Source organism: Canis aureus, chromosome 1 (genome assembly GCF_053574225.1).
Source record: "Canis aureus isolate CA01 chromosome 1, VMU_Caureus_v.1.0, whole genome shotgun sequence".
NCBI lineage: Eukaryota > Metazoa > Chordata > Mammalia > Carnivora > Canidae > Canis > Canis aureus.
Window position 1 is genome coordinate 69,311,017 of NC_135611.1, and position 144,179 is coordinate 69,455,195.

General features: G+C 47.4%; 1 protein-coding gene and 1 long non-coding RNA gene across 3 annotated transcripts; both read left to right on the forward strand.

Annotated features, from left to right (window-relative positions):
* The first annotated feature begins 662 nt into the window (after positions 1-662).
* On the forward strand, positions 663-59,057 carry TMEM200A (transmembrane protein 200A). Of its 2 annotated transcripts, none has more exons than XM_077902843.1 (2): positions 663-762; positions 55,834-59,057. In XM_077902843.1, exon 2 carries the CDS (start codon positions 55,845-55,847, stop codon positions 57,318-57,320), a length of 1,476 nt encoding a protein of 491 aa, XP_077758969.1. In that variant the 5' UTR covers positions 663-762; positions 55,834-55,844; the 3' UTR covers positions 57,321-59,057. The 2 variants fall into 2 exon arrangements, with proteins under 2 accessions (XP_077758969.1, XP_077758965.1); XM_077902839.1 differs by having other exon boundaries at positions 665-762; positions 55,829-59,057.
* Positions 59,058-73,280: 14,223 nt separating this feature from the next.
* On the forward strand, positions 73,281-74,241 carry LOC144286968 (uncharacterized). The gene is made up of 2 exons (XR_013354927.1): positions 73,281-73,390; positions 73,946-74,241. It is a non-coding gene; the product is annotated as an uncharacterized LOC144286968 (long non-coding RNA).
* Positions 74,242-144,179: the final 69,938 nt, after the last annotated feature.

Sequence of the window (144,179 nt, forward strand, 5' to 3'; positions counted from 1 at the left end):
GGGCGGGGAGGGGGCGGGGAAGGGGCGCCCCGGGGCGGGGGGGGCAGGGGTGCGGCGGCGGGGGCCGCGCGGCGGCGACACCGGCCGGACCCGGGTCCCCAGCGCGCGGTGACGCTCCTGGAAGCCCGCCCCCCGCCCCCCGCCCCCGCCCCCGCCTCGCCGGCGCTCGGGCGGGTGCTTCGCCGGGTCCGGCTGGAGCCGCGCTGAAAACTTTTCCCCGCAGCCCCCGGGGCCCTTTTGTCTTCCTCGCGGGCGGCGACGACCCCGCGGCCGCTGACCTCCAGGGCACAGGCGCCCGCGCTCCCAGCGCTCCGTGGCGCACCCCCACCCCCCCACCCCGCCCAGGTAGGGCGCCCGGGTCACCGCCCCCGGACCCCGAGCCCGGACCCCGGACCCCCGCCGACCCCGGACCCGGACCCCGGATCCGGACCCCCGCCCCCGCCCCGATCCCGGACCCGGGACCCCCTCCCCCTCCGGACCCCGGACCCGGACGCCCTCCCCCCTGGACCCCGCCCCCCGGCCCCCTTCCCCTCCCCCCCCGTCCCCGCCGCCCCCGCCGCCCGCCCCCTCGCCTGACTCATCGGGCCGCGGTGGCCGCGCCGGGGCGGGAGGGAGCCGGCGGCTCCGAGATTCCCGCGGACGCCCCCCCCGCCCCGCCCCGCCCCCGCCCGCCTCCCGAGGCGCCCGACGCCCCGACTGCTCCCGCGCTGACCGTCCCGGGAGGGAGCCCGCCGGAGCCCCGCGGCCGCGCGCCCCGCACAGGTGAGGGCAGGGCAGGGCAGGGCTGGGGGGAGGCGGGCGGGCGGGTAGGGGGGCCGCTCCTTCCCGCGCCCCCGCCGCGGCCGCCGGAGCTGGGGTGAGCGCGGTCGCCCGAAGTTTGGGGCGCAAAGCGGGTCCGCCGCTGGCGTGGGACCCCGGCCCACGGGGGGTGGGGGAGCCCGGAGCCCGCCGCGGCCCCGACTACACCCTCCTTTGTCTCGGCCCCGGGTCGGCGCGCTCCGCGAGGGCGTCCGCGGCCTCGTCCCCGGCGGAGCCCGGCGGCTGCGGGCAGTGCGGTCCCCGGAGCGCGGAGCCCTGAGCGCGGAGCCCGGAGCGCGGTGCCCGGAGCGCGGCCCCCAGAGCGCGGTGCTCGGAGCGCGGTGCCCGGAGCGCGGCCCCCGGAGCGCGGTGCCCGGAGCGCGGTGCCCGGAGCGCGGCCCCCAGAGCGCGGAGCCCGGAGCGCGGTGCCCTGAGCGCGGCCCCCAGAGCGCGGTGCCCTGAGCGCGGCCCCCAGAGCGCGGAGCCCTGAGCGCGGCCCCCAGAACGCGGTGCCCGGAGCGTGGCCCCTGGAGCGCGGCCCCCGGAGCGCGGTGCCCAGAGCGCTGTGCCCGGAGCGCGGCCCCTGGAGCCCGCTGCCCGGAGCCGCGCCGCTGGCACCTACGCGGGCGGGCTCAGCTCTGCGCCCCCCTGTGTCGTCCTACGGCCGGGCCTGGGGACGAGCCGGGTGCGCGCGTGAGATGCGCGTGGTCACGGGCTCCTCGGCCTCGGCCCGGGAGGCGGTGGCGCGTCCCGCCTGCAGTTCGCCCGCCGTGTGCACCCCAGGGCCCCTCGTCGGCCGCTTCAACCCCGTTGCGTTAAAGCGCCCCTTGACCTCGTGGTTTCCTCTGGAGAGGCTCGGGGCTGCTGTGGACGACCGAGGACCTTGCAGGAGTGGAGTGGACAGCTGCCCTTGGCCGTGAGCGCGGCCGCCCTCGAGGCTTTGCGGTCCAGCCAAGTTCCCACGCGCGGCCGGAGGGCTTCGGGCGAGAACACTAGCAGCCCCTGTAACAGCTGTTGGCGTAGCTGGTTGGGCAGGCCTTGCATCGTAGAAACACTTGTTATCAAATGACCTTCCGTTCGTGTTGGGGCTGCTGATGCTAGAACATATTACCATTTGGTGAAAAAAGGGCTGCATTTTGAAACTTTGGTTTTCCCACTGCTGTTCATTGGTACAGAAGCGTATCTGCATGCGGTGTCAGCCTTTCCAAAAGGCCTAGGTGAAGAATAGGAGTCCTGAACAGAGAATAATGTTTTCATTAAGCGGAAACAACGGTTAAATGTTTTAGCGATTTAACTTTGCAGAATTTTTTTTTTTTTTACTCTTAAAAATATATGTGTTAGGACTGATCCTCTCTCACCAAGTCCCACTAGAGAGCTCGTAATTACGGGATGATTTAGCTATAATGTGTAACCCTTGTGACAATTAGCTTTGTATGCTAGGCTGGGAAAGCCTTCAGTGAAAGAGGGAGTTGTCGCGTGGGAAGTCTTTGTGTGTGGCTTCCAGGCCGTCGGTGCGGAGAGGATTTCCCTGTTGCATCTGAGTCGGGTCCAGGTAAGTGCCATGTGGTCTCCCAAAGGCAGCACCCGTAATCGGAAGGGATTCTTCAGGAAGGACCGTTGTGAGGAAGGATGGCTGCACTTATTTTAACTTACAAGAATTTTTCGGGAAGCTTTTGAAAGCTCCAAGAGCTACATTGCTATAGTCGGATGTGTGTGCTTTCAGAATTTTGACAACGGCTCACTCGGCAGAGGAAGATAACTACCGACACGTACGGGGAGCGAATCTGAGCTGATTGTTTAACTGTTCATTCCCCTGAAGATTCTCAGCCTAAAGGCAAAGAAATGCATACTCAGCTCAGGAAAATAGAGGAGGAGGATAAAAGCAGATGTCACCTTTTACATTTCTTAAGCAGAATTAGTAGAGGATGAATTAATAAGTCCTCATAATAATGCACTTATTAAACAGAATATATAGCCTAAAAAGGGAAAGCGGTCTTAAATTTCTTTATTATCTCTCTTCCTTAGTAGGAGACCGCATGGGACCTCTTCCTTAACCAAAGAGCATTTGGAAAAAAACAAACAAAAAACAAAAACAAAAACAAAAAAACAGAACAAAAAAAGAAGCTTGTGTGGAGACCAAGAAAATGAATCTGCAGTGAGATGGACCCTTTGTGTTATGAAGGGATATATGACCTGCAATTTTCCTAAGTACATCCGTTTCAGGGCTTAAGAGGTTTTGTCTGCTGACATAGATGTGCTCTGGCTCTCGGAGAACACAGTGAGCACGTGTGGGGTGCCCTGCTAGCGGGGGGACTGCGAGGTCGCTGCTCCTATAGGAACCTAGAGGCTGGGGGGTGGGGTGCTGGAAAGTGTGCACAGATCCTTCCATACCTGGGATGCTCTTTGAGCATCAGGGGCCTGGTGGGTTGCAAAGGACTCTGGAGGGAGGCTTGGAAAACCCACGTTGTCATCTGACCAAGCCGCTGACTGAGTGGCCTCTGTGCCCCCTCATCCCCTCATGGACAGGTCGAAAGCTTTGGTCCATGGTCTCTCTTTTCAAAGTGCTTCATGATGCGTTCTGGTGGAATCGAGAGGGAGGAGTCAGAACGTGGTTTGGGAATGGTGCGGTTAGTAGAGTTGGGGTCAGGGGAAGACAGGCTGGAGGCCATGCCGGACCTGGGGAAAGGGTAATAGTGGTGCTGACGCGAGGCAAAGGAGGCCTGGCCCATCATTGATTATCTGAGCTCATGAATAAAATACAACTCTTGCTTAGTCTTGAATGGTTTTCGGCGAATTTTAACAAATGACGGCGATTGATTTTTCACAACATCGCTAAGAGTTAATTAGGGCAGAATGGCGATGAAGCTGGCACGCTCGCACCAGGAGCCCATTAAGGCCAAGGAACACTGTTCTGCTCTACGCCCCGTTGCCTTTCTGCAGAATTGTAGAGAATAGGAGAAGCTAGAACGTACTTAGGAAACCCTGTGTTGGGATCTCTGGGTGGCGCAGCGGTTTAGTGCCTGCCTTTGGCCCAGGGCGCGATCCTGGAGACCTGGGATCGAATCCCACGTCGGGCTCCTGGTGCATGGAGCCTGCTTCTCCCTCTGCCTATGTCTCTGCCTCTCTCTCTCTCTCTGTGTGTGTGACTATCATAAATAAATTAAAAAAAAATAAAAAAAGGAAACCCTGTGTTCATGGGTCAGAGAGATAAGGCTGGTGTCCGATTTTGGTGCAGGTTCACATTTCTGCATAAAACATTTAGGTTGTGTTCTGGAAGGTAAGTCTCCAGTGAGGAGATCGAGACCTCCCGGAATGTCGTGATTCGTATCGTTGATGTTTAGTCTGATTATTTCTGTGTGCTCCCTCCCCGCCTCACCCCCTCCCCTTCCCCAGCAGGAATTCTAGAGGTTTGACTATGACAGCGTCATTGCGAGCTTTGACGCTCACAAGGGCTTTGAGTGCAGCTGGGAAAGGAAATTCTCCTATAAAGGTGGGGTTTGGGGGCTATACTACTGCTAATGGGATCTGTTATAGCAGCAAGTTGTGCTGGGGTGAAATTACACAGGAGTTGTGGGAATGTGAGCAAGGTGTGAGGATGAGGATGTCTACATCCCCTCCCGCTCTACCCTCTTCTCTGCCCGAAGCACCAAGGGTGGACGAGTTCCCTCCCGCCCCACCCCACCCCGTGTTCCTGGCCAAGCGAATCGGTCAGGACTCACCTGATTGTCTGTATGAGGAACCTCTACTTAACTATGTTAAGCAAAAAAGGACTTATTGGCTCATGTGACTGGAAGGTCCAACGGTAGACCTCGCTTGAGTCATGGCGAGAACCCAGAGACTCACGCGGCTTTGTCGGGGTTCTTTCTCTCTCTCTCTCCTCGTTTCTAGCTCTTTTCTGTCTGGGTCAGCTTCATCCCATGTGCTGAGAAAGCTGACTTTCAAGCAGTTTGCAGCCTGAATTCTTGGGCTTTTGAGCCATAGAAAAGAGGTCTTGTCTTTTCCATAGAAAAGAGGTCTTGTCTTCTTTCTAGAATTTCTCTTCTAGAAATTTCTTGGAAGGGCTCTGATTGGCCCTGCCTTGGTGGCCGTTGAATCCACCCGCGTCTGTCAGAGAGTATGATGGGGGCCGTCTAGCTGGGGGGCCTCCCGCTGTGTGCATGGTGCTGGTGGTGGGGTGAGGACCTGGAGGCTGGTGAGGACACCACGATGGACGCTCTTTGTCGAGATCACAGAGAGGTGTGGTTCTCTGAAGCTGATGATGCCGATGACCAAAAACGACATGTCTGTTGTGGAGAAGAATTGTCCCTTCCTGTTTCGGGACAGACCCCCCTGAACAGTGATGTGGAGTCTGCACATGAAGGCAGCTCAGGCGCCCGTGACCGTGCAGATTCCAAAAGTGCGACCCTCTTCCCAACCAAGGCAGAGCCCGGTGATGAAGGAACACCCTTCACGCCTAGACTTCACTGAAAGACTCGTGCTTGCGGCCTATCTCCATTTATCTATATCCACACACTTCCACTAAGTATCGCCCTGCTTTATCTGCAGCCTAGTGAGCTCACCCTCAGAAGCCCGGGGCATCTAGGGATTATGAAGCTGGAGACCCCCTACTTCGGGCACTACAGCTGTAGCCAGGGCTTGAGTGGGAGAGAGAAGAGGCGCACACAGCACCGACGGGCGGGCGCTTCCCTGGGTCTGTGGGAGCCAGCCAGGGGAGGCCCACGCGGCGTTATCACCTGGGGCTGACAGGTTATCACGGGCGCCGACCCTCGCCAGGACCTCCCTCGTCCGCTGGTCCTCGTGGAGGCCGTGTGGGGCGAGGACCCTGGGGGTTAGGGGCACGCGGCTCCAGGTCTGTGGGCCGCCACCGGTGGGGGAGGTGTGCAGAGGGGCTGCTTTCTACTCGACACCCAAAGCAACGGGAGCTCCGGGGGGACGGACTGGGGGGCTTGGGTGCTCAGTGGCGGGGCTGGCGGCCGCGGGTCCCTGGGGTGGGGTCTGCGGGGAGCAAGGAAGCTGTCCGAGGGGTGTGGGCAAGGGACCGGGGACAGCTCAGAACAGGGCCCACCGCCTTGCCTCAGCCCCCCTCCCCCCTGGGAGGCCGCTCCTCCGGGGAGACCGGGTCCTGCTGGCTGTCAGGCGTTGTCAGGACACAGCGAAGAGCGGCCGCCCTGCGCCTCGGGGATGAGATCTGCACCAAGTCCTCATTACGGGGAATATTACGGCTTTTCTCCCTGTTTTCAGCCGGGAACTCGAGGCTCAGAAGGGCCAGATGACCCTGGAGCCAGACTGGAGACAAGGCGCCGTCACGGAGCCCCGTTGTGCCTGCGTCCAGACCTGGTTCTGGGCCTTCGGGGAGCTGTCCATGGGGCCAAGGCCGTGGGGAGTCAGCGGGGCGTGTGGCTGTGCAGGGAGCCTGGGAGCTCGCGCGTGTCGCCAGGGTGGGAAGGACTCGTGCAGCATGATGGATCCGGAGCCGGGGATGCAACCACCCAGCGGGGTTTCCCCTCCGTGGGGATCTGTCCCTATGCAGGACACAGACGTCAGCGAGTCAGGTGTTTGGGGGGCTTCATTTTAGGCCCTGATTCCTGTTGCAGAGGAGGGACCTCTGCTGGCTGCCATGGCCTGAGTTTACCTTTGTGCGGACAGACACTCTGCCCTGAAATATGATGAACAGGTATGGAGGGAGGGGTAGGGAGGGAGGGTGGGCGGGCAGGAGGGAGGCACTCGCACAGGCTGAATGGAGGAGGAACGTGGGTCATGCTGTGGCCATAAGGGGCCGGCGCTTGACGATGCTGCTTAATGGATGAACCTGCTGACCCGTGGAATATGAGCCACATCGTGTCGCTCCCAGCCGACGCAATCACAGTCATCTGCTCAGACAAGTGACCATATGTGTCGTCATGTGCATTGGACTGTGTGTGTGTGTGTGTGTACAGTAAGTGGAAAGTGGATGTGAAGGTAGATAAAAGTATATATTTTAGGCCTATTTGTGAGAACTCAGAGCCGTCACCTTGGAGGAGGGGAAATAACCACGCAGGGAACTATTAAAGCAACCCAGTAGAATAATATGTGTTGGGCAGCACGGGTGGCTAAGTGGTTAGTGCCGCCTGCAGCCCAGGGCGTGATCCTGGGGACCCGGGATCAAGTCCCACGTCGGGCTCCCTGCATGGAGCCTGCTTCTCCCTCTGCTTGTGTCTCGGCTTCTCTCTCTCTCGGTCTCTCATGAATAAATGAATAAAATCTTTAGGGGAAAAAAAAAAGTATAATACATGTTTAGGGTTCAAAGGATTTTTCAGAGAGCAGCGCAGATCCCAGCGTCGGTGACTGTCCTGAACTCCACGCTGAACGGTAGCGGTGGAGCGGACGGAGACGAGCAAGAGCAGGCCCGCCCAAAACCTGAGCGGCCAAGCCAGGAAGGCGCTCAGGAGGAAGAGGGTTCTGAAGGCCCTGCACGAGCAGAGAGACGACAGGGGAGCATGTAGGATTACGAACTTCTTGCCTGCCCTGCGGCCAGAGGCCTGGGAAGCACCCGTGGGGAGCAGCGGAGGAGGTTGGCCATCCGGAGTCATGGGGTGTCGCCAAGGGGTGTGAGAAGGCACTTAGCACAGGATCTCGAAGTCGGGGCTCGTGTTCCGCGACTTGGGGGAAGGTCACAGGAGCAGGAGCAATCCCGTGACTTTGTCCTCATCAGCGTGTCTGATGGAGACAAGGCTGCAGCTGGCACAGAAGCACATTTGGGGGAAATCTGCTGTGGGCGGGTGTGACTCCCGAAGCTCTGCTTCTGTCCTGAGCCACCGTGGGCACAGAGTGGCCTCGTGCGGGAGAATGCTGGGGCGGGGGGCGAGCGCCAGGCCAGTTTGGGGTTCGGGTGGCTCCGCTGCTCGCGAGCTGGAGGTTCCATCTGGGGCTCCTCCCGGTTCCGTTGCAGGAGGTGCCCGCTTGTGCATATTGCTCTTGGGTGTCACTGAGGTGTCGCGGCACGAATCTATTTCACAGCATTTGTTAGATGCCACCGTCTGCTAGGCACTGGGCTAAACTCTGCGGATGTTGGGGTGACAGGGACCTCAAGAAGTTCACGATGTGGGGGAGCCAGACATTGGCCGGTGCCCGCAGCCCGCCGCCCCAGCGCTGAGCAGGGGTGCGGGTAAGGTAACGCCCGCCTGGCCCGGACGAGCCATGCTGAGGAGGAGCCACCTTGCAAACGGCGGGCTCGTCCCAGAGGGGCTGACGGGTTGGCCGCTGCTGAGGGGGATTTTCCTTTTTGCGCATTAACATCTTCGGGCCAAAACGCAAGGTGAATCCAAGGAATCTCGGCCTCTGTCTGTGCCGCCATGGGCAGGGCTGAGGCCCGGATCTGCACCCACGCGACTCACCGCTTACCCGATGGGCCCCGCCATCGGCCGCAAGCGTGGACCCGGCGTGCGGTGGCCACCGCCTGCAGAGGACACGTCACCACCTCCAGCCATAAACACGCTACATGCTCCCCGTCAGAACTTTGGAAAACACGTGAAGTATAACAAATCGGGGAGACAATTTGCCTGCAATCCCATGACCCGAAAGCACCCGTCACATTTTGAGATTTTCTTCACTCATTTTTAATGCATTTTTTCCATAGTCAGTAACATGTTACACCCTGCGCTGTCTGTTTAACCTTGTGTCCTAAAGATTTCCCGACTCCCAGGCAAGCTCTGTTAATGTCTGTATGAGAGTTGATGGTGTGGATGCACCATCTTCTGTTAAAATTGGACCTTTAGAAGGTTTCCAAATATCTGGCATTATAAGTGGCGTTTTGATGGAATCTTTGTTCCGATTTCAGATTACTTCTCTAAGCAGGATCCGTGGAAGAGGCTGATTCCTGGGTCGGGGGGTGTGGATGTGTCAAGATACTTCGTGCAAAACTCATTTTCAGGATAGGTGACTGTGTACTGACAGTGCATGGAAATACCCCTCATCATGCCTGCACTAGGGTTTTATGTATTTATTTTTAAATTAAGAAAAGCTACTGTTTCAAAATGAGTAACAGCTTTTAACTTTTTACTTTGTTTCTTTGTTATTAAAAAAAAAAACACCTTTCAGAATGCAGACCATTAAAATGCTCTGATAAACCATTCAAATTTTAAAAATTTATTTGCAGATGTTCCTGATGATGCAGATGGTGACACAAGACAGAGAGCAGGTTAGCTTGTGAGTAATTCTTTAAAATCCATAAGATGCACGTCCCGTGGGAGCGTCTTCATGCTGCGGAGAACCTGTGGGGCCAGAGCCGCACTCTGTAGAGTGAACCTGTCCCGCTGGGCGTCAGTGGCGCGTGGGATGCTGTGACCTTGTGCTCGTGACCCCTCCGCCATGGCGGCCCTGTGCCTGCTTGACGGGCGGCTGCGTCCCCGCCGGGGCTACTGGGCCGCGGTGAGCTGACAGGCAGGCTGTGAGGTCCCAGATAGAATATGAAAATGCTTGAGGTTTTCCCCCTCAAGCACGTTGGCTCTCTTAACTGACCCATTCCCCCCAAATAAGCCAAAGAACCTGAATTTTGAACCTTCAGATTTTGCTCCCCTTTCCAGAAAAAAAGCCAGCCGCATCATAGTCGCTGGCTTTCAGAGTGAGGACCCTTGACTTTCCCTAGGGAGGAGGAACTTGCATCTTAGGTAAACCTCTGTAGGGTTTTTTCTTGTCCGAAAATACCGCTTGAGACTACAAGGAAACGATTAAAGCTACCATAGCAGCCCGTTTGATGTGGGTTTTGCATACCATTTTCCATCTTTTCACAACTGCTATTTTTCTACAAAACTAACATGCAACTCAAATAAACGGTTTTGGTTTTCTTCTAACAGTTGAGGGAGAACATTAGAGCGTTAGGATGCCGTTTTCGTGTATGGATCTCAGTCAACCTTGAACATAATCATTCTCACTCATTTATTTGCCAAATCATGATTTAGGGAGCTTCGCTCAGGAGTCGCCGCAAGGTCGTACTCATGACCTGTTTGGTTGAATGTGAAGCACGTCACGTACGTGATAGTGGTGAAGGCCAAGGACAGTAGTTAGGGTAGTCAGTTCAAGGTCTCTAGGATGTTCATTAGTAAAGAGCTGAGGATAGGGCAGGGTCACAGCCCAGGTTGTGGCGAGGGCGCCTTCCAGATGGGGAGACACCCACCGTGGGTTCACTCACGGAAGGCAAAGGACTCTGCTGCGACAGGTGCCTGGGCTTTTGCAGATCGGAGGGTCAGGGCCAACTCTGTGTGTCTGGCGCGGTTGGGCTCACGCCTGCACCATCATGAGAGCCCAGCCTTGCACACTGCGGGAAGGAAGGTTCTATTCTCAGTGCACGTGGGGGCTACTAGAAGGTTTTTCGTTTGGAGCGTGGTGTGTAAGTAAGGCCATTTATTAAAAACAGGGGATTGGGAGCAAAAGTGCCCCTCACGTTAGAGACTCAAGACGTGCTGAACATCATCACGTGGCTGCAGACATACTATACATAGTATATCCACCTTCAAAGAGTGCTGAATGTAAATACAATAAAATACTTAATATAAATAAAATAAATGACATAAATAAAATATTCAATACTAAGATCAATATAGTTCTCTTGGTAGAATATGAACAGCTCAGTCAGTCCACCTCACTTTTTTGTTGTTGTTGTGTGAAGCTTATTTATTTTAACTGTGGGCCTTGCATGTTGTCTGCATTCAGTCAGTGTTTGCTGAATCGAGTATATTTGATCTTCTGTGATGTCAGGGAGGAGAAAAATCACTGTAAGGTATAGAACACGGAATTTTTAGGAAAACACGGCATCATTTTTTTCTGAAAATATTTAGATAAAGTGTTAATATTATCGTGAATATTAATCATATATTTTAAAGGATTTATTTATTTATTTGGGGAGAGGGAGTGAACCTCAAGCCGACTGGGGGCCCAATCCCACGACCCTGAAATCATGACCTGAGTTGAAATCAAGTGTCGGACGCTTAATTGACTGAGCCACCTAGGTGCCTCTGAAAATTAATAATACTTAAAATAATTAAAAATAAAATCAATAATTATTTAAAAATAATTAAAAATAAAATCAATGATTATTTAAAATTAATTAAAAATAAAATCAATGATTAAAATTAATTAAAAATAAATTAATGATTATTTAAAAATAATTAAGAATAAATTAATGATTATTTAAAAATAATTTAAAATAAAATTAGTGATTATTTAAAAATAATATTTAAAGAATATTTTTAAAATATTAAAATATTTAAAAATTAAAAATATTTTCAAAGTGTTGAAAAATGAAATCTTGAAAACAAAAATGTAATATGCAGATATAATCATCTTCCTTACATACTTCTTCTCCTCCCCAACCCCACTCCCCTGCCCCTGTGCTGTAGAGGTAGAAATTTCTGGAAATGCACACAGTGGTCTTATCACACCTTATGACACATGTGGAAATCCCTTATTTATTCTCTAAGTCTTCCAGTCCTTGCACTGCTCTCTATGCAGGACTAACTCTGTCCAACACCTGCATAGTTGAAGAGAAGACAATAGTAGCACGTAATTAGTGATGTTTGCTTGTGAATGTTTAGCTCGGTGTCTTTGGGGAGATCGCGTTCAATATCTCCGCACCGCGTCTTCGGGTGTTTGTGAAGAGCATGCCGAGAGCCGGCCTCTGTGGTCGGTGCTGGGAGCCCTGCAGCTCCTCCGGAGGGACTTGGAGTCTAGGGGGCAGGAGAGGATTCACAGCCTTGAGAGATGACGCACGGCCTCCCTGAGCCCACGCTTGGGGAAAGGGGTGGTCGTGAGTGAAAATGTGGACTAGCTCACAGAAGCCTTAAATTCAGAATTTGATTAGACGATATATTTTTTAAAGATTTTATTTATTTATTCATGAGACACAGAGAGGGGCAAAGACACAGGCAGAGGGAGAAGCAGGCTCCCTGCAGGGAGGCCAATGCGGGACTTGATCCTGGGACTCCGGGGTCACGCCCTGAGCCGAGGGCCAACGCTCGACCATTGAGCCCCCTGCGTGCCCCTGGTTAAGTGATTTTTAAAAGACAAATTACAAAAGAGGACACAAGTGAATAGGTGGCCGCATCCCCCTCCAGGTCGCAAGGCCGCCGCATCCTAACCCCGTTTCCACCGTTCCTGCCCCGGGGAGTTCGTGTCCTCCGGCCCCGGGGTCAGCAGCTCACCGCTGCTTGGCAGGAGACCCACGGGGTGGCAGGGCCCCGGGCCCCAGCCCCGCCTGCCACCCCGTGAACAGAACCTCTCCCCAGCGGCCTGCGGGTGGCGGTGGGGGCGGCACGAGCTGGAGTGTGCAAATGGGAGGCTGTCTCTTGGCTCCCTTGCCTTGGGGCCCAGCAACCTAGGCTCTGCCTCGACTGCTCGTTGCACCACTGCCCCTGCCTTTCAGAGACACAGCGGCTCGAGGCCCGAGACCCTCAGCGCCGCTGCCGCCTGGCCTCCGGGAGTGTTGCTCGTTGGCTCCTCTGCTCCTACATGCTCACCTGTTTCCCAAGCGCCTGGGTTGCTGCCCTCGCCCGACGACGTCTAGCAGGAGCCTGGAGGCCGACAGTTGTCAGGACAGGACAGGATCCAGGGGACGAGCCAGGGCAATTGCAGGGTGCTCCAGCTCCGGCCACAGGGACCAGTGTGTGGGGGACGCCTGCGGCGGTGAGGAGACGGGCCCCAGTAGCCCCTGCGTTGCCGTGAGCAGGGCCCACGCGCGGAAAGCAGGCTGCCGGAGAGGAGCGTGCTCGGGAAGCCCCCTGAGATCCCAGCGGGGACCTGATGGGAGGCCCGGCCGGCAGCCCAGGAGCTCCTTCCTCCTCCCGCCTGCATGCTCCGTGGGGCGGCCAGTGTCTCCGTCCAGCCGTGGGGCCGTCAGCAGTGTGTCCGGGGAGCAGCGCCGGGCGCGGCGTGCTGTGTCTGCTCACCCATCTTCTCGCTTGTCCTCAACAAAAGAAAAAAATAATTGAAAAAAAATGTGCCTTTCGGGGAACTCCCTCTGAGGCTGGCCCTTGAGGAGAGGAGGTGGGGTGCTGGGGGGTCGGCCTGACCTTGGATCCATGAGGGACCGCGCTCCCTGGCCCGACGCTGGGGCTCCGTGAGCTCCCGGCCGCAGTGGCCCACGGGTGACACCCGGGGGGGGGGGGGACGTCCCCGCTCCCGGGGCGGGGGGGCGCTGGGAGGCAGCTGGTGGAGGGGCTCCGAGCGGCCCCCTGGAGTCCACGTCCAGGGACCAGAGACGTGGATGCGGTTTCGGTTTCTGAGTTTTCTGTAGTTCGTCTGATAGGATTTGGGGAACCGCGGACCCACGGTCAGCAGTGAGAGCTGCCTCGCCGCCGGCCTGCTCCCCGGGGCCGCGGGGCCTGAGCCTGCCCTCCACTCCGGAGGCCAATGCCGGCGCCTGGCCAAGCGGCTCTCCTTCCGACGGGTTTTTAAAATACACGGTCCACTTTTGATTATCGGAGCTCTCTGTGATTTAAGGGACATTGTGTTTAGAAAAAGAGTCCCGTTGCCAGGGGTTATTGGAGAAGCCATGGAGACGTTCACCTCAGCCACCTAAGCACCGTGTGGCCCGGGTCAGGCGACGTCCCCCTGCCCAAGCCCACGCTGCTCAGCTGCGGCCGGGGCAGGACCTCCTTGGAGGGGTCGCCCACCCGCAGAGGTCCTGTAGATAAAGGATCCCATGGATCGTGGGACGCTGGGTGGCCTTGCCCGGTGTGGTTCTTTCCCTCCGGTCGCTCCCACTCAGATGACCTTACTTTGCACACATGCTCTTAGGTCTGCGTGGCCGTGAAGTCCTGGGGGGGGGGGGGGCGAGCCTGTCTGGGGAGAGTCTCGGGCCTCGTGCAGCAGGTTCAGGTGCCCTGCTCGCGCCAGCCGTTGGCGAGGTCCCCCCTCTGCCCACCCGGAGGCCTGGCTGGTAACAACTGGCCGATGGCTGTCAGGACGGGGCACAGGATCCAGGGGATGAGCAAGGGCAGTTGCAGGGCTCGCTCCAGCTCCAGCCACGGGGGCCAGCGTGTGGAGGAGGCTGCAGCGTCCCACCCAAGGCCTCACTCCCCCCCAAGCAGGCCCCCCAGGTAGCACCCCCCCAGGTAGCACCCGCCCCCAGGCAGTGCCTCCCCCCACCACCTCACTGTGCAGCCGGATGACCCCTGGGCAGACCCCTGAGGCACGGGGAGCTTCCCGCTGCGCGGCGGGTGGGTGAGCAGGTGCCACTGCTGTGTTGGCTGGGCCTGGGGACCCCACACAGGCGTGGCCCCCACTTGAGTTGCTGTGGGACCCCGTCAGGGCTGCCTGGTGTCCCCGGGAGCTCAGGGGTCTCCCCGAACTTACGGGGTCCACCTAAGCCCAAGCAGGGCAGTGGTCTGGGGGGTCTGGGGGTCCCAGGGGGCCTGGGGCAGCGGTCCAGGGACAGGCCAGTGGGTCTGGGGGTCCCAGGGGGCTTGAGGGGGGCAGGGGACACCTGGGGGGTGGGGGGGTCCCTGGGGGCTTGGGGCAGCAGACCCGGCTTCTCCTGGCTGTGCCCATTTGGAGGTCTGGAAACATCCACGAGGCCCCCAGTGAAATTGGCAGCGGCAGTGCAGGGCCACCGTGCATGCTCCAGACCCCGGAGGCCTTGGGGTCCCCGTGCCGCCCCCCACGCGGTTGGCACCCAGATAAGGAGGAGGGTCAAGAAGCCGCGAATGCCATCTGTATTATGAGCACAAATGATTATTCTTTCCTTTCTAAACTTTTCTGAGAAATTATGATAAATGTTAAAACTTGCAGGGCCAATGGACCCAAGGTAGTATGTAGGAATAATTTATTCAAATAATCTGAAAAAAAAAAAAACCCCACAGGAATTGCTTAAGTATTTTCTGAACATTATTAGTTGTTTTTGCCAGTGAGCCTTTCAGAACATACTTCTTTTAGTTTATTAGTAATCGTGTTACTGAAGTTTTGGTAAACATATTTTTCTAAAGGCTGCACGATGTTCCGTTACCTATGTTTCATTTATGCATTTATTTTTTCTTAAGGTTTTATTTTTTGAGTCATCTCTATGCCAGGAGATCGAGAGTCGCATGCTCCACTGGGTGAGCCAGCCAAGCGCCCCCGGTACCTACGTTTTTAAATTAGTTTTTAATTAATAAAAAAGGAGACATTGATTCTTGTGAGAGGTGGAGTTTTCCTTTGCCATTTCCTTGATTCAAGAAAGAAAAGCATGAAAAAGAAAGAAAGAAAGAAAGAAAGAAAGAAAGAAAGAAAGAAAGAAAGAAAGAAAGAAAGAAAAGGAAGGGGAGGAAGGGGAGGAAGGGGAGGAAGGAAGGAAGGAAGGAAGGAAGGAAGGAAGGAAGGAAGGAAGGAAGGAAGGAAGGAAGGAAGGAAGGGTTCCCAGACGTATCATTGGATATTATGGCATTTTTCTATCAAGCTTAACAACTTGAAGTGACGACCAAATCACACTGAAGTGAGCTCGTCCCCTTTTCCCTTGAAGTTTCCGATGGAATCTTTTTCTGTTCTTCTTCTTAGAAGCTTTGGAGTGTCAGACACTTTGGGATTATTTTTGCTTTTTCTCTCATATCACAAATGTTTATATTTGGAGTATCTTTACTTACTGTCTTTTTGCAGAAAGATTTCTCTCTATCACAGCATCTCATCCAGGGTTAGAGAGAAACATGAGAAAAACATCATTTTTACTTACTTATTTTTACGATTTTATGTATTTATTCATGAGAGACACACAGAGAGAGGCGGAGACACAGGCAGAGGGAGAAGCAGGCTCCGTGCAGGGATCCCGACGCGGGACTCGATCCCAGGACCCTGGGGTCATGCCCTGAGCTGAAGGCAGACGCTCAACTGCTGAGTCACCCAGAGGTCCCCAAAACCAGTCATTTTTTTAAATAGAATCTTTGGAATAGAAATATAGAAGAAACCAGTAAAAAAAAAGCCGTCTTTATCTAGCAAGGGGATTTGCGTTGTTAACACGGTGCTCCGTGCACGTGCTTTTGGGGCGTTATGCGTCGCAGTGGTCACAGTAATAAAACTGTGATTTTTCGGCTCCTAGAGCCGCCTCAAGGAAGGAGGAAGGGCTGGGCTCCCGCTGGGCCGTGTCCCGGAGGTGAGTGGGAACAGCCTGGCCCGCTCGGCAGCTTTTTATGGCCATCTTTATGATCTATTTGTTCTTCCAGGGATCCAAGAGTCTGTTTACATTCTAAACAGAGTTTATTGTTGGGGATTTGTCAGGCCGTTCCTCCTGTTAACCGTATTACGTAGAGCAGTTGCCTTATTTTGCCAAATCGAAGCTCCTCCAATAAATAATTTTATTTTATTTATTTATTTTTTTTAATTTTTATTTATTTATGATAGTCACAGAGAGAGAAAGAGAGGCAGAGACACAGGCAGAGAGAGAAGCAGGCTCCATGCACCGGGAGCCTGATGTGGGAATCGATCCCGGGTCTCCAGGATCGCGCCCTGGGCCAAAGGCAGGCGCCAAACCGCTGCGCCACCCAGGGATCCCCAATAAATAATTTTAATGCAAAATAAAGGTGGGTTGCTACCCTGGCTGAACACTCACCGTAAAAATAAGTTTGTAGATCCTTTTGTAGAGGAAGTCGTCTCACAGGATTGCTTCCGGTGCCACCGGTTCTTTCATCTCCACCAAAGTCCCCCAAAGAAGATGCCAAGTAGGGGTGGCCCGGGTGGCTCCGCGGTTTAGCATCTGCCTTTGGCCCAGTGCGTGACCCCGGGGTCCTGGGATCGAGTCCCGCATCGGGCTCCCCGCATGGAGCCTGCTTTTCCCTCTGCCTGTGTCTCTGCCTCTCTCTCTCTCTCTCTCTCTCTGTGTCTCTCGTGAATAAATAAAATCTAAAAAAAAAAAGAAAAAGAAAAAAGATGCCAAGTAGAAGCTCATTGTCTGAAAAAAAAAAAAAAGAATTTCTTTGCACTTCTTTAATTTTAAAGTCACATGATGTGCCAGTTGGAGTAAAGGAAGGTTGATGACCTTGCGACCAGTGGTTCTTCACACCATTTTCCCTTTTTTTTTTTTTTTTTCCATTTTTCTTTTTGAAAACACTTTTCTTGGAGTCTGAGCCTCAGCCAACTCCTAGCTACGTGAGCCCCCGTTATTATAAATAAACTATGAGGAGAATGTCCAGGTGAGTTTTTTAGGGGCTACCTTGTGCCCTTTGGCCGTGCCTCGACGGGCAAAATGCACAGTTGAGGAAATCATTCTTCAATCGAGGAAGAAACTCCCCCTTTTTCCCTGAAATCTTATGGATGTTTGGGGGGAAGTTGTGTATAACAAGGGGAGAGCTCCTAGACGTGGACTAGCTAGCATTCCCCGTGTTCTTTGTGTCCCTTCCGTGTCTGCGTCTGGGTTTATGCAACTGACGTGCAGCGGTTGGAAGGAACGGGACATAGTGGAAGAGCTTTCTGGTTCCCATGCTCGTGGCTCATCCCAGCCCCGTCCCTGGCAGGGAAGGGATGTCTGACAACGAGGAGGCTGAGCAGGGCCCAGTCCCTCGAAGCTCGAGGCCGGCCCAGGGAGGGGGGGACAGAGGACACACCTCGTGCGGCAGCCCTGGTGGTTGCATGATCTCTGCGGACAAGAGCCGCAGTGTGCTGGCGACAGGACGACGCTGCTCAGGGTGGCCCTTCTGTGGCTCGGTGGCCCTTCTGCGGCTTCCTCTCAGAGCCAGGAAGGCAGCCGGTCACTGCGGGCCATGAAGCCCGGTGCAGGGGAACTGGGTGGTCTCTCAGACGGTCCCGGGGGTCCCGGGACACGGTTGGGGACCTTTCTGGACCCTCCTTGCCTCGTGTGCCGGCCCCTCTGCCCCCTGCAAACACCAGCCTCCCAGGGCAAAAAGCAAACCTTGGCTTTTGAAAAGCTCCTCTAGGTGATTAGCATTAAAGAGCGACATGAAAGCCCTTTGGGGGACACCCGTCGTCCGTCTGTCCATCCGTAGCGGAACAGATGCTCTTGCTGGGACAGCATCGGAAAGAGCCGGGAAGCTGTATCTTTTCGGTTCGGGCGCAGTCCCCACGGCTCCTCGGGTTCCTTGGCGACGGTTGAGTCGGGGGCCCAGGTCTCCAGAGGGAGTTCTAGAGAAATCACGACGCGGTTTCCTTACCCGTAAGTGTCTTTCCCTGGAACTGCCGTCCACGAGACAGCTGGACTCTATGACCAAACTGCAGAGCAGGTCCCATTTCTGTCTTTGTTTTTTCCCTTTGGGAAGTCCTTTGGCGAAGGTGGGAAGGACAACGAAAATGGGAGGCAATGAGCGTCCCGGGGCGTTGGGGGTTGGCGGTCGGTCTCTGCTGCCTGGGGCACGAGTTTTCGTAATGAACAGTCTGGGAGCGAAAGGGAGAATGAAAGCAGGCGTCGGGGAAGGGGGAAGCCAAGGCCTACGGTGCCGCGACTCCGTTGCGCTGTCCGGCGGAGACCTCCGGAGCTGGGCCCGCCTCAGCCAGCCACCTGTCGGGCGGGAAGGGAGAGGGGTGAAGCTGCAGATGAGCAACGAGGCCTGATTAAGAAGCTGGGAAGCGTGAAAGGATTCTGGAGACGAAAAGGCTTATATTGATGGTTTCCAGAGGGGTGAGAATCACGTATCTTCCTCCTGAGGATGGAAATAGTTTAAAAAGGAAATGTGCTCACGCTGCAGCGCCAGGAGGTGACCTACGTGTAGGTGCTCCCCAGCTGGGTCGGTCAGGCCCGGAATGAAGTGTCAAGAGAGGTGGCATATGTGTCCTGGGAGAAGATGGGACCCGTCCTCCGGGTAGGACAACTGGCTGCGTAGCTGAGTTCTGCTTCTGTGGCTGTGATTGATGTGTGTCCTCTGGCTTAGGGGGTCTTCATCCAGGAACAGTGTCTTAGAATCCAAATTCACGCGTCCTTCTTTCTCCAATTTCTGAGAAGATGATGGATCCTTTTGGTGCCTGTCCTAACTAGGTCATCACGCTTTCCCCATCTTGTCCCCAGAAACGATGACAATTAATTTTTACGTTTGCGAGTAGATAGCTGATTCTTAAAATAATTCTAATACTTAAAAAATACACGCATCACCCCATTACACACACTGAAATTACCGAGACTAAAAAGAGTAAGCATTTGAGTGTCCTTACTAAAAACGCATTTATTGAGGCTTTTTTTTTTTTTTTTTTTACCATATCAACCCCTGCAGGTACGGGTGCTTATAAAACCACTTACCCCATGGCGTTCAGGGTATCACTACGTGGCAATAATTTTGTTTTTAAAGATTTTATTTTAAGTAATCTCCACACCCCACGTGGGGCTCAAACCCAGCTCAAACCCACAGCTCTGAGCTCAAGAGTCGCGTGTTCCACCAGCTGAGCCAGCCAGGTGCCCCTAAATGGCAGTAATTTTTTTTTAATAATAAATTTATTTTTTATTGGTGTTCAATTTGCTAACATATAGAATAACACCCAGTGCTCATCCTGTCAATGCCCACCTCAGTGCCCGTCACCGAGTCACCCCCACCCCCTACCCTCCTCCCCTTCCACCACCCCTAGTTCGTTTCCCAGACTTAGGAGTCTTCATGTTCTGTCTCCCTTTCTGATATTTCCTACCCATTTTTTCTCCCTTCCCTTCTATTCCCTTTCACTATTATTTATATAAATAATAGTAAATGGCAGTCATTCTAATGCTAATCATTATGTTTAAGGAGAAAACAAGCAGACTTTTTTTTGGTAAAATCCATGATTCATCTGATAAAGGTGAATTAATTTAAAACAAAGCATGTTTTCTATAAAAATAATGTAGATATCATATGATATATCAGAGAGGGAGACAGCACATGAGAGACTCCTAACTCTGGGAAACGAACTAGGGGTGGGGGAAGGAGAGGTGGGTGGGGGTAGGGGTGAGTGGGTGACGGGCACGGAGGGGGGCACTTGACAGGATGAGCACTGGGGGTTATTCTATACGTTGGCAAATCGAACACCAATAAAAAATAAACTTATAAAAAAATATAGATATCATATGAAAACAAGACCATCTTCCAGTTAGGTAATTAGGTAAATCAATGACATTTTCATCGCCTCTCAGGAAATTAGGCCTTTAGAATAAATAAATTGTAGGTCGGCATTATAGATTGCTGGACTTGCATAGTCCTCTGATTTTACAGATGAGGAAACAAAGATCGACGGTTGCCCGGCAATCACGCAGCGAGGTTTGGAGAAGCGGGAGCCACACATTGGGGTGGGGGCCCAGGGCACGTTCCGCGGTCGTGCACCGTCCAGAAAGCCAACTGCGGATTTTGAGAAGGGCCCGTGACGGGGATATGGAGAGGAGGACAGACGGCTCAGCGTTGGTACCGTCGGGGTTTAGCGCCTGACCAAAGGTTTTTGACCCCTAGGGGAACGCGATGATGCAGCCCTTTAGAGTTTTAAGAGACCCTTGATTTTAGACACAGAATGTGGCAAGCCAGGTTCTGATACTATCAATTGGTTCTGATGATTCACTGATTTTCAGATTCCCCCCAAATCTGAAAATTTCTGAGTAGAATTTCCAGGTCAGTTGTACTAAGTAAGGGACGAAAGGTCGATACTCCCCGGGGCAGATTTCCTCCCACGGGCTCCTGCCGTTAGGACGGAGCTACGGGGTCTCCCCCAGTCTTCTGTTAATGCCGACTACTTCAGAAGCGTAAAAATCGCCTTATAAAAATGGCTCATCTCGACACGTCAGGGTTACCGATAAACGTTTTTCTGCTGCCGAGTGCATTTTAAGCAGTTGTCGAGAGTGGCCAGAAATAAGCGTTTGGGTTTTGGGGATGTTGTAGTCCACTAAGAGCTGCTCCGAATGCTTTACCAACTTTCCGAAAAGGATAACAAACGAAATGTGCAACAAGCTCCCGGGCGATTTCTGACTATAATCTTTCTTTGATTAAAAAACAAACAAACAAACAAAAAACTCAAAAAAAAAAAAAAAAACCCCTCATGTCCTGATAGACACGATTATAAATCATACTGTTCTATTTATTTTATCTGCGTTGTCTGGTCTGGAGAAATGATATATTATGAAACCTCGCAGGTGTCTAACTTTCCTCGGGAGGCTCGGCAGCCGGAGAGCCAACGTGAAGGTGTCACACTTTGGTGAACTGACTGGCGTAGATTACCCGGGGTGCGGGGTGCCGCCCATGGGGTGCTGTCCCGCAGGGTGCAGGGCAGCACGAGAGAGGCGGCCGAGCAGCCCTGCCACTGCCCCTGTGGGCTGAGGTCTGTCTGGGGTCTCAACAAGTGGCATCCGATGGTAGGGAGCAAGGCCCGTTCAGCTCTGTCGTAGGGTCGACGTGAGGTTTACACAGTGAAGTGTCTGGGGAAGCTGGGCAGGAATTAGTGTCCTCCAGACTCAAGGGATGAACCCCACCTTCCTCATGAGTCTCTCCCCCAGAGAGCTGGAGAGATGCATCGCATACAGTAGGTGCTTACTGGATGCTGGCACATGGATCGGGACTGTGGGGAAACAGTGCCCAGTAAGGAGCACATGTGTGCTCGCACATCTTCGGGGGCAGCTCCAGTGTGGTGGGCTTGCTGCGCTCCCCCGGCAGCCCGGCATTGGGTGCCGTCTGCCCCTGGCTCCCCGCTCCCTGGCCCCACGCTAGTGACCACAGGGCCGGGCGGTTCTTTGCGGCAGGAGAGGAGGCCCGGCCTCTTCCCACCGACGCCGCTAACACCCCTGGCATTTCCGTTGCTGGTGGCCTATAACCCTGAGCCGTGGGCGCGTGGTGGCCCGAGCTCTGGGTGCAGAGCCGCCCGCCGGGCCGGCCGTCTACACGGCGTGCAGCCCTCCACACTTCACCGTGACTGGCTCGTCGGCTAAGCCAGCAGCCCCTCGGGGGGCCCCGGGCCTTCCCTGAGCCTCCGTTGCCGCGGGTGGAGGCGCAACAGCTGGGCGGGGGGGGGAGGGGGGGGGAGGAGGAGCCGCCGGCCAGCAGAAGCCGCTAGGATCCTTGGGTTGGTCTGGGACCTGTAGCGGATTTGGGGGGGCAGGGGCGTGAAAAGGGCAAGGACTCGCCGGCACCTGAGGTCTCCTTTGGTCTAACCGCTGCTGTCCAGTCTCCTTCAGGTCTTCCTCTCCCATGGCCCGACCGAGGACGCCGTCATGCTGGGCATCCACTCAAAGTGCGGGTCATCCCAGGCTGAACCCTGGGGCTTTAGGCTTCAAAGTCGGGACAGAGGTGAAAAGCCTCTCCCTCCTCCCCCCTCTCTCTCCTTCCCCCTCTCCCCCCTCCCCTCTTCCTCCCTCTCCCCCTCCCTCTTCCTCTCTTTCCCCCTCCCCCTCCCCCTCCCTCCCTCCTCCTCCATCTCCCTCTCCCTCTCTCCCTCTCTCCCCCCACCCCCACCCCCACCCCGGAACACCTCCCTGGAACAGCCAGGCTCCAACCACCTATTCCCTGAAGACCCCAAGCGTGTGTCTCCGGCATAGAGCCTCCCTACTAAGTCGGACTCCCGTTTCCTGGCCCCAGGGAGCTCCTCTTGCCATTTCCCGAGCTCGCAAACCGGCAGCCTGGTGTGCAAGGACTGTAGACCTCACCTGGTCCCTTCCGTGCCCCTTCTCAGCTTCCCCGCCACGTGTTAGCCCAGGAACCAGGCCTGGTGCGGGGGTCGGGAGTCGGGATCTTCCTTTGCCACCTGAGGACTCGGTGACCTTCTCCTCTTGTCGCCTCGTTTTCTTCATCTGTCAGATGGATTCCAATCTCCTAGGGCTGCTGTGAAGACAACAGTGGGTAATACATGCAAATCACTTCAATGAAACAGTATGTAAAGCAGCGAGGGGACCCAAAACGCCTGCTCCGCTCAGTAGAGGCCGTGATGGGTGAGGACCACGCTTACGCAGCCTCCTGCCCTCAGGTTCAGGCCTCAGACCTCTGCTGGTCTCCTGGTCCCTGGACACACGGACGGCCTAGCGCCTGCCATCGCCTCCATAACGGAGGCCGACCTCAAGCAGGACGCAGTGGCCCTCGGTGGCCCGACCGCAGCCCGGCTCATGCCTGTGGCCCCTGCACCTCCGCCCTCAGAGCCGGCTCCTCCTCGCCCTGTTTCCCTTCCTCTTTTTCACTGAACTGACATCTCCTCTTTAAGGCAAAGGGCCGTCGTGTCCTCATCCTCGAAGCCACCCCTGGTCACCAGCCCCCGGGACCGCGCGCTCTTGTGAGAGTGCTCTTCACAGGGCATGTGCCCGTGTGGGGACGACAGAGATGAAATAACTTCTCCACGGTGGAGTCGTGTCGTCGCCTGCGGCCCAGAAATGACCGGCTGGCGCCCCGGAGGGAGGCTCCCATCCGGGCGTCCTCAGATCGCCGGCCTCTGCCCGCACACGGTGCCCGCGGTGGTCGTCCTGCACCCGAGCATTCCCAGGCCAGCTCGCTGCTCAGGGCCACGGTCCCGGGAGCCCTTGCCTGCAGCAAGGCTGCCCCACACAGGCAGACGCGCACTGGCCGTCCCAGGCGGTGACCAGAGCAGCGCTGGGTGACGGGCCCTTTGACCCACGCTGTCTCCAAAGGAACCGCACTGTGGGGTGGTGGCAAGGAAGGCGTGGGCTCGCTGCCCACGGGGCTGCCTCTGGAAGCCACAGCTGGGGAGGCCGTAGCTGAGCTTTGCCGCCGACGCCCGCGTCGCCCTGTGCGGAGGGTCCGTCCTCGTCCCCCGACCTTCCTGGTGGAGCAGCGCCCGCCACGCTTCATTAGGGTGACGGCGACTCTCTGGCCCTGGCATTTGTGCGGTGCTGGGCGGGTGCGGGGGCAGCATGATCACAGCCCTGGGGGCCTTCAGGGCTTCAGTGAACCGAGCCCCTCTGGGTGGTTGTCGGGCCATGATGTCAGGGCTGCCCATTTCCCACGGCCTCGTACCAGCCCTGGAGGCCTGGCTCCCGGCTCTCCCGCACCGGGGGAGCCAGCATCCTCCTGCCTAGCAGGGTCCGCAGGATCCGAGACCCCCAACGCCAGCGGGGCCCATCCCCAGAGCTGCAGATCCCCAGCCACCTCACAGCGATCAGGTGGGGAGCACCGACCGTCCCTGCAGAAGGGCACAGCCCCGGCCACAGGCCCTGCCGCAGCGGGACCCCGTCCCTGTAAATACCCAGGGCTGCGGGGGCGGTAGGGCCCTGTGCCCCCCACGCCGCCACCGCTGCCGCTGCTCTGGCAAAGGCCTGGGTGTCGGCAGGGGCGCCCCCCGCCTCTGCACAGTCTGCTCCGGGAGGCGGGGATCCCTCTCACTTCCAATTACCGGCTGCTGTACACGTGGGAGGACATTTCCTGGCACATTATCCTCATTTCTTCGTGTCTGGCTGACAGAGCCCTTGCTAATTTGTTTTTTTGGCGTCTTTTACGCATTTGTTAAGATGTCGCAAGGTCTGCACGAAGTCTGGGCGTGAAGGGGGCCGAATTCACATCCTGGAGCTTCTGGCGGGTCTGCGACGTGGGCAGCGGCCTCCCTGGGAGAGAGGTCGCGGCTCTGGGTAAGCGGAGGACCGCGGCCTGACTCACTCGCCCGCTTGCAAAGGTCGGAGGACCCCTTACTGAACGTCGAGCCGCGAGGTCCTGAACCGGAAGGCAGGCAAGGGTCTGGGACTTAGCGTGAGCTCTTGCCAGCAGAGGAAGTTGCGGCAAGACACCGCTCAGTGATGTGCCCGCGCTCACCCCGCTGGCTCGCGCTGGACCCCGAGCTCGAACTCCGGGCTCCTCGCTTTGTTCTGTGTTATTTTCACTCTCCCGTCGTGTTTCGCAGGTAGTAGGGCCTCAGCGACGTGGGAGACGCATCGGGTCATCTGCCTCCGTGGTTCATCTTGCGTGTAGGACGCAGTGAAGCAAGGGCTCCCCATTTCCCCTCCCGAACAGTGCTGACTGGCTGTGTCGCCGCCCCGGGTGGACTGGCTGTCGTCCTTGCAGCTGGATTGAGTTGCCTGGAAAAGGGGTCACTTTGCTAGCCTTCCCCGCTCCCGAGTGCTTGGAACCTTGGTTGAAACACCAGCCAGCTGGAGCGCATCAATGTCAATCTGTAATTTTGGAGAAATTGGAAAAGCAGTTGCATCGCCAGCCCCAGACGCTCTGTTCCGTTGGGCTCTGTGAAGCGTCCCTAGCGGGTCGGTGAAGGCACACGCGGGAAGAGCGGGGCCGCAAAGCCTCTCTTTGCAGGGAAGGATTATACAAACAACCAATTTGAGTACAAGTAGCTCAGAGAATGTTCCAGGCTCTGCGTGAGAACCTTGAATGCTTCAATTTTAAAAAGCTCTTGTTAAACCTGATAGGATGTGGTGATTTCTTTTTTTTTTTTTTTCTTTTTAAATAAGGGGTCAGTGAAAATGCATTTCTGTTCGCGACAATTGCTTCTGAAATCGCCGCTTGGGTGCAGGCGATTTTGCTGGCGACGATGGTGTCGTGTGGTCAAGAAGGAAACTCACGCCGCGTCCAACTTCGAAGCTAAAGCAAATGCCACACGTGACGGCAGGGAAAACACAGAGGCCGGGATGCCCGAGGGGGTGCAGCGGTTCAACGCCCGCCTTTGGCCTGGGGTGTGACCCCGGGGGTCCCGGGATCGAGTCCTGCGTTGTGCTCCCTGCATAGAGCCTGCTTCTCCCTCTGCCTGCGTCTCTGCCTCTCTCTCAATAAATAAATAAATAAATAAACAAACAAATAAATATATTTTTTTTAAAAGTTGGAAAAAAAGGGAGGAAAGTGCCTGGGGTGCCACTGGCAGCTCCCTCCTACCACATCCCATACTCTGCCCTCGCTCCTTGGAAGTGACTGGTCCCTCGTAAAGCCTCGCGTCCCCGTTCTTGTACTTTTGCTGTTGATGTTTGATTACTGAGACCATTGGATCATGGATCTTAACATTTACACAAGTGTCTTCCTGTCCCACGTGCCCAACCTTATGGAGTAGGAGACCAGAAAGGAAATCATTGGGTCGAAGGGTGCACACATATTTAAAATTACGCAGCTATTACGAGATTGTTACCCTCCCGGGTCTATGCTTACCCCATGCTTCACCGTCACCAGATCTTTCCAGTTGTTTTTAACTGTGTAAATTTAATATGTATAAAAGGATATGTAATTGCTTTACTTGGCATTTCTTCTTAATAAGGTTGGGCATTTTTTTCGTTTATTAATGACCTTTTTCAGTTTTTTTTGTAAATTGCCTGTTTATGTTCTATTTTTCCAATGCAGTGTTGTTTTTTTTAATCATTGATTTCTTCCCCCCCCCTTTTTTTTAAGTAGTCTTCATGCCCAATGAGTTGCTTGAACTCGTGACCCTGAGATTGAGAGTCACGTGCTTTACTGAGCCAGCCAGGAACCCCCTAACCATTGATTTTTTTTTTAGGATTTTATTTATTCATGAGAGACCCAGAGAGGCAGAGACACAGGCAGAGGGAGAGGCAGGCTCCATGCAGGGAGCCCGATGCAGGACTCGATCCCAGGACCCCGGGGTCACGCCCTGAGCCAAAGGGAGACACTCAACCATCAAGTCATCCAGGTTGCTCTAACCATTGATTTCTAAGAACTCTTTATATAGTAGGAACAGGCATATACAATTGCCTGTTGTATATGTTGCAACTTTGCAGTTTTTGTTCTAAAATTGACTGTAGTGGCTTTGCAATATAAGAATTTTAAAGTTTAATTGAACACCAATAAAAAATAAATTTATTATTAAAAAAAAGAATTTTAAAGTTTATATATTCATAGCTCCTCTTTAAAAAAAAAAACAATGACTTTTGGCTTTCTTACACTGACTAAAATACTCTAAAGAAGGAATTGGTGAAGTGCTCTCATCAGAAAAAAATTCTAACTTGTCATGAGTAATTCATATAATGAGCAAATGGAACATTATGTAAAAATAACATTTCCCGGAATAAATAGGGGGAAAACTTACACACTTAAAACAATAAAAATAATAAAACTTTATTTTTTATTTTATTTTTTTAATAACAAAACTTTAAAGTGAAACCCAACAAGCAAATTTTCAAGTAATGGAAATTCAGACACTGTGCCTCCAGCGACGAGACTACGACACTGTTTGTGGAAAATAGGACACGGTTGCATAAAAAAATGGGAAAAAACATGAAGAGACTAAGTAAATCTAAATGAAAGAAATATGAAACCCACAGTCAGTTGTTCTATTCACATAGTACTCGAGATTTATTGTTAATTGGATAAGATCCACAGAGGAACTTTTTATTACACTTAATGAGAGTCGTTCAACTTTGACGGAACTTAACTTTTGGGTTTGCTTTTCAGTCGACGTGTATTGATGACCTGCTGTGTTTCAGAGAATGATTTCTGGGTCATAATTGTGGCTTATTAGATCAATCCCTAGGGAGTCGCCTATGGCTGACCTGTCTTTCCCCTGCGGTACCAGCAGTGGCCTCTGTTCAGCCTGCCGCGGGCTCCCTCGTCCTTCTGTCCCCCTGCCCCGTGTCCGTGCCACCTGTAGCCGCCGTCCACAGCTACATTGTAAAAAACAAAAAACAAAAAACAAAAAAAAAACAAAAAACAAAACAGCTACGTTGTGGGGCTGATGTAGGTGACATTCAGGTGCCTGTCGTCTGGTTCCCCGTCTGCAGGTGTGCCTCGTAGATGCTGCACCTGACGCACAATGTCCTAAATCCCGGACGGAGTAATTTATCTTCCTGGTTGTTATTCCCTGGAAGCGGCTTACTTCGTTTCACGAGGCCGGCCTTGTTGCCGAAGCAAAGCTCTTCCGCCTTCGACAGGAAACCGGGCCGTGTCCTCCACGAGTGTCCACCTCCGCGTCCTTATCTACCTTTCCCCTTTGCTCCCCGCCCCGTCGTTGGCCCTTTCTCCTCGGGTCCCTGCATGACGCTGCTGAGTCTGCATCCACGTGGTCTCCCACGCTGGCCCTCGCCCCTGATCCTACAGGCCGGCCTGCTGCCGTGGGGCCTGTGCATAACTGAGCCCCAGCGTCCGTGGCAGGTGCGACGGCCCGCCTGAGTGCACCCCGAGTGTGGACCCGGGGGAGGTGGGACGTGGCTGAGGGGCTCAGAGACGAGGGGGCAGGTCGGGACCCCATCCCCGGTGCTCGGGCGCTGTTGTGCACGCACTGGGCCAGGGCGGTGTGGACCCCGACTGGCAGCTGTGGCTGGTGGCCTGGATTCCGACCCAGGGGCTCATTGGGGGGTGCCTGACGAGTTACCGCAGGACACGGGGAGCACCTCCTGGGCCTCTGCCCAGCGGGCACTTGCACGGGTTCCTCGCTGCGCCTGGCACCGGAGCAGGGCTGTGACCAAGCTCCCCGGACACGCAGTCAGCTGTCCCCGCTCGACCGCCGGCTGCAGCCCCAGCCTCGGGTCCTGGTCTGCTCTCCACCCTGCCTCTGACTCCGCGTGGCCCAGCGCCCAGAACACTCTGGGAGGTGTGGGGCTCACCCTGCGCTGGGCAACCAGATGCGGAAGGACAGGAAGGACCTGAGAACAGTTGGGGATGCGGCGGCAGCCCGAGGCCTGTGGGGGCCTGAGCATGGTCGGCCGCTTCCGGGGAACAGGTGCGACATGGGGGGGCACAAGGGCAGCATCTGGACGGTGAAGGAACCTGTGTGCTCCGCCGGGGGTGTGGACCCTACCATGTGCCACGTCGCTGGGTCACTTCTCACTGGAGCGAGACATATGCTCCTGGGTCCCCTTGGGGTCACGGCCAAGTGGCCTGCAGGGTCCCACCTGGCCCACCCGCCACAGGCCCTCCACCTGGCCCATCCACCGCAGCCCCCCCACCTGGCCCACCTGCCGCAGTCCCCCACCTGGCCCACCTGCCACAGGTCCTCCCACCTGGCCCACCTGCGGCATCTCCCCCGCCCACAGTACTGCCTGACCACTCTGCCCAACGCCAGGCGCCTCACTGGGTGACCTGGGCCTGGGGTGCCAACCGCACGGACTCGCAGCCGCATGCATCCTCCTGCCCCCTGGCAGGGCGCCCCACCTCACCCGCGCCCGCCCTGCATCACCGGCCCCCAGCACCCTCTTATGGGCTTGATCACGTGGCCACCTGCTTCCCTAGGACGTGACCTGAGGCCCGTCGCTCCAGAGGCCGCGGCAGGTGCCCACGTAGGTCTGGGAGCGGCTGCGCCCAGTCCCTGGCTCGCATGCTTGCTTGTGTGAAGCTAGGTGTGGCCCGAAGCGAGCCGTGACCCCAGCGATGCCCCGCAGACCCTGGCGACCCCAGCACTCTGACCCGCACAAGGTCAGCGGGCGGCCGCCTGCCCGGCCGGCTTCTCCCCAGGGTGTCCCCCCCACCGCCGGCCGCCCCCTGGGCGCGGGTCAGAGACGTCGTGGACATGAATCGCTTCCGTCGGTTGGGCGTCCTTGCCTGGCTCTCCTCTAGAGCGCTTCAAGGGCTCCAGACCAGCAGGCGGCCACGTCAAAGGAGCCGATTCGGCATCTGAACATCCGGTGGCCAGCGTCTGGGGGGACGGGGCTAACGGGGTGAGCTGCCTGATGACCTCTGAGGCAGGTGCCCTCCCTGGAATACTCTGCCTTCTGTGGGGAGGCACCTCCCCGCTCTTTCTTTTTAATAAACTTCCGATGAATCATATTTAGATGAATCATGTCCTTGGAGTAAGCTCTCAGAAAAGTATGGAAGTTAATTTTTAGCGTTTCGGAGGCCTGTCCTGGTTATCGGAGGTCGTGGGGCACGGCCAACAGCAGAATGCTATACTTCGTTTATTTAAGGTAAAGAGCTGTCGATGGACTACATAGTTTTCAAAAAACTACAAGGTTTTTTTTAAACCAAAAGGGAGGTGTTTGAGTTACCTTGTGGAACTGGGCCCTATCTGACCTCCTGGGCCAGCCTTCAGGTGTGGCTGTGATCACACCTGCTTTGCAGGTGCTCTTGAGTGGGAGGCATCCTCTGTGTGGTCCAGGACTTAGGGAGGGGCTGAGGACCAACCGCATGGCCTCGCTGCCCCGCTTTGTTCTCATCCTTCCACGTTAGAATCTCTTCCGTAGGAGGCGGCTAGAAGACAGCCGATAAAACCTCAGATGGATTCAAAATCTGGAGTGATAAGATGTTAAATGCCTTTAACTTTCCCATTAAAAAAAAACAACACATTTTTTAAAGTCCAAATAACCTAATTGTAATTGTGCACATTTTCTAGTACATTTTCATTTTTTTAAAAAATATTTATTTATTCATGAGAGACACACACACACACAGAGAGGCAGAGACCAAGGCAGAGGGAGAAGCAGGCTCCATGCAGGGAGCCCGATGCTGGACTCGATCCCGGGACCCCGGGGTCACACCCTGGGCCGAAGGCAGGCACCAAACTGCTGAGCCACCCAGGGATCCCCTACATTTTCATTTAAAAAGAACACATATGTTGCTGAAACATGAAAAGAATCATGTAAAGAAAAACCTCGTGTTTCTGTGACATTGCTTAATGTGCTGGGAAGTCTATTTGGTGAAAGGATCGCATGCGACATCATGACTTTGCAGTGTTTGGAACCCGTGACACGTGAGACGCTGCCTCTGTTCAGCGTGGCAGATCTGCCGTTTAAACGAAGACAAAAATGAGGATCCGCGAACGTGACAGGAATCATTACTTTAAAAGCCCGAGTGAAACGTTAATGTGCTTACGTCTTAATTTGGGTGAGATTGAATTTGGGCGTGTGCGTGACCTTCTTATTTAACTTAATAATGAGCTTTCTGTGTCGCCAGAGTTGTTGCAGGGAAGCCACAGAGTGCGCGGAGGGGCCTCTGCAGGGAGGCTCTCTGGGTCAAATGGAAGTTTGGGAACACAGTATGGCCTTTCCCTTCGACATTTGAGATTTGTTTCAAGCCAGCAGTTGACTGTGTTTGATGGACATGAACGGACGGGGTGCTGAGGCGAGGCAACGCCATTTTTCGAAGTGTTTGTCTTTCCTGAACCTCATGCTTACAAAAACTTTGCAAATACAGCACAAAGAACTTTTTTTTTTTTTCCCTAAACCACTTGAAAATAACCTGTTGGCACGAGTTAGCGGGCAAGTAGATTAGTGTGCGTTTTTTACAAGGACGTTCTCTACATAACTATAATACAACCATCAAATCCCAAACCTTAACACTGATGCTTTACTGCCTTCTAATCCTCAGACCCTATTCCTGTTTTGCCGGGTGCCCCAGTCTTGTCTTTTCTAACAAAAGGATCCGGTCCAGAATCATGTGTTGGATTCAGCGGTCACGTCTCTTCATCGCCTTCAATCTGGAATTTTTCTTTAGTCGGCCCCAGACGTTCATAATCGTGAAAGGCCAGTTTTGTAGGAAGTCTCTCAGCGTGGGTTTGTTTGATGATGCTTCCTTGTTCTCAGGTTCAGTTTTGGCACGGGTATCACAGAAGTGGTTGTTGAGGGGGAAAGTAACTCTTCCTCTAACCTCTCCAGTTCAGGGTATGGGGGCCTGCAAATTAAACCGACACAGGCAGGTTAGTAAGGAGGAAAGAAAATCAGATTTAATCAATCACATATGCACGGGAGGTCACAATGGTAACGCAGAGAAGTAGTAAAGATTTGAGACTCCTATGGCATCCTAATCAGGAACAGAGAGGGCCAGATGGGCACTTCGAGGAGGACACAGGACTTTTTAGAAAGGAAGTGCAGGGAAAGGGCACTTATGGAAAAACAAATGACTCTCTGGAATGATAAATGGGCCCTCAGGAAAATAGATGGGAGATACAATCAGTTCGGGTGTGGTGCCAGCTTCTCTCTCTGAAAGAGAAGATTGGAGTTGTTCCCAGAGATGGGGATTTATGACCATTGAAATTTTTTTTTTTAAGCTGTTTTGGGAGCCTCTGCTTTTAGGCAGATAAGGGATTTCAGGAACTCAAAATACCTTTATCTTAAAATAATTTTTATGCCACAGTGACTTATTCTGGATCCTTTCATGGCGCTTTTTCCCTGTTGGGTCAATTAGTGCATGATTTCAGTTTGCCTCATGATAATGATGTTCACTTTGTTCCGGTTTTTGCCACTCCTTAGTCCATCAAAGTTTCACAGTGTTTTCCATTTATAATTAATAAGTGTTTTGTGAGGGGGCACTTTGAATTTGTGTAAATATCTTTTCTTAAACTTCAAATTTATGCATTTGCTTGTTTATATTATCATGGTCTCATGGCTTAGTGGGTTGTAATCTGTGGCTACCATTATTTATTTTGATGCTCTGTTCTTCCACATTTGGCTGGTGGGAGCTCGTGCAAGCTGACCTCTGTGTCCTCTTGACAGATCACTGTCATTGAGCATTTCCTTGCTTTTGGGGGCCCATGTTATTTTGAGGTCATGTTACACTTCTCCTACCCTAGTTCTGAAATTATCCTTCTTCCAAAAGGTCTTGTTCCTTTCAGTGGAGAACAATATTTAGAAACCAAAATTTGGGTGATAGGTGTGCTCATTATTAGGGCATTGTTGCTGCTTATAGACCCTCTCAGTAGATAGTCATCACTGCTGTCCCCGCCCCACCCCAGGGGGATGCCCTCCTCCTGGTCCTGCTCGGATTCCCTGAGCTGGTGTGCTGTGCCATAGTATTGCTCCTTCCCCACCAAATGGCTTTAGGAATGAATTGTTCATAAAGGAGAATAGGGCTCAATGCCATTTTTAAATGTTGATAGAGAAGCAACCTAATAATTTGCTGGGCTCAGAAGATCTGTGGTCATATTTTTAGCCAAGATTCTGGAACATACTATTAAGGAGAAATGATTCCTGAAGTATCCTCATGTCAATTCATTTTTTTAAGATTTATTTTATAATGTGAGGATGCATATTTTAATATAGCAGAGCTTTGATGTTTAATTTCTTCTACGCTCAGTAGGAAATGAACACACATGTATAGCATATCTTCTCCAAAATAGACAGAGGCATTAATTACTTAGGAGTAGGTTGTCTTCAGAGGATTTTGTGTCCAAAGTAATCTGTGATGAAACCTTCAGAATCAAGTGCCAGCAGTTTCTCATTGACATTCCATCAGATCTATGCTCTTTCATATCAGGCAAAGGTCTAAGGTACTGCCCACCCTGCACGCGCAGTATATACTGGAGACCCCAAATTTGTATTTCCAGCACAGATATTGGCCCTGGAGCTGCCTTCAGACCACTCTACATTAGACTGTTCTTTGTGTCAATTGTACTAAAACTTTGTCATTGACATGCCTGTGGGACACCGAGATGGAGACGCGTTTGTGCTCCTTTGGTATTTCACAGGCATCTCCACTTCAGCGTGTCCACACCCGAACTCTTGATTACTAACACCACCCTGCGCAGTGCACATCTCCTTCCCCGTCTCCCCACTCCCGACACCTGGCGTGGCCATGACCCAAGTGAGAGATCTGGAAATGTTCTTGATGCTCCTTTATCCCTATGTAGGACAGTTTAATGCATTCTGTGGTTTGTGGTCTGTTCTGTTCTTTTTGGGACCTCTTGTCTCAACTCTAGTTGGAATGGGAATGGGATTGGGATAAAGCTGGGAATGAGATGTCTAACTTCATTCTACCCTGACCTTGAAGTGAGGACGGCTCCCTTCCAAAACCTTGGGCCCTGCCTACACACAAACAGGTCCCACCTGGCACCATCGAATGCCCTAGGCCGCCCGTTGTCAACAGAGTTCCCAGAGGCAAATTACGAGGGCCCTGTGGCCCGACTCATGACGGAGTCACAAAGTTTCTGCCCAAGCCCTCGGTTTGTTTGTTTGTTTGTTTATTTATTTATTTATTTATTTATTTATTTCAAGCCCTCGGTTTAAAGCAGGGCGCGTTGCTCTGAGACACTGGCTCTGAGTGGCTCCCAGGGGGGACGTGCTTTGGAAAAAGAGCGAAAAGATAGAAATGGATACTCGGAGGGCCAAAGTTCTTCATCACAAATGAAAATGGGGTAGAGTTGAGAATGAAGAGCCTACCAGAACCTCCTGGGGAGTAAGAAAATAGCTGTGGGCTGGAGAACAGGAAGCTTCCATGGGCTACACGGGGGAGCCCAGTGGGCAGGTGACCTTCATTCTTCCTTCAAAAAGAGGGAAAGAAAAAACCCCAGTATTTCTCCTCTCATTTACTTCTTATCCTCATTCCTTATCCTCACAGCTGCCGAAGCGAGGTCTGCATCTCAGATCACTTCCCTAACCTGCTTAACCACACTCAGCAAGCCCCACGATTCTTACGTACAGTTGTGTGACCAGCCCGTCCCTCTCTCCACGCTCATCTTGTGCGGCTCACCCCTTCTACCCCCTAAGCCCTGAGCGCCTGGCCCTCTTTCTGTCTTGGAACGGATCAGACTTATTTGCGACTTTAGAGCTCTTGAACATCCTCTGCCTAAGAATATCATTAATGTCCCTATTCCAAAAAGGACGTTTGAGTCTTTCCACCAGAGCCAAATGCTTACTGATAAGTGTGATTTGGGGACTAGTTTCTGTTCTCCTTCAGTATTATTTATTTTGTACTTGAAGGAGAATCTCAGTGGCAATTAATATGAAATAACTGTTAAACTTAATTTACTATTAAGAAAACAACAAGAAGAGTCTGCTTCCAACCACTTCCAAAGTAAAAGTCTTAATAAGAATCCATGTAATTATGACACTGAAAAGATAAAAAGGAGAATAAGCCACAGTTTCTATAAAATATTCAGTATATGAAACACTTTGAAATCCTGGGGAAATAAGGGGGAATTCAAAGTATTAGTGTCACCAAAGGATGTCTAGCTCAATTTTCACATGAGTCGCTTCAGTAAAGACGGCGGATTTTTATTAGCGGTGTCTGTAAGTGCTGTAATAATTTCTTACAGGTACATGGCACAGCCCAGAGTACAAGAATGTGTGCATGCATTGTCTCTCTTGAATTTCCAACCTCATGAGATCAGAGAAGTGACTTATTAGCATCATGTCATTAAGTAAATATTGTTTGAGAGTACTCCGCATCAAGCACTGTGCTAGGAACTTAGGAACAAGGTGTGCTCATGATCTCCTAGAGGACAAACATAATAAACAAGTGAACCAGCAAATACATTTATGTGCTTGGAGGGATATTTCCCCTTGCTCATACACACTGTATTTCTGGAGCCAGGAACATACTGAACATCCAAACCAACCTTTAGATATGACATACAGGGAGAAGGAAGGAAGGGTCAGAGACTCTTGGTTCATATGAACTCATAGGAGGCAGATTACTTGAGGCATTCATTGTAAAATTTTATTGTTTTGTAAATACTGTATCCATGAGGACTGAAAGCTGAAAGCTCACCCCTTCCACCCCATCCAGAATAGAACCCAGTGGAATGCAGGTATTAGCAGATCGAGCCTCGGAGGAAGCAAAAAGAAATGGAAGAGAATCAGAGAGTTAGAGACTATAGAGGATGGAGAGAATAGAGGTTTGGCCCAAAAGGAAGGATTTTCTTCATTTGAGGGCCTGATAAGGTACCAAGCTACGGAGATGAGCAGATGGGTAAGGAAACCTCTTCACCCCCAATTCCCCACGCATCCTGTAGAGACTAAGAGATAAAAATGGAACATGGATTCATGAACGATTTAGTATGTTCTCCTTAATTCTGCGTGCCTGGCTTGCCAACAGCAAGCTTCATTATTAATGAGTCACATTATTCCTTGGTGACGGAATCAGCTCCTTATAATTTCCAAAAAACTATATGCCAGAAAAAAGGAGAGCCAAAGACTCCAGAAGATGATGGACCCCTCAGTTGTGAAGGGACATTGGGACTCCCTTGAGCCCCGCTTGGACAGTTTACTAAATTGATGGTAAACCTACGACCCTCCTCTGCCCTACAGACCCCTTTCCTCCACTTACAGGCACCCACGAGACCATTCTGGGAGGGCGTCTGAGGTTGTACCCTTATCCGAACGAAAACTCCAATCTGATATGTAAATGAGCTACTGTGCTATGTATGTGTAAGGAATTATTAGAGTATTTATAAGCATCATTAGCAAAGATCCATCATCTTTACTAAAACAAGTCATCTGGAAATTAAACTAGAGATGATTTGGTAATAATAATACTTTGAATTCCCATCTCTTCCAGGGTTTGAAAGTGTTTTGTATACTGAATATTTTATAGAAATTCCTGGGTTTTTTTTTTTTCCTTTTTACATTTTAAATGTCATAATTACATTGATTTTCATTAAGATGTTTACTTAGGGAGGAAGATTTTTGTCGTTGTTGTTGATGCTGTTGTTTTTAACAGTAAATTAAGTTTGACAGTTATTCTGTGCCAATTGCTGCTGGGATTCTTCTCCAGGTTACAAAATAAGCAATACTGTAGAACAGAAATTAGCTCCAAAATCATGTTCATTATGGAGTATTTGAGTCTAGCGTGAAGATTCAGAGGATCTGTTTCACTGAGAAAAACAACATGATGATTCATGGTCATTAAGCCTCATGCTTATTTTATCAGTGGATTAGATTTTCCACTTTTCCTTATAGGATTGCTGTCTTTGTGTGTGTACACATAGTTAATTAACTGTAAGTCTGTAGGAATATGAGGACCACTGACCGATTCAAAACTAAACTTTTCCCTTAAACAGCTTTTCATTTGTTCCTTGTCTTCATCCAGGTGCTCAAGCCAGCATCCGGTGGGTGTCATCCTGACAACTTCCCCTCCCCCACACCAAGATCTTGGTCCTCCCTCCACAGTTCTGTCCACCCTGTTAACCCCATAGCCACCACCCTGTTCTAGCTACTGTCGCCTCCTATCTAGATTGCTGTAGGGCTCCTTACCTGGTCTTCCTACATCCATTTTTGCCTCCTTTCCCTCTGACGCCAGGAATCTTATAATCATGCAAATCTGATCCTGATCTAGCTCTGCTTAGAGCCCGCTCATAGTGTCTCCCAAGATAAAGCTTAAGGCCCTTAATATGATCTGTGAAATCTCCTGTGACCTTGCCCCTCCTACCATGTCAGTCTTGGCCCATGCTGTTCTTCCCTCCCTGCTCTACTTTTTTTTTTTTTTTTTAAGATTTATTTATTTATTTATTCACGAGAGACACAGAGAGAGAGACAGAGACACAGGCAGAGGGAGAAGCAGGCTCCACGCAGGGAGCCCGAAATGGGACTCGATCCCAGGTCTCCAGGATCATGCCCTGGACGGACCAAAGGCAGACGCCAAACCCCTGAGCCACCCAGGGATCCCCCCTGCTCTACTTTAAAGTCACCTCCTCACACTCCTTTAGTCGAAAGGGGTCACCTTGGTGTTCACTTCCGTGCCACCCTACGTTCGCCCCTCCTACCGCACGTAATGCTCGCAATGATTTGTCCAATGTCTCTCTTCAACACTCAACAGTTAGGTCCTTTCTCCAGGCTCCCAACAGAGTGCTTGGCACATAATGAACGCTCAGCAAATATTTGTTGAATGAATGAAAATGAATAAATGAAATGAATGAGTGAATGAATGACAGACCAATGTGAATGTCCCTCAGATACTTAGTTTGGTATTGAATTATTACGATAATAATTAGAATCAGTTAGAAAAGAAATAATGAAAATTTGGGCACAGACTGGTGGTACTCTTAAAAAATTCGTTTGAAAGTATTATGGACATTCTCATATACTCGGGTTCAAATTGGCTTGGCAGTGTGTAGGAACGCAGAGAATCCTGCAGGTGAAGAAATTTAAATATATGGGTAAGCCCTCCACAAGTGGGAAGCATCCTTCATGAGAACAGATACAGAATGTAACGTCTAGAAAATACTGGCTTTCTCGTACTCCGGCTACAACCTGTCTAAACAGCCCCTGACGGGTAGAGGCTGATCCAGCGACGTAAGGACTTTACCTTCCCCGGGAATCTGCAGACCTATTAGGGACAGCAAAACCAGGGTAGACACACACCCAAAAGTCAAACAACAGGTTAAATAGATGCCACCAAGCCCAGAACGGAGTGTACCCCGAGCCTTCACTCTGGCTCTGCCCGCGTTGCCTTAACGCGCCGTCGGCACATTGCTGGGCCCCTCATTCCCGAGGACGGCGCCCCGCGTAGCCCGGGGACGGGGAAGCCTATGGCAGCGGCGGGTCAGCCACGGCACCTTCCCCTCACCCACTCCGCACCCTGGGGACTGTCACCCGCGTCACAGCGCTGACCGCATGCACCTCGCGACTCCAGTCTGCTTTTAAAAAGTTCCTTCCCATTCTCGATCTTAAACATCTCAAAGAAAGGCCTTGGCTTCTCACAGAGCCCTCCGGGCGGCACGCGGGAGCGGGTCGTGGCGGATACTCAGATTCCGAACGGAGCGAAACAACTCGGAAGCATCAAGGGAAAATTAAATTATGGTTAATATTGCTTGAGGAACCTGGAATGAAGTACTGTTATTGCATTATTTTTTTTGAAGTGTTATATTTTATTATAAATATAATTATTTATTTATTTATTTATTTAGAAGAAATATTTTATTCCCCATAATGAAAGTACAGAGAGGTGAATACAAACCTGCTACTTCTATTTTTTTAGAGCTCCTCAGAAACCAGGGAGTGTCCCAAACCCGAAGTGTCACTATGCACCAGTTCTGATTTTATCAATGTATAGTTTGCAAACCCTTTAAACTCAGCCTGACTCAGAGCAACCTATTAAGGATGGGAGCGCCAATATTCTGATTTTGCAAATAAAAACCTGCAGCGGGAACCTGAATTATTACCTTAAAATTACAGTTTATTAAGGATACAAACTTCTAGTCTTTTCAGGTTATACTGGGCCATAAAAGCAATGTAGCAGTGTGATAAAATCACAGCTTTTAGGGTCCTAAAGATCTAGGTTTGGATCCTTCCGTTGGTCACATACCAGCTGAATCGCAGTGAGCAATTTGCTTCATCTCCGTAGATGGGGGCAACCTCTGAGCAATTATTAGTCATGTGATGTCATCATGTATCAGTTGGGTGAAAAATGACCTGGAGCCACCAGAGGGAATCCCTGAGAAATCCGCTAAGGGTTTCCTTTAGCTCCTGAAGCTAGAGGGTCAGGCATGAAACAAAACGTTAATCCGGTGACAATACCCTTTTGCATTCAAGTCGCTTTTTAGCCTCCCTGGCTCTGGTTTCTTTAGAAGGCACTGGAAAGACAGCAGTACTTAGCTGTATCCATCAGGCAGGGTGTTCAGAGCAGACAACCCCACATCTCAGTGCTTTAAAACAGCCAGGACGTCTTTCTTATTCAGGTCCATGTGGGTTGGCCCGCAGCCCTTCCCGTCATCCTCGTATGAGAACCTGAGGTGTGGACCCATCTGGAGGGTCCCAGCCACGGGAAGGGGTCCTAGCGAATCACACATGCCTTGTCCCCCGAAGGGGCACACACCTGTCCGCTCACCTTTCAGGGACAAGGCAGGTCACTTCCCCTGCCTGGTTCATGGGGTCGGGAAGATGCAAGGCAGGAAGGGGTCTGTGGACCTGGTGGGGGGGGTTGGAATGTGGAGAAGCACCCTCAGGAGCACCTGGCCCATCAGCACCGTCTGGGCGGAAGCTGCTCCGTGCCCCGCGACGACCCAGCCGCCTGGATTGTCAGCCTGGCATCGGCTGCAGGCTTCCCCAGCACGCAGGCCTGCAGCCTCCTGTGCTTGTGGGTGCATGCTCCTCATGGGGGGGGGGGTGCGGTGCTGAAATGAAGCCCGTGTCTGTGAACCCGGCTGAGCCCTGAGCGGCGCCCTGGACGTGCCTGGGTGTGCTGCATGGACGTGGCACCCGCGGCAGGTGCCCAGGCCTCCCCCCCTCTCCCGCAGACCTCTCTCCCCAGGTCTCCTCCCCCAGGCCTTCCCCCTCCCTCCACCATCCCCTTCCCCGGGCCTCCCCCCAGGCCTCCTACCCCCTAGGCCTCCCACCCAGGCCTCTCCCGTCCTCCCACCGCCCCCTCCCCCGGGCCTCCCCCAGGCCTCCTCCCTCCTGAGGCCTGCCCCCCGAGCCTCCAGGCTTCCCGGGGACCTCTCTGCTCAGGCACTGGGTTTACATAACTGTTCCATGTTGCTTCTGAACCATGGGAATGACCCTAATGACTTTTCTCCTGCTCTTAGAATCCCCGTGTTGTCTTCTGTGTGCGGCCCCAGTGTTGTTTTGATTGTCACGGATTATGAATTGCTAAAGCACTGGAACCTCTGGTCCCAGAAGACCGTCCGGGGGTGGGGGGAGTCCAGGGACCTGCCTGAAGACTGCCCTCGGTCAGGAGGGGAAAGGGATGGCTTCCTGTCGCAAAACACAGTTGGACCCTTTCATCGGCTGTTTCCCAAATTCGCAAGAGTTTGCATCGTGCGCCTGGCGTCCAGCTAGTTAGCCAGTCGGCCTTTTTGAAATCACGAAGTCACTTCGGCTCTAGGGGTGAAATATAAAATCCACGGGCCGTGATTTTGCACAAGGAGCTCTATCACGTAGTTGACTGAGCCAAGTTTTAAATTCATAGCTGTAGCTCTCAAACTGATCTTGATGTAACAACAGAGTAATATGACTTTTGGGTGAAAAAGCAGTGTTTACCGAGCTGTGCTGCACGAGCCAGAAGAAATCAAAGTCTAGATGCTGCGTGATCTTCTATTGGGGATATTTGTTGTTAGACGAGCCAACTGGGGACTGTGCTTAGACCGTAGGGTGAACTCTTTTCCATATGGCTTTTCTGGGTATTTTCCCCATGTGTGCATTTTTTTCAGTGTGCCTCTGGCTACGCAGGGGCATTTCTGCGGCCCGAACAGTGGACGGTTGGCGGCTGTGCCTCACCTGGCTGCCGCTCTCCAGCTGTGCCCACACGGAGGCATGTGAAATAGATTTTTCAAATAAATGAGATTGCTTATCACACTGGGTTTTTGATATTGGTTTGATATACTTACTGAACATGTCTTCCTGTCATTAAATGTCTGTCTACGGGGATCCCCGGATGGCTCAGCGGTTCAGCGCCTGCCTTTGGCCCAGGGCGTGATCCTGGGGTCCTGGGATCGAGTCCTGCATCGGGCTCTGGGCATGGAGCCTGCTTCTCCCTCTGCCTGTGTCTCTGCCTCTCTCTCTATCATGAGTAAATAAATAAAATCTTAAAAAAAAAATGTCTGTCTACATTTTGGGGATGACCGCCAGTGTCCGTCGCCGTGAGGGCGCCATAACTGGTGGGTCGGGTCGCTGTGTTAATACAGTCGAGAGGAGAAGAAGGTACATGCTGCTGAATTACCCCCTAAAAAGAGAGAAAACCCCTCCATTTAAACATTGCTAACTAATAAAAAACCTTTTGCTGGCATTTCCTTAGTTTGTACTGATGACGCTTTAGGGGAAAAAATAAAATCTTGAAGCCAGTTGGGTCTAAAATATTCTCCAATCTGATTAGGGTGCCAGGTCCTTCTTAAGTGCCTTTCCTTAGTTTGGGTCAACTGCGTAGCGGCATGGCGATGAGTACGCGTCAATGTGGCAGGATGCGAAGGGAACTAAATAGATAGAGTGACACCACCGTCGCTTGCTTTTTGGGATAATCGATCTCTATTTTATTTCTGCATCCAGTACTATAGTTTTGGGTGGTTTGGGGGTTTTTCTGTGTGTGTGTTTTTTTTAGGCATTTGTTTATTTCTCATATACAACTTCGACGATTTTTACAGAAATGGGTTCCTACAAAGGTCAGAAACGGAACTCACTGTGTCATCACCAGCGATGGCGCGGTGCTGAGGACATGGCAATGGCACTGCGCTGTGCAATTCAGAGATGCGTACGATCTCCTTCTTTAAATGACATTTTTTTTCCTTTAAATGACAGACTTTGTTGTTGCTTTAAATAACGTATTATTTCCTCTCTGCATTCTACATTCATAAGCACAAATTCTTCCCTCTTCCCCTCATCTCCTTGTTTTCTCTCGACACTTGCGGTCACGCCTCCCCCTCCCCCTTATCCTATTACTGCGCGATGTGATTTGGGATAAAAATCACGTTCTTGGAGCTGAGCGGGTCTTGATGTGAAGCCCTGCTCTCTCTCCCATTTCCTGGCTGCGTGACATGAAGCAAATTACTTAGCCTCTCTGAGTCTCAGTGAAGCGGTTTTCCTCCCTCACCGAATTTTTCTGAAAATCAAGGACAACGGTGTGTATTTAGTTCCTAATGAGACATCACAGCTCGGTAAACATTACCTCCTCTCTTATTTCTGATTTTTCATTCTTCCTTCACTATTTTCATCCTTTTCCCCCCAAAGCCTCCAGATGAATAAGTTGAGCTTCTTGAGTTCTCTTGGAAAAGAGTCAAACTTTTTTCTTTCCCTCTGGAAAAGATGAAAGTCCTCCTCTCCGGCATTTTTTCCCTATTTTTCCCCCTTTTGCTGTGATTCTTCATCTTCTGAGAGTCTGGTGACTCTAGAGTATTACGATCTTTGAGGTTTTGATTGTGGCTTTGACAAAAATTGCTTTGCTTGTGAGAGCCTTGCCATCATCTTCAAAAAGTCACCATTTTTTAAATAATAATAAATTTATTTTTTATTGGTGTTCAATTTGCCAACATATAGAATAACACCCAGTGCTCATCCCGTCAAGTGCCCCCCTCAGTGCCCGTCACGCAGTCACCCCCACCCCCCGCCCTCCTCCCCTTCCACCACCCCTAGTTCTTTTCCCAGTTAGGAGTCTTTATGTTCTGTCTCCCTCCCTGATATTTCCACCCATTTCTTCTCCCTTCCCTTCTATTCCCTTTCACTATTATCTATATTCCCCAAATGAATGAGAACATATAATGTTTGTCCTTCTCCGATTGACTTATTTCCCATTTACCTAATATTTACTTTGGTCTCAGTAAGGTTGCAGAGCTTCGGCGAGTCAACTCCAGCCCTTTCCAATCGGAGTGAATCCTACAATGACCTTTTACGCAGCACAGGGTCTTCCGCTGCTTTATGAGGTTAGGCGGGGCTGGGCTGGGCTGTGATCATGATGGTGATGACGACTTGTGGTAGAGTAAGTCTCGGGGAGTTCACCACCGACTTCCGTGTGCTGCTTGGGGATTGCTGATAGGAAGCTATCAGAAGCTATGCTTCTTAGGTCTAAACCCCCAACCAGCCTGAATTCCTGCAGGTCCATCCATGCCGTCCCAGTGGCCGCCTTCCCTCTATTTCCTCTGCTGGGAGTTCCTCTCTGCTCCTCTTCCTCCCTTGGTCATGAAACCTCTCCTGCCCGTTCACTGTCCTGACCCGCACACTCCGAGGTCACTGTCTCCTCTGGGCCTTGTGTGTCCACCAACATTCCCGTCGCTGCGCCTAGACTGTGTCTTAGCACCTGCTTGTCAGCCCAATGACAGCACAGGGGATGGCACACTCACCGCTGAGCTTTGGAGCATAGTTGGTGCTCAACGAGTCTGCACCAAGTGCAGAAATAAATAAACATCACAAGCACGGCTCCTCAGATCAAAGGGCGTAGAAGCTTGAAATCATTGTAAGTGGTGATCAGAATGAAAAGCAGCCCCCCCCCAAAAAAAAAAGAAAAAAAAAAAAAAAGAAAAGCAGCCCAAGCAGTGCTAAATAGAAATGCGAGATTCCCTGCTTCCCAGAGTGAACGAGGAATTTGAATAAATGATCAACATCGTTCTGGAAGAATTAGGACTGTGCTTTGATTTGTTTAATTACTTGGCTTCGTTATCTTACGTGGATTTAGGAACAAAGAAGAATCCTCGTCATCTTTTCAAAAGCAATAAAAAAAAAATAGCCCAGATGCCCTCTAAATAGGTGGTTGGAAGCGAAGGATGCTGAAGCCTGAACAAGCCCAGCCATTGCTTCAACCCTCTACGTAATTTTCCTTTTGGAGATCAGCCAGTTCGGAGGTAATCAGGTGGCCCCAGGGGTTGTAGGGTCGGAGCTTGCTTCGGCAGAGCTGCAGAGCTGCAGAGCACTGCCCTACACACGACCGATGTATCGTCTTGGACTCTTGGCCCGTTGCCGGGAGGGGGCTGCTACGCAGCTGTGTGTCGGGCCATGGTGCTACAGCCTGCTCCCCACGGCTGTGAGGCTCTCATGGGCCAACGTGTGAATAAGCCAGCAAACGTCTGATTCACCTTCAAAAGGCTACGGGTAAAATCCGTGGTTTGGCAGGCAGCTGTGGCAAACCTAAGAAATACTTAGAATTTTATTTATTTATTTATTTATTTATTTTTTTAAATACTTAGAATTTTAAAGGAAGTTTTGTTTGTCCCTGGGCTGGATGTCATTGACAATCAAAAACCTGAACCAATGCTGCGTATTTGTTTAAAAAGCATACACATCAAAAACTCGTCCTTATAATCCCATTAGTCTTTCATTTTGATGATAAGCATCGAGATCGAAGGCATTTTTAAAACTCAGATTGAAGTCGCACGTGAGTTCATTTTTTTTTTTTTAAGATTTTATTTATTCATTCATGATAGACATAGAGAGAGAGGCAGAGACCCAGGCAGAGGGAGAAGCAGGCTCCATGCAGGGAGCCCGACGTGGGACTCGATCCTGGGGCCTGGGGTCATGCCCTGGGCCAAAGGCAGGTGCCAAACCGCTGAGCCCCCCCAGGGATCCCCATGCACAGTTTAGAGGCCGGCTCAACCTTGGCCTAAACTCAACTTCCATAAGCCCCGGGATGGGATGCCAGTGCCTGAAAGAAAGTTCCTCGTGACTGTGTTTGTCTCCGTTCAGATGAACCGGGGGGCATGCACGGAGGCCCTTGGGCACAAGGCGCCAGTCCCTGCCACCCGCCCGCCAGGCCGCGGCCAGAGCAGAGCCTTGCCTGGCCGACGACTCACGCCCACGTGGACTGCTTGGCTCCCCTGTCCCCGCGCGCCCACCCCCCGGACCCCTGCGAGGCTTTCTCAAGGCTGTGGTCGTGGAAGTGAAGTGGGGCAGGAGGAGGGCGACTTTGCAAGTCACCCCCAGGAATGCACATAGTCAACCCTTCTTTTTCTTTTCCGTCAACGAGTGAATGAAGGCGCAGCTTTTCTTTCGAAATTGCATCAGGCCACGTGTCTCCCTTTCCTGTCGGGTTGCTCTTTGACTCTGCTCCCTGGACATTTGTATTTTTTTTTCTTCTGTGGCTGGATGAGGAATCTCTTTTGTCCCTTTTCCCCTCGGATTGCTGTCTCCCGTGGAAGTTAGCAGTGAGGCAGGCTGCGATCTGGGGTCACAGACAGCTGAGGCTGAAGCTGTCCCAGGCGGGGCCCCCACGCACCCCACCCGTGGAAAGCGGACATGTGCGTGTGTGGTGTGTTTAGAAACGCGCTTCCCTCCGTCGCTGTTGTTAGGTTAAGCCTCCCTCGAAGTCATGTCCTGTGCTCTTTCCAGTTTGGTCTTCGATGCCTGAGATCGTGGGCAGTTTACCATTCTTCTCGATTTTCCCCTCTCGGCCAATATATTCAACCAGAGTGTGCGGACGACCTGGTAAGCCTGGCAGGCCCAGCAGGAGGATTCCTGACCTTGTATGACCTTTTTTTTTTTTTTTTTTTAAAGAAGTTCTGGAAAGAAGGAAGCATTTTTAAGAAAACAGAACTGATTCATGGTTTCTGATAGTTTGTGTCGCGTTAGTATTCCATAATTTTCTGCCCCGGAACATGGTTCACCTTCTCTTCCTCCACTGAACTCATTTTCCTTCTTCCTTCTTTTCTATCTTTTGACCTTCCCCCTTCCCTCCATGTCCTCCGTGTCCCCATCTAGCAGCAGCTCTGACATAATTAATTTTCTCCCCCGGAATCTAGGTTAAAAACTCTACCTGAAGCAGTATGGACAGGTAATTCGGTGGTGGGACCGGGGGGTGCTCCCTTTAAAACCAGGAGCCAGGCAGGGAGGGCCACACACACCCCCCACTTTGTCCTGGTTTACCTACCTCCTCCAGGTCCTCGGTGGTACAGTTAGAAAATGCCGGTTGTGGGTTTGAAATTGGGAAAGGGGGGCACCTGGGTGGCTTAGGGCTCAAGCATCTGCCTTTGGCTCAGGGCCTGACTCCGGGGCCCTGGGATCGAATCCCACATCAGGCTCCCTGCAGGGAGCCTGCTTCTCCCTCTGCCTGTGTCTCTGCCTCTCTCTCTCTGGGTCTCTCATGAATAAATAAATAAAATCTTTTTAAAAATTGGGAAAGAGGAGGCAAAGATATATCTGGATGATATCATTGTCCTTCTAGGACACGTAAGAGAATGAACTAAAAATTTATTTTTTTAACAGTCAACAAGCTCAGTTAAGGCAGCTTAGTAAATTAATGCACAAAAGTCAATAGCCTTCCTACAGCCAAATGACAACCACTTGAAGATGTAAATGATAGGGACAGAAAACTCTGCTTTACATCAAAACGCAGTGACCCAAGAAAGAGTAAGAAGAAGTGAGAAACATCTATGTTGAAAAAAAGAGAAAGAAACAAAGAAACAAAGAAACAAAGAAAGAAAAGAAAGAAACTATGGCATAAAGCTTTTAGTGAAATGCTACCATGGTACAACAGTGTCCGTCCTCCCCATATGTATGTAGAGATCTGGTGCGATTGCAATAAAATTGCCAGGTTTTTAAAACTCAAATTCTGAAGTTCACAGGCAACATAAAATGTGTAAGCATAGCAAGAAATTTTTGACGCAGGAGAATGAGAATAAACTAATCTTATCAGGTGTCCAAATATGAATTATCATATTAGTTTCGTTCAGACAAATTAGTAGATTAATGGAACAGAATGGGCAATCTTAATATTGACCAAAATGGGTATGAGATTTGGTACATAGTATGACTATAAGAAATTAATATACAATGAAAGTATTTCGAAGCAAAGGAGGAGAGGTTTCCTATGAACACGTTAGAGCCCTACCTATATTCTTACACACACACACACACATCCAGATACACAAGAAAATGAAAATGTAAGAGAATTAGAACATGAAATTATTGGGGGGAAAATGAGGGAATTTTTTTTCAAGATTTCTTTATTTATCTGAGAGAGAGAGAGAGGGCACGCACACACATGCAATCTCAAGGGGGAAGGGCAGAGGGAGAGGCAGAGAGACTCCTAAGCAGACCCTGCACTGGGCATGAACCCCACTAGAAGGCCCAATCCTACGACCCGAGACCACGACCTGAGCCAAAACCCAGAGTCGGATGCCCAACCCACTGTGCCACCCAGGTGCCCCCACATGGAAGAACTTTTAGCATGACTTTCCAATGAAGAAGAGCTTTCTAATGATTCTGGGAAGCCATCAACCAACATAAGGCTGGCCACATAGAATTGAAATTTTCTGTTCGATAAAGGATACAATAAAAACGGAAGCCAAAACATAAATATGTGTGCCAGGCATATCACTACCAGAGAGCTGATTTCTTTCATATGTAAAGAGTTCTCATAGATAATTCTAAGACACCAAGTGAGAAAACCTCCTTCCCACTTCTCAAAGAGCTGCAAAAAACACAACACTCGGCTGACCTCTAGGAGGGGGAAACTAGGGAAACCAGTTTCCCTTACTGGTTTGGGAAACCAGCTTCACTTACTGTATTGCTGGATTTTTCCCTTGCACAGAGAGGGGAGAGAAGAGGAGGGGAGGGGAGGCGAGGGGAAGGGAGGTGAGAAAGACAGACGGGCTGACCAACACTGGTTTTATTTTTTCATTTTTTTATTTTTTGATACATGGATGCAAATTCTTATTTTTTATTTATTTTTTTGTCAATTTATTTTTTATTGGTGTTCAATTTGCCAACATATAGAATAATGCCCACTGCTCATCCCATCAAGTGCCCCCCTCAGTGCCCGTCACCCCAGTTACCCCCAACACTGGTTTTAAATTGGAACTGTAAAAATCTATTTCCTTGATTCACCTTGCTGCCCCTAAGCTGTGCAAGGAGGAAAAAAGACGAGGCAAACAAAAATAGAAATAGTCACATGTGTCCCCACTGCCTCCTCTGCCAGAGTTTCTCTAAAGACTATGTTCCTTATGCTGAAGGACTCGTGTGTTTCGTTCTTTTTTATTTTTTTATTTATTTTTATTTTTATTTATTTATTTATTTTTTGTGTGTGTTTCATTCTTTTCTGTGACTGGTGAAGGCTTTGGCCTTGGCCTCTCCCGCGAGGCCACCCCTTCCCCCCTTGCCTGAAGGGCGATCCTACTCAGGTCGCACTTCTGGGGGAAAAGAAATTCCCCAGTGGAAACGATGAGGTCTGACTTATTGCCTAATGTAAATGCTTCATGGCAGCCTCGAGCTACCGTGGTTTGGAAGACTTTATGAGAAATTCGATGGATGGTGTGTTACTGTGGATTAAAAGGTGGCGCAGCTGTTTGCTAATTTAGATGGTGCTTTTGCTCTGGTGGGAAATGATCCCTAATTTGCAGCAGAGAAGAAAGTGGGATGTTCGGGCCCCGTCACAGTACTGGCCCAGTGGCACTGCACGCACACCTGGCGGGCTGACATAGGACGTTTGCTAGAAAGTGGGGCCAAGGAGAACTGAGACTTGCTACCAGGTTTCGGCCTTCCCCCTTGTCCTATAGGATGGTCACCAGAGTGTTTGGGGCTTCTTGGGGTTTTTAAGTCACTGTAAAGGGTGTGATTACTGGAGCCTCACTTACCAGTGTTGTTTCCAGAAGCCTTGTCACTGTACCCTTAAGTGACGTGACCGCCGGTGTTTCTCTGCAGGGGAGAGGTCTGTATACCAAGTCCAGCCCATGGTTTTCAGTGTTTCAGCTCTTCATCTCAGCTAATCTGCATTTTCGTAAACCTGTGACTTCTTTAACGGTAGCTTCTGTGCATCGATTTCAAGTCGGCTTCCTGCCCGGAAACGCAGTGAGCAGGAAGGGTGGCTACGTTGTGAGAGCTTGTCCTGACTTGAAGAATGAGGGTACAAGGCAGGAAGCATTATTTCTACTTTGGGGGAAATAGGCTTCTAATTTCTTCTGTTCCTGCGGAAAATGTCTCCCACTGGGTCTCAGCAGGGTTTTTTTCCAACAGCTCATTATGGATCTGTTATTTGGCCTCCTGAAGACTTTTGCGTTCTGCGAGCTTCGTGGCTCTTAGTCCTGGGAGAGCAGTTGTTCCTTGTCATTGTTACACAGTCTGTAATTGGTTTGGACCCTAATTGTACAGTTTGTCAGGCTGGCGGGTTTTGAAGGCGCCAGTAACAAAGAACACGTAGGATTTCCCAGCGCATCCTCTATTCCTAGTGTTTTCCGCATGCGTAGGATGTCCTTGACCGTAACGTGGTGTTTTCTATCTAATGATTTGAGTATAATTCTGCTAATTATAAAGAATTCTCTATTTCCCTGTAGTTCCAGCCCTCATGCAGATGTAGAATTATGCTGAATATTAGGATGCCCTTCTCCAAGGCAGACCAGCACAGGTCATCACGTGTGCATAAAATCGCAGCTTAACCTATTGTCACAAAATTAACATTTTGCAATGTTCGCTTTATATCACCCTTATGGCAAATTCTCTAGTCCCCATATCCCCAAGCCCCATATTCCTCTTTATTTTCAGTCTGTGTTATGCCCGAGGGTCCCAATGGAAGCAGAATGGTGCTTGCAGAATTGATCAGATCCTGCTGCCTTTGGTTCACCTGCATCATTAAGATAGATCAAAACATCAGATGAACTTAATTCTTGTAATTGCTTGTATTTTTTTGGTCGTACGACAGGTCTCTGAATCTGAAGAACTAGAACTAGGAGGAGGGCATGCTTTATATTCTTTCTATAATCCCCCACTTGCCTCTCTCTTATATAAACACAGCTCTTCCTAGTAACTACCAAATTATTAATGCTCCTGCCACTAAAATACAGTTTCCATTCAGATAGCTTTTGACTCTAAACCCCGTGCAAACCTGCAGTCATAATTCCCTCTCCACATACAGTGAGCCGTCGTTAATTATTTCGCTTCGCGTATTGGAGTATGTGTTGGTTTGCCTAGCAGAGCAACGAAAGAGTGGATGGCACTGAGCAATGAAGAGCTAATAAAAATAGCTGCTGTTTTTTGAGGATTTACTATAGTCAACACTACAGTGAACTTTTCATAGATATTTCTTCATTTTATCCTTAACAGGGCCAGTGCTCTACATACTGAGTATTAAGGAAGGTTTTTGCCATTTGACTGACGGAGGAACTGAGATAGGAATTTAAAACACCTTGTCCAAGGGGCCCCTGGGTGGCTCAGTAGGTTGGGCGGCGGACTCCTGATGTCGGCTCAGGTCGTGATCCCAGGGTCATGAGATGCAGCCCTGTGTCGGGCTCTGCGCTCAGCGGGAGTCTGCTGGAGACGCTCCCCCTTTCTCTGTCCCTCCCCCTGCTCGTGCACCAGTGCTCTGTCTTTCTTTAACAAAATATATGAATCTTGGGGATCCCTGGGTGGCTCAGTGGTTTGGCACCTGCCTTAGGCCCAGGGCGTGACCCCGGGTCCCAGAATTGAGTCCCACGTTGGGCTCCCTGCATGGAGCCTGCTTCTCCCTCTGCCTGTATCTCTGCCTCTCTCTCTCTCTATGTCTATCATGAATAAATAAATAAATCTTTAAAAAATAATAATAAATAAATATATAAATCTTAAAAAAAAATTGTCCAAGGCTGCCTGGCTATCAGGTTTCTGTGATTCCAGAGACAGTGTGCAAATCCATTATGCTATGTGCTAAGCAATGATTTCTACCTATTCCTATTTTTTAAACTTTAATATGATTGAACTTATTAGTCACCCATAGGCATTTTCTCTTCCAACTCTGGTAAAGATGTAGATTAAAAATCCCAGTCTGAAAATTTAAAATGTCTCTCCTGGGAAGAAAGTCCTAAAACTGTTCTAGCTTGAACAGAAAATATTTCTATCTGTCACATTTGTGGATACCACATGCGGTTTTTATATAATGTTTTTGTTTGGTCCTGAAGGCACAGATTAACTTTCACTTCCTTTTGGCAGATAGCCTCACATTCTGGTGCATTTTTAAGCCTTGAGATAAGAATATAAATTCAAACAGAGAAGTAAGACAATATCAAATAAATTTAGGATAATAACCATACTGCGGTTGAGCGGATAGAGAGAAATCCTGGTGCGAGGGCCTTTGTGAAAGAGTGAGGAACAGCAGTGAGTTAGAATCTGCTTCTTGGCAAACTCCTACAGCTGTGTCTCCACTGCCCTGCTGCTGCTGCCTCTCGGAAGCCTCCGGGTTACTCCAGATAGTGGGGAAGAGCGTCCTCAAGTCCATCATCACAGCAAGTAGGTGATTTCGTTTTAGGTACTTTCCTGCTCTCGACCGGACTCCATGCTCCTGGAAGTCAGGACGAGCTGTGAGCCGTGCCCCTGGCCCCCAGCGCATGCCAGTCATGCCCTGGCATCCCTCACATCAAGTCATAGTCAACAGATCAACTTGTTGGGCATCTGTCTCATTCCCGGCACCATGTGAGGCCCAGGGGTAGCAGGAAAAACAACAGGAAGAGGAATATGTAACCAAGAATGAACGCTGGCCTGCTAGTCTGAAAACTTGAAATCCAGTCCTATTCTTTCTGCTTCTCCGTTGTTGGATCTGGGACAACATTCCTGGTCCTCAGTTGCTTAAAAGGAATGTCTGATTCAAAGACTTCTGACATCTCTCGACTCTGCAAGTGCGCGTACTTACCATGTCCGAGGGGAGTGTGCGAATGCATCTGGAACCGCATCTGCTGAGCGGGAGACTCACGGCGTGGTCAGGGCAGGAGGTCACGTGGTCGCAAGAGGATACAGGGTACAGGAATGGGCTTCCGTGAGGGTGGGAGCCCCACATGCGGGTGAACGCCGTGGAGAGCCGGGTCCACGGGGTGCGTAAGCTCGTGATGGGAGTGACGGGCCACAGCAGCAACTTCGAAAACGATTGGCTGAGCAAGAGTATGGAGGTGAGGCCTGATGGTGAGGCCAGTGGTGTGTACTGACACGATATGCAAGGCAGAGATCTGCTCAGGCCGGAGCAAGCGCTTACAGCCAAGCCCGAGGTGTCGGGTGAGCACGGCCCAGAGGGCAGAGGTGCCCCAGGTAGGCAAGTGGACAAGAATGGGGCATGCAAGCGAGCGCAAGAGGCTGCACCTATGGTGGAAAGGTAGCTACGGGGCCTGAGTCCCTGTTGATGACGCTGACGTGCCTCATGAGCAGGTAAGAAGGCGCAGGCCAGACACAGCCCAGCACGAATCTGCTTGACGGGGGAGAAGAAGGGCGAGTGTGGGTCGCAAGCTGCTAATTGGGGCAGGGGCAGCTAGCAGCGCGTGGCTGATTCATGAGCACTGGGAATGGCAGATAGGCTGACTGATATGCAGCCAAAAGTTAACCCAAACTGATTTAAAAAAATTTTTTTTGGCTGTCAACAGATGCTTATTTTCATGCATGTCTTGACGACATCATGATTCCTCTCTGGAGAACATGGAAGGAGACTGTGGCTGACCCTCTAGCTAGGTTGAGGTATAACTCGTCGAAAGGCCTCCTCAAAAAAACAGTTGCTGATCATTATATTCTTCTGGCCAGAAAACTGATGTTGAGTCTTCCACTAGACGTGCAAGCCCAGGTGTCAGTGTTTACCGTTACATGAGTGAATATCTACACAGACTAACACTCCCCCTTAGGAGGAGGCCCCTACTGGAGTATCCCAGCACGTCCTCCATTTTCCAAAGGTTTAGGGAAAGCTGTGGATCCAGAGAGATTGGGAAGCACAGACTCTGTGCCCAAATGAGCAGAACGAAATTCAGCGTAGTAGCAAAATTCTTCACTTGGATGGTTAAGGAAATAAGTCCTATCCCTGCCCTGGGATGGTAGGGAGCACACATACAGTGATAAAAGTGTAGGATGGAGAGGATGTGGCTTTTTAGCATACGTTAAAAAAAAATAGATTTAGGCTGCTTTCACATGGACCGAACACCATAGACCAGGCTGACGTTGCGGGGCGGGGGTGCAGGGGCCCAGGCCCAGACGCCCGCCCCCGGGGTTGCAGTTCCGCCAGAATCTTCATGGGGGTCACAGTGTCGGTCCCTCATTATGGCGTCAGCCTACGAGTTGAGGTCGATCCTCCTAAGCTATGACAGCGGTATTTGTGTCTTCCTCCAGCCCCGTCACGTGTGAATGGGATAGTCAAGCACCTGGGAGGGACCCTTGCTACCTTCCAAGACCCGGGCCTTCCCTTTCTCCTCGCGCATGGCCTGGCTCCCTCCCTCCACGGTGAGCCGGGTGCTCAGGGGTGCTCCGCGCAGACCAGGGCTCTCTTCTCCAGCCTCGCTTTCCCTTGACCTTCCTTGTCCCAAATACTATTCATTCGGCTTCTCACTGTGATGAGAGTCAGAAAGCTTCCACCTGCCGGAAGCTGCTGCAAAGGTCCTCCACAATAAACCTTTGGTTCTAGGGGCGTTAATTCTGTTTTATGGAGATAGACTAGCTCTTTACAGTGGAGGTTCAAGTTCTTTGAAGCAGTGACTGCGTTTAAGCACTTTGCCTTCCTGTCGGAGTCAGTCTGGGCCCAGTCACCACGGCGGCTCACAAAGGAAGACACGGGCACCTGCCCGGAGCCGCGTGCCCCCTCGGGGTCTGGCCAGAGCAGGTTGAAGAAGCCAGGGGGTCCTTTCATCTCCCCCCCTCCCCATTCTTTATTTCTGACCTCGGCCCGGACTCTCCTCCTTCCAGTTGCGTTTTCACACGTCGACTAGCCCTGCGTGCTTGCTCTCAAGGCCCACTCCCCGTCGCTCTGTCCTGCCTTCCAATCTTCATCCGTCTTTCTCAAATGTGGTTTTCTCTTCCAGCCGCCTCTCCTCCGTGGGCCTCGGGAATGGAGAGGGCGAGATAGCGGGAATGTCTTAACCACTGGAGGTGGGCGTGGGCTCCGTGGAATGTGATCCACCATGGAGGCTTTCAACCCCTGATGGAAAAGTCCGTGCCTTTGTCTTCATTCTGTTTAGAAGGATGGCAAACTAAATCCCCGTCCTGCTACACGGAAATAACGGAGTTAGATGGCTTCTATCTGATCAAATTATTTTATTCAAACATTCAGAACTGTTTGGGGATCGAGACAACCTAGGTTGACTAAGCTCCGAGGTAGCCAAGGTCCGGGAGAGGTTCTGAACCGCAGTAGGAGGCCTAGCTGACTTTCCTAGGCTCCTGCTGTGTGTTACAGGATAGTTGGTCCTTTCGACATTAAACTCTTTTCCTCCTAGTTATAGTTGCAGCCAAGGCTGGATTTACTCAGCGGCTTGTTCAGCTAGCTCAACGTGTGGATGCCTTCCACGACCCCGCTTATTTAAACAGAACTCAGAAATCATAAATAGCAATTCAAAAGGAGAGCTTGATTTCACAAGCTGAGATCTGAAACCCTCTCAAAAATTTGCCAGAGACCCCGTGAGTCCTAAAATATCCTCCGTTTCCTCCCAGCCAGCACTGGCAGCTGGAGAACTATTCTTACAAATAATGACAAATATTTTACCAACTCACAACATGTTGCTTTCTGTTTTGGTATTAATTTCATTTGTTCATATTTTTGACTGGGGAAGTCAGTGTGGTGTGACATGATGGTCATCCAACAAATCCCAGGAAAAGAATTACTCTCATTTTGAACGTTTTAGTGTGTGTTTCTTGAACAGTGGCTCCGCGCAAGCTATTATATTGAATGTTTTTGGTGATGAAAATATGAATTGAACTTGATGTTTGACCACAAGAATTGAAAGAACTGAGACGTTATAATACAGCCAGTGCCGTGGAAAACTTGCTAAAATGCACTGAGAAATGAGGGCTCGGGTGGGATTGGCTGAGTGAGTCAAAGAAGGCTTTTAAGGGAAGTGGGACACGAGCTTCGATGACCAGCCTGTGCTAATATGTGAAATGGGGCATGGAGGGTGAGGAAGGGGCATCTAGACAAACGAAACCTTATTAACAAAGTCTCAAAAATAGTACAGTATGAAGTACAGGGCACTTTGTTAGGTTTTAGTTTTATGTAAATGAAAGAGAACAGTTAGAGATAAAGCTAAATCCCCTGGGTCTGAAATCCCGCATTTAATGCTGGTAGGTAATGGGGAATGTTTTATCTATTATTCCACTCTTTAAACAATTTCAGAGTTGTGTTTGAGGATAATGAATCACATAATTAATCTGTCCTCAGCTTATAAGCTTGACTGTGGAAGAGAAAGAGAATTGGAGTTTGGAAGGCCGGCTGGGAGGTTATTACAATGGTCTAGTGACAGGTACCGAGAGCGGCCTGGGCTGGGCGGGGTAGGATTGGAGTGGGCGGTAGAAAGGAGAAACGTCAGGGAGTGAACATTTCTCAGATTTAGAGCCTGATCAGCAGATGAGAGAAAAGAGAAAGGAAGGAGTTAAAGATAATTATGAAGCGTCAACCAGAAGAAGCGACACCGTGAGGGAAGTGAGACAAGTCAAGCCGTACGGAGGGGGGGTGAGCTCAGCTGTGCGAGCGGTGCGTGGACATACACGCGCTGCCCTGGGAACCCCGGCTACGGCCTGCAGTATGGGCTTGGGATGCGTTAGCACAGACGTGATGGCGGCAGGAGTAGGAGCGGGTATGAAGGCCAAGGGGGGATATAAAGATGGCCAAAGGTCGGCCTCGCGGGGGCAGGCAGTCTAGTTGTAGGGGAGGGAAGATGAGCCACGATGGAAGTAGTCAGTGAGGGCAGGGAAGAGCCCGACTTAGGATCATAGGAGACTGGAAAAGAGCGAGTTTCAAGGAAGCAGGGGTCCGAGTGTTCATGGACACAGAGAAATAAGGAGGCTGAGAACAGATCGGGAGAAACGAAGTGTGATAGGCGAGAGCTCACTGGTGACTTCCACAAGAGTGGATGTTAAACTGTGATTTGTTGGAATGTGTTCTCTTTGTAAGTCTAGGGTTTGATGGTTTGGGGTCTATTAAGTGTTCTGGATTTTCCCATTTCTTTGAGATGACACAGATAATGAAAGACGGCATGCGTGTGTGTGTGTGTTGGGGGGGGGGGTTCCTTGTGATCAGGGACTGTTTTATATAAATGATGAGATTGTTTGAATAAACTATACCTTGAGCTCATGTTTCATTAACAACCCAGACATTAATTCAGCCAATAAAGGAAATCTCCAGAATTTTACGTTATTCAATAGACAAAACTTCTACCCAAACTATATCAGGTAAAGAGATACTCCACTGCCCTTTTTCATTATATGAAACAACAAACAATAAAAACATATAAACAATTGCTGAACTGGTGAGCATGTCCCAGAACAGCTAAGATGATCATCTTTTCTCTTTCTTTTCAGAACAGAGGGCTGAGCTATGATAGCAACCGGGGGAGTGATAACGGGCCTGGCCGCCTTGAAAAGGCAAGACTCGGCAAGATCTCAGCACCACGTCAGCCTCAGCCCGGCGCCTGCTGCCCAAGACAAGAAACCGGCCCGGCGTCGGCCTCAGGCCGACGTCGTAGTAGTGCGGGGCAAAATCCGGCTTTATTCCCCATCTGGGTTTTTCCTCATTTTAGGAGTGCTCATCTCCATTGTAGGAATTGCAATGGCAGTCCTTGGATACTGGCCCCAAAAAGAACATTTCATCGATGCCGAGACAACACTGTCAACCAACGAGACCCAGGTCATTCGGAACCAGGGTGGCGTGGTGGTCCGCTTCTTTGAGCAGCATTTACATTCTGATAAGATGAAAATGCTCGGCCCTTTCACCATGGGGATTGGCATTTTCATTTTCATCTGTGCCAATGCCATTCTTCACGAGAACCGTGACAAAGAAACAAAAATCATACACATGAGGGACATCTATTCCACGGTCATCGACATCCACACGCTGAGGGTCAAGGAGCAGAAGCATATGAATGGCCTCTACACGGGTGCGATGGGAGACTCAGAGGTTAAACAGAATGGGAGCTCCTGCACCTCGAGACTAGCAGCAAACACCATCGCATCTTTCTCCGGCTTTAGGAGCAGTTTTCGGATGGACAGCTCCGTCGAGGAGGATGAGCTTGCACTGAATGAAAATAAGAGTTTGGGGCATCTCATGCCACCTTTGCTTTCTGACAGCTCTGTCTCCGTCTTTGGCCTCTACCCACCTGCGTCCAAGACGACAGAGGACAAGACCGGTGGCCCCAAGAAGTGTGGAACCAAATCAATCGTGTCGTCGTCCATCAGCGCTTTTACCTTGCCTGTGATCAAGCTTAACAACTGCGTCATTGACGAGCCCAGTATAGACCACATCACTGAGGCTGCGGACAACCTCAAGAGCAGGGCGAGGAACTTGTCCATGGACTCCCTGGTGCTCCCTCCACCCAACGCTGGGGAACCCTTCCAGCCGGTCGGCACGGCCTTCCCGAGGAATCATTCTGTTGGCGAGTCGCTGTCGAGCCAGTACAAGTCCTCTGTGGCCCTCGGACCTGGGGCCGGACAGTTCTTGTCTCCTGGGGCCGCGAGAAGACAGTTCGGGTCCAACACATCTTTACATTTGCTCTCGTCACACTCAAAATCCTTAGACTTAGACCGGGGTCCTTCTACCCTAACTGTTCAGGCGGAGCAACGGAAACACCCAAGTTGGCCTCGGTTGGACCGAAGCAACAGCAAAGGCTACATGAGACTAGAGAATAAAGAGGACCCCATGGAGAGGCTGCTTGTGCCCCAGGCTACGATCAAAAAAGACTTTACCAACAAGGAGAAGCTCCTCATGATTTCCAGATCGCATAATAATTTGAGTTTTGAACATGATGAGTTTTTGAGTAACAACCTGAAGCGGGGAACTTCTGAAACCAGGTTTTAATGTTCAAAAATATATCATTTTACAAGGCTATATATTTTAAAACTATTTTCACCAGTGTTTCCTTGTTAAAGTATAGGTTATAAGCCTTTTTATTAATCAAATGGTTTGTAGTGGGTTAGACCTGGCTGTTTAATTCTGTGTGGGAGATGGCTGCTTATGTTTGGGTTGCTCATGGTTGCAGTTCTTTCTACAATCGCACATGGTTTAGTGTTTTCCCTTCCTTTGGAAGCGTTATCTCTTTTATTGATATGAACACACCAGACTCCCATCTGAACTACAGCTCCCTTTTCTTTACTTTCAAGTTCTCACGTTGATGGTCATCTGCATAGAATGAAGTGTCCGGTTCGGAAAGGGCAGGGTACCAATGTGTGGACCCACAGTACTAAATTTAGGCCCAAGACTCAAAATAAACTTATAGATGCACATGAGTACAAACCATAGGTGGATTTTCTAAATGATTGCTTTTTTAAAAGCATTTTTTTTTTTACAAAATCAGATAAATTATTTAAAAGGAAAAAGATCTAGTTTCTGTGTGAGCGAAATAATGTGAATTGGTGAAATTGGTTTAGCTCTATGTGAGCTAATTGATAGGAATTAAGTTGGTTGTGACTAGTTCCCTGAGCTCTGGGTAGGTATATCTTTTTTCAATGTTAGTTCTATTTTAGGGATATTTTATTAAAAAAAACAAACACGTATTCGAGAACCATGGCTGAGAATGCCAGGTATTCTTAGGGATAAATATCAAAATGCTATTAGCTATAACTTTAGATATTCAGAATCAGAATTTCTTTGCAACTAACTCGGAAAAGGAATGAGCCAATTTAGTTTGTAGGAATGCTATCTTGAAATAATTATATACATGAAGAAAATGTTGACTAGTCACAAAAATACACTATGGGTTAGTTAACAGTAACTAGGCTCAGTATCCCTCCTCGCCATCTCTTTTGTCATCCAGCATCCATGCATTCCCACATCCTTCTTTCCCCTCAACATTTTTTAGATCCTGTTCTTTGGGAAATAATCAGCTAACCTTGACATTTCTTTTTATCTTTGTGTATCACTAGCTTGGTGATTCAAGAAAATTTAATCCTTGACAAATGGCCTTGAAATTTACCTTGTGCTGGAAAGCCTTATGAAGACCCCAAAGACTTTCTTAGGGTGTAATACATTTTTGGAATTGTGGCTGTCAGTCACCGAAGATAATAAACACGAAAATGAATGTTTCCATCAGAAAATGTTCATGTTTTCCATTAAGGTAACATTTAATTGTAAGAACTGTTTAATGGAATACTCAGGAAATTTTACAGATTCTTCCCAATGCCTAAATGTTTCTGAGCGGCATCAGCATTGGTATCATTGCAGCTCTTGTGGAAAAGGAGAAGGAAAATACATCTCTGTCCGTAGCTCCCCACAATCCCACCTTGTGTTGGCATCCGAGCTTCCCTGAATTGAGTCAGTGTTACTTGTTAGAACACCAAGCTTGTGTATCGTTATAGAGTGAGCTCAATATTTTGCTATAAAGCATTGAATAAACTTCTGTTCTTAATAGAAATTTGTGTTCTGCCTACATTTGCTATTATTTTTAAATAAAATGTACAATTCTGTTTAAAGTACTGTTGTTCAAACTTTCAAGATGTAGTCTCCTGGAGGCACTTGATCCTCTAGGATGTGTATTGGGTTTTGTGGCTTTCTTATTTTGCTTCTATTAAAGAGCTGGGTCTCTCCACTTATTGAAAATAGGCTATTTTCATATTTGTTCTCTTTGTGTGGTGATTAATTTTCTGTGTCAACTTGACTGGACTAAGGGACATCCAGATTTCTAGGTGTTTATGACGGTATTTACAGAAGAGATTCGTATGTGAATCTATCAACTGATCACCAGTGCAGGTCGACATCATCTCACCTGTTGAGGGATTGAATAGAACAAAAACACAGAGGAAGGGCACATCTGTTCCCTGTGCTTGAGCTGGGACATCTGTCTCCCTGCCCCCAGACATCAGTACTCCTGCTTCTTGGGCCTTTGGACTTGGACTGAGGTTTATACCATCGGCTCCCTTGGTTCCTGGGCCTTCGGGTTTGGACTGGAACGACACTGCCACCTTTCCTCTGCCCCTCTAGTTTGCAGATGGCAGGTGGTGGGATTTCCTGGCCTCCACAATTATGTGAGCGAGTGCTTCATAGTAAATCTCTCTATATCTGTCTACCTATCAATCTATTTATCTGTCTATCTCCTAAAGGTTCAGTTTTTCTGGGGAACCCTGACTTGGGATCATTTTCACTTAAAGTTTCATTGGTTTTCAGGAAAACAACCAGATACATAGCACCTAGCAAATGTCAGTGATAATCCCAAGTTTGAAAACAGTGACTCTAAGCACCCCTGATATGACAGGGGACTGGAGCCATGTAATTTGCTCAGTTCACCCCTGAAAGAGCTGTAGCAGCTTGAAGAGGATTAAACAGCATGGGGCTTGGAGGATCCAAAGAAAGGAATTGGGGCCCAAAGCAGTGATTCCTGCTCACTCTTCTCTTCATCAAAAAGCCTGAGGTTTTTTTTTATTTCCCAAACAAGCCAACTTTATGAAATGATTAACTTTATTTTAAATTAATCAGACACGTGTTGCTAATTAAAGCTTCAGATGAATTTGAGACAGCGGACGCTACCATGTTGACTTGATACAATTCTACCCAAAAGCAATGAAACTTGGAATTTATTTTAGTCGGAGTGTGTTTTGTACATTTCCCTTTAGGCTTTAATAAATCCTGAAAATTATTTAGAAACTCTTATTTCTTCCCTTGGGAAACATCAGGTATCTGGACTGTGGGCTAACTGCCTCTAGGCCAAAGAGATCTAAGGCCTGTGATCTACCTGGGATGTATTAGCTTGCTGGGGCTGCCATAACAAATACCACAAACTGGATGACTTACGCAAAAGAAATTTATTTTCTCTTAGACCTGGAAGCAAGAAGTCCAAGATCAGGATGTTTGGTTTCTCCGAGGCCTGTCTTCATGGCCTCCAGAAGGCCATCTTTTCCCTATGTCCTCACACAACCTTTCCTTGGAATGCACGTCTCCGAGTCTCTTTTCTTAGAAGCACACTAGTCCTGTTGGATTAGGGCTTTATCCTGTTCTCATTTCACCTTCATCACCTTTTTAAAGGTTCTGCCTATCTCCAAATATGATGTCATTCTGAGGTGCAGGGGGTTAGGACTTCATGAATTTGGAGGGGAACACAAATCTGGCTCTAACACGAGGTGTGCCTGGAGAAGTGGGGCAGCTGAGTGAGTGTTCTTAGCCTAGAGCAGGTAAGGAAACCACAGTATACCCCCTAATGGCTTTACTACCCCAGCTGTCTAGCCTGGAGTGAATCAATCTCTCAATTTCACTTAACTCCATTTTTATTAATTTCTTAATTTCGAGCCTTAGATTCCTCAACTGGGAAGTGAAATGAGCAAGAACATAAATGATAAAGCCTAAACTCTAGAGGCTCTGGGTTCTTGATGCCCTGGGATGAAGACCCAGTGCTTGTCACCATCTCTGTTTGCTTCTCAAATAATGAGGGGCAGGAACCATAGTAGAGCAGAGTGGTTAGACTCATGGATGTCGGAGCCAGAGCATCAGGATTTGCACCCGGCTCTGTCACTTTTGGGCTTCTCCTCCTGCTGCGGCAAGACCACCAACGAGTACCAACTGAGTGCCAGCCCCACTCCAGGCTAGTATAGATTTAATCGGTTGGAGCTCATAGAGGATCCAGGGTGGTGCCTAGGGGGACACATGGTGAACACTCAGCATCACTATTACTATCTGACAGCGTCAGCTGAGTGCGTTCTCACCTTCTTCACCCCAACCACATCCCACCCCCAGATGCAGGATGGATTGAAGCCTCCTAAAAATGTTCATGTCCCACTCCCCGGAACCTATGAATGCTACCTTATATGGCAAAATGAACGTCTAACTCCAACTAAATGAAGGATCTTGAGTTGGGGGAGATTATCCAGGATTATTCAGATGTGTCCTTGACTACAGAGATGATGTGTTCAAACCAGAGGGAAAATAGAAGATGCTCGGATCCTTGCTTTGAAGATGGAGAGAGGAGCCACAGGCCAAGAAATGACAGGAACAAAGCTCTCGACACTGGAAAAGGCAGGGAAATAGACTCTTACCTCAGAGCCTTCGCAGGAACCAGCCCTGCTGATACCTTGATTTTAGCCCAACGAAACTGATTTTGGACTTTTGGCCTCCAGAAGTGAATTAAGTATATGTTATTTTAATCCACTAAACCTGTGTGTTTTGTTACAGCAGCCATGGGGAGCTAATACATTCTCCAAAACCAAAGGAGCTTTTTCAGACAAGCGAGCAGGTTGTCTGCAGACTAACAAGCAGGGTGAATGCATCCATCCCAGGTGATGGCAGGTGGCCCAGTGTTGATGTAGGATCAACATTGATAATGTAAGTTATTTAGACAAAAGAGGTAGAGATTCTTTGAAGCAGCAAATATTGACTTTGGTGGATAATAAATAAATTGCCAACAGACACACGAAAAAATGCTCAACATAACTAATTATCAGGGAATTATCAAAATCAAAACCACAATGTGATAGCACCTTCCACCTGTCAGATTGGCTAGTATCTAAAAGACAAAATATAACAAATGTTGGTGAGGATGTGGAGAAAAGAGAACCCTTGTGCACTGGGAATGTAGCCACAATGGAGAGCAGCATGGAAATGCCTCAGAAAGCTAAAAATGGAAGTTTCATACAATCTAGTAATTCTACTTCTGTGCTTTTACCTGAGGAAAATGAGGACACTAATTCAAAAAGATGTATGTGCCTCTATGTTTATTGCAGCTGTATTTACAATCACCAAGATATGGAAACAACCGAGGCGTCCATCGATAGATGAATGGATAAAGGGGATGTGACATATATACACAATGGAATATTACTCAGCAATGAAAGAGTATGAGATCTTGCCATTTGTGAGAACAAGGGTGGACCTAGATGGCATTATCCTGGGTGAAATAAGTTGGACCGAAAAAGACAAATAATAAATGATTTAATTTATATGTAGAATCTAAAAAATCAAAACCAATGAACAAACAAGCAAGCAAACAAAACCAGAAACAGACTCATAAATAAAGAGAACAGACTGGTGGTTTCCAGAGGGGAGGGGAATGTAGGGATGGGCAAAATAGGTGGAGGGGATTAAGAGGTGTAAATCTTAAGAGGGGAAAAATATATATTCTTATATATTTATTATTATTATTCATATATATGTATATTTATATTCCCATATTTGGATAAGGGCATATCTTAAACTGGGCTTAAGAGCAGCTATCAATTGTAAAAGTTTTCAGAGTCAAATTAGTGTTTCTGTTTATATAATTTTAAAAGAAAAGTGGAAACATTTTTAGCAACGTTTGTATCAAAATGGATATTGTACTAGCAATTAACAATTTACTAAAGGTAAAGTTTTAGTTACTTGTTTTAGCAGTTCAAATTTAACCCTTTTTAATTTATGGAAACACACGATGAATGACTAAAGGAAGTAATTTTTTTTTTAATCCATCGATTTACCAAAGCTTACCTACTGTATTTTAAAGATGAAAATCTTGGCCTGCCCAATGATGTACATCCAACTGCTGTGGTGTTTTCGATTGTTAAAGATCTTAAGCATTAAAAAAAAAAAAAAAAAAAAAAAAGATCTTAAGCATTATTCACTAAGAAGCAGTGGCCCTACATGCACTATCCTGTCTTTTACTTCCAAAGAATTGCTCTGTTACCCTTCTCCCATGCTACATGTAATCCCATCTCAGGTCTTGTATCAATAATAATAATAACGTTGATATGGGATCAGATCCTCATTTAACGATTTAAGTCCCTTGTGATCCGAATTCAAACTGAAGTAATTCAGTTGGTTTCTTTCTTTCTTTTTTAATTTGAATTCAATTTGCCAACACATAGTCCAACACCGGGTGCTCATCCCATCGCGTGCCCTCCTCAGGGCCCGTCGCCCCACCAGCCCATCCCTTCACCCCCCACCCCTCCAGCAACCCTTTATGTATTTCCCAGAGTCAGGAGTCTCTCATGGTTTGTCTTCCTCTCTGATTTTCCCCCACTCATTGTGCTTGTTTTGGCGGCACATATACTAAAGTTGGTTTCTTTCTGTCTGCTGTTTCTTTCAGGATGATGGCGCAAGAGGGGAAAGGCCAACTTCATTGAAGTGCTTTTTACTCATTGATGCCATCTTGAGATAGAATTTAAAAATCAGGCCTGCCCAAGAGCAGGGTTATTTAAGCGACAGAATTAGGTCACTCAACCTTTAAATGTCAGCAGGTCAATTCCTATGGGGATTGTAGGAAAAGAGAAAATAAATAATAAAGAGGACACAGAAAACTCCACACACAGGATCTTGTCATTCTCATGCATCAAGTAGGTCTTCACTATACACTTTGAATATTCTCTTCTTACTGCTTCCTTTCACTCCTGGTTGGTTCAGGAGTTATTTTATTACAGAAATTATTGAGAAATTCACTTTTATTTTCACTCCTCCCTACTCATTCACCATTTAATACTTTGAGATTTTGAATGATTTTCTAGTTTTCTCATCACCAAATAGTATGGGTTGTGTCTCCAGGAGCACGTGTACTCTGTAAATTAAATTTAGAGATTTTGTTTGTGGTGCAATTATTTATAATCTAGATAATAAGGCCATGGTATTTGTGGTGTAAAGATTGAATACTTGCAAATGAAAACATAAAAGTCTGGACTTTAGAAGCAATAGGACATTAGAGCTGACACCCAGTGGGACACACGTTAGTGGCAGTACCAGGACTCGAACCCAGAACTGTTGACTCCCAGGATCTACATCAATTAAAATCAAGCCAGGTGGTTCTTTTTCTTTTCAAGGGTTTTAAAAAATATATATGTTCAAACTCTGATGGATAGATTTTGAGTTCGTTAGGACTGGTAAAGAAAAAGTATCTAAAATTTCAGGCAGAAAATACAGTGTTGAAACTTTCATCCCATCTTAGAGGTTTGTGTGGGGTGTGCAGGGGGTGATATACTTGGGACAGACATTAGATAAGGCACAGAGTTTGAAATGGGAATTTTTGCTATTTATCTTACCCATGATTTCCTGCATTTTAATATATTACCTATGTAACTCTACCATTTTTCCTGCCTGAGCCATTATATTATCTTTAATATGAACAAGATTTATGGAACTAAAGTGAGTCATTTGCATCCATATTCAATGAACCACATGTACACGAAGGAAGGCAGGAAGGCAAGGGGGAGGCAAGGAAGAGTGTGGGATTTGAGGGATAGAGAGCAGGGACTCCCATATGTTTTTAATGCTTATTGAAAACCCATGCATAGCAAATGGCATTCCATTTACACTTTGTTTTGGAATAAAACCAAGCTTATAATTTTTAATCATGGAAACAGTGAGAAAATATTCTTACTTGATTTAAAAATACATCTTAATAGGTATTATCAGTGTTTATTTTCCAGCTTATTTCTGTCAATCACCCTAAGGGTTCATGAATTAATCATTAATTTGAGGTTGTCGACTAATGAATCAATAGCTCAGAGCTGTTCAGAGATTATTATTTTTAAAAATGAAATCACTTTTTTTTCTACACTCACATGTTCTGTATTCATTAGGTATAGTTTTTTTTTCTCTAAGCACTTCCAATTCCCACTGTGTTACCTTGTGTCACCAGTTATACTGTGTTAATAACCTGAGAAGTCAAATGAACTTTCCAGCCAGTTAATTGAAGAGTTAAGGAACTATCGTTCAAAGGCTCTTGCATTTTATGTTTGTTATTATAGTCTATTACTGTTTCAGGGTCAAATAAAATACAGATGAGCAAAAATATGAAGGGCATTTAGAACCTGGATCATATTCAATATAGGTTATGATTGGTTATCCCCTAGAGTTCAGTATACTCATTACAAATTCACAGGAAAAAAAAATGTCTTACAAAGTAATCAAAGTGAAAAATAAAATATACTCTAGCGTGTGAACCCTGCACCATATTTTATATTGACCTGCAAGATATTTAGCAGCTTACAAAGCAAATTTAGTAGAAGCCATAGTTTTCTTATGCTGGAGTTCTGGCAATGATGTGCACTAAGAAATATTGATGCAAAATTACTGTATGTTTATAAACTTACACCAAAGAAGTCTGGTCCCGAAAGTACGGCCTGCAATCAAGTATTTAAATGTATAGTATTTCATCTGCGGATCCTTTAAACTCTTCTCTTTTAAATTCTTTTTTTAATTTATATATTTCATTATTGACTTTGTTGGCATAATCTTATGGCTGTATTCTCTGGCTAAAGGAAAACTAAAAAGTGGGTATTGGCCCTCTGCGGCATAATGGTGAGGCTGCCATGGGCTCGCAATGGAAGGAAAGGGAGGATATCTGAAAAGGTGTGATATTGAGTATTTCTAAGTTTGCTTTATGTGTGTGATTTCTGTTGTCTTGCTCCTGTTGCCACAGTCAACCCAGAGTTGACTTTTGGTTAGAATGGAGGTTATTGTCAGCTTGGGTATTATGTCTTGAAACGGGTGTGTGTACTGCAAAGTCCAGGAAATTTAGGAATTGATTTTAACTTATTTGTTGCGGGCTCTCTTTTCAATATTTCTATTTATAGACGTCAGACTCTATTCATCAATAGTCTTGTAAACATTGGTACATATCAGGCTCCTAATGGAGGTTGGCAGAATTTACTCTTCAGTTCATGGTGGAAAATACAGACTGTATTTCATTGTCCTATACTCACGGGTCAGATGGGTCGGTGTGCAAAAACCTCTACGATAAGAAAGGGAGAACATATGTGGCTGGTTATAAAAGTGGAAGGTTAGGGCAGCCTGGGTGGCTCAGCAGTTTAGCGCTGCCTTCATCACAGGGCCTGATTCTGGAGACCTGGGATCGAGTCCCAGGTTGGGCTCCCTGCATGGAGCCTGCTTCTTCCTCTGCCTGTGTCTCTGCCTCTCTCTCTCTCTCTCTCTCTGTGTGTCTCTCATTAATAAATAAAATCTTAAAAAAAAAAAAGTGGAAGGCATGGACTGGGCTATCAACCAGCTGCAGGAAGGGAAAGGAAGAATTAATCTGGGGTAACTCTTGGTCATTTGATCCTAGAAAGAATAAGAAAGTAATTTCAGGGGCGCCGGGGTGGCTCAGTTGTTGAGCGTCTGCCTTTGACTCAGGGTGTGATCCCGGAGTCCCAGGATCAAGTCCCACATCAGGATCCTTGTAGAAGCCTGCTTCTTCCTCTGGGGTGTCTCTGCCTCTCTCTCTCTCCCTCTCTCTCTGTCTCTCATGAATAAATAAATAAAATCTTAAAAAAATAAAACAAGAAAGTAATTTCAAAAGCTGTGTATATCTTGTAAAAGCATAGAAAACAGAAAAGCTATTTCTGAACTGCAAAAAGAATTCAGTACTTATGGTTGGTCAGTGGCCTTTTGGAAACATTAACTTTGTATTATGTTTTTGTCCCATCTACTTGCTTTAGTCTTTAAGGCCCAAGCCCTCTTGAAAATTCATTTCAGCAATGGAACAATTACCAAGGCCTACATACTACTTCAATTGCATGAATTTTAGGCCGAAATGACCATCTTCATTCAGTGTTTCTTTAGAGTTGCCCGTTCAGTTCATTTACCAAGGCCGTGTGATCGGTACAGCACGTCTCCCCCAGGCCCATGTCTCCCAGGAACCCCAACATTACCTGAGCATGCAAATTACCTTTATTTCCTAGATGTAACCCTGAAATAGAAACTTGCGCGTAACGAAATTTGATGCCTATGTGCTAACAGCAGATACCAGAAGAGTGGGAAAATAGAAACTGAAGATGCAAACATTCACTCTTCCAGGGTAAGTAAGAAAAAAATCCTGCCGTTATTTATTTTATTATTAAATAAGGTAAAGAAAGAGATTCTTTAAAGGACTCTTAAGCGTCGCACGCACACCCCTGTGACGTCCGTTTGTGGCGTTGGGAACCCTTGGTGAGTCCTGCACTGTCCTTTACACCCTGAGAGAATATCAAAAAGAAAGTCATGCTCTCTGAAGTGAAACAGCTTGAACTAGATTTTGAAGGATTTGTATGAATCAAGGAACTATTTCAAGGACAGTCTTTTTAGAGAGAAATTGCCGCTCGAGTTAAGCCCCGGAAACTGAGAGAGTAGAGCCTACAGGACATCCGGCCTTCCCGGAGTCGGGAGTTGGAGTTAGAGAGGAACAGAAGAGGAACAGAAGAGGAACGGGAAGGGAACCGGAAGTTCAGATTAGCAGGAACTTTAAGAAGCCGGGCCGGGGAGCTTGGCCCCAGGGCAGGGGTGAGACGCCCCAAACACTGAGAGACGTCGCTGGTTCACTCTGACCTCATCCTCTCTGCTCCCCAATTCCCCAAGGCTTGGCTTGAACCTACCCCTGTGTCCCGCCCCTTGTGGACAACGGACACTGGCTCGTATCAGACCATGTCATCTCTATCCTCCTCTCTTGCTCTTCCTGCTGTTAGTGTCCCCAGTCTCTTTCGTCTCTCGACCACGTCTATGTTTTTCCTTTGGATTTGACAACCCAAGCTATTACTTCCCCTTTGCTTGCAGGACTTTCTTCAACCATTATTCAGGTGTTTAGAAGTATTTGTGTGATATTACTGGTTATGGAAATAGTGTGGTCACTGTTAAAAAAAAATTCCACATCCCAACAAAATGGAATTGCATAGTTTAGAAAATTAAATGTCCCTCAAGATGCCACCCTTAGATGGCCAATGCAACAATCATTTTTTGAAACCCCATTGTGTACCAGGCATGGTATTAAGTGACGTGAAAACACCACCAGATGAGCCATTGTTTGTCCTTTAAGGAACTGGAGGGTATGATGCTGAGTGAAATAAGTCAATTGGAGAAGGGCAAACATTATATGTTCTCGTTCATTTGGGGAATATAAATAATAGTGAAAGGGAATAGAAGGGAAGGGAGAAGAAATGGGTAGGAAATATCAGAAAGGGAGACAGAACATGAAGACTCCAAACTCTGGGAAACGAACTAGGGGTGGTGGAAGGGGAGGTGGGCAGGGGGTGGGGGTGAATGGGTGACGGGCACTGAGGGGGCACTTGACGGGATGACCACTGGGTGTTATTCTGTATGTTGGCAAATTGAACACCAATAAAAAATAAATGTATTATAAATAAATAAATAAATAAATAAATAAATAAATAAATAAAGCCTGCAAAGTTCAAATGGCCAAATCCTCCTCCACAGCGCCAGAGCTCACACCCTGCCCTGGCGTCAACCATCCCCTCCAGCCAGGGCCACCTTCCCGCCTCTCTGACCTGTCCCGGCCTGCGCAGAAGCCCCTGCCCACAGTGGGAGGGTCGGGAGGTGGAGCCTGTGGCCTGAGAATGAAGGGGCTGGACGAGGCCAGGAAAATTAAGGGCAAATGGTTTTGAAAAGACTATTTCTCAGATGATCCAGACACTCACAAATTATTAAGTCATTTAACCTGTCATCGAATGCATTTGCATACATTCTAAGCTTTTTATTTTGTCAGTGACAGATCTGTGAACTAAAATTATTTTAAAAAATAAGAAACATATGCCCCATTGGCTAGAGCAAAGTCTTCTCAAACCTTGAGAAACAGATTGGCATATATTCTTAGCTACCCTTGAAAGAGCACCAGGCAAACAGGTGTACTGGACCCAGGCCGGAGGAGAGCCCGGGGAATTTTCAGGGTATGTCCATCGGCAATTCAATTGCCTAATTGATTACATTTTGATGTTTAGCTTTTTTCCTCTAACTGTGGAACAAATATCTTTGTTCTCCAGTAGATCATCCCTGTCTGCAAGCAGGTAGGGCAGGGAGAAATTATACTTCTACAGGTTTTTGGAAACTCCTTTCTCCAGAAGGGAAAACTAGAGCTGGCTTAGCTGCCAGGGAGGGAACCATTCCTGTAATGGTTTCTGTAATACAGGAACTGCTGGGAATGGAGGAGCCTAAGACCCGTATCACAGCTTTTTCCACGACCTGGAACCTCTACAGCTAGAACCTCTACATTCCCTCCATACTGGACGCCCCCCTCAGAAACCTTCTACTCTCTTCTCTAAGTGAATTTGGCTTCCAGTCTATGTGCTCATCTCTTGGCTTTATTCTTCTTCCAACTTCCCAACCATCTACTCCAAGTCTCCTGAGCATATGCTTTATGGTTTTCATTACTGGTACAAAATGACCTAAGCCAATGGGGGTACAAATCTCCAGTAAGTTCTTTTTGGTTGTAGGGTGCCTGCGGGGGTGGGGGCTCAGTGGTTGAGCATCTGCCTTCGGCTCAGGGCGTGACCCCGGGTCCCAGGATCGAGTCCCGCATCCGGCTCCTTCAGGGAGCCTGCTTCTCCCTCTGCCTGGGTCTCTGCCTCTCTCTGTGTCTCTCATGAATAAATAAATTTTAAAGATCTTTTAAAAAGTTCTTTCTGGTTGCTTACAATGCTCGCCAATAGTTACAGATAGGCGTGGCTGCTCTCTTACCTTGCTGCGACGTTATAATGAAGGCAAGTCTCTACCAGGTCTTGTGACGATGCAGACAGTTATTAGCAAGTGGGAGTAAAACCGCTTGTTCTGCAAGCTCGATCAAGTCCTACTTCTCCAAAAATTAATAAGCTTCTACGACACTGCAGAGGAGTTAAAAGTTTTCCTTGACCCTCTTAGAGTCCTGATTGGGTCTGAAAATGAAGCTGACAAAGACAGATTAACAGGAGAAAAGAATACAAATTGTATGAAAATGTTACATGTCTATACGAAACTTCATAAGAGAATAAAGACCTGGAGAAGTGGCCGAAGTAAGAAACCTGTATACCTTTTAGACAAAGAAACAATAAATTTGTGAAGAATTGACAAGACAAAGGGGTTTGGGCTCTGGGTAGTAAATGGTGAAAAAGTAACAAGATTTGCTCATATGGCTTTCTCAGCCCTAAATCCTTTTCTCTTGTGATAAGAATGTCTTCCTCCTGATACAGGGAGATTTATCCCCTGTTTTCAGGGAAGAAAAGCAACTGTGGAAAGGAGATCAGAGTGACCTTCCTGCTTCTGCTGTTTCCTTAGTCTCCCTTAGCTTAAAATACTCAATATGCTACGATGCAATATTTTGGGGTAGTGTGTCCTGAACCCCATCAACACCTTGCATGGTGGTTTTACTCAAGACAGATGTACTAACAATCTAAAGTAGGGGTTCCCAAACTTTTTGGGCTCAAGAACCTTTTATCCTCTTAAAATTTATTGAAGACTCCAAGGAGATTTTGCGTTTGTGTTTTATGTATCTAGGTGCTCGCTGTATTGGAAAATAAAACTGAGAACTTGGGCAGCCCGGGTGGCTCAGCGGTTTAGCACTGCCTTCATCCCAGGGTGTGATCCTAGAGACCTGGGATCGAGTCCCCTGTCGGGCTCCCTGCATGGAGCCTGCTTCTTCCTCTGCCTGTGTCTCTGCCTCTCTCTCTCTCTCCCTCTCATGAATAAATAAATTTTTAAAATCTTAAAAAAAACTGAGAACTTTAAAAAATTAAAACACACATCCCATTAGCTTTCAGAGCAGTGATGTTTTCATGTATCACGTAGGCTCCGGGAAACTCCACTGCACACTCCTAAGAGAATCAGAGTGAAAAAGCAAAAGGAACCTTATTGTCAGGAATATAAGTCTACCTTGCAGACCTGTTTCAAGTCTTGGGGGCCCCTGGAGGTCCCAGCTATATACTTTTAGCGTCGCTAATCTAGAGTCAGGACTCAGTTACTCAAAAATGAACAAATGCAACTAGAACCCTCTGAACCAATATCTGCATATAGAACAATGTAGGCATGAAACCTCCCACACCATCCTTGAGAGTGAAAGATAAAGAAGGAAATAAAAGGGACGCCAGGACTTTTCAATTAAATCTGTTTATATGCATGTGGGGACGACCCCAAAACACCGGAGCAAATCCTCTTATCTCAGACACTGCAGATACCACAGGTGGAAGCCCATCTCTCACATCCTTGTTGCTTTTAGAAAGCCGCTGATTTTAACAATGAAGTCTCCTTTCTCATGTCATTATACTAATGAGCAAATTTTCTAGTTGTTGCTGAGACATTAAAAAAACAAAAAGGTGAAGGTCTCACCTCTACTACCACTTCCGCTGAATTATTTTGGAGCAGATCCCAGACATGCCATTTCATCGATAAACATTTCAGCATTTATCCCCAACAGTCTTCTTTCGTCTTAGCCTAATTACGATACTGTTGTCACAGCAAAGAAAATTAACATTAATTCTTTAATATTATCAAATATTCACTTGGTATTAAAACTTCCCTAATCATTTCATATTTTCCTTCTCTTCGTTTCTTCATATTAGGATCTAAATAAGGTATAGACATTACAATTGGTTAATATCTCTAAGTTTCTTTCAATCTTTAGATTCCCCTCCCACCCCCAAGCCTCCTGATTTCTTTATTGAAGAAACCAGGCCATTTGTCCCCTTTCATTCTCCATATTCTGGATTTAGGAGACCACATGCGTCTGGTGTTATTTGAGAAGTTTCTCTGCCCCATCTGTCCTGTAAATGGATCATTTGGTTAGTGAAGCTTTTTGGCAAGCGGATTTTGTAGATGGTATTGGGTACTTCTCATTGGGTCCTCTTAGGAGGCACGTGAGACCTGTGAACCCTTTCCATGATAAGTGGGCTGTTAAATTTGTGCTGGTTTTGAAAAATAATCTTCATTGAATTAAACCTCTGAGACTTCTGGGCTTTTCTGCTACAGAAGCCACGTTATTCAACGTTACTAAGACACTGATAGTAACATCACTTTGCCTAGGAGGAAGTATTATAAACTAATTACAGGCATCAAGAAATCATTTTTGAACCAACAATTTTCAGTAATATTTTTATAATGTAACCCCCTTCACCTGAAAAAAGAATAACTATTTCTTTTGATTTTTTTTAAAGATTTTATTTATATATTCATGAGAGACACAGAGAGAAAAAATAACTATTTCTATTCTTATTTCTCCCTCTGATGCTAAAATCTCTGAGAGAAATATGTGACTGGAACAGTCTGTTTGTTGATAACGATTTCATTGTCTTTTGAAACTAGAGTAGCCTAATCACTAACCAGCCATACCAGGTAACATTTTTTTTTATTGTCTCTACATTCCATTAAGAACTCTTTTATTTAAACAATAAAATTTCTTCCTGTTCAATAATACACTTCTTGATAACATCATCATGTGCCGATGTTTTGGCAAGGCTTTCACAAGCAAAGCAATTTTTGTCAAAGCCACAATCAAAACCCCAAAGATTGTAATAATCTAGAGTCACCAGACTCTCAAAAGATGAAGAATCACAGCCAAAGGGGGGAAAAATAGGAAAAAATGCTGGAGAGGAGGACTTTCATCATGAAACCTTCCTGCCTGTGCTGGAAGAGTCATTCAACACCCCCTACAGCTGAGCTAGTAAAAAGTTGCTCCATATATGAAAATGTAATGATTCACTAGGAAACTTCCTGACACACAGAGAACAAAACTTGATAGTAATTCTTAAAAAAAAAAAAAAAATATTTGAGAGAGAGAGAGAGAGCAGAGGGGAGTGTGGGTAGGGGGTGGGGGGAGGGAGAGAACCTCCAGCCTACTCCCACTCAGCACAGAGCCTGCTGTGGGGCTCGATCTCACGACCCTGAGATCACAAGGGTTGATTCACTCAACGGACTGAACCACCCCTGTAACTTGTTAATAATTATTAAATGGTCTAGAAAAAAAAAACAAAAATCAAGGTTTGGGGCTCATATGCCTTTATAAAAGTGTTTGCTGCTCTTTGTTTGATCATGATTAATTTGGCCAGAAATGATGAGATTGCAACCTCTCCTGTTAGCCCTCCTGGTATTAATCATCTCCAAGGTGATTCAGTTTCCATGGCAACTGTAATATTTATTTTTGCATTACAGCACTGGTTGGGCTCTAATGGTTGGGAGGGCAGAGTCATCCTGAAATGTTCAGTCTCAGTCATCAATTTCTCATTGCTGATGTTAGAAAACTGGCTCATCACTTCCAGGTATTAATATTAATCTGTATTCAGGCAATTCAAGTACAAGGGTGTCCTGAGCATATCCTGTCCGTTGGTTCCCAGTTACCAGGCTTGAAGGCCCAAAGGGTTTTTACTGAGTAAAGGAGCTCCTGGTGTTTGCGTCCAAATTTTCATGATAATTTTAAACATACATAACATATTACCATATTTATATGCAAATAGACTGAGGAGGTCTAGCTATAATTCCTTCAAGGAAAAAGAAAATAAATATTAAATATGACTTTATGTATTCTCCAAAACAGAGATCTCAATCGAGACCGGCTGACAATGAATTAAAGTTTCTGAATTTCATTAAAATTAAGTGTATTCAAGGGTGAATTGCAAATGAGGAGAGGTCTCAGATATTTCCTGTCTTCATTCAGAGCAATGAATATTGTACCAGATGTAAGATTTTCCTAGACAGGCTCCCGAACAATGGAGGGGAGCGGGTTTCTGTCTTGGTACATTTGAATGTGGAAGGAAGCTTTCTCTGAAATGTGGCCTGAGGCAAAATCACAAATTCTTGGTATTTTGAATTATTAGTGTCTGTATCCCTGTCACGTGTCTTCAAGTACTTTCCATCCTGCGTGTCTTCTAAAATATCCAGGCAACCAGGCAGCCCGGGGGGCCCAGCGGGTGAGCACCTGCCTGTGGCCCAGGGCGCGACCCCGGGTCCTGGGATCGAGTCCCGCATCGGGTCCCCGCAGGAAGCCTGCTTCTCCCTCGCCCTGGGTCTCTGCCTCTCTCTCTGTGTCTCATGGATAAATATATAAAATCTTAAAATAAAATAAAATAAAATAAAATAAAATAAAATAAAATAAAATAAAATATCCAATCAACCTATTGGGTCAATCCATCTTAAAACTCTTGCTCTCTGGGACGTGTAAGACAATCATGTGCTAGGCGGGCACGTAGGCTCTTCATCCCGCTACGAAGCTGGCTCCCCGGCCTCCCTGCTGCGGGTCAGGACGTGCTGCCCGCCTAGCAAGCTGCCCCTCGGTCCCCGGGCTGGGAGCGGGGTGAGCGGGGTGGAGTGGGCACGCGCAGGGACAGCAGTGCCCTGGGCAGCGAGGCCCTGGTGTGGGTGCCCAGGAGCCCCGCATCGGCCCCGCATTGAGCCCCACATTGAGCCCCGCATTGGCCCTGCATCCAGCCCTGCATCGGCCCTGCATCCAGCCCCACATCCAGCCCCGCATCCAGCCCTGCATCGGCCCCGCATCCAGCTCCGCATTGGCCCCGCATCCAGCCCTGCATCCAGCCCCGCATCCAGCCCAGCATCGCAGTGCCTCGGGTGGGCGGGTGTGTCGCGGGTGGAGCAGAAGGAAGCAGCAGGTGGCCCGCGTGAGCGCTGGCGCGGCCAGTGCAGGCCAACGGCTCCAAAGACCACCCGGCCTCCTGGGGGATGTGTCCGCGGGACCCCGGGGACCTGAGCTGCAGATGGCAGGTAGCACAGGGCTGGTGCCGCAGGGGCCCCGCTGTCATGGCCTGAGTCCACCCCCGAGGCGCCGTGCCATTGAGAAGCCCGGGGACAGCGTGGGAACCGCCATGGTCGCCTTCTCTGCCCACCCGCGTCCCGCACGGCGCTGCCCAGCCTCCCGGGGCCTCTGCACGCTCAGGCCTCGTGCTCCCACGGCCATGGACGGGGGTGTTGACGTCGTTCTCCCCCATCCCGTGCATGCTGGCGTGGGTGGGCACAGGTGCACCTGAGGGCAGGGACGCAGGTGCACCCGAGGGCAGGGACGCAGGTGCAACGAGGGCAGGGGACGCAAGTGCAACGAGGGCAGGGACACAGGTGCACCCCACAGCAGGGACGGAGGGCGCAGGTGGCCGTGGGGCAGAGGGAGGGACAGGCTTGCACGAAGGCCCCGGGACAAGCGCGCCCTGTCCCGCCCCTGGGCACCCTGTCCACCGCACTGTACTCCCTGTCCTGCGCCCCTGGGACAGTCTGCTCATCAACTCTGCCACCTGTGGGCGGGCGCATGCCTCGCTGCTGTAGCCACGAACCCACGCGCTGCACCTACTCAGAGCTGTGTCCTTGTCTTTTCTTTCTTTCTTTTTTTTTTTTTTAAGATTTATGTCTTTGGGGGGGGTTGAGCATGCATAGTGGAGGGGGAGGGAGAAGCAGACCCTCTTCTGCGCGGAGGTTGACCTGGGCCCAGATCAAGGGCCGGATGATTCCCAGCTGAGCCCCCGGCCCCCCAAGCCCTTTCTGGAGCGCACATTAACTGCTGGATCCCAGAAGCCTGTGAACCTGGGTCCCTGGAGGGCGACTCCCAAGGCGAAGTCCTGGGAAGGTCTGGACCGCCCACGGTGAGCTCATGGGGCGCCTGCTTCTCCTTCGCCCCGCTCATGCTCTTTCTTTTTTCTCTCTCTTTGTCTTGTTCTGTCTCAAATAAATAAAATCTTTAAAAAAGGTGGGGGGGGAAGGGGGCCCGGAGCAGGCTGGGTTCTCATCTGTCGTTTGGCTCGCGTCCCTTCCCTGGCACCGTGGACTCAGTGCCCAGGGGTGCAGGAGCGCCCAGGCCAGCGTGCGGCCAAGGCTATGGTAAAGAAGGGGCAGCGGCCAAGGAGTTGGGGCCCGGCGGCGTCTCCGAGCTCCTGGCCACCGTAATAGGCCGGAGCCTGCGCGTGGGGAAAACAAGGTCCTGATGCGCTCAGGCTGTGACCATCCATTGCTGTGGCCCAACATAGTTGCACGTGAACCGCGTTGGAACCGGGCCCTCGCTGGCCTTGCTGCCAAGTGGGCAAAGTGGACGAACACGTGAGGATCTCGAGGCCGCAGCTGCAGGGACACAGCGAGGCCGGAGCAGGTGCCGTGGGGAGCGTGCAAGGTGCAGCCACGAGCACGCAGGCCACACACTCAGCAGGTGAAAAGAGCAGGAGCGCGGGAGGAGCACGTGCTTTTGAATTTGTTGGTTAAAAGCAAGTGCAGGTTTAGAGTCCCGACAACACCGGTATCTCTGGGGCCCCGCGGCCTGCAGCGTGGTGACTCGGCCCACGGGGAAGCCTGGATTCCTAGCACTTCTCACCCTTACCCAGAGATGTCCACACCGCCAGCCTCGGAGCCCACCTGCTTGGAACAGCAAGCTGCAGGTGTGCTGCGGTGCCCGGCGAGGGATGCCGGGCTGGACCACTGCCTGCAGACATCGTCGGGGAGCCCAGTGTCAGCCCAGGAGACAAGGGGGTCAAGGTCAGGAAGAGGCCAAGGAGGAGGGGGTCATGGGCGGAGGAGCTGGGCCCCCCCAAGAAGCCGAGGCGGTCGCGATTGTTCCAGGAGCCCCAGGAAGCAGACACCAGGCCACACCTGGGTTAGGGCTCCCCTCCCGGGACAGATGTGCGACCGTGGGTCCTTCCCTGGCCCAGCACACGGGCGACGCGGTCCCTAAGTATCCACCCGACGTCCTCCAAGTGCTGGCTGCCCTGGTGAGCCCAGGGCGGGGGGACGTGTGCGCGTGTGCCCGCGGGAGGGGCACAGACCACACGGGAGGGTGGCATCCCCCTGGGGTGCACTTCGCCCCAGGCCGTCGTGCTCCCACACTGAGGGCCCAGTGTGGTGGGTGAGGTTGAGCCACGATGGGGCAGGGGGCGAGGGGTGGGTGTGGGTGGCTTGGGCTGCAGGGGTGCTGTTGGCGGAGGCTCCCGGCCCGCTGCCTTCGGGGGCTAGGGGCAGGGTCAGAAGTGGTCACCTCCATGCACCTGCGCAGGGCGGGGGTGGGGGGACACCCGAGGGTCCCCAAGCAGCCGCTGGGTCTCCCGGAGCCCGAGGCACCGTCGCGACGTCCCGGACCTGTGAGGGGCAGCTCCGCTGTGCAGGTGATTCTGCAGCACCAACAGCACCAGGGGCTCGAGGGCGTGCGCCCCCTGACCTGTGTGGCCGCGGGGTGGCTGGAAGCGGAGCCAGAGCCTCTGAACCAGAAGCCCGGGCGTGTCCCTGACCTCCAGCGACAGCAACGCCAGGTACCAGGGGCCGGGCTTCTCTCCAAGGCTCAAACTGCGCCGAGCTTCCCACCCCGGCGGAGAGCCACCTGCCCTGGCAGCAGCCACGCCCATGGGTGCTGCCCCCGCCGCTGGCCCCAAGGTGATGCCTCGGCTTCTTCCCGCGCACCGGCCTGGTGGGCAGCCCCTCCCCGCCCCTCCCGCTCACCCGCCCCTCCCCGCCCCTGCAGGGCAGTCACCCCGGCCAGGTGACACAGGGTCACACAGGGACGCGCTGCCTGCACCGCGGGTCGCTCCTGAACAGCATCCTGGCTCGCGCCCCGGTGCCCACTTGTCCAGCCGCCGCCCTCCCGGCCTCGCGGACCACGATGACCATGACTGGGGTGGATCCGGATGGGCCCACGGAGCCAAAGGCCCTGCTCCAGACACCCGCTTACTTCTAGACACGACCCTGCCTCCGCGCGTGGAGGAGCCTCGCCCCAGGACCCAGGGGGAACCCCAAGCCCCAAGCAGGTGGCCCAATTCAGCAGGAGGGGTGCAAAGTCCAGGCGCCCTGGAGGGTGCAGCTCTGGAGAGTGCAGGGAGCCGTGCAGCCAGGGCGGCTCTCGCGGCCCAGCAAAGCCAGTGAAGGCCCGAGCCAAGCCGGGATGGACTAAGACCAGGCCATCCCCCGGCGACAGGTAACAGAAGCCATGCCACACTGTCCCCCCTGTGCCTTGGGACCCTGGCTTCCTTCCCCACTGGCGTCGCGGTCAAGGCCTGGACACCTGCCGGCCTCACCTCACCTCCTGCCCTCCTGGCTTCACAGGCACAGCACGAGGGCCTTGCCTCCCTGTTCTGTGTTTTGCGACCACTGCCCTACTCGGTAACCTCCGCGGGTCCATCCTGCCTCCGGTCCTACTGGCCCCTGGGTCCCCCTGCGTCATCACACTCACCCCTGTAGCACCAGGGGCACAGCTTGCAGCTCCATAAGAACATACTCCAAACATCATCTTAATGTCATCATCTCTTAAAGTAAGCCCCGGGGATACAGATCGTGCCGCCAGTGGGCCCCGGGGTGGCACGGGTGGTTGAGCCCATGGGTGTGACTCTCGGTTTCGGCTCAGGTCATGCTCTTGGGGTCGTGGACCCAAGCCCTGAGTTGGGCTCCTTGCTCAGTGGGGGACCCCGGCTTGAGGGGCCGCTGCCCCTCACCCCTACACCTATAGGCTTGCACACACTCTCTCACTGTCTCTCAAATAAATAATATTTATAAAAATAAAGAAAATAAGTTGTGCTGCCAACAAGCACTGTCCCCCAGAGCCCCATACCACTCTCGGGAGGGCTGCTGGGGTGACAGCCGATGTCCCCCAGCCATATCCCCAGCGCACCAGCCATGGCCCGTGGGGCTCGCAGCTCGTCGCTGCAGGTGGACCAGGTGGGGGACTGTGGGCTTGAGGAGCACTCAGCTGGGAGGAGCTGCTCAAGATTTCCAATCCCTGCAGCGACATGGCCTCCTTGTTGCCCCTTCGCCCGGGCACCGATGAGCTCTCTTCCCCGGCATGTCCCGACACGTCCCCTGTTGTCCAGAGATCTCAAACTGGGGCCGTTCTTCTTCGTCAAAGACCCACATGATCTTTTGAAAATGCACATCTGACCACACCCCCGTGTGTCTTTAAACTGCTCAGGGCCTTTATGCTCTTGTTTCATAGAGACCACATCTTTCCTGCGGCCCAGGAGCCCCTGCCTGCCCGCTCCGTCCGCCTCCCCAACTCCTTTACCCTCTGCTTCTTCCACCTGCTAAAAGCGATTGAAGACGGCACCTTGGGTGACACTGTCACGCCCTGCAGTGGGTGGCCTCGTTCCCACTGGTCCAGAGAATTGTAAAGCGAGGCGGAGAGCAAGAAGCATTTATAGGGTGAGAGGAAGGAACGAGGAAAAGAAACAAATAGAAAATGAGGGATCCCTGGGTGGCGCAGCGGTTTGGCGCCTGCCTTTGGCCCAGGGCACGATCCTGGAGACCCAGGATCGAATCCCACGTCAGGCTCCCGGTGCATGGAGCCTGCTTCTCCCTCTGCCTGTGTCTCTGCCTCTCTCTCTCTGTGTCTATCATGAATAAATAAATAAAATCTTAAAAAAAAAAAAAAAAAAAGAAAATGAATGAGACATGAGGAGGGAAGTTGAGAGTCCTGCCCGACTTGGCGCTCGGGCGCTGGCCGGCCAGCGGGTGGGTGCAGGGGGACAGGCAGGGACACAGTGATCATCTGAGTTCCAGCTTGCTACTGGCAGCCTCGGGGGAGCGGCTTGGCCCGGCCTGGAAGCCTACGTCCTGCGGCCTCATTGCGGCTCCCCGGCACCTGGCTCCCGAGCCCTGTGAGCCCTGTAAGCCTTGTTGAGATGGCGAGGAAGCCTTCGGCGGGACCCTTGCCGGGACACAGAGATGGGGCTCCAGTGCCACCAGGGCGAGGACGAGGGCCGGCGGGCCCAGCAACAGGGAGCTGGGGCGATGGCAAGGGCCTGAGAGGAGAGGTGCAGGCGGGCGCTCCCTGCTGCCTGGGCCCAGCGGGCTCCTGCTGCGCGCACACCTGCGCCTCAGGTTCTCTCCAGGCCCACCTGGCAGGCCTTCGCTGGGCTGGGCCGGGACTGCGGCCGGTGACCAGGGGCAGGGTGGGGACCGAGTGCAGAAGGCGCCGGGCCTGGTAACACTGGCTCAGGGTGAGGCTCCGTCCCTCCTTGGCCCCACCACTTCCTTCCAGCCTCTTCTGCTCCCGCCGCCCCTGGACGGAGCTTCCTCGCTGCCTCCCCGGCCCGCCCCGCTATCCTGGAGCTCCCCGCTCGCAGCTGCCGTCCAGGGAAGCCTCCTTGGCCCTGCCCTCCGGACGAGGTCTCCCCACCCGAACTTCACCCACAGTCCATGCGAAGGTTTCCCGTAGCAGCGGACAAGGGGATGGAGGCTCCCGTGCCGCAAAGGCCTCGGCCGCCTCCCGGGGCCTGAATCCCGACGACCCCGCGGAATTCCTGGCAGCCGGCTTAGGGGTTGGCCTCAAAGCCCCCATTAAGTCAATGAAAACTATTTGCTGTGCTACTTTTTAATTTAAAGATAAGGGAGTAACAAATGGTGTAGAGTAACAAACTCAATTTTTTGATAAGATTCAAAACAAGTGAATGTGTTCCCTTGGGCGCCTAACGCTTTAGCCAGAGCCACGGCCCTGTAGCGTCCACAGTGATGTAAAAGGTACATATGGATGGTTTGCCTGATTTCTTGAAGAATACAGTTTGTGTTTTTAATAACAAATAATAAAATTGACTTTAAGGTACAATGAAATGCTTTCTGGAACGTTTGAGGTCATTTTCATTGGCATTTAACGATGTACTCGGGTGTAACCATACTTTTCTGGACAATATCTTTCTAAGTCATCTGACGAGAAAATGCTGATAGTTTTCTTTCTTTAACAGAGGTGATTGGGTTTAATCTTTTAAACGATATTTTTCGATATTGGCTCAATTTCTAAGCCCTCTTTTCTAATAATTATAACTGAAAACTTCAGAAAAGTTCTGTTTGGGGTGATTTCAAGCTCATAAATATTTAACCATAGATGAGTTTTTACTAAGTTAAAATGGGTGTGTGACATCATCGACTTGTCCTTTTGTCATATGACCCCCACTGAGTCATATGATCACTGAGTCCAAAAACCTAGAGATGTTTTTTTTTTTCTCTTAATGTGGATTCAACAAGTTATTTGAATCATATGACGGATTTTCTATTCAAGCCCTGAGATGACAGGTTGGTAATTATTATTGAACAATTTAAAGTTCTGGAATGGATATTTGCCTGGCTTGCTGCACTACCAATCAGGGTAACTTGTATCTCTCTTTCAGTGTGAAAATAATCTGACTCTGAACTCACAGTGACGTCCAGAAATACCCAGAATCAACTTACCCATCCTTTGCTATCCACACTGCACCAACTTACATTGTCCCCTTTGGGCCACCACTTCATTTGTTCTTTACCCCATTAGCCAAGTCACAACACATGTGGAATGGAGTATTACTACTGATTATCATTATTTAGACGATACGATCTTAAATTTGCCATGAAGGAAAAATCATATCATTTAAGGGATCAGCCAGTTGTGAATATTGCAACCAACAGTTGACAATCCTACTCTCAAGGAGCTCATTATACTCATAAAAATAGCCAATTTTTATGGGGCATTTCCTAGGATACTGGTACTGTGCTTAGCTTCTATATACATTTTCAGTGTAATCCACTGATTGAGTTATAATTATCAACTGATGAAGACATTCTGTTGGGGCCAGGATAGTTTTTAAAAGCACAGTAAATACTATAATTACTTTGATTTCTTTATTAGTCATGATAATTCATATCGTTTGATATCCCAAAAATATTAAAATGAAGAGTATTGGATTTTTCTCCCAAAGGGAACACAGATTAAAGAAATTGATAAATTATTTTGAAAGAACAAATAACTACAATATAAAGCAGTATAAGATAAGTGCCATGAAAGATGCATGAACAGGTCTTATCCAGCTCAAGAAGGGGAAGTAAATGGGTTGAAAAAAGTCATAGTGAAAGAGGTCATAGTTGAGAGATGCTTTGCCAGACTGGTGGCACTTTTTTGACAAACATGGCATGAACATTGGCCTATGTCAAGAGGCCACATCATTGGCCATTGATGTGAGGAAACAGCCTAGTCATGGAGGCAACGAAGGGATGCGAGGTTCAGTGGAGGGAAAGTAGGTGGAGGCTAGTCGATGTTTACTGTAAAGGTGATGAAAAAGCAAAAGAAAACTGGGAGGAGGTGGGACAGTGCTCTAAATTAGGGTCGTGCAGGGGCCACTGAGGAGCTTGGGTAAACCTGCTCCACAGGGGACGAGGTACATTAGAGCTTCCCAGCAGAGCTGTGACATAATCGCACAGCACTTAAAGAAAGTGAATCTTGCAGGGATATTTTGAAAGCAGAGGTTCAGGAGGGTACTGATTTGGAAGAAGCCAGTAGAAGGTTATTTCAAGAGCCCAGGTGAGAGATAATGAGGGCGGAAGCCGGAGTGGTGGCAGTGATAATGAGGAGCTGGTAAAAAAATGAGCCCACATACGGCTGAGGACCCTCGTCACTGCACGTCATCGGCCCTTCAATTACTGGGCAAATGACATGAATTGTTCTCCCAAGCTGTGCAGACACCTTGTGATTTTATGTTTAATTTGGCTGATGACTCCCCACTTTTGGTCCAAGGCAAAACTCTTCTTCGGTGCTTACTTTTAATGGAAGTAATTGAAATCTTTCCAAGAGTCACACACAAAAAAGAAGAATTCAGATTAGAGAAAGTACTAAGAAGTGCTTAGTTCATTCCTCCAAGGATTAAGAGAATGAGCCGTGTGTGAAGTTCAAGGTTAAGTGGATACTGTGGACATAGAAGCCTTTGAAATGGTTCACGTGTGTGACCGCGTGTGCCATTTATAACAAAGAGCTGTGCTATCTTTAACATTCTGAAAAAAAAATATATACTTAAGAGGAGATGGTTCTTATAAGATTGCTCCTTTGCTGAGATAGCGTAATTGATTTTGGGTTACCAGAAAGCACAAAATTGCATTTTGCAGGATGCAAATGCAGGAAAATTGAAGCTTTTGACCAGGCCCAGAACAGCAGGAAAGTCCAGTACCTGTAACACGATTAACTCATATTCCAATTATGTTTTTAACCAAGGTACTTTCACTTTCCATTCTAATTTCTAAAAATGTGTTAAACATGTCATGCTTTATAGACTCAATTATCAACATGGGTAGCGGCTGGTTTGGAAAAGGTTGGGTTTGACCATTGCCATTAACTTTTCTGCTTGAGAGGACATCTCTGACGGTCACGGCAGCAAGGTTTTATACCTGCTTTTTAATTTTCTAGTTCTTCTACCTGGGACTCAAGCTGTGTTGCTTGTCTCTAAATTTCCTTGTTAGGTTTCTTTGTTTCTGTAATACCCTTGAAGGCAGAAAAGCAAAAAGTGAGGGTCCAGAGGTAGAGTGGATATGGCGTAGAGAGTGGATCGTGGCCCCATTTCTGTATTTACGAGTAACCTCCTCTTCTTCCCTCTGACTTCCACGACCTGTGTATTTAAGTTGTAAGCAGCTAAACATTCTCCAAGAATGTCAGAAAGCCAAACACACCTGAACAGAGTTTGATATTATCATCAGAGAAAATGCGCATGCCTACGTCTCTGAAACCCACCCACTGATTAAGGGTGAGCCAATAATCCATATGAAATTTGTACATATTAATTTTAGGGGGGATTGGCTTTTTGTTTGTGTGTTTATTCCCAAATAGCTGTAGTTTTTAAGAGCTACTATGATCTACTCCCTTCCTCTTTGCTGTTACCCCATGGCCATGTTAAACACACACACACACACACACACACACAAATCTTGACACACATACACACAGATTTGTATTTATGCCATAAATCTCATGGACAGTAGATCCAGAATGGAAGCTTTCATTCCCCTCCGAGTCCCTCCAAGACCTGCTTGCTTCCCTGTGTTTCATGTCTCGGTACCACCACCATGCTCTTGGTAACCTTCCTCCAGCCAGAAGCTCGGAAATGATCTGAGAGCTCTCCTTTTCCTTATTCCTTCCTCTCAGCATCCAACTCCTCAGCAATTTTACTCTCTAGATACTTCTGGAATGCATTAGTTTTTTTAAATTCCTACTATCATCCTCACAATTCAGGCTCATCTTTGTCCTTGACCTTTAACAACTCTCTCCAGCCTTCTTTTTTGCAGTCCAAAGTCCAACTAAAACACAAACCTGAACTCTCTACTAAAACCCATTCAATTGTTTGCAAATTAAGGTTTCTATGCCATAGCATAGCATAGGAGTCTGTCCATGACTCATCTTCATCTTCCTCTCTAGACTCCATGCTGTGCTTTATTTTTTAAAAAAAGATTTTATTTATTTATTCATGAGAGACACACAGAGAGAGAGAGAGAGAGAGAGAAAGAGAGAAAGAGCACTGCCCCATGCTGTGCTTTAAACTCAAGGATTAGGATCACATGTGACTGAGCATTATGGTGGGTGAATTACAAATATATCCCCTCCAACATTCCCATCATCTAGTTATTCAGCCAAACACTAATCCAGGTAATGCTGTGAAGGGGCTCTGCAGATATAATTAAGGTTACTAGTCAGCTGACCTCAAGATAGGGAGAGTGTCCTGGATTACCCAGCTGGGCCTCATCTAATCGTATAGGTACAGAACTTTCTCTAGTTGGAGGCAGGGAAGACGAAGTAGAGGATTGGAAGCATGAGAAGGATTCAACATACGGATGCTGGCTTTGAAGAGGCAGAGGCCATGAAGCAGGGAATTAGGCTAAGGACAACCCCCAGGCTGTAGCCAGCAAGGAAACAGGGACCTCAGGCAAAACTGAATTCTACCAACAACCTGAAGGAGCCTGGAAGCATGCTCTCCTTCGTCACCTCCAGATTCTCCTTCGTCACCCAGCCTGGCTGTGCCTTAATTTCAGCCTTGTGGAAACTTGAGCACAGACATCAGCCAAACCCACCAGACTAATGACCTACAGAACTATGACATGGTAAACCTGTATGGTCTTCAAACATCATGTAAGTTCGCACAGAGCATCTTTCAATTCTATTCACTTTACTGCCTCAGTTCAACATATGTGTTTTGAGTGCCTATGGTCGAGTGCTACGCTAGATGCAGGTGGTTTTATCTATGTGTGTGTGCCATATTTGCCTTTGTTTATATATTTCTGCATGTGTATGTTCATATATATGCACACATACATGTACATACCTGGTGATTATGTAGATATTTTTTACTTTGCATAATTATCAGAACTGGATAAGCAATCTAAGTAAAACTTCTTGCATCTATGCTGAATTTGAAGCCAGTAGGACAAACAGTTGGGAAGGGAACAGGAATATGAGCCAGGGGGAGAGAGAAGGCAAACTGGAACCCAGAAGTACAAACCGGAGTTCATAATATGCTGGGGCCTGTATGAGAGCTCACCACCCTCAAGTCTCCAAACTGATGAGGAAGTGTTCTCTTATCACCAAGCTAAACATTCTCCTGGCCCAGGAGTCAGAGCAGGTGAAGGAGGACATAGTGAGAGCTGGAGCAGGAGCATGGCGGTTGTTACCCCAGGCCAACCAGGTGAGGCCAGTAGAGAAGCTTGTAGACCCCACAACAGCGCCTGGGGTCTCTGCACCTGTTTTCTGAGAATTGAAGGAATATGGTTGCCTCTTCTATCTTCTTGTCTCGCACAACATTTCTTTTAGAACTCATGCAGGGAAAGGAATTCTGGGAGACGTAGCCTCAATTTAGCTAGGCTGACACCGTGTAGAGCCGCTACATTCTACCCCTTGTTAACTTGCCATCTATATCCACCTCCTTTAACCATACTAACCATACTTAAAGTACAAATACAGGCAAGATCATGCTTCTGTTTAGCAAAATGCAACAATCTCCTCATACACTGAACACATGGTAACCTTCTCCAGCAAAGAAGACACTGAATCTATTTACCCATCTTTAAGGGATGTTCATTCGTCTTCTAGATGAGTCATGCTCTCCCATGGGTGTCCTGTAACTTACAAACTGACATAAAAAAGTTAGCTCCTACTAATGTTATGTTAGATACTAGAAGAATGGGACAGAGGAAGACGAATATATCAAGAAATATATGTATCTACATATATATATTTCTACATATATACATATTTCAGAATGAAATGCTTAAACTATTACATTCTTTGTTTCTGTAACTGGTCATGTAGGCATAGTTGGTGATAAAACTACCATTTTCCTCTACCCAATTCCATTTGCCCTCAGCCAGCACTTCAGAGAGCTGTGGTTCCTTGCTCAGTGGGGTAACTCAAACCATCCCTGAAGGGTCTGAGTCTGTAGCAGTGTTGCCTAGATAGAGCTGGTTAGCTTTCTGCTGAATTAGTCACAGAGCATGGAAGTGCTAAACGGTGCCCCGTGGGAGCTCTTAAATCACAGACATACTCCTCCTTACTACTCCCAGGGTGTGGGAGCATTTCAATTCCCCCTCATAATCAGGGTCAAGCATCTCAGCCAATACCATAACCCCATTCTTTTTTTTTTTCATAACCCCATTCTTTGCCTGATGATTTGCTGGCACAAGTTGCCTAACGAGGTGGGTAGCAAGCTCAGCTTTCAGTTTTGTGGATCATCGCTGGGTCTTCTGGAGGAAACATCATTACACGGAAACCAGAATGTCTAAGATGACCAGAGTCCTAAGTCATGAGTACAGAAAGCAAAAATTCTACTAGCTGACCTCTCATAAGAAGAGCTATCCCATTTCTAGCCCTTTGATTCCTAGACTTGTGAATCCTAGCTTGAGGGGAAAGGCTATTGAAAAAATGAGGATATTGGCCTAGCCCTGGTGTTGCCATCCATCACTGAGTCTTCAAAAAGCCACTCCCCCATTGTATTAGGCCAGCTGCTTCAGGGTGAGAAAGAATGTAATCACACCAGCAAACTCCATGAGCCCAGGCTCATTGCTGTGCTTCATTAGCCGTTATCACTGGGAACAGGGTCATCAATGACTCCAAGCCTAATCATATCAGAGAGTCAATTCCAGATAGTGTGCAACCTTAAGGGTAGGTAGAGGACCCACCCTTCAGGTTCTGTTCTGGGGAAACCCTTCCAGCACCAAGACGTGTATTAGCCAAGATTCAATCAGAGAAACAGAACCATTAGGATTTATTTAAAAATCTGATCTTACACGTGTGTAGGAATTTGTTAAACAGTCAAGGTGAGGTGGTTGCCTTTACATCTGTTGCTAGAGTTTGAGACCACCGAGAAGGGAAGATTATGTGACGATAAGAGGTGAGACGCCAACCCGGACCCCTTAAGATGGAATAGAAGCTGTTAGTCTCTGGCTCTCGCTCAGCGCTTCCAAGTTTGCAGAGTGTCCTAGAGGGACTAAGCATGCACGTGGCTCAGGCGTCTGGGGAGTTGAAGGAGTTTCTGGCAGGAGCTGGAAGGGCCGCGTGGCTAGTGCTGCCTACCCTACCCCAACAAGGGGAGCCAGCACATAGGTGATAATACCGCAAAACGTCTCCAACGGCCCCGCTAACGTGAAACTCTTCCAAGAAGGGGGTCCTGGAAAGGACAGTGTCATCTTAGCTAAATTGGAATTAAGTACAAACCTACTGGAACATGTAACCATTGTAGCAAACATTGTGAACCGAAACCACTAACGAGACAGCGGTCCTTCGGATTAGGGATAGCGGGCCGTGTGCTGCTTTCAATCTGTCTGTTAACAAGTGTTTTAAACACCTTTCTTGCCCTGCAGATAATCCGTGATGTATTCTGGGTGATTATTTTTAGAACTGTTGTTGCCAGTAGTCAAGACCCGTATTAAATAAGCAACGTTGGCCGCACACGGTGTATTTGGTTGGACAGAGTTTGCTGAGTTCTGAACAAAACATGGGGATGCAGTTGGAGTGCGGCCAGCTGGCTTTCCATCTAAATATAGTTCGATGCAGATAGACTCTGGTTCTTGTTAAAGGTTTTTGCATCTAGCTCTCTAAACAGATTTTTTTCTCTCTTTCATTTTATTGTCAAAGGGAAAATGATTATAGATTCATCTTTCCAAGTTAACTTTTCCTCTTTGAAGATTTAGTATCAGCAAAGAATAAAAGTGACAACTATTCGAGGACAGCATAGATTCCCCTGTTAAAGACCCTGCTATAGGTTAAGGGGTCTAGTGGGCCGGTGAGGAAACACTCCTCTTCCTTTCTCCAATCAAACAGAATGAGCTCACACACCTTCATTAGTTTCCTTCATTACTGCTCACTCCTAGGCATCTGCAAACTGTGAGTTGTGGTTAGACTAATGTGAACTTCTTCCCTCTGAGTCTTGGGAACTGGCTGCGAGGACAGCTGTACCTGTAGGGCAGACACCAAGTGCCTTCGTGTATTACAGCCGGCTGCAAGCTTGGCTGGGTGGCCTCGTGTCCCCAGGCGCAGACAGGACAGGCCCAGGCATGCGGGGGTGGGCGAGGAGGTAGATGTGCCCACGGTGACAGAGGAGTGGGAGGCTAAGGCGAGGGCGGGGAGGATGAGCATGCACCTTGTCGGATGCCTGAGAGCGAAAGGGCCCGCCAGGCCTGAGCATGGTGCCCTACCCACCAAAAACCTGGCCGTTCTACTTCCCAAATGGGGTGTCCCCAGTGCTCACCCTTTGTGGGCAGGGGCGCAGAAGTCCCTAGTTATGCAAATGCAAGGTGGAGAGGATAAGGACCGCCCCACAGCCGACCAAGATCTGCACCGCTCTACAGTCTCACGCTATTCTCCTGTAACTATCACAGTGGATCCTTTCAATCAGCTTGTGAAGAAAGTCGTTTTTCATAGAATCAAGTACATTTTATCCTCATTTACAAAAAAAAAGAAAGAAAGAAAGAAGAAGAAAGAAAGAAAGAAAAAAAGAAAGAAAGAAAGAAAGAAAGAAAGAAAGAAAGAAAGAAAGAAAGAAAGAAAGAAAGAAAGAAAGAAAGAAAGAAAGAAAAGCAAGACCAACCCACTCCTGTGCATGAGGTTACGTGGCTCGCCCGGTCCCTCCTGTGTCCCGGGATCTGCCTCCCGCAGGCGAGGAGCAGAGGGCCAGGGCCGGCCGTCCCCGGAGGCTGGGGCTCCAGGGGGAAGCCACTGGGACTCTGGAACCTGCCCAGTGGTGAGTAGAAGCCAGAACCTTCTACTGTATTGAAGATAGGGGTTTGTTTTGTTCTTGGATTCTATTTTGCCGGTGACTGAGGAGCAGAGAGCGAAGGCTGCCCTCCTCCTCTGGATAGACTCCTTGGCGGTGGCATCGTGAGAAGAATTCCTAGTCATCCTAAGAGTTTCGGCGCCAGCCACCGGCCCCTCCTTTCTCCTGCTAGTGTGGGCCACACCATCCTAGAGGAGAAGTCGATATGGCTGAGTCCAGGCCACCGAGCGCCTCGGCTGCAGAGGGGTAACCGCACCCCGCGAGCCCGACCACCTGCTGTGAACCCTGGAGGCGTCCCCACAGTCCCCACGGCCCTGAGGCCTGGCCCGGGCAGGCCTCACACCCAGCGCAGCCGAGCCCAGGGTGGCAGTGGTGGCGCCGCGAGGACATGGGGCTGCGTGATTGCAGGCTCCTGGGGGGGAGGGCAGGAATCTTGGATCCCAGCACTCAGGAGCCACAGGAGCCTCCCAGATGCAGGCCCTGACACGTCCCCAAGCCCCACTTCCACTGGAAGCACCGTGTCCCCCAGCCACTCACTCACCTTCCATAGGTGACACACAAGGATAGAGCTAGTGACCCCGGGACCTTTGAAAGAAGTAACTGGTGGAGAAGAGCGTAACAGAAGATCAATTTGTAAAAGCAATCGTATTTGCAGATCTCCAGCTGCAGTGAAGTCCGTGTTTTACCTTCCTTGATTCTGACAGTGTAGATATTTTTTCACACTCCGTCCATCAAAAGCAGGGACTTGATTTTTATTTACTGTTGTATCGCTTAGAGCCGAGAACCGTCTGGCCTTTAGAGACGCACGATATGTATGAACTGAATGAATGCACAGGATTCTTTTTTTTTTTTTTAAGATTTTATTCATTTATTCATGAGAGATACAGAGAGAGAGGCAGAGACCCAGGCAGAGGGAGAAGCAGGCTCCATGCAGGGAGCCCAACGAAGGACTCGATCCTGGGATCCCAGGGTCACAACCTGGGCCGAAGGCAGCCCTAAACCGCTGAGCCACCCGGGCTGCCCAGCGCACCGGATCGAAACAGAGAAATGTCCTCGTGCGGTGTGCACAGTAAGGATCCAGGGCGGTGCCGTGGCCTCAGCTGTGCCCGCTGCAGACGGAGCCCCGAGCCCCGACGGCGGCCTGCTCCTCAGGAAGAGGACGCCTGTGGCTCCCTTAACGGCAGAGCCTCGTCCTCAAGCTCGTCGGCCCTGGGTTTCCCATTTGCACCCACCAAGCAATATTCAGAATATGATTTGTTTCCCAGGTCAGTCTTCAATTTGCTGAGAGGATGCACTAACCCTCTGACTGACACACTCCAGTCTTCCTTCTCCGTTTTAGTGCTCAAGGCATATTTACGAATAAATTTTGTTTCTTATTGTTTTTTAGATTTTATTTATTTGAGAGAGAGCACGCACGAGTGGCAGGGAGGGGCCGAGGGAGAAGCAGACCGCCTGCTGCGCACGATGCAGGCCCTGACCTGCGGCTCCACGCGGGGCTCCACGGGGGGCTCGACTCAGCTGATCCCAGGACCCTGAGGTCCTGACTTGAGCCAGAGGCAGATGCTTAGCTGACTGAGCCACCCAGGCGCCCCATAATTTACACCTTTCTAAAGGAATCAGTCTCTTATAAATTTGATTAGTATGAACGGTCGGTGAAAATCTTAATTTTTGGTGTTCTGACAAAAATGGCCTCTTAGCCTTGCAAAGTTGTAGAAAGAACAGTTTTTGGAGGGAGACAGATGGGAGTTGAATTCTTAACTCTAATGATGTAGTGTCGTGCCAAAGCAGGCGATCGTTTTGCTGAGCTGCATGATTTCCTTTTATGAAAATGTGGACAGTAGGTGGGGATGAGATGAGATGCAGGCAAAGTGCCTAGAGATGGCTCCTCACACACGCAGTTGGGGTTATTTTTTTTTTTTTTTCCTTTTTCCCTGCAAAGTGGAAAGACCAGTCAGGCTACCACTTGCTGACCCCAAAATGAGGCTGCCTACCAAGATGCCTCCAGAAAAGGCTGCAAATGTCCGGGATGAATTGCCACTATTTCCCAAATTGGGCGTCCTAGATGTCCGTGCAGAGCTTGCCTGACCTCAGGTGTCCGGTACTGAAAGGCCCCCCTTGACCTCCCAGCAGCCCTCTAGACGTCCTACTCCGAGCAGCAGGTAGATCCAGAAAGTCTCTGCCCTAAGCCTGTGTGGATCTTAGGGTCCAGCGCCTGCCCTCGTCCAGGGTCTCCAGGAAAGCAGAGTCCATAGAGATACGGAGACACAGAAAATGAGATTCAGTAGCAGCGAGTTGGCTCTCACAGTCACAAGGTCGAGGAATCCCACAACTGGAAGGACCTGGGAAAGCCAGTCCGAAGGCTATGGGCTGGAAAACCAGTGGCACAGACTCCAGTCTGGAGGAGAACCCAGAGCACCGAGGGCGGGAGACAGCGGCTCCCACCTGAACGCGTCCAGTAGACTGAATGCAAGCTCCCCTCCCTTGCTCTGTGGGGTGGATGGTGCCCACCCACCTGGTCACTCAGCCCATCCACTCGAAAGCTAATCTCTTCAGAAACTCGCTTACAGACATTGGCAAAAATAATGTATAGGGGCCCGGGCGGGGGGCTCGGTGGGTCGGGCTGCCTGCTCAGTGGGCAGCCTGCTTCTCCCTCTCCCTGCTGCTCCTCCAGCTTGTGCTCGCTTGCTCTCTCTGTGAAATAAGTACGTTTTTTTAAATCTAAAAAAAAAAAAAAAAAGCAATGTTTGGCTATTTGGGCATCCTACGGCCGGGTCAAGGTAACACATACACTAAGCCGTCACAGTGCGTATGGAGCTGCACCTGGACCTGCCACTGTACTGGAGGCTGGTCCCCGGGTGGCATCTACTACGTGGCCCCGACCCCAGCCCCGCGTATCTCCCAGGGCTTCTCCTTTTGTCCACACACGGCCCCAGAGGACCTGAAAGCCGCTGCCGTGGGAGCTCCATCACGTGACTGTACACAAATACATTTCACTCTACTTTTTGATATATCTAGTGGACCAAAATGTCTTCTTTTTATGCTGCAACTTTGATTTTTCATATTTATCTGAGTGGGAGAGAAAACGGTTTGTATATAGAGAAATACAATTATGGAGATTAGCTTTGAAAACTCCAAGTAATATTGCTGAAATCTGTCGAGTGACAAAATTATAAAAGTTTTAGGAAATTTAGGATGTTTGAGTTGAGCCTGAATATGGATAAAACCCTCTGAGTGTGTAATTTATCTACGGGAGAAAAAAGTTGGTGTATCATTGATCATAATTGAACGATTTTAGGTCTTTATTCACCATACTAATCTTATATTTTTTAAGATTTTTATTTATTCATGAGAGAGAGAAGCAGAGACACAGGCAGAGGGAGAAGCAGGCTTCATGCAGGGCGCCCGACGTGGGACTCAATCCCGGGACCCCAGGATCATGCCCTGGGCTGAGGGCGGCACTCAACCGCTGAGCCCCCCGGGCGTCCCAACCATACTAATCTTAAACCTAACTAAACATGTATATTCTCTCTATATCCTAATTGCTTGTGTTGTAGATATATAATACTAATATGGACAAATATTAAAGTGTCAAGCAAATATGCACAAAAATAAATTCTCTTTTTAATCACATATGATTGGACAGCAGGTGCACTTCTTGATTCGAACCTCAGTGAACCACTTAGCCCACTAACTCCCAAGACATCCTAACAATTATACAGACTAAACTTTTAAAAAAAAAAACAAGCTGGCTGAGATATAATCGACGTTAGTACAGCATACCTGTTTTAAGTCTACAGTCCCACAAGATTTACAAGAACCAGCACTACAGTCACAACATACAATATTTTCACAGGCACACACCAGCAAATTTCTTACATGCATATTTTGAAAAAAAATAAAAAATAAAAAAACCTCCCCCAGCTTCTCACCTTTTCAGCCCCGGATAACCACTTCTTTGATTTTCGTTACTATAAGTTAAATTTTTTTAGACACGATGGAGAGTGCCATAAATAGTGACTCTGTGTGTGAAGATACTAGGCAGCTTTTTTCTTTTTTCATTTAAAAATCACTTTGAAAGATAATTAAAACATTGAAAATAAAAATGACAATTTATTGTGGATTTTACGACACAGGGTAACTGGAAAAACCAATTGTAGTGGGCCCGCACGATGGAGCACTACTCAGCGATGCAAAGGAGCCGCTGCTGACATACGAGCCCGCGAACGAGTGCCCAGGACATCATGCTGGGCGAGGAAAGCCAGGCCCCGCGTGGCACTCTCCATTTCTGTGTGTAGCTCTAAGTTTCCATTTGGATCATTTTCTATTTCACCTGAAGAACTTCCTCTAATATGTATTGGAGAGAAGTTCTGCGACCAGTGAATTTTATCAGCTTCTGTTTATCTAAAATGTCTTAAATTAGGGCTGTGTTTTTGCAGGATATTTGCACTGGCTACAGAAATTTAAGCTGGCCTTCTTTACTTCTTTCAGCACTTAATTTTTTTTAATTTTTTTTATAAATTTATTTTTTATTGGTGTTCAATTTCAAAGATATTAGCCCATCACCTTCTAACTTGCGTGATGCCTGATTATGTCTGAAATCATTCTTGTTCCTGTGTATACCATGTGTCTCTTTTCTTTTGACTCCTTAAGATTTTATCATTGGGAGGTAGATAGTTTTAAATTTGGAGTATTAGAGGTTTTTTTGTACTGTGGGTTTATAGTTTTTGTCAAATTTGAAAACAGTTTAGCCAGTATTCTTTAAATATGCTTTCTGTTTCCTTTTGCCTCTCATATTCTCCCTCCCTTCCTTCCTTCCTTCCTTCCTTCCTTCCTTCCTTCCTTCCTTCCTTCCTTCCTTCCTTCCTTCCTTCTCTCTCTCTTCCTTTTTTCTCCCCATAATTTATTTTGGGTAGATTCTATTGCAATATCTTCAAAACAAGTGTTGTTGCTGTTTGCAATATATATTCATCTGTTAATTCTGCCCAGTGAAATTTTCATCTCGGACACTATATGTTTCGTTTCTTAAAAGTCATTTTTGTTTTCTTTTTTTGTTGTAGGAAAATATACATGACATAAAGTTTACCATTTTCACTATTTTTACATGTACAGTTAAGTACATTTCTATTGTGTCACTTGGTTCTTTTTTATGTCTTGCACATCTCTCCTCATCATGTTTATGTTTCCTTTAAATCCTTGACCATGGTTACAACTTGCCTTGATATTCGTTGCTGCTAAGTCCATCATGTATGGCATCGATTCCTTTGACTGACTTTTCTTATGGCAAAGGTCACACTTTCTGGCTTCTAGACATGTCTGACAATTTTTTTTTTTTTTTTGATACCCAAAATAGTAAGAATTATGTTACTGAGTGTCTGGATTATGTTTTCTTGACCTAGTGCTAAGCTTTGTTTTTGCAGGTGGTTAAGTTACTTGGGGATCAGTTTGATCTCTTTAAGGCCTGGGTTGGGTCTATAGTATCATTTACTCCAAAAACAGTTAATTTCTGTTACTAATATGATCGTTTTGGAGTCTCCACTCCAAATGCTTGAGCATTTCCCCACCCTGTGTGAGCCCTGGAAATTGTTTGCCTCGTCCTGTGGAGTTTCGCTCCTAAGCATCTGCAGCCTATTGCTCGGCAAAAACTCAAGAGGACTTCCCTTAGAGTTCTGAGCTCTTTATCTATGTTATTTCCTCTCTTTCAGGGCTCTGTTTTCCACCATCAGCAGACCCTGCGACCTCCTTGAATCCTAATTTCTCATTGGGACCTCTGGGCTATGTTCTCTACTTTTTATAGTCTTACCGTTGGTTATAAAGAGAAAAGAGCCCACTCACAGGATGTCTCACCTTGTTTCCTTCTCTCAGAGATCACAGGTCTCTGACACCAATATAATTAAAGCCTGAAGACAGCTGTTGCCTGTATATTTGGCAATTTTACATTTTCATGGCAGGAGGTTAAGTCCTGTTTTTGTTGCTGAGCCTTGGCCAGAAGTAGAATTTTGAAAATGTTAATTTTCACATCTTTCCTATATTCTAGATTGTTAACTAGAACACTCATCTCAGAAAACCTTAGACATGTTTTAGTGCTAAAAAATCAGCAAAGACAGTAAAGATGAGTGAGGACTCAAGCTGAGACCAATCACTTTAAATTACTAGGCATAAATTCTTCAAAACTAGACAAGTTTTTGTTCAAGAGCGAAGAACTGAAGGCCGTTGGTATTGACAGTATCTCTTTTGTCTTCTCTTTGCATATTCCTCAGAAACCCAAATAGGTTGTAATAAACCTAAATAGGTCTCTGAGCTTTAATGTTGTGGCAGTTTTTCCTGGGGTCATCACTTTTGTTTCATTAAGGAGTTCAATGGCCCAAGAAGGAGCAATTATCCCACATGGGTGTTTAACTTCTAGTCATACCAACTTCTCTTCTGAAAACTTGCAGCTCAGCCCACTGCTTTTATTTGGCTACACACTGTTCCCATAGCCTTGAGCTTCAAATATGTGATATCTTCTTTAGTATCCATTGTGTTACAACTCTCCTCCCCCTCCTAAATAATAGGCATCTTGATGTAATTATTTTTCAAGCCTGAAGGCAGCGAATATGACAACTAAAATTAAAAAGATGTAGGCACTGTCACCATCCACAGGGAGAATTTTAAATTTTCTAGACAATCCATTTGATAGCTAGGCTCTCTGGAACATGTCTGCCAATTCCAGTTCAGCTCTTTGTTCCAAATTAAAGTATTTGGTTTATATAATCGAAAGAAGAGCATAGCATTTTACTTCTCTTCGGCTCAAGTCTTCATGCTTTTAGTTTTTTACTTAAAATTTCAGTGCTAAAAATAAAATCCAGGCCTCCTAGGGAATAGCACTAAAGTTGTTGAGAACTTTCCCTTATTCAACACATTTGTTGCTCTGCAGCCTTTTTCGCCCACACAGGTGTGCATGATAGATTAACTGAGTGACATTTCCGTTCGATAGTTTTCATTATCAGTGCACACCAAGTAAAGAACACAGGTTCATTCATCAACTGATTCACCCCTTTATTCACCCAGCACGCTTGTGCTGAGTCCATTACTATGGTATGCAGGGGTGAGTTAAACAAATACAGCTCTGCCCTCGTGGATTTTAGAGGATCACATCAGTTAACATATCAACAAAGAAATGAATAATTATAAAATGTGATAGGTTATGAGGGAAATAATAGGCCTTGTAATGGAGAGTAACAGGCCCCGGGGCGGGGGGGCGGGGGCAGATTCTCTGGTAGAGGTGTCAGTAAGGACTCAGGAGGTGACATGGAGGTGGAGACAGAAATAATTAGAAGAAGCCAGCCATGTAGACAGGGGCAAGAACTTTCCAGGCGAAGGGAAGTGCATACATTAAGGCCAGAAACACTTGGCAATTCAAGTGGCTGAAAGGAGGCATGTCAATGGACTATAGTGAACAAGTGGAAAGCAATTGCAAAAGTAAGCAGGCATCCGATTATGCAGGGCCTTTCGATCAGGGTAAGATGGCTGGATTTTACTATCAACGCAACAGAAAACCCCCGAAAGAGTTGGCCCAAGGAGTAAGATAAGAACATTTATAGTTTTAAAAGTCACAACCTAGAGTCTGGAGGCTAGAGTAGGAGGAGAAGAAATTCAAACAGTAAAACCAGAAGACGGTTATCATAATAGCCCACGTGAGAGGAGACGGTACTGATCAAGAAGTAGTTAGAACGGAGGTTTATTTTCATCATAGAAACACCTGCACACGCTCATGCATTGGCTGCATGTGTAAATATGTATGTTGCTGTTTGTGGGCTTGAGCCATTGGGGTGAGGGTATAGGGGACGGAGGAAAAGACAAAAAAAATCAGGAATCACTTCCATTTTTTTGGTTGGGACAAGTAGGTGGGGAGAGGTACTATCTCCTGAAATAGGAAAGGGATGGGAAGGACATGATGAATGGCTCACTGTCTGAGTTGTCAAACCAGTTCAAAGCAAGATGAATATCAGCCACTGAAATATGAAAGCCTCGGCGTTTCCCCATTTGTTTATAAATACCAATATGACTGCACATCTGCATTTATTAGAGAGTCATCCCAAAAGGAAAACCAACCAATTCAATAAATGTGATTAAGACTTCTGTTAGAATTAACCTTCATAGGACCCAAATTATAGATATATTTTTTAAAGATTTATTTATTTATTTATGATAGACAGAGAGAGAGAGAGAGAGAGAGAGAGGCAGAGACACAGGCAGAGGGAGAAGCAGGCTCCATGCAGGGAGCCCGACGTGGGACTCAATCCCGGGACTCCAGCATCACACCCTGGGCCAAAGGCAGGTGCTAAACCGCTGAGCCACCCAGGGATCCCCTTATAGATATTTTTCACTTACCCATGACCTTTGCCCAAGTAGTCCATGATCCCCCAAAGTTTCCAATATGGGTTAAAATGAACTCTCAACACATCAGAAGGGTCTAAGGCATCTGCGTTATGCTTGTCCTTTCTCTTTTCCTTTGTGTATGAAATTTGGGGTTAGAAAAAGCATCCTGAATAACAACAGCTAAGACTTGAAATGGGCTCCCTGAGGTTTGGAAAGAGCCTCCTTCGGTGGGGTGGGGGTGCTTCATGTGTAAGGTGATTGGGTGCCTTGCACCAGTGACAGGCATTTGTCCTCCTGCTGTCACTTTCGATACCATATGCTATATGTACTAACCAGTACCTGGCGCCCGTAAAAAAGTTAACATGAGTGATATACGCATTTAGCCAAATATTCATTAATTGAATTTATTTACTTACCTCCCACCATCTCCGACTCATCTTCCTACTTCCTAGAGCCTTGTTGCAGGGACAATCCCACGCACTTCGGACCTCAACTAAAGCAGCCCTTTGTCTAGGACAAGCCCTTGGTGCTCTACCTTCTCAACATCTGGCTGGACCAGACACTTTTCTTCTGTGCTTTCGTAAGGCCCTGTTCACTCTCCTCTTTGAGTACTTCCAGACTGTACTGTAACTGTTGCCTAACTAGACAAAATTTTTTGGAGGGCAGAAACTATTTTTATATGTTGAGTATCTGGCATCACACTGGCACAAGCTAAATGCATGTGGTATGATGCATGAATGAATAGTACAGGGTTTTGCCTTGCACTATACATTTACTTACTGTTCACAAAGATTATATAAGAACATAAGGACAATAGCAACTTCATCATACTCAGATTGAATAAAAACATTTCCTGCCTGTGACAGAGTAGAGCAATATGGTGTGAGTGGGTGATGGTGGGGAGGGCTACGTGGAGGTGGGTAAGGACATTCTTATAAAAAGTTTTAGCAGGTGGGTTAAGTCTGTAATTAAAAGACTATCATCTCTGAAAATACATGCAAGTTGATTCTTTACCAAAGCATTTATCTGGTGTTTTGTTGACATGAATTCAAGTAGAACTTTGTCATCTCAAGGTTCATTTAGCTATTTAGGTTTGCAAATCAATTCTGACATATTTACAAATCACTAGGAGTTATGTTAATCTGATAAGAAGTGTGCTCTTAGAATTTGGATTTTGCAGGGCTTCCTTAATTCTTAAATTGATAATTGCAACAAAGGTCATCTTCTGCTTTTCTCTTTCCATATTAATATTCTTACATGAATTTTAGACAAAGTATATTATAAAGCAAAACCTAGCCAAATTAGTATCTGAATCAAATTAGTAGAATAACTAATCCCCCCTCAAATTCTGTTTATAATAATGGCTTTAGAGGTGCCTGGATAGCTTAGTCAGTCAAGCGTCCAACTCTTGATTTTGACTCATGTCATGATCTCAAAGTCAGAGATCAAGACCTGCGTCAGGCTTCACATTCTGCACAGAGTCTGCTTGTCCTTCTGTCTCTGTGCCTCACACCAACATGGGTGCTCTCTCTCTCTCAAACAAATTAATAAAATCTTTGGGGGGAAAAAAAGACCTTAGGCTTTATCAATTTGACAAGTGTAAAGTAATTTCTTTTTCTGGTTTCAATTTATTTTCTCAATTACTGATAAATTGGAGCATCTCTACAATTGCTTTTTGCCTCTTTGAAATGTACCTATTATGTGACTTAGCAGATGCTCATTTTTCTAGTTAGGCCCTTGGCGTAATTTTACTGATTTGTGTAAGTTTCTTTATGGTCTAGATCAGCAGTTATCAAACTTTTTCTTTAAAGGGCCAGCCAGATAAAGCAAATATTTTAGATGTGTACCACGTAGGTCCCTATTGCTGTGTGGCGAGAAAGCAGCCTTAGACAGCATGTAATTTCATAAAATAATGCCGAGCCATACAACTGATGTCTGACTTGGATTCTGTGACATTTGCTATAAGGTTTGCCATAGACACTTGGTTCATAATCCTAACTTGGAGAAATTGGCTTCTATTCCTAGTTTGATAAGATGTAATCATAACTAGATGTTGGACTTTATGAAATAATTTTTTCACTTTTAGTAAGAAAACCGTATTATATCTTCTCTAGTTGACTAAAGGGAAGAATTACATTGATGACTTTACTCATATTCAACCATCCTTACATTTCTGTGACAAACCCCGTTCTTCATGCTATGGTATTTCACAAATACCATTGTGCTATCACTTTGTTTCAATTGGCTGATATTTTATTTGGAACTTGTACATCTGTATTCATCAGCAAAATGAGCCCCTGGTTTCTTTTCTTGTGTTGCCCTTCTCTGATTTTGAAATCAAGTTATACCATAATCACGAAACAAACCAGAATGTGCCCTTTCTCTATTTTCCACAAAAATGAGTAACAGTTTAACTATTTATTCCTTGAATTTGGTAGAATCTCAAAATAGCTTGTAGTTTTTTAAGATGGAATTTTTAAAGTTAAAACAGCCACTTTGAAACCCCTTAAAAGCACAAAGGTGAGCAAAAATCAAAATGGCTGCACTAATGCCTCAGGGAAGCTCGATTTTTAAAGGAATTTTTTTTCCTGCCTTCCACAACCTCCCCTACTCCCTTTTTAGCCTTTCTTTTCAGGGACCCAGTCCCACCCTAAAGACAGAACAAAGGAGGCCGGTGCCTGCACAGAATTCCTGTCAAAATCAGCTAGCTGCTGTATTTCCCTGTAAGGCACCCCCCTCTTCCTCCCAGAGGGCTTGCAGGTTTTGAAGGCCATTGCCTGCTGCAGACTCCTTAATCCAGCAAAGCCATAAATCCATTGTTCCTTTTTATCCCAAACTCTGTCTTCTGCTCTATTTTGGCTCTGACGCCCAAAGGTCAGTTTCAACAACACTTTCTGTTTCCTTAACACTCATTTGCTCAACTTTTCTATTCCTTTTTGTGCTGATTTCTAGCATTTATTTTTCTTCGTAAGTATGTATGTTTCATGATGATTTTCAGGGTTTTTTTGGCACACTGCAATTTACTTTTGAAAATTATTTTAAGCTTTTTTTTCTGTGGTTGTTTCCACTTATTCTGTAATTTATCTATTTTAACTTTTTTTTTTTTTTTCAGTAAGAAGTTCTGGCCCAAGGTCTCTGGATTTAGTCAATCTTTTCAAAGAACTGTTTTCATTATTCTCTTCAATTTTTTATTTCCCTTATACCTATCCTTATTTCTTTTTTTCTTATTTCTTTGATGTTGCTCTACTCTTTTTTCCTGATTGTATTAATTGAATGCTTAGGTCATTTTAAAAAGATTATTCTATTATTTATCCTGACAAATATGTATAAAGAATTATTTATACATATTTATACAATTTATTTATCCTGACAAATATGTATAAAGAATTAATTTCTTTTATATTGCTTTATCTGTGCCTCCCAGTTGATGATAAACATGTTTTCATCACCATTCAATTCTAAGGATATTTGCAATAGCCCTTATGAATTCCTTTCATAGGAGAGCTGTAGAGCAGTAGTATATCTTATAAGGACAACAATTGAGAGTTTTCTAAACGATCCACTTATTTTCTAATTTTATTTAAATTATTGTCAGAGATGTTCTGACATATTATTATGTGTCGTAATAATCATAATATAACATAACACATAATTATGTGTCATAATATGTCATAATAATCCATATTATTTTGGAATTTATTGCTCCTTCCTTTGCTGCCTAGTTACATGGAGAAATTTTCCAAATTTTCTGTAAGTGCTCGAAAAAAGTATCACTTGTTCATTTGTTGGATATACTTTAGTATGTTTCCAACGTTCTATTATATAGTGTTCTATTATACAGCTATTTTTTTTTAGCTTGTTAGTAACCGAATTATTCATATATTCAGATCTTTGTATCTCTTTGATGGAGGAGAGCAGGAAAAAAGTTGCTAACTAAAATTGGTGGTTACTCTATTTCTCCCTGACATTCTGACACCTATTACTTTTCTGAGTATCTGGTTCTACTGTTATGTACATATTTATTTATGGTAATAGTAGCTTCTTATTCTATTGTGCTTATTCTTTTTCATTCTTCACAGCATATGACTATACATTGTCCTTCATATATGTCAGACACCAACATATATACTCCAATTTTCTTTTGCTGTTATCTCACTTTTTAGTCTTCAATTTTCAAATTTTTTACACATTTGCTTTAATTGTTCCTTGAATGACAACATGTTAGTAAATCTTGGTTTTTTAACTGTTCATTAGTAAATTTTATCCAATGTTTAAGATATAAACATATATCAATTCTATACAATTTTCTCCATTAAACAGAAGAGAATGCAATACTTCTCAACTCATTTTAAGAGTCCAGACATGAAGAAAAAAAGAGCCCAGACATGATAGCAGGATCATAAAACAATGACAGCAAAACCAAAGGTATTGTAAAGAAAACTATAGAGCAGAATCCTTCATGCATATATACACAAAATCCTCAACAAATTGTCAGCAAATCAAATCCAGTGACACATAGAAAGGATAATACTTCACAGCCATTCATATCCTGGGAAAACAGAGCTGATTTCAAATTTGAAAAATCAGCATACTTTACCATATTGGCAGACCAAAGATGTCACACATTAGGATCATCTCAATAGATCTAGAAAAAGCACTTGACAAGTCAACATTGTCTTTTAGCTGGAAGTCAACATCGTTTTTTAGTTGCCCAGTGACCTTGGCTCTCTGAGAGTTTCAAGAAAAGTCATAAACTTATAGTTCGTTCAGCTTGTTGTTAGTGATGTTGTTACTGTGATATATAATGGTAGGAGCAATGTCTCTTTCTGCTCTCTGTATCTAAAAAGAAACTAAATGTAATTATGACTATCCTTTTATTTCCAATAGTTATAATCTGCTCTTTTTCAGATGTACCAGGACTTGTTTTATTCCTGATGATTTTGATTTAAACTCTCTTATATTAAAATAGAAGTTAAAGACTTCTGTTTCCAGGAAGATAGAGTTGACACAATTTTCCCTGTTCCTGCTGCTAAGCACCACTAAAGTCCCTAGATGTTATATAAAAAAGCAAGGTAATACAATTCTAGAAGAAGGAGAGAATAAGCAGATTGGCTAGAGACCTTGAAATGCAAGGAACAACAATGTAGTGAGTTCCTCTGTTTTCTTTTTACCTCCAATATATCAGGGAAATAGGACTCATTCTCACTGGGTGGTAATGACGTCTGTCCCTTGCAGTGTCCATGGAGACCACGTAGGAAGCCTGGACTTCAGTGGCCACCTGGCAGTAAGGAGGTGTTCCTACCCCTCTCCCCTGCGGTGGTATTGGAGGAGTCCAGCGGAGGGTAAAGGTTTTTACCACCACTCAGCAGGCCACACACCTCTTCCTCACAACACCAAAAGCATGATCCATAAAAGGGAAAATGACAAACAAGACTCTATCAAAATCAAAATTTTTTCATCTATGAAAAACCATGTGTGGAGGATAAAAAGTCAAATTAAACCCTGGAAGAATATTTTGCAAAACACATATCTGACAAAGGACTACCATCTAGAGCATATAGGGGACCTTCAAAATTCAATAATCAAAAAGCAGACAATTTCATTAGAAATTGGGCAAGGAGTATGGGCAGAGATGTCAGTACACAGGATATACAGACAGTAATAAGAACATAAAAAGCCATGAGAGTAAATTAAAATCACAATATCACTAAATACCTATCAAAATGGCAAAAAAAAAAAAAAAAAAGTAGTAACAACACTAAATGAGGGTAAAGATGGGGATCCCTGGGTGGCGCAGTGGTTTAGCGCCTGCCTTTGGCCCAGGGCGCGATCCTGGAGACCCGGGATCGAATCCCACGTCAGGCTCCCGGTGCATGGAGCCTGCTTCTCCCTCTGCCTGTGTCTCTGCCTCTCTCTCTCTCTCTCTGTGACTATCATAAATAAATAAAAATTAAAAAAAAAATTAAAAAAAAAAATGAGGGTAAAGATGTAGAGAAACTGAATCACTCATACATCATTGGTGGGAATATAAAATGGCACAGCCATCCTGGAAACTGTTGGTAGTTTCTTAAAAACTAAACAAACAATTACCATATGATTTGGAATTGTATTCCTGGGCATTTACTCTAGAGAAACAAAAACTCTTATATACACGCAAACATATACATGAATGTCTATAGCAGCTTTATTTGAAATAGTTACAAACTAAAAACCACCAGATATCCTTTCCTAGGTTAAGGGTTAAAATGTGCCAATCCATCCAGTGGAATACTATTTAGCAAGAAACAAGAACAGACTATTCATAAAATCAGCACCCGAGATGGATCTCCAGAGAATTATGTGGAGTAATAAAAACCAGTCCCTTCCAAAGGTTACATACTGGACAGTTTCATTTATGTAACATTCTTGAAATGACGGTTATAGACTACAGAAATGCAGAAGAGATGAATGGTTGCTAGGGGTTAAGAATAGGAGCGCGGATCTTGGAAGGGAATTGGATGTTGCCATAAGAGGGCAACAAAAGGAGTCCTTGAGGTGGTGAAAATCTTATGTGTTTGCCTATATCAATGGCAATATCATAATTGTAATATTGTATTATTATTTTTACAAGATGTCACCACTGGGGGACACCGGGTGAAGGGCACATGGGATTTTGATTCGTTTCTAAAACTGAGTGTGAGTCTACCATCATCCCCAAACAAAAGATTTCATTCAAGAGCAGATGTTGTATATTCTTTATCACTTAAAAAAATATATTCTAAGCGCATTTAATACTACTTGTAGTGAATTCACATTCTGATTATTCCTTTTATTGTTAGTGCTCCTTATTTTATTTCTTCACATATTTGGGATGTTTTTTTAAATGCTTATTTGAAGTGAAAGATTGGTGATTTCCTCTCTCTCCTCCCCTTACCCTTTTCCCCAGTTTTCCACTCTTCTCAATTTTCTCTTCAACTCTCCTCACTAACAGTTAGTTGCCCTTCCTCTCAACACACACAAATCTGAGTTCACTCATCCCTACTTAGAAGTTTTTTATTGCTTCCACTCAGCATTTGGGCTTCTAATCCAAGGCAAGGACTCGTAAGGATGTTTGGGGACTGCTGTGCTATGGCAGTATTGGGGACACTGAGATGCAGGCACTGACCCGGCACATGGACTGGTTTAGCTTTGGGTGATGAGGTGATGGTTTGCTTGCACCACTTCCCTAGGTCCTCAGCTTCCCATGAAGCTGAAGAGCCAGGAGGTGGTTCAGAAACATTTATTTATTCTCATTTTGTGGGTCAGAGAGCCATACCCGAGCCCATGGCTTCACACAGCAAGCCTCTCTCCAATCCCTCATCTCGCAAAGTTTGGCTCCCTTTCCCTGGCAGGAATGAAACTCCTGGCCACCACTTCTGGCTTTTGGAACCAGATTCTAAAATGCCAATGGTTTCAGCCCCATTTTTGTGTTCGTTCCTGGGCAGTTTCTGTTTCACGGAGATCTCCATCTTATTTCTGAGCCTAGACATACATTTTTGGTTTTCTATTTTATCTATCATTACTGTAAGTTTGGACATAAGTTCAGTGTATAAACTCTACTCTCTTGCTCTGACGCTCAGCCATAGGAATTTGCTTTTTACCTGCATTTTTATTTAACGTGAGTTGGTAAATAGACCTTAATGAATTGAAGAAAAATAGCTACAAAAAAGGGACTATATCATATCATCACCAGCTAAAGATGCCAAATGTTTTAATTCATTGTATTTATTAAAACTTTCTGTGTTACTGAGTTTTCTAGGGGCACTCACATTTTTTTTTAAGATTTTACTTTTTTTTTTAAGTAACCTCTACTCCCAATGTGGGACTTGAAATTGCAACCCCAAGATCAGGAGTCACATGTTCTACCTACTGAGCCAGCCAGGTGCCCCGGGGCACTCTCATTTTTAACAAGTTAAAAATACGTTGTAAGGTATGAAATCAATATTTATCAAAACCACTCAGAGCTATATGCCAAGTATAAATAAAATATTTCATTTCTCCTACCCAGAGACAAATAATAAATTACTACCAACTCAAGTTGATAAACACTCAAAAGAGGAAAAAAAGAGAAAGCAGCCGTGAAAACAAGCCCATCCTTTATCACGTAAACAAGGCATCCAAGGTAGTCAGACCCCAGCAGCAAAGGGCTAACATACCTATGAGCTCTCTGTATTGCATCCCTCTTCCACATTAAAAGGAATTGTACAGGAGGAGAATTGGGGGAAGTGAACTGCTAGTTGTGCAAAGTGTCATCGGTCAGCCACAGTAATACATGGAGTGTTGTCATGTTTCCCTGCTCAGTTCTTTTATTTCCAGTTACATCCTTAGCCAAGAACAACAATACCTCTAACTAATTATCTCCCCTGCCTACACCCTGGCGCACTGCATCATCTAGCTCATGCCTGCCTTGCATGGAGAGAAGACTCGGCGATTTTTTCAGTTCTCATAAAAAGAGGGGACAGTCAACCCAGATAATTCAGGACAAATGTTCCCCTGGGGCCCTGAACCATCTTGCTTATTTTCCATATTAATCACATTCACTACATCATGGCCAGATTCCATTTTGTCCTGTGTGATATTGAGGCACTCGTAATGTTTTATTATTCTATATACATTTATTTCTACCTGATTAGTTTGCCACAGCATGAAGTAAGCACCATTCAATTAAAAAAAAAAAAAAAAAAAAAAAAGCAGGGCCAGAAACAGAGCACATTTTTCTATGACATGGGCTCCACATCATCTACAATGATAAACAAGTTTAACAAATAATAACAATAATAATAATCCTCCTTTTTCCTACTGGCTTTATCTCTATGACCAAATCAATAAAAACACAAGAATTAAGACATAAAGCTCCTTTGAAAAAATACCTTGTTGATCATGGTCTCTCAGTATCAGCACCATCGATATTTTGGGCCAGATAATTCCGTCTCATGCACTGTACAATGTTTAGCAGCATCCCTGGCCTCTGCTTGCTCCACGCCGGGAGCAATACTGCCCGCCAAGTTAGTTAGGATGACCAGAAATGTCTCTAGACACTGCAAAAGCGTCCCCACACATGATTAAAAACCATTACGTAAACTTTACATTTGGGGGGATACTGATGTTTTTCACCTTCTGACTCTTCAGTTACGGATATGACCTTAGAATCCATCTATGCAGATCCCGCCCCTGTAACTCAACTATTTGTTTCCTATTTTACAAATGTTATGAATTAATCTTCTGAGATAGTCACCAGCTGGTCTGGTCTGTGTTCTCAGTCCACCCTCAGGCATCCTCAGGCAACAACATGAAAGCTACTGTTTACCCAGAGATTGATTAAGGGGACAATACTCAACAATCAGCAAAGATAGCAAATTCTGTGCTCCTCCAGCTTTAAGTCTGTGGGGGGCCAAACAGAGCAAGTTTATTTAGGTTGACACCTCAATCTCCTTAATGACCAGAACTTTATCCATGCTGTTTTTGAGAGAAGCAATAGGAATTTTGTGACCAGTTTACTTATGATGTTTACACTTCAAGAGCATCTTGATGCATATAAAATCTCAACATTGCTAGTAAATTGATGCACAAGTGATTCAATAGAACTCTATAATTCTTCACAAACCTACCATCTCACATAAATGTTTTAGATCTGGAATGAAAAATTCAAGTATACGATGTTTCTCTTGACCCTTTAAAAGAGATGGGTTTAGTTTCCAAAAACAGGTTGACTGCCGGGGTTTTCACATGAATCTGAATGCCGTTCTTGTGTGTCACTTTTTTATTTTTTAACTTTTATTTATTTTTTTAATTTGTGTATCACTTTTTTAGGCTGCTTTTCAAAAATCCTGATATGTGGCATAATGCAATTTGCACATCGCCATCCTTAGATTGTCTCTGCAGTTTCTGACCCAGTGCTTTGAAGTAATTTTCTGAAATCAGTGGGAATAGTCTTTAAGCACAGTCTGTGCACTATGTGTGGATAACACAGTGAACCAGAAACACCAACACGGAGTAAAGTGTAAGTCTATCTGAATATGGACCCATTGGCTAGCGTCCATTCCATAAATATGACAAGAGAATTTTATGACTTTCTAAATAAACAGACTTGTTAACAAGGACATTTAGCACTGTCCGTGAAAAAATAATTCACATCTTTTTTTATAGGTAGAGAGACACATGCATGAAGTTAGAAACAGAAGTGATAGAGCAAAGATGTACGCCTTCCTAACACAGACCACAGACCTGATGTGGACGTGAGACATTGCACAGGAAGGGATTCCAACTACTTGGCTTAGGAAAGTCTCTTCCGTTATAAGCAGACTAATAATTTTTACTTGCTTTGCTGAGAAGTCCAAGATTAAGGAAGGAACCGGGGGAATGACTCACTCTGAGAAGGATACGGTACAAGCCTCAAGGGTGTTACATTTTGCAAGGCAATCTCCTTCACATACATATTCACAAGGTTTCTTCTCAATTTTGACCAATCTCAATAGGGAAGAACTGAGGAAGAGACCGACATTTGGGAGAAGGTGGCTATCCCATCCTACAGGTTGCAGTAGCCAAAGAAGGAGAAGTGTGGGTAAAAAATCCTGTTTTGCTGGAGCTTGAAAAAGTGGATTTCCAAAAACTCAGAGCAGACTGGAAGGCGAGAGGACATGCATAGCGTGAAACGATAAGGTAACTCAAGACATTGTGTGTGTGTTTTTTTTTGGTGGGGGGGGGGTCTATAAAGCTAAATTCTGATGGTGCAATGATCACAATGAGGAAGGGGATGTGAGGGCTTTTAGAAACCCAAGCGACTGCTCACAGTAATGGACACACTCAGAAATATGGCAAACAAACAAACAAACAAACAACAACAACATTTCCTTCTCTCAATCTCTCAAACAAGGATGAGAACAAAAGGGGATAAATGGTCATTAGGTTAGTGAGATCCAATCTTAACACGAGCTGCGGTCCTAGGATACTAAGGATATAAAGATGTGTTGAGACCATGGACAGGAGACATCCTGGGTCACGTGGCATAATTTTAACCTAGAAAATAGCATGCTCCGCACACTCTCTTCCTCCCACCCCGCCCACCCTCTCTTTTGCTTAGGTCTCCATCAAGAAGAATAATTTTCAAACTTCAAAGGTAAGATAAACATAGGAAGGAAGTGAAGCCCCAGATTTGATAAGAAAGTAACAAGGCATCTGGGTTCTTTGCTGTGACCTAGAGACCAATCACCCCGGCATGTCCCCTGGAAGCTTTTCAGAAACAGACTGTTGGCTCCGCCCTAGATTTCTTGAATTAGGATCTGCATTTTAACAAGATCCCCAGGTGATTCCTATTTTTAGAACCATTAGTCAGTTGAAGTCTTTAGACCCTGATGAAATAAAAGAACTTGTAACTGTGGTTGCTTAAAAGTAAAATCTTGGGAAGCCCGCATGGCTCAGCGGTTTAGCGCTGCCTTCAGCCCAGGTCATGATCCTGGGGACCCGGGATCGAGTCCCACATCGGGCTCCTGCATGGAGCCTGCTTCTCCCTCTGCCTGTGTCTCTGCTTCTCTGTCTCTCATGAATAGTTAAAAAATCTTTGAAAAAGAATAAATAAAAGTGAAATCTTTCAAGAATACATAAGCTCAGAGATGGGTAAGTGTCTCTGTTTCCCAAGAAATGTACATTCCAAAAAACATATAATAATGATATTTTATGAACTTATAGAAAGGAAAGGATACGATGTTTCTGGAAAGCAATTTAGCAATAAACATGTTTTTTGGGGGGATGATACTAGCAATCCATTTCTAAGAAATTATCCTAAGGAAATAATATGAATTGAAAGAAACTAATGAAAACCCACTATGTTCAAACATATTCATTGTACATTCTTTAAAACTAGAAACTTTGAAGATCTTAAATGTTTAACAGCGGAGAGATTATTAAATATATAATACATATCAGTGTGATATTTATAGTTTTTTCTTAATGTAGAAAAATATTCGAATGTACATACTAGAATGGCTAATTAATAAAAGCAGGAAAAAAATTGCGTCATGAGTTTTGGGATGATTTTTTTTTTCTTTATGCTTTAAGTATTTCCTATAGACAACATGTCCTACTGTCATAATCAGAAAAATGAACATTATTTTAAAATGTATATAACTAAAAAAAGTATATAACTTATATACAAAAGCCTGAAATGAAAATATACCAAAATATTGCCAATAATTGTTTTCCTCTCTCAAAGTACTGAGGTTATAATTTTATTTTTTCACATTTCCCTATATATCACATATGTCTATAAACTAATAAATATTAACTATTAATATCCATTTATAATCAGAAAATAGGCCTTTAAAAGGAAATATGCGTAAATTATCACAAATACTTGACAGCTGTGTAAGAATTTTTAGATTGCTGTTTGAGAGAAACTCATTATTTACAGGGTGCTTTCATTTTGGCACAGGGCCTGGCTCGATACATACTTATGCAGTCAGTAATGGGTATTTAACAAAGCTGTTATAATCAGAGAAGCACATGAAGCAAAGGAATTTTTAGCTGATGAAAGGCCTTTGTCCAAAAAGCATGGATAAACGGATTCCTGTCCAACTGCAGTGAGGTTTCTGATGTTATGCCATGTGGTTTTGCCTTATTAGACATTTTCCTTGGATGACAAAATGCATGTTTAGCTAATAAGGTTCTGAAGCAGCACTGGGAAAGCTAGCGTGGAGGCCCTGTGACAGAACCAAGATATAAAAACATCTCAGCCATGGAATAAAATAAAACAGAAACAAGTCCTAATATTTAGAAAAACTTTAAAATAAAGAAAGACATTGTCAATCAATCAGGAGCAATTGCCTTAGTCAATAGACGATCTTGGAGAAAATGGCCATTTGGAAGAAAACATCACATCAGATCCTTATTCCTATCAAAGCCCTCAGTACATTCCAGAAGATTTAAAAGGGTTGAATTTAAAAAAGAAAAAACATAAAACGAAGAAAATTTAAGTGAATATTTATCTGCTTTTGCAATGTGTAGAACATTTAAAACATTCATGAAGAGAAGGTCAATAGATTCATCTACCTAAAAGTTAAAAACCTGATGTCAAAAACTGTCATCAACCTAAAAGGCAAAAAAAAAAAAAGTGTGTACGGAAGGGAAAAAGGTCTGTGTTGCATTAGGATATGAGCTGCCATCCTTAATATACAAAGTATTCCAAGGTACCACTAAAATCCCAAGTAGAAAATCAGTCCAGGACACAAATAAGTAATTTATTACATAAAAACTAGGAATGACTAGGAAAAGGTTTCAAATTCACTACAAATCAAAGAAATGTCAATTAAAATGAGTGACCATTATGTAATGCTTGAAAAGAAGAAAGAAAAATATAATCGGTTCTCCATTATATGGGAAAGTAGGGTCAGATGAGTCCCGGTGAGAGCATAAATCTCTCACGAAACTTGGCTGTGAAAATCAAAAATTGACAGCAGCTGAACTGTCTTAAAAAGCAATGTATCAGACTTAAAAATGATAATCATCTTTGGCTCAGTAATTCTAGTTACGGGAATTTTTTTTTCTGAGGAAATAAGAGATTGAGGCAAAACACAGAGATGTTCACACTTTGAAAAAACAATGATGATGATGAAAAAGTGAAAACAACCCCAAAATCTATCAGTAGGAGAATAGCTAATAGATTATTGTACATGAATATCATTACATCACACAGATATTAAAGGCTTTTTTCATATAATTTTTAATAAATATAGGAATATGCTTGTTATGTAATTAAGAGAATGGGATAAAACTCTATATAATAATTCCAATCCATGTATTTGTAAATACAGGAGAAGAAAATCAGATTTCCTTTGATTATAGGGTTTTATTTTCTTCTTTAAAGATTTTCGTATTTTTCTTAAGACTATCTTCTATAAACAGAAAAAAAAAGGCTAGTAAAACACAAATAACACAAATAGTCACTAGTGTTTATTGAGCATTTACTGCGTCCCAGAGACTGCAGTGGTAGATGACTTTCATACGGCCCTCAGATCGCTCCCAGGTCGCTATTACTGTGACCCCATTTCACAGCTTCCTAGCACAGACGTGACCAAAACTTCTCATAAAACGAAATGAGCAGACTCTCAAATAGTTGCCTCCCTGCTCATGGTCCGCGCTCAGGGAGCTGCACTGAGCTCAGAGCGTCCATCCGCCGCGCGCCCGAGGGCAGAGGCCAGCCCGGCGCCCAGCCTGGAGCCTCTGGGACACGGGTCCTCCCTGGTGGGAGCGCGGGAGGGCTCCTCGGCCCTGGAACCCCCCGGAAAAGCTGCTCACCCGCCAGCCTGGAGCCGTCAGCGTCACCTGCAGTTGCCCTCGGCCAAGTCACCTGCGGCCTCAGGGCCACACCCTTCCTTCCTTTGGATTTTCCCTTTACAGGGAGCTTTTCCTAGAAGCAGACTGAGGACTCCCCGGTCTTTTCTGGGGACAAGGAGGCCCACAGATCCTTGCGGCCTGGCACTGCTCTGGGGGGGCGCAGAGGGGATGCTTTCCAGGTGCTGGGGCCTGTGACAGCGTAGGTGGCCCCGAGGAGCACCTAGGACATCACGTCCTCGTTTGCCACCCCCAGGTTCCTGTCCTGCCCTGAGGCCCGGCTCCTGCTGCTGTCCAGGCCCCAGCGGCCCTAAGCAGCACCTGTCTCCCCTCCTCCAAGCCGCCCCGCACTCTGGGATAGGTCGGGACACGAGCGCATCCTGGACACCGCAGCCCACAGGACTCCAGCCCCAGGAGGAACTGCAGGCCCAGGATGCAGGAGGGCATCTAGCCTCTCGAGCTGCAGAGTCCAGAGATGCCGAAATGAGAAGCCGGGGCAGCCGCAGTCCACGCGCCGGGCCCAGCTTTTCCACCGGCTCCAAAGTGGAAGAAAGCAGTCCTGCGTGATCTGTTAGAATTGGAACGTGCGTGACAGCCAAGCCATTTCTGGGATGATTTCTGATGGAAATAAAGCAGGAATATATAGTAATGTGTGTACAAAAATGTTTATTAAGTCCCCGATTGTCATAGCAAAAAGAGACATACTTTCCAAAAAACGCTCTGTACAAATTAACAATCTCACTAAGCACAAAAGAGAAGGCCCACTGTCCCGACACCCTGGCCGGGCCTCATGCCGTCCGTCCGTTTCCTTTCTGCCGATCCGATGGCCCATGAACCATGTGGCATTTCTGAGATTTATGTTTCCCTGACTTCTAATTGGGCAAAAGCATTCGTAATACACTGATTGTTAATTTGCGATTCCTCTTCCAAATCGTCTTCTTTTTTATTCTGTACTTAGTTTTATATTTTGCTCTTTCCCACTCAATCTTTTACCACAAGGAGCTGCAGATGTCTACAGAGAAAATCCTATCAACATGTTTCCTTTTAGTCCATGGAGAGTCGCACCTGACCTGGGCTGGTGATATTCTGCCACTTTTTTCGCTGCTTGTATGAATTTATTCTAAGTGCAGCTGATTCCAGGGAAATTACTTTATTTGCAGTGTCAGGTGGAGCCCCGGATTTATTTTCTCCCAAACCAGTCCGGCGACATTTGCTGAGCGTATCACGCTACTTTCTCTATGATGTGGGAACAAAGGCAAAGGAAGAGTCCACGGCCCTTCATCATGCAGGCCGCCACTGCTCTGCCCGGGGCACAGGGTCCCCAGGTCCCTGTCACCACCCGGCGGTCTCCAGGAACGTGAAAACCCGCTTTGGACACTTCCCTGTCCTCCTCCCACAAGGTAGATGCTGGCGATCACCCCGGGGTCCCCCCACCGTCTCATGATGGAGGTCTCGCTACGAGTCAGGGACCCCACTGGCCACAGCCCGGCCCCTTGGGGTCCTGGGAACCTGGTGCCCTAACTCCTTAGAGACTCAGAGTCCCTACCCCAGCCTGCCCCTGTCCTGGCCCCCATCCTGGCCCCCATCTTGCCCCCATCCTGCCCCCCTGTCTTGCTCACCAGCCTGCCCCCAGCCTGCCTCCTGTCCTGGCCCCATCCTGCCCCCCCTCTTGCCCCCCGGCCTGCCCCCATCCTGCCCCCCTCTTGCCCCCTGTCCTACCCCCATTCTGCCCCTCTCATTCTGCCTCCCCTGTCTTGCCCCCCGTCCTGCCCCCCCTTCCTGCCCCCATCCTGCTCTCCTCTTGCCCCCCTTCCTGCCCCCATCCTGCCACCCCCCCTTCCTGGCCCTGTCCTGTCCCCCAGTCTGCCCCCCAATCCTGCTCCCATCCTGCCCCCTTATCTTGTCCCCAATCCTGCCCCCGTCCTGCCTCCCCAGTTTGCTCCCCCTTCCTGCCCCCATTCTGCCCCCCCATCCTTCCCCCATCTTGCCCCCTGTCCTGCCCCCAGCTTGCTCCCCCTTTCTGCCCCCATCCTGCCCCTGTCCTGCCCCCCCGCCCCCCTACCTTGACAAAACCACCTTTCTGTATCAAAGACATCTCGAGGATTCTCTCAGCCCTCAGCTCTGAACCCCGATGCTTCAAACGATGTCTCTTATTTTTATTCTCATTTATATTTAATAGAACAGGCGTTAAAAATTAACCACAAATACATTTTGTTTGGTTCACATTTCCTTCTCTCAATCTCTCTCTCCTCCTTCCCCTCCTCGTCCTCCCTCCCTCCCTCTTACTTTCATGTCTTATCTTATTTTCCCTTGAAGGTTTGCATCCTAGAGCCAGGTGTCTCTTCTCCACCGTCTCACAAGCTTCACCTCTCATCTCTCCGCACAGCCCCCGAGGGAATTTGAGTTTTCACTTCTTGACACCGATTTATAAGACTTTTATCCTTTTAGTGGATCCTAGAAGATAAATTATTATCTTTTTAATTTTTCTCCCCAGAAGTTAGTTCTTATATTTCTGTCATATTTTACATTTCTCCTTTTATATTTTGCTGATTGACCGATTGATCGTGTCACCACAGTCCATCAGGGAACATTCTTCTAGAATCTCCGCCTTAAACGCACTGAGGTTTTCTCTCTGGGTCAGTATGTGACTGACGTGGTGGCCGTGGCCCGGGTGCACCGTGCAGCCCTGCTTGTAGGACACGAAACGCTGTAAACACCTTCGTGCTGATTATGTTCATTTGAGTAAATTTATCCAAATTCTCCCAAAGCTGACATGGCTTGGGCTACCTGAGTCGTCAGATTCTGCAAGAGGTGGTTAGATCCGTGCCACTGTTTCGAGGAGACCCTCTTCCCGGAGCTTGGGCTGTGCACCTGCCACCTTCGCCGCGGGAGCCCGGCGCCCTTGGGTGGCGCCGTCAGGGCTCGGGGGCTCCGCGCTCTCCGGCTGGTACCGAGGGTCGCTCCTCCGATTCTCGTTTGTTTTCACGGACCTCATTTGTTGCGAGCGCTCCTCCGTTTATTGTAAGAGCCTCTGCTGATTCATGGTAGGTATTGGCTCCGGCTCCTGAGCTGCTCTGGGGCTCCCTCCCGGCCGCGGGGAGTGGGCTGCACACGGGACACTAGGAGCGTGTGTTCCGTCGTGCACGGCGCCGGCTCCAGGGACACTAGCCTGGCTCCCTTCCCAGAGCCCGCCGGGGACGGTGTTTGCACGAGAAGCACGCTGGCCAGAGCTGGCCGACCCATGTCGCAGGCCCACCTGGGGCAATGAGCTAGGACAGCCCCGTCTGCAGAGACCGGAAGCCCTGGAGACCCAGGAGTCAGGGCCTGCCCGCCTGGCCTGTCCTGCCCCATGCCACCCGTGGTGGCCAGGATGCTGGCTTTTCTCTGCAGGTGAGACCTTGCGGCTCTGTCCCTCAGGGACGTCTCCGAGAGCCGAGGTCAGCGACGCCCCACAACCGTGTCAGGAGCCAGAACTTGCCGGGCAGACAGATGCCTGCTTTTCAGGACATTCTAGAGGTCGCCTGTGTTGTGGCAACGCGGTCACGTGAATTAAGCTCTTTTATTTTTTTTTATTTTTTTTTTTATTTTTTTTAAAAATTAGTAAGTAAATCTTTTTTTTTTTTTTTTTTTTTTAATTTTTATTTATTTATGATAGTCACAGAGAGAGAGAGAGAGAGAGGCAGAGACACAGGCAGAGGGAGAAGCAGGCTCCATGCACCGGGAGCCTGATGTGGGATTCGATCCTGGGTCTCCAGGATCGCGCCCTGGGCCAAAGGCAGGCGCCAAACCGCTGCGCCACCCAGGGATCCCGAATTAAGCTCTTTTAAATTCCGCTTCTCTTTAAAACTGGTAGGATAACCATCGTGACAAGCTCTTGAATGATAGTGCTAATTAATGCCGTTCTCCTGTCCAATACCAGAGTGCGGTAAAAAGAATCTGCCACCACCAAATCTGCTTAATGAAAATCCGAGTGGGAATAGGTTTTCTACTCTGTATTTAAGAGTCTTTTTTTAAACGTATTTTACAATAGGCACATTTTATCAGATTATGCGCTCAGTCTAGGACTCAGGCCAGTCATCTGGTCCTTGCAAGTTACTACCCTGACCTGAACATTTTCTGTAGAGCCTTTCCTCTTTGGTTTGTTTTAATAAAATATTTCTGGGAGAGAACACGATTATTAACATCAATTACTTAATTCACAAAGCAATTCTGGGGTGGGGGAGGGGAGGCTTAAGTATACATGGAGGCTGACTCCCTATTCACGAGGAGACAGGCCCAGAGAGGGGAAGTAACTTGCTTAAGGCCACAGAGTAGACAGTGTCGAGGGTGGGACTGGAGCCCACAACACTACTGCCCACGACCTGGGTATTTCATTCCTATGCTGGCAACATGGAACATGTTTCGGAATGGAAACAGAGTCGTGAGTTTATGCGAAAAAGTGCCGTGAGAGTGGAATGAAATGATACCCGTGATCACAGCTCATTACCTGGCACTTACGACATACCTGGGAAAAGTTAATTTGTACTCACGTTTCTTCCCTCCGACTAAAGAAGTTATTATGAAATATTTCAACATATTCATAAATCATAGCAAAGAAAAAAGTGCTACCAACATTGTTGAAATCCCTTCATGCAACACCTGTCTTCCACCAGGTAATCTTTAATCTGGATATTTCATATTTCAGCATTTTTAATGATTTTACCACTTCTTTATGACCATATATGCATATCTCAGAGGCATTGTATCTCATTATCGTACATATTTTAAACCATATAGATAGTATAACGTCTTCCGTATTTTGTAAATTATCCTTTATTGGCTCAACGTGATAGTGAGAGAGTTTGTTGTTATATTATGTGAATCACCTCCACTTTACTAATTGGTTTTCATTGCTCCACACTGTGGCGGTCTGTGAAGACCCGATCTTCTGTTAAGAGTCTTTTTTATAGGATATTTCCAACCTTAGCCATACAAATCGTGCTGCTGTCCACATGGTGCCTGTCCTGTGTGCGCGTGCAAGCGTCTCTTCGTGGCACAGCCTCAGGGATAAGGAGCGGAGGGCGTTGTTGAGTGGAGGCCGTGTGCATCTTCTGCTGAACTGGACACTGTCGAACTGCTCCTTGGAGACCGCATCCAGGTTCAGACTCTCATCCTGGGGCTCCACACCCCTGCCGCCTCTTGGGACTGTCGGGCTTTAAAGCTTCCAGTCCTCTGAAGGGTGGGAGATGTTGTCTTACTGTGGTTTTAATGTGCGCTTACCTCCTCACTTTATTAAGAGTCATTGGTTATCTTTTCATGGGCTCATTGGCCATCTTTTATTATGAATCGGTCGTTCACGTATTTGGCTCCTTTTTCTATTGGCTTGTGTAATTTCATATTCATTTTAAAGAGTTTCAAAAAAACATATAGTCTGATACTAAACCTTTATGGGGTCAATGTGTGGAAACATCTTCTGCTCTTTTATGGTTTATCTTGGAGCAGTGTCACATCTTTGCGATAAAGAAGTTTTAAATTTTAATATTTGTATTAGTCTTTATGTTTGTATATTTTTAAAAAAAACTCCTTCCCCAGCCTAAGGCCACGGAGATCTCTCCAACACTTGTCAATTTAAAATTTTCACTTTTAAAAAATTTTTAAAAATTAAAAAAAAAATAAATTTTTCACTTTTAAAAAATAAAAATTAGAAAAAATAAATTTTTCACTTTTAAAAAATAAAAATTAAAAAATAAATTTTTCACTTTTAAAAAAATTTTAAAAATTTAAAAAATAAATTTTTCACTTTTCACATTAAGATCTTTAAATCCGCTTTGAATGTGTTTGTTTGAGGGATAGGAATCCAAGTTTACATTCTGTTCAAATGGAATCTAATTTTTACAGGGTTGTTTCCAGGGCTCTTTCACTGCTTTAAGCCATATTTATATGATTCTGTCCCTTACATAACCAACTCCATTTGTTTATTTACTTATCTCCGATTTAATACCATGCTGTCATGATTTCTGTAGTTAATAAATCCCTTGATATCTGGTAGTGCTAGTCACATTTTACTTCTGATTTTACCATGGATTTTGACTTCTTTCTCTCTTTAGAGAGAATGACTAACACAGGCAAAGATTTCAGAAAAGTGTCAGAGCTCACATGAGATGGGAAGCTCGTGACAGTCAGTATGGGTGGTGGAGAAAGCCCTGAACGGTGAGTCATGAGCAATGAGAAGCAGGTGTAATAGTCACACTCTAGGATCCAGTTTCCTCATCTTTAAGGTGGGTTTATCTTTGGTTAGTAAGAGTTGCTATTTTGAGACATGAGGACAGCAAGGATGATAAAAAAAAAAGAGAGAGAGAGAGAGAGAATGCTGTTTATATAAAAAGGAACTAATGAATCACAGAGGACATCTGTGTGTAGGTAGCTAAAAGGGGGCTGGATGGGCCTCCAGGAAGGGTAGACCTAGAAGGTTACGGCCAAAGTATCTACAGAGAACCACTGAGTCTTGTCTACAGCTTATTAAGAAGGAGACTGTCTCATGGGGCGCCTGGGGGGCTCAGTCGGGGTTGGGTGTCTGCCTTTGGCTCAGGTCATGATCCCAGGGTCCTGGGATGGAGCCTCACATTGGGCTCCCTGCTTGGCGGGGAGCCTGCTTCCCCCTCCCTACCTCCACTCATGCTCACTCTCTCACAGTCTTTCTCTCTCAAATAAATAAATAAAATCTTAAGAAAGAAAAAGAATGTCTCCCATGGCTGGGAGCTACTTAGTCTTGACACGAAACAGCGGTACAGCTCTGAACGCCTAAAAGTTTTGAAGACCGTATTAAGGTGGATTAAAGGTCTATACATTCCTCCGTATATGCAGCTGGTCCTCGAGACCGCCTTTCCCTGGGGTATCAGCCATTGTCCTCCACACAGCTGACAAACCGTGTGCCACATGAAAATCCAACGGAATAGAGCGCCGTTGAAGAGTGACAAGGACAAGGCCATTCTTTCTGCAATCCAGGGAAGGAAAACACTGCATCTGCGTGACGTGGTAGAAAGGATCGACGTGCTCCCCGGCGGGGAGCTTCCGGGATGAATTTTACCATGTGCTTCAGAAGCTCCCGGCCATAGTACTTGGTTAAAAACCCAATTGCCTTCTTCAGTTTCGAGGTACACACCCAAGACCGGGCAGAGGGCACATTCTTTTTCTCCTCTCTTTCTTTCTCTCTTCCTCCTCTCCTCTCTCCTCTTCCTGCGCTTGGCCATCAGAACACCTGGTTCTCGGCCCTTCGGATTGGGATTGAATTACACCACTGGCTTCCCTGGTTCTCCAGCTTGCAGACAGCAGATCGTGAGACCCCTCAGCCTCCGTACCCAATGAGCCACCCCCGCATAAGTCTCCTCATCTGTATCTGATTGGTTTTGTTTCTCTCAAGGACATTAACATAAAACCCTTCCCTCAGAAATACTGGGACTTCTGGCCTCTTTCCGGACTCAGTGCTGACCTAGATACTCACTTCTTCCTCTAGCGACATTACCCTTAACCCTCTGCCTTTCTTTAACTCTGCAGCAGCATGACTGAAGCGTCCAAAGCCAAGATCAAAGTCCATGAATCTTCTTTGGTCCTGCGCCTGAGCAGGGGTAGAAGCTACTTGAGAACTCTCAGCTTCCGGGGGCCCCTCAAAGTGAGTAATAGCCGTGTGCTGCTACTGGTGACCCCGTGACACACAAGTCAGATGGAGGAAGCAACATCGCGTACTGCTACAAATTCCTTTTTACCTGCCTTATATCACTACTTCAGAAAAGTATGCACAATAACTCCACGCAGTGAAGACTTCAGGCTCTCTCGGGTCTGGCCGCTCCAGTGATGCCTCAGACTCATGGGGCGCAGGCGACAGCAGCCCCGAGCACTGCCAGCTTGTCCTCCTGCCTCAGTCTACTCTATGTCCTAAGACATTTCTGCACATCCAGAAAGCAAAGAGTCAGCCTCACTTTGCCTTTTTTCTTAATTCCGCATGGAGGAGGATGGTAGCAAAGGCCTGCTCACTCCCCAGACGGGAGATCTCCGCAAGAGAGCACAGGACGGCAAGGCCTAAGGCTTGGCTTGGCCTTTAACGGAGAAGATAAAACTGTTGCTTAACTAAATGTTGCATTTTGTCTCTTCTTTTACAAAATAAGGAAAAGTAAAATGCACCCTATCAGACAGATGAGCAAACTAAAGGTACAATCAAGAAAGTATCATGAACCAACTTTGGGATTGCAAAAAGTGCAATGGATCAGATCATTATTGGGATAATAATGATTGTTGCAGGAAGGTGAGAAATCCCTTAACTTCCCTCAGACCAAAATGGCTCATGAAACTCCACAGAGCGATTATGATCGTAAACATTTGTACAGTTTTACCAAGGACTTTCACATCAATTATGCCACTTAATCCTTACACTGGCATTAAGATACGCATGATCATTTCTCCCCTTATTAAAAAAAAAAAAAAAAAAAAACTGATGAAACTGAGTTCCAAAGAGGTTAATTGGTTTTAGAAAGCTCAGCTCGTTATAAGTGGACATTAACTTTGCTCTTCTCCCTTCCATTTTCTTTTCACAACTCTACTGTTTCAAGAAAAAGTCTGCATAAAATGTTGTATCAAAAGCGTTACATTTAGTCCTTTATTTGTGCAAGACAAGAATGCCCTGTGGGCACATAATCTTCTCGGATTCCTTTCATAAAACCAAATTATCCTTGAAAATTACCAAACGATTTTATTTAGATTCATATGTGCATTATGCTGATTAATATTTCCCGCAGAGATTATTAACGTTGCCACTGTTCTCCGAGTGAAGTCGGCTTCCTTATTGCAGAAACAAAAACAATATATGGAATCAGATGGCGGCTTTCATAATTACGACCAAAACCAAATGCAAAGACATAGATGAAATACACTGTGTCTAGACGGACCGCTTTTTCAGACAGCCTGTATGAGATATCAGGAGGCTTTTAGTAATAACAGGTTTGCTTGAGGATGATTCTTAAATATAGGCTCATTAGAGTCATGACTGGTGAGTGAGAGTATCGTAGGAATCCTGTGTGTACATTCCCAAAAGACCTTATGAAGTTATTTTTAAATAAAAATGCAATTTGAAAATAAATTTAAATACAATTTAAAAATAAATATTAAAAAATAAAAAAATTAAATAAACAAAATAAAAAATTTTAATAAATAAAGTAATAAAATGAAATAAAAAATAATAAAAATAATAAAATTTTAAAAATACATACAATTTTTTTGTTAGGAAAACAAATTTGGTATTTGAATTAATAAGGTGAGGGCTGAGGACTTTAGAAGAGTGATTACGGACCCATCAGAAGAGTGATTATCCACCCATTTCCTGCCCCCAGGAAGAGTGAAATGGGTGCAAAAATAGCACTTGGCATGGGGCGCCCCGGTGACTCAGCAGTGGAGCATCTGCCTTCGGCCCGGGGAGTGACCCCGGGGTCTTGGGATCGAGTCCCGCATCGGGCTCCCTGCATGGAGCCTGCTTCTCCCTCTGCCTGGGTCTCTGCCTCTCTTTCTGTGTCTCTCATGAATAGATGGATAAAATCTTAAAAAAAAAAAAAAAAAAGAGAGAAAATAGTGCAAGGCAGTTTCTGAAGGCTGATAACCAGCAGAGGAACCTTCAGCGATGTCCTCTGGGCTGTTCTAGCAGGATCTTTCTAAGGGGCTCAGGGGCCCGCGGTGTCTGTACCCACAGACGTTACATCCGAGAGGAGAGAACCTGCATTCGGGACATCTTGGCCCCCTTCCCGCCCCAGACTAGCAGCTCAGACGTGAGCTTAGAGAAGAATATAGGCGGGAGACAGAGGCGACACTCCTCTCTGCCACTTCGCTGCACCCAGGGAACTGAGAACAGCGTTCCCAAAACTGGGCTTGAAATCTTGCCTTTTCTTTCTTGAGGCAGGTGCGCGTCGCATGCACGTCCTGTTACGAGTTGGTGCGGGGAAGGGAAAAGGGGAGTCAGGACCCGGTTCCTAGCTCCAGCTGTTTTACAGAAGGTAGGGCTTTGGGCAAACCTCCGAAACCCGGAAACTTCAGGCATGAGGACGATACAGGATTCGTGCATAAATGGGCTACACTCCCTAGTCTCCCCCTCCTTCCAGAGCCAGCGGGGTCTCGGCTACCATGTTTGCTAACAACGTTTATCTGAGGTGCTTCTCTTTACGTTAAAATTTTTATTTTTTTAATTTTTTAATTTTATTTTTTTTACATTAATATTTTTAATTTAAGGAGCCATTCATGAACTCAGGCTCACCATCACCAAGCCCCTTTGTACGATCGTCTCCAACCCTACATGGTAATCAGTGTTAGCTGGGAGATTGTTTTAAACCTCGGCTCCCGGCCCACTGCCTGCCACTCAACAAGCATCTGCGGCCTGCGCCCCGGGATCTGCACCCCGGGATCTGCGGTTAGAGACGCTCCACCTGTGGTTCTGAAGATCCGCCTGTTCAGCCACTGCTGCTTTATCAGTAGTTATAAAATGAGCCCATTTCATAACGCGTCTGTCAAGAGCTTGGGATCCGGATCTAGAGACAAAAAGCTGAATTTTCCAAAGAAGACAACTCATATTAAAAGGGCGGAGCAGGGACGCCCGGGGCGCTCAACGGTTGAACACCTACCTTCGGCTTCGGTCATGATCCCAGGATCCAGGATCGAGTCCTGCGTCAGCTCCCTGCATGGAGCCTGCTTCTCCCTCTGCCTGTGTCTCTGCCTCTCTCTCGGTCTGTGTCTCTCATGAATAAATAAATAAATCTTTAAATAAATAAATAAATAAATAAATAAATAAATAAATAAATAAGAGGAGCAATAGCAGCTTGGATCTCTGAGGTCCGGATCATTGAAACGACTCCTAAAAAGGGAAGTGGCAGAGCAGTGGCCAGAGCCACATTCCGACCGCGACTCTGGTGCCACAGTCACTGTATCGGGACCTTCTCACCAGTTGGCACAGCAATGACCTCGAGGGCGCCGGCCACATCAGGGGCCCCTCGCTGCCACGCGCAGCCAGAGCCAACATGCTTGTGAGTCCCGACCGTGTACCGGGCACCTCATAGCCTTGAGCAAGAATGAACTGCTTGAGTCCCCAGGACAGACCCCTGAGGCAGACACCAGGGCTCTTCCACGGTCGTGAGGCACTTGCGGCCCAGAGAGGACAAGGGCCTGCCCTAGCATGCAGCTCGGGAGTGAAGGGATGAGGCTTAGAGCCCCGGGCTCGGCTCAAACCCCGAGACGGCCGAGCAGCCGGTGTCTTCTCGATACCTCTATAGGGAATTAGCGTTTGTTAGAACCCCAAGAATTGAGGGGCTACACAGGTTACCTCGTTTCATCCTCAGAGCTTGAGTAACTGACCCCGGTCACACGGGGCAGTGAATCACTGGGGGGAACAGTGAGTCGCATGGGTCGGACTCGACAGGGTACCAGCGGCGGAAAACCCAACAGGAACAGACTGTTAACCCAAGGAATGTTGAGGCCGAAGGACTGGGGAGCCCAGGGATAGAACCGGTTTCAGGTACCATCTGACTCCAGTGTCCAAACGGTGTCACCAGGCCCTGGTTTTCTCTACGCCGGGTCCTCCGCGCTGACTCCGTTCTCTGGCCCCACACGGGGTTCATGGGCAGGCCCCTGAGTCCGAGAACACCTGCCCATGGGAGCGACACAGCGAGAGTTGTCACCCTGAGCCCGTGGGCCTACGAGCGAGGCAACCACAGGGTGTGTGAGGGGCTGACCCGCTGGGCCCGGCTGCAGAGGCTGCCGGCCGCGGGGACGGGTGTCCCCAAAAATCCCGCCGTCTAGCCGGGCCCCCAGTAATGGATCGCTCATGAGCACCCTGACATGTGACCCTGACGTGACCCGCACAGTCCCCCGGGCTCCCTCCCTGTGGCCTCCGCTTCAAAAGCTCTTCACCCGAATCCAGGGGCTCGTCGCTCCTGAAGGATTGTCCCTGTCCGCCTGCCTGTCCCTTCGGGGTCTCGGTCCCTGGGCTACATACAGGTCAGCCCCGCGGGGGGACGGGAGAGCTCAAGGAGTCCCCACTCACCTGCGACACCGCCTCTGCGCTGAGTGCTGCCACCCGGGACTGCACCCCGGAGCAGGCCAGCAGGCCCCTCGCCCGGGAAGCGCAGACCCTGGGATCGGCCTGCGGGCACGGGTGGCAGGTGCCTCCGTCCAGCTCCCTGCTCCTCAGCTCCTACCCACGAATCCCAGGGTTTGCTAACACTCGGTCCCCATTCTGCCGAAGACCCAAACTTTGGAAGGCAGAAGCCAGCAAAGGCTGCATGGCCGCTTCCCCATCCTGTCTCCCTAAAGGACAAGGAGGAGGAGGGGAGGCCCCATAAGGAGGCCCAGCAAGGAGACCCAGCATGGAGGCCTGGGGAGGAGGCCCGGGGAGGAGGCCTGGGGAGGAGGCCATGGGAGGAGGCCCACGGCGCTGCTGTGAAGCTCCGTTCCCTCGGCTCACCATCGGTGCCCACGGGGCCACTGCCCACCGCTCCCGTCACCTGCCTTTTTATTTAAAGGATTGCATTTATCTCTGTGTCTCTGTTTAGAGAGAGAGAGAGAGAGAGAGAGCATGAGCGGGGGAGAGGCAGAGGACGAAGCAGAGTCCACGCTTGGGGCTCGATCCCAGGTCCCCGAGGGCAGGACCCGCGCGGAATCCGGGGTGAGACTGGGCACCCGGCTCCTTCCTTCTCACCGCCGCCTGCTGGGTCCCTGCAGCCACACGGAAGCCGGGCGTCGGATGTCGGGGGGCAGCAGTAGTCCCCCACCCTGCTAGCTCCCTGGTCCGCTCCCCACCTCCTGTAGAACATGGCTTCATACCTACTGGGGCCATCCTGCCCCCCATCCCTCCTCCCCCCATCATCTGTCCCCACCACTGGCTCCCCCCCCCCCCCCCCGTTCCCGGCCTCCTGTAGAACACGGCTTCCTGGCTTCCTGTTGGGCCTCCTGGGGCTCCTGCCCTGCCCCATCCTTCCCCCACATCCCTCCTCTCCCCCGTCATCTGTATCCCCACCCCCGGGAAATGGCAGCAAGGCTGCTCCAGGTCACACCCAGTGGGTGCTGGGGTCCCGCTTCTCCTACCGAGGCTGTGACCTGTCCCCCCCCCAGCAGGAGCACCAGGCACCGGCCGCGGGGACCACTCCCCGCACCTGCGGCCGCCGCCCCCATCTCACCCGCACGAAGGCCGCCTTACTTCACCTGTGCCTCGAAGGCTCGAGTCACGGGTAACCTCAGCCGCGTTGGTTTTAGCTCCAGCAGGTAGACAGCAGCTTCCGTGGGCTCTCCTGAAGCGGGTTCATCAAGGAGGGGGCGGAGGTTCCTGCTCGGGGCCTGTGAGCTCGGGGCCCAAAGCTTCTCTCTTGAGGGGAAGCAGTGATTACACCTGGGGTAATGGCAGAGGCAGTGGTCGCTGGGAGCTCAGGTTATGGATTATCAGGGTCCAGTTCTGGGATTCCCCCCCACCAGTGAGACGGCCCAGCGGGGACACATCTGTGCGACTCACGTGTCACCGCAGCTATTGCTACAGGAACACGCGACCGGCAGATAGAGAGACAGATGCTTTAAGTTCCTTTCTAGGACAAACGTGCAGCCTGTATTTGAAAGGAAAAAAAAAACTTCATACGTAGAAAATATGGTCTTGAGATTCTCAGATGTCGCATCGGCTCGTCCTAAATACATTACAAAACAGTGATGGGGGACATTTGTCGATTAGGTCAAGGAGGATTTGCTGATTGTGGATTCCACCTACTTCAAGGCGAAAGAATGTCATAAGGAGCCATGCTTTAGGTTAATCCCATTAATATGTCCCTTCCCTGAAGATGTTAACATCTGGACTAGCTCATGCCAAGCCAGAAGCCGTCAGACTGAATCCAACAGGCTCTAGGAGCAAGAGGCCGAGGGCGTCCATGAGCACAGGAACGGCCTCTAGATCCTAGTTCTCACACGTCCTGAAACAGCCTGAACTCGGGTGAGTTCCCCAAAACCTTGCTTTATTTTCCTTTCCCATCACTGCACCCAAACCAGCTTCGGGCGGCTCCCCTTCTTGCCCCTTACGGACATGTCCTCCTGGAGCCATAGCTTCTCTGTCATTTTCAGACAAAAGGTCCACTCGTTCAGCAGATTTGAAACCTCACTGCAGCTTAACATCCAGCACCTGCAGGCCGGGCCCTGCCGTCCTCCGCCTGGGGACCCGCAGTGAAGGGGGTGCGTGGCCGCTCCCCAGCTTCTGCTAGGAGCTGCGCCAGGAGCCGGTGATCCGGTCCTGCCGGGTTCTGCATTGCTCTCTGGCACGACAGAGGGCCTGCCCCTTCCTGCCGGGCAGCTCCCCTGGGCCCTGGTGGCCTGCAACCCTGAGAGGCTCTTGGCTAGACGGCCGCGGCTGGCCGCTGCCTGCAGTGTCCCCGCGTGCCCATGGTGCATCTCTGCCCACCCACGGTGCATCGGTGCATCCCCACGCACCCACGGTGCATCCCTGCATGCTCACGGTGCATCCCCAGGTGCTCACAGTGCATCCCCATGCACCCAAAGTGCATCCCCGCGCACCCACAGTGCATCCCTGCACGACCACGGGGCATCTCCCGGTGTCCACGGTGCATCCCTGCGCTCCCACGGTGTATCCCTGCACACCCACAGTGCATTCCTGTGTGCCCACGGTGCATCCCCATGCGCCCATGGCGCATCCCCGCACGCCCATGGCGCATCCCCGCATGCTCACGGTGCATCCCCGCATGCCCATGGTGCATCCCTGTGCGATCACAGTGCATCTCTGGGTGCCCTCGGTGTATCCCCGTGCACCCACGGTGCATTCCTGCACACCCACAGTGCATCCCGGCACACCCATGGTGCATCCCCACGTGCCCACGGTGCATCCCCGTGCACCCACAGTGCATCCCCTCACGCCACGGTGTATCCCCAGGTGCTCACGGTGCATCCCCACGCACCCACGGTGCATCCCTGCGTGCCCACGGTGAGGGACATTCCCTTCTCCTGATCCTGGGAGCACAGAGGCCCGAGCAGCACGAGGTCAAATGCCGGTTGTGTGCCGCGGGCCAAGCGCAGCCCTGTGCTAAAGCCACCTTCTCGGGGTTCGGGGTGGCTGCTGGGAGGCGTCCTCTCCTACCGCAGGGGAGAGCCTGCATCCCTCTTGAGGCTGACGACTCCCGAGCGAGGACCCCCCAAGTATCTGGAGATTCCTGTTGATGCCGAGGCCAGGCTGGTGCTGATGCGGGGCCCACTGTGCCTTCCCCTCTGCACCTGGCAATGAAACAGGGTCAGACCAGAGCCACCGGGCAGCCGGTCGATGCTTCCGGAAGCTCTGGGGTTGCCCTCCTTCTTTCGGACAATGTGGCGCGAACCTCCTCCACTGAGAGGACCTGGAAGGCTGCTTTCCTCAAACTGACACGAATCAGTCTGGACACCTTGGTACAGCGGGTAATTCTCTAGAAATGTTCTATTTGCCAAAGATAACCACAGCAGAAACAAAAAAGCCCAAACACAATGATTCGTATAAAAGAAAGGGAGGAAGTCAGGAAATTGCTGCTCCCGCATAGGTGCGGGCTCAAGGGCTTCAGCAAGAGCCTCCTAACCTGCCTTATCCACTGCCTTGGCCGCTCTCCTTCTCTTCTTAGCTGGCTTAGCCAGCAGTTTATGTGACTTAATGTTTACTTTCTTCCCCCCCAAAGGAGCAGCTTTGGATTTGCTTGCTGGTCCGACTGTTTTCCTGTTTTCTAACTCCTGTATTTTTGCTTTTACTTTTAAGAATTCTTTCCTTCTTAAAAAAAAAAAAAAGAAAAAGGATCCTTTCCTTCTGGTTTGCTCAGCTTGCTTTGCTTTGCGTTTGTCAATTCTTTTTTTTTTTTTTTAATTTTTTTATTTATTTATGATAGTTACAGAGAGAGAGAGAGGCAGAGACACAGGCAGAGGGAGAAGCAGGCTCCATGCACCGGGAGCCCGACGTGGGACTCGATCCCGGGTCTCCAGGATCGCGCCCTGGGCCAAAGTCAGGCGCCAAACCGCTGCGCCACCCAGGGATCCCGCGTTTGTCAATTCTTTTAGTCAGACGCTCGATTTCTTTCTTTCTGTTCCTTCACTTGTATTAATATGAATATGCAAGCCAATACTTATTCCTCTGATCCCTTATTTAAATATATTCCTTAGGCCTGACATACCTCTAGTGTTTTCATAATCATTTCTTCTAGGTAATTTGTGCAATTTTTCTTTTCCAAATTGAAAGGTCCTTTTTAATGCTTTTGCCATTCATTTGATTTTATTGCATTCTGCTAGAAAAATGCTATTTCTGTTTTGGGGTTTTTTTGTTTTTTGATTTTGAAATTACCAATTTTTTTCAAGATTATCTAGGGGCACCTGAGTGGCTCAGTTCATTAAGCGTCTGCCTTCGGCTCAGGTCTTTGGGCTGAATTCCAGTCTGTCCAATACGAGGATTGTGACCTGATATTTCTTCTTCTCCTCTCTTCTCTCATTCCTCCTCTTCTCTCCCCGTTTTAGTCATTGATATTACCTTGCTCAGTATTTATCTTTGTACTGTTACATACTTCACACTTCTGTTCCTTGATATGGGATTTATTGGGTTTTATTGGGTTTGCATTTTCCTCACATATATTTGTCCTCTAAAATTATTCAATTTTCTGAATCAACCTGTTTTAAATATCTCCCACGTGTCTTAAGTACCCCTTACATAAAACAGAAAGCTAGATATTGTTTTGTGGCTCCCTCTGAAAATCTGTCTTTTCGTAGGTGAAAGAGGCTTTTTTTTTTTTTTTTTACATAGAGGCATGATAGCTATGTATTGTCTTCATTTTGCCATTTTTTGTTTGTTTATACAACCCTAACAAAGTATTTCATTATGTGCTTAGCTTAGATTTAATTTCAAAAAGCAGTTCTGATATATTGAAAGCCATGTTTTGCTTCTAGTGATTTCATTAATGATGATCATTTGATGTACTAACTTTATGCTTTATACACTTTCTGCTACTGTCAGCAATAGTTCCTTTTTCCTTTCTCTCCCGTCGCCCTTCCTCCACTCTATGTTAGTCAATTATATCATCTTTCTTAATGCTTAATTTTGTACTGTTGAATATGCTCACACTTCTATTACTTGATTTGATGATTTTAAAAGATACACTTTGGGTGAGGATGAGATGATTTGCATAATCCTGAAGCATCCCCTCTACAGACTGCTTATTTGTGGCAAGGGAGGATAAACAAAGCAAAACAGTGATTATATGTCATCATGATACCTATTCAGTCCCTGTTTTTGTGGATTGTTCCATTGGACTTCTTCTTAAAGAGGAATTTTAAGAGGAGAAAATGAACATTTTGACCAGATGATCAAAATTACCGTCACATGTGAGGGCCAGATGAGCTTCACACACCTCCAGATCTGATGTCCTGAAAACACAACATTGCCTTGGTAGCATTCTGGCTGGAAATGCATAGCCTAGATCCAAGGGTGAAGAAACATCAGGCAAACACAAGTGAAGAACGCTCTGCTAAAAAAAGAAAAAGAAGAAAGAAAGGGTGATGGTGGGGGGGGGGTGGCTGCATTCTTCAAAAATGTCAATGTCACAGAAGACAAAGGCAGTGGAATATTACAGATTAAAGGAACCTAAAGAGCCTGACAGTTAATTGTAAAACCTGACCCTTCACCACATCTTGTTTTATTTTTATTTTTTTTAAAGATTTTATTTATCCATTCATGACATAGAGAGAGAGAGAGAGAGAGAGAGAGAGGCACAGACACAGGCAAAAGGACAAGCAGGCTCCATGCAGGGAGCCTGACGTGGGACTCGATCCTGGGACTCCAGGATCACGCCCTGGGCTGAAGGCAGCACCAAATCGCTGAGCCACCGGGGCTGCCCCACATCTTGTTTTAGAGGGGAAAATATGCTGTAATGATCTTCCTAGGTTCGCTGACAAAGCCTGGATATAGATGATAGATTAGGTAATAAATTGCATCGATATAGGTTTATGTAGTTGGTAACCGTACTGTAATGCAAGACAATATCCCTATTCTTAGAAAATATACATTTACTTATTTAAGGATAAAGGGCCACTGTGGAATGAGTGTGTGTGTGTGTGTGTGTGTGTGTGCAGGAAAGGAGAACTAATGATAACGCAAGTGGGGTAAAATGTTTACTTACAGCTGGTAAATCTACGTAAAGGTGTACTTTGCACTATTTTTATTTTTGCAACTTTTTATAAATTAGAAGTCATTGCCAAATAAAGTTTCAAAAAAAGATAACCTTTGAATCCCTGCTATAAGACTTTGTTCACCTGCCTTCTTCTTTTGCTCTTTCCCTTCATCTTATTTCTACGTTGTAAATAATATTGACATTCTGTTCTGAGACCCCGATTCTCACATTTGCTTGGACCAAGTATTGCAGTTGAATATTTTCAACGTTCACTGCCAAACATTTCACTATGGTTTTCCCAGGCATTTCTTGGTTAGTTGATATTTCTTCCAAGCAGATTCCTTACAAAGCATTCATGGGAACAATAATCCCTGAGCCCTGGCATTAAAAAAACTATTTTTATGTAACCTTCACACTGGAAGGACATTTCGTTCAAAGATAAAATCCTGGGATCCCTGGGTGGCTCAGCGGTTGATCGTCTGCCTTTGGCCCAGGGTGTGATCCTGGAGACCTGGGATCGAGTGCCGCGTCAGGCTCCCAGCATGGAGCCTGCTTCTCCCTCTGTCTTTCTCTCCCTCTCTCTATGTATCTCATGAATAAATAAAATCTTAAAAAAAAAAGAAGATAAAATCCTTGATGAACACTTTGTAGAAATGGCTCTATTATCCTCTGACACTAAATGTAGCTGTGGGGAAGCCAGCTGATTTCCTTTTTCTTCTTAAGAAAAGATGGTCTTGGGGTTTCTGGGTGGCACAGTCAGTTAAGCGATGACCTCTTGGTCTCAGCTCAGGCTGCCCATGATCTCGTGGGTCATGAGATTGAGCCTTGAGTGGGCTGCGTGGTCAGAAGGGAGTCTGCTTCAAGATTCTCTCCCCTAGCCCTCACTAAAATAAATAAATGACCCTTAAAAAAAAAGAAGATGGTGTTCTTCACCTGGTTCACCAAAGGTTGACCAAAGACTGGTTGCAGTACATGTTGTTACTTTATTTTTTTTAAAGATTTGATTGATTGATTGATTGATTGATTGATTGATTGATTGAAGAGAGAGAGAGAGAGGCTACGTGCAAGTGGAGTCAGGGTCAGAGGGGAAGGAAGAGGGACAAGGAGACTCCCAGTGTGGGGCTCGATCGCAGGACCCTGAGATTATGACCTGAGCCAAAATCAAGAGTCCAGTGCCTAACAGACTGAGTCACCAGGTGCCCTAGTTATTGTCACTTTAGAGTCTAATTACTTTACTAAGAGGTACTTTTGTGTTGACTGAACTGGGTCAACTTTGTCTACTTAGCATTTTAATATACAAGTTTTTAAAAAATCTTATTTCAGGAAAATTCTCTTGAATTATATCTTTAAATATTTATTGTATTTCACTATCCTGTTCTTCTTTAAAGATGTCCGATATGTGCATATTGCAGGTGGCTTGTCTATTTTTCTTGTATCATAGGAGGGGGGAGAAACACTTTCCCCGGCTGGCTGCTGGGGCTCCTAACTTCATATGCTTGTTCAAGTGGAAATTAATTGCTTTGAGGTCTATCTGGTGAACAGGATCATATCTTCCTGCCAGAATTGGGTCTCGGTTCTCCAATAATGTGTCCCCCCTCTTCTCCTATCATCAGATAAAAGCAGCTGTCTCTCAGCTAGAAAGGGGCCTACATGAGAAGGGGACTCATTCCCCATTGACTTCTAGCATCCTCATGCTCGCTGTTTCCAAGTATTCCAGGTTATATTTCCTCATCTAAATTCACGCTCATTACAGTGTAAAAAGAGGAGCATGGACCCCTGCTCTCCTTGGTTCACTCTCAGAACTTTAGTTTTCTCATCTGTAAAATGAGGTCAGTAAAACGTGCCTTACAGGATTCTGATAAGGACTAGCAATAGGAGGGATCCCTGGGTGGCGCAGTGGTTTGGCGCCTGCCTTTGGCCCAGGGCGCGATCTTGGAGACCCGGGATCGAATCCCACATCGGGCTCCCGGTGCATGGAGCCTGCTTCTCCCTCTGCCTGTGTCTCTGCCTGCCTCTCTCTCTCTCTCTCTCTCTCGAATAAATAAATAAAATATTTAAAAAAAAAAAAAAAAAGGACTAGCAATAGGATATATAACCTTCACACATGGTTTGTTGCATATGGTAGATGCTTGACAGATGGATAGCGATTCATTTTTCTTTTTTTAGAAAAGATTTATTTATTTATTTCAGAAAGAGAGGGGGGGGCACAGGGGGAAGGGTGGAGGGAGAGGGAAAGAGAGAGTCCTCAAGCAGAGTCCCCGCTGAGCAGGGAGCCCAACGAGGGACTGGATCCCAGGACCCTGAGATCATGAGCTGAGCCAAAATCAAGAGCCAGACCCTTAACTGAATGAGCACTCCAGGCACCCCATGCTCTTTGTGTCACCTTATCCTTTTACCTCACTCTTTTATATTTAGAGAGAAATCTCAACGGAATGCAAAAATATTTATTTTTGGAAATTTGCTATATCTTACAGTTGGTAAAATTATAGAAAAGCTGTTTAAAACAAAATAGCTCATTTGGTTCAGTTTGGAAAATCTGAGTGTTAGTGCACCCCACTTTCCAATCTGAAAGAAAGTTTAAAAAAATAGGAAAAAGATCTTACTTGTTTTTATTACTGTGATAGTAAAACATTGATTTATCTGTTCAAAAGAAGATCATTTGAAAAGTAGTTCAGGGGATGCCTGGGTGGCTCATGGGTTTAGCGCCGCCTTCAGCCCAGGGCGTGATCCCTGGGTCCTGGGTTCGAGTCCCACGTCGGGCTCCCCGCATGGAGCCTGCTTCTCCCTCTGCCTGTGTCTCTGCCTCTCCCTCTCTCTCTCTGTGTCTGTCATGAATAAATAAATATTTTTAAAAAGAAAAAGAAAAGTAGTTCAAAAAACCACTTAAACGTTGAACAGTAAGTCACAGCTAAACAAACCAGGATTTGCCGTCAGCGAGGCCAAGTGTGCCTCTCAAATGCATCATTTATAAGCCGCGTGATTTGGGGATAAGCCACAGCTCTCTTCCCATCTGTAAAATGGGGCTTGTTTATTTGTTTCACGGGGTGTTTGGATTCAGTGAGACATGAAAGCGCCATCCCATCTTAGCGATTAGCTGCAGTGTGTCCCCAGAGATGGATACCATAAAACAGCTGGGACTGCCGCCCCGGCCCACGAGTGCGATCCCTCATTCAGCGGGGCTGGGGAGCGGCTCAGAGCAGCCACCTGCGTGGACCCAAGGGCCTGGAGCCAGAGGGAGGGGAGGGCTGGTGGCCCACATCCGCACACCTGCCAGGAATGTCCCCAATGTCTGCTCATGCTGCCCTGCAGCAGAGCCTGGGCCCGCTGGCCTAGTCCCACGTCCTCAGCCAGGAGGGAGGCTGAGAGCGCCGAGTGGGCTCCTTGCTGGGCCGCCTCCAGCAGGTGCACCCGCCTGCTTCCGGGCCTCCCGCCACGGCCGTGGCTCCCTGGCCAGCCCGGCTCTCACCATCTGCGAGGGGCCAACCCCAAGAAGCTCTGCCGAACCGCCAGCCCGCGGTCCTGGATGCGGGGACCTGGACAGGGCTCTCAGAGGAAGGCCTGGGTGCCGCTTGGCCTTCCTCCGCCACGTGCAAGGGACGTGTGAGCCACGTGGCGCCCCACTTGGCTGTCCTGTTGGTGGCTGCCGGGCAGGTGCACCGCTGGGCCTCCGTCCATCGGTCCGTCCGTCCGAGAGGTCAGCCCACCCAACGTGAGTCGTGTGGCCTTCGTGGTAAAGGAGCCTGGACGGCCGCTGTCGCCTCATGCTCCCTGGGCTTCCTTTACCTTCTTAGTATTTTCTCCAGTGGACTTTTTGAGCATCTATGACTCACAATAGGAAGGAAAATCAATGGGGTTGAAATCAGTGTCCTGAGGACAATTTTCAGAACGTCAGGTACCCCCTGGCCTTCAAGTCCAGGCTGTTCATTATGACGACCGTGTGCCTGTGTGATGAGGCGCCTGTTTCCCGTCACTTATGCTTCAGTTTGCAGCATCCGAACATGCTCAGCAACAATCTGCCCGTTAAGATGGGACTTGCCAACGGCCCCGGAAAGATACAATCTGCCAGCTGGGGCTCTCCCCAGACCGACGGGAGCTTGCGGTTACCCAGGAACCAGGAGCGCAGCCCTCCCCAAGCGGCCCCGCCATGATTCTCTGACCACTACCTTGACAATCTGAGCTAACCACGCGGGGTACGGCCCTTGTTTTGCACGACTATGATACAAGTGTGAGATAGAAGCTTTGGGATTGATTAAAAGTAGAGAAGATATAAAATAATTATTGTATTAGCAACTCAATTATTGGCTATACATCCAATGTATCCCTGTGGATTTTAACGGTAAGAATGAAAGGTTGCACACATCTGGGTGATCATCCACATGGTGACTTGGGAAACATGAGGACACGACTTCACACGTGTGCTTTTACCGTGAATAAGCAGAGCACCCATCATGACAAAGGCCGATCGATGTCCAGAGCTGTTGGCCACGGCACTAGATGATGCAGATTTAAGAAGAGGCCACGTGTAGGGGCCGATAGGGCCAAGCAGGGCCTGGTCCTCAGGCCTGGCCCTGAGGAAGCCAGCATATCGAGGACAGAGCACAGGACCCCCGTGGGGGGCCGCCCAGATGGGGTACTGCCGGACCCCGCACTACCATCCAATTCCAATTCACTGTGACTAGGCCCCTCTGCAGCTCGGCACCGTGGACACAGTGGCCTCACCCTAGCCTGAGACGGCCGCTGGATCCATCCCCTACACCCGGTAGAGCACTTTCAGAGTCGCAGATGCTAATGTTTACACGAGTGACTTCCTAGAAGCCTCACCAGCGCTGTCCGGGCCCCATTAATATGCGTCAATCTAGTATATGTGTGCCCATAGCTCGGCGAAGTGCGGCCGAGACGCCCACGCCCAAGCCACGGACACCCCATGGCCCCAGGGCTGCCGAGCGCACGGTCGCAGCCTGCTCAGGCCCACGGAAGCCTCCTTCGTCGCTCGCACTCTCCAGGCTGCCGCATCCCGCCCTGGGCCCGTTCTTAGGGCTGCAGACCCGGCTGCTTTCCTAATAAGCCCTCAGTTCAGCTGAGTCCGTCCCGAACACCGAGAATTCCCGAGTACTAAGTGCTGGGAGCTGCAGGAGCAAGTGGAGCCCGGGGCTCCCACCCGAGGGGGACGAACGCGACAGAGGTGCCATGGATGTCACCGTGCTCCTGCTCTTTGCCTTATAGCCAAGGCAAGTGTCACTTGTTGTCAGTAGAGGACACAGTTAAACGGTCAGCAGTGGGAACTGCAGGCCTTTACGGTCTTACCAGAGTGAATATATTTGTATAATTACTTATTTGAGAGAGAGAGAGCCTGAGCAGGGGAAAGGCAGAGAGAGAGGCCAACCCCTCGTGGAGCAGGGAAGCCAATGTGGGGCTGGACCCCAGGGCCCTGGGATCATGACCAGGCCGAGGGCGGCCACCCAGGCGCCCCTACAAAAGTGAGTCTAAAACCTGGTCCTACAAGCTTAGTTCTGACCGTGTAGCAGACCCGGTGCTTAACCTCTTGGAGGATCAGCTCCGTCCACCCTTGACGCTGTGAGAATACCTGACTCCCAGGATGAGGAGCAGGATTAATGCCCCCAAGCTCCTGGTGCGGTTCCTAGCCTGCGGTAGGGGACCACCAAACAGTACCTATTAATTTTATTACAAGAATGGACTATAAGTAATGAAAACAATGGCACTGAGTGAAGGAATATGGGCATATGCTCGCAGCTACTACATGTCCTTATACAGTGAGTTGGAAAAATGAATTCCAACTGCACAAGTTAATAGAATACATTCTCCCTTAAAAACATAGAATATTAGAAAAAAATTAGAATATTAGAGATGAAGTAATTACTTTGCTCACTCTCTACGACCCCCAATTAACTCTGTTTTCTCTCCTACCTCCTAAGAGGCCATCAGTATCATGAGATTTTTTTTAATTTAAACATAAATGTAAAAAAATAAAAAATAAAAAAATAAACATAAATGTAAAAAAATAAAAAATAAAAAATAAACATAAATGAACATAAAAGTATATAAGGTTCTTAAGTTTGTAGAAAAATGTGACATCAGTCATTAAATGCTAGGATACTACATGTTCCATGCTAGTAGTGATTTTGTCTGCTTTATTCAGCATTGTTTTGAGATCAGACTGGGTCATTCTGCTTAAATTTAGTATATGTTTGTAAACTGTTTTATGGGGGGCACTCCAATTGGTGAACATACCACATTTTATTTATCTATCTTGGATGGATATGTCTTCATTTTTAGATCCCTTCCAGTGATTCACTATGAAAAATAATGTTATGAACAAACTTGGCACAAGTGTAAAATTTTGTCAAGGAAACATGCCAGAGGCGTAGGTATAAATATTTTTAATTTTACTGACTATTGGCAAATTGCTCCCGAACGTGATCGTAGCAATTGATATTTGCATCTACGATTTATAAGACCTGATTCCTCAGCCCCTCGCCAGCTTGTCTGCTCCTTTTGTTGATGGTTTCCTTCTCTGGGCAGCTTTACCAGTTTGATGTGATCCCACTTGTTTAGTTTCGCTTTCCTCGCCTTTGCTTTTGGGGTCAAATCCAAAAAAAAATGTTGCTAAGACTTCACCAACTTTGGGTACTAATTAAGAAAAACAATTTTTTAAAGTTTTATTTATTTATTTGACAGAGAGAGAGAGAGAGAATGAGCACGAACAGGGGGAGTGGCAGGCAGAGGCGGAGGGAGAAGCAGGGAGCCGGACATGGGGCTCCATCCCAGGACCCTGGGATCGTGACCCCAGCTGAAGGCCGACACTTAATCCACTGAGGCACCCAGATGCCCCTTATCTAATGTTTAAATTTTTGCAAGACTGGTTAATGAAAAATATCTTCTCTTAGCCTTTTCCTATATGATCTAGATACGAATACTTTGCTATCTAGGTGGCAAATCCACGTCAGTCACTTATCTTTTCACTTTTTAATGAAGTCTTTGTGGATTAGAAGATTTTATATTCTGAGGTGGGCACATTTGCAAACTGTTTCTTGATTTTTTGGGGGGGAGGAGATGATAAATACTTTCTTACTGGCAATTACAAAGATATTTTGTACACTCTTGAGTAGTTTAAATTTTCCTTTCCCTTTAGGTCTATAATATAGCTAGATTCACTTTTTGCAGGGATCCAATTGGTTTTCCACATATGAAGGCAGTTGTCATGAAATTATTGGCTGAGTAGTCCATCCTTTCTTCCCTCCCATTGTTATAAGCCAAGTATCTGCATGCATCTCACTGTGTCTCTGGGCTTTGTTTAGCTCATTAATCCGTTTGTCTATTCCTGCATCAATATCACATAATTCCTCTTAGCTCTGTAATCAACTTTGATCTCTGATAGAGCAAGTACAGTTCATTTGAGTTACTTTCAGAATTATTTTAGTTTTGCATATTTTGTATTCTATGCAAGTTATAGATTCAGCTTGGCGATGTCTATGAAGAGTCTGTTGGGGATATTGATTGGGACTGCATTTGCTTTATGTATTAATTTGGGAAAGAGCAACATCGTTATGGTCATGTGTTTTCTGGTCGATGACCACAGTGTCTCGCCATTTATTAACATCTTATTTGCTATCCTTCAATAGCATTTCAACTTCCCCTATAAATGTATTCTACGTTTTTTGTTAAACTTACTCCATCACTTCCTTGTCTTTATTGCTATTGGAGTTGGATTTGCTAAGTGATAATTTCTCAGGTATCTGGAAGCCATCGTTTCCTGATGGCTCATATCATATTGGACTCATTTGTAGACTAATTCATGTCCTTCCAACAGCTTACCATTCATTATCTTGTGTTCTCCAGGTAAACAATTATATTATCTGTAAACAACCATAGTTTTCTTTGCTTTTTAATTATTTTTTAATAATAAATTTATTTTTTATTGGTGTTCAGTTTGCCAACGTACAGAATAACACCCAGTGCTCATCCCATCAAGTGCCCCCCTCAGTGCCCGTCACCCATTTACCCCCACCCCCCGCCTTCCTCCCCTTCCCCCATCCCTAGTTTGTTTCCCAGAGTTAGGAGTCTTTCATGTTCTGTCTCCCTTTCTGATATTTCCTACCCATTTCTTCTCCCTTCCCTTCTATTCCCTTTCACTATTATTTATATTCCCCAAATGAATGAGAACATATAATGTTTGTCCTTCTCTGATTGACTCATTTCACTCAGCATAACACCCTCCAGTTCCATCCACGTTGAAGCAAATGGTGGGTATTTGTCATTTCTAATGGCTGAGGAATATTCCATTGTATACATAAACCACATCTTCTTTATCCATTCATCTTTCGATGGACACCGAGGCTCCTTCCACAGTTTGGCTATTGTGGCCATTGCTGCTATAAACATCGGGGTGCAGGTGTCCCGGCATTTCATTGCATCTGTATCTTTGGGGTAAATGAACTATTGGGACTTCATCAAGGTAAGAAGCTTTTGCACAGCAAAGGATACAGTCAACAAAACTAAAAGACAACCTACAGAATGGGAGAAGATATTTGCAAATGACCTATCAGATAAAGGGCTAGTTTCCAAGATCTATAATAACTTATTAAACTCAACAGCAAAGAAACAAACAATCCAATCATGAAATGGGCAAAAGACATGAACAGAAATCTCACAGAGGAAGACCTAGACATGGCCAACACGCACATGAGAAAATGCTCCACATCACTTGCCGTCAGGGAAATACAAATCAAAACCACAATGAGATACCACCTCACACCAGTGAGAATGGGGAACATTAACAAGGCAGGAAACCACAAATGTTGGAGAGGATGCAGAGAAAAGGGAACCCTCTTACACTGTTGGTGGGAATGTGAACTGGTGCAGCCACTCTGGAAAACTGTGTGGAGGTTCCTCAAAGAGTTAAAAATAGACCTGCCCTACGACCCAGCAATTGCACTGCTTTTTAATTATTATACATCTTGTTTTTGACACGATTGGAATGTTAGCCACGACAGCCAGCATCCTCATCACACTTCTGGTTTTACTTGCAATTCTTGAAATGTTTCACCATTAATTATAATCTTTGCTGGATATTTACAGTAACTTTCACCAGGCTAAGGAAAGGTTTTCCTATACCTAGTTAACTATTAATTGTGTGTGTGCATGTGTGTTAATCACGGATGGTATGGGATTTTGAATTTCTGGTCATTTCTTTAACTGTAATTTGTTTCCTGGTTGTAATACTTTCCCTAACTTTTCCATGATAGTGTTAAATTCATTTTACACATCCTGTTCTTAATGCTTTACCAGATCTGCTTTTTCAGACTAACACCTGTGTTTTGCTTCTCTGTTGTTTATTTATTTATTTTACTTTCTCGGTCTCTCATTCTTTGAGCTTATCTCTCTACTGTGATTCATGCAAGTGGTCAGCTGCTTCTGTATACGATGCCTCTCTAGAGGGAAGAGCAGAGTCTGTTGTGCAGACTGGGCTCCATAATGTTTTTAAACAAGTTAGGAGGAAGGTGGGATGCCCCTGGTAGGACATCTTGGCACCTGGTCTGGGCTTAAGAGACCCCTGTTCCCCACATCACTAAGGGTGTGGTTTTGTGTCCCCAGGAAACATACTCCTGTTATGGGGCTTCCTGGCCCTAAAATTGAGTATGCATGCGTGTGTGTACGTGAGTTTCTAAGAGTTCATCAGCCAAGTTGTTCTTAATACCAACAAACATCATCTTGAATGCCCCTGGCCTCTTCTGGCGTCTGGTTTCCACCACTTATGAGCTTGAAGCATATGAGGTATTACTCTCATTTCCATGGTGTCCCTTGGACTTCTGCACATGTTTGGGACTACTGCTTATCTCTTTAAAATCAGAAACCATCTGTTTTAAGTAATTTAGGGAATCCATCACAACTTTTGAAAATGTTTCTTCTTTTATCGGGGTGACTGTAGTTATGTATTTGCTTACATATATATTTAAGTAAAATGTGTAAGTGATTAAGATGTAACCTATATTATACATACACATATATACACAAACATGCACACACACAAGCTTTCGTTTCTGGAGTTTGTTGCGGCATGTCAGAGTTCAGTGTGTGCTCAGCCTACTATTTTGAAATCAGAACATCCTATTTTTTTTTTAGCACCCTATCTTTAAATCACAAGTATTTGTCCACTGGGGACTTCTCTTACACTTGAACCTGCTGTCTGGAGTTACTAAGAAACATTAATTGTGTAAATTGAAAGAGCAGCATCAGATATTGTTTGATGTCATAATGGCCTCTTTTTTGACCTAAATACAGGTGGTAAGGGTTGACCAATATAAAAGCTATTTGCAAATCATGGCTTTGGGTCTCATTACTTCTGTGAACTTGACTAAATTATTCACTATCTCTGAGCCTCAGCTGGGTTTTTGTGAGGGCCACAAAAGTGGAAAGCGTACATGGAAATAGTTTTAATTGGTTAAACGCTATGCATGGTTAGCATTGCCCCATTATCTCGGATTTCTCACCTGTCACAACTGAATTTTTTAGTTCACATGTTGTCAACACGTTTTGCCTGCTTACAGAGAAATCTGCTTGATGGAGATATTTCCATGCTATTCCAGAAATTTGATGATGCGACATTTCAAATACACATTTCGCATTGATTGAGAGAAAGTACAGTGTTGTGGTTTTTAATATAGATTTTCGAGTGAGGCACATGTGGCCTTTACTTGACCTCCTTTCTTCCCACGTGCTTCAATGAAACAATCGCAGCTCCATGGCAGTTATATGCAATGTGTGATTCCCTGACACGGTTATTTCTGCAATAACTTGAACTGACTTGAAGGATGAGGACAACATCTCTGTGTCTCATTAAAATCCTGTGTTTGAAGAGATGGTGCAGCTGATTAAGAATGCCTCAAAGAAGATTATTAGAATATCCTGACAGGAAGACTTTCCTGGATTCCCAGCACTCAACATGTCAATCTTTTATTGAAGCTATCATTCAGTCTTGTTAAATTGCTGGTGCGGCTTCACATCCCTCTATCTAGATTTACTGAGGATTTTACCAGAAGAAAAAAAAAATGGTGTACCCTAGGTCCCCGCTCTATAAACACCGATTCTTCCTGTGTGTTACTTTCTGGTACTAGAGAGCAGAGACTTTATGTCTATTGAAGTCATGAGGCCTGGATATAATGGAGTTCATGTGGCAACATCATGTTCATCAACCACAAAGGCCTCTTCCTGGGTGAGGGGATCTCAAACGCAGTGCCTTCCAATTATTATCATTGTGAGGTGTTATTTATTTGTTATGTTATTCTGTTTTGTTTTGAAAGTTGGTTTATTTAGCCACACTGTCTAGAAATTTCCAGAAATACAATGTCAGAAAACAAGAATTTACTCTTTGCAAATAGCAGAATTGCTACGATATTCTATAAATAGACTGGATTCAGGTGGAAGGACCAGATTAGTGCTCCGGTTTCTGCCAGAATTGAAAAATCTATAATTCTACACAAACTAAAATAAATCTCACAAATTAGACATCCCTTTGCTGAGTCAGTCATCATACCAGTGAGGAGGGAAAGGGTATTGTATGTAACAGGCCTTTGTTACTCCTTGTAGTTTATAGACAACAATGTTAGAAGGTGATTTGGCACTGAGCATGGAATAAATACAAGTCAGTTTATTGAAAACCTTCTTTTGGGGTCATTTTTACTGCTCTTCTGAGTCTGGGTTTGAAATTTCTAAAAAGAAAATTAAAGACTCCTAACTCTGAGAAACGAACTAGGGGTGATGGAGGGGGAGGTTGGTGGGGGGTGGGGGTGACTCGGTGACGGGCACTGAGGGGGGCACTTGGCGGGATAAGCACTGGGCGTTATTCCATATGTTGGCAAATTGAACACCAATAACAAATAAATATATAAAATAAAAAATAAAATAAAATACAAAGCTAAAAAAAAGAAAATGTGTTTTGTCGTCTTCCTAAAATATGAATGCTATTTTCCGAATATTAGTGCCTATCATATTTGTTGAGGGTCATTGAATATAAGCAGTCTCTAAAACAGAGGAGTTTAGAGCACCAAAGAGCCCCCTGCTTTATTGTAGATCACCAGTGGCAAACTCATGACCTTCTGACCTTGTTAATGGAACTTGTCAACCAAAGGAAAAACAGACAATATCTGTTATTAATCACCAGGCACCTAAGATCTTGAAATCTAGAGAACTGAGTTCCAACTAACTGAAATTAAGATACAATGACTAATGATCCACAAATTCAGCCTCGAGCTGAAATGGTCTCCACTGTTCACTGGAAAGCTGTGTGCTTCCTTGAAATAGTGGCCAACACATGGGACTTGCGTAAGCCATATTACCCGCCGGCTGTTTCACCTCCTCAAAGGAAACCCAGCTGAACTATGACATGCCTCTCTAACAGCTCCATGAGGATTCTTGTATCAGTTGAAAAACAGATGTGAAATCACTTTGTAATTGATGGTTAAAACTGTCTCATATCCCCCCTACCACGAGCCTGAGAGTGACCCAGGAGGTATACGCCTTCCCGGTACCAGAGCATGCTGAACCAAGCTGGGTGCTCAGTAGATCTGAACAGGCAGGTTTGACATGATGGGAATGTTGTCTGGGGACTAGAGGAATCTAGCACAGGTTACAGACCACAGTGTCGCTTCGTCCCTCAGCACAAAATGTTCACTGCGCCTCCAACCACTGTGGTGACAGGACTTTTATTCCTCTTGTTTCTACTCTAATTTCACTTCTCACCAGTAGAGCATCCTGTCGTCTCTGGCTCTTTGATTCTAGTTGCTCATAGTTTCTTCCAGAAATTTATCTAAGCATGACCCTCCCCAGTGCATCTTTTCTGCTTCTACTCCTGCAACCAACGATATGACTATTTCTTAGCTCACAAATAGTCAAGAGAGAGAATGTGTTTGCAGAAACCAAACCATTGCAGAAAACCATTTTCTGAACATAATAGTCAGCAGGCTCTTAGCCTTGGATATGGACGCAGACAGAAAATGCATCTCGCAACGGTCATGTAATGGTATTTTGTTTCCTTATCTGCCATTAGGTGAGCAACCCAGGAAAGAGCTTGACATTTTGCTTTTGAAGGCACCTAACACCGAGAGGAGCTACCGTCCAACTCCTTTGTCCGTACATTTCTGAGCCCCTTGACGTTTCTGAAACATAGCAGCAACCGAGTCACAGAGAGTACTGGCTTCAAAGGGGACGTGCTTTGGGCACATTTGAAATCACAGGCAATACTCCAGTTGCCGTGGCAGATATGGCTCTTGGCATCCTGGTGAGAGCTAGACTGGAGCAAACCCGTTCTAAGGCCACAGCCAAATGCCAGCCATCCTGCAGACCCTGAGAGGTGGTGACGTGCAACCCAGAATCCTTGTGCTCAGATGCAAGGAGCTTAGGGTCACGCGAGTATTTTTCTTTTACTCGAGGTTTATAGTAAGGCTACAATAAGAGCAGATAACAGGAGAAAAACAGGATTCCTGATAACAAGTCGTACTGTGGGTCCCACGGACTGGAACTCAAAGTCCACTCAACACCCACAGCTTCTCCAGAGACCTCGCCAGGTTGCCTCTGCCATAGCCGCTCAGTGCCTGGGGCCTACTCTGTGCTGTCCGGGATACTTCCACCCACTTCATTCCTGCCTCCCCTTCCGTGGTTCTCCTCCCTCGTCTGCAGGATTCCACCTCTACTCCCCGAACACTTCCTCACTCTGCCCCTCCCCAACTCTGTTCCAGCCACACCCGCTGCTGGCCGCCAAGCCCCCTCCCTGCTCAGGGTCCTTCCCTCTCTTTCTCTGACGTGTTCCTCTCTCAGACATCAATGTGCCATCTCCCTTACTTCCCTCAGGGCTTTTCTCAGAACTTCTACTTAAATTATGACCCTTCGTCCTATCCCTATCACCTTGACCTCCTTGTACGTATTGTATATCTACTTCTTGGTTTACTGGCTGCCTTCCCCACTAGAATTTAAACTCCATGATGGCAAGGAACTTATTGGTTTGGTCTACTCTCATATCCCAGTACCTACAACAATACTTCGCACAAAGTAAGTGCTCAATTCATATTTGTCAGATAAATGTTTAAATGAATGAATCAAAAGGCACCATGGGCATGAACAGCTGTGACCGACATGTCCAGAACAAGGCTACTGGAGGATATGGATGAGTAATTTTAACTGATAAGTTCTAAGATCTGGGCAAGCAAAGGGTCTACACCATGTATACT

What these genes read in the sequence shown, in the direction of transcription:
- TMEM200A (XM_077902843.1), top strand. Translation starts at nt 55,845, where the DNA reads ATGATAGCAACCGGGGGAGTGATAACGGGCCTGGCCGCCTTGAAAAGG.